The 138,291-nt window shown below is 44.2% G+C and overlaps 2 protein-coding genes across 5 annotated transcripts in view; one reads left to right on the top strand and one right to left on the bottom strand.

Annotated features, from left to right (window-relative positions):
• The first annotated feature begins 32,220 nt into the window (after positions 1–32,220).
• Positions 32,221–92,186, top strand: WBP1L (WW domain binding protein 1 like). 3 transcript variants are annotated; one of them, XM_073685320.1, is made up of 4 exons: positions 32,221–32,291; positions 79,217–79,319; positions 86,802–86,963; positions 89,909–92,186. In XM_073685320.1, exons 1-4 carry the CDS (start codon positions 32,232–32,234, stop codon positions 90,619–90,621), a joined length of 1,038 nt encoding a protein of 345 aa, XP_073541421.1. In that variant the 5' UTR covers positions 32,221–32,231; the 3' UTR covers positions 90,622–92,186. The 3 variants fall into 3 exon arrangements, with proteins under 3 accessions (XP_073541421.1, XP_073541420.1, XP_073541422.1); XM_073685319.1 differs by lacking the exon at positions 32,221–32,291 and adding an exon at positions 33,065–33,295; XM_073685321.1 differs by lacking the exon at positions 32,221–32,291 and adding an exon at positions 71,919–72,162.
• Positions 92,187–132,904: 40,718 nt separating this feature from the next.
• The window catches only part of CYP17A1 (cytochrome P450 family 17 subfamily A member 1), a 196,046-nt gene continuing 190,659 nt past the window's right edge, over positions 132,905–138,291 (bottom strand). For both annotated transcript variants that reach the window (XM_073685316.1, XM_073685317.1), the window contains one exon: positions 132,905–134,765. In XM_073685316.1, the coding sequence (XP_073541417.1) occupies positions 134,488–134,765 (278 nt within the window). In that variant the 3' untranslated portion in view covers positions 132,905–134,487. The remainder of the gene's footprint in view (positions 134,766–138,291) is intronic.

Raw genomic sequence — 138,291 nt, 5'->3', positions numbered from 1 at the left:
CCCTCTACCCCAGGTTGTGCCCGTTTAAATGACAGTACCTTGCCATGTGTCCGGGTTGATTGCAGCGGCGGCAGATGGACAATCGTCCGTCCTCGTATCTGTCGCTGGGTCTTCCTCTGGCCGGTGGGGTCTTCCTCTGTCGGTGCCACGGGACGTCCTCCGGTCCAGATGCCAGCTGGATCTTTCCTGGGGAAGAGACCTGTAAAGACTGCACGGTTCTGGTTAGCGCAGCTACGCTTTTGGTTAGCTCTTGGACCTGATGGTGCAGGTCAGTAGCCGGGTTGGTATCCAAAGCTTGCGCACCAGCTCCCACAGCCTCCGTAGACAAGGGCACCGCGTCCTGGTGATAAGTGATAGCAGGGCGCCTGTGGGTCACAGCGCCACGTGGTGCCGGTTCTCGGAGCACCCGGATGGCTCTGTCCTTGAACTGTGCAAAGTCCAGGTCAGGGTCCTGTAAGGACATTGCCCGCAACTGGGTTCGGTGGGCATTGCACAGTAGACCCTCAATAAATTGTTCGGTCAACAGCTTGTCTTCATTCCCCACGCTGTCAGGGTCTGCCTGCTTAATGTCTCTCAGGGCCTCTTGTAGGTTTAGAGCATAGTCTCTTATACTTTCGTGTGCCCGTTGTTTGCACCCGTAAAATCTGAGTTTTATTTCGGCTGAGGTTCGGGTATCAAATGTGTCTTTCAGACGGGCTAGTATTTCTCTGACAGTCCTCTTCTTCCCAGATGGCCAGGACTTTACCTCCCTTTGGGCTGCCCCAATTAACTGGGCCACCAAGATGCTTACTTTTTGCTCTTCTGTGAGGGGGTATACCTGGAAGAGGCTGTCCAGTCTTTCCCTAAAGTCACTTAGGGTATGTGAGTCCCCTGAGTACTGGGGTAGCTAGGTTGCCCCCGGGATATAGAGCATGGTGAACGGCATGACCGCAGCAGCGGTTGCGCTGGCGGTGGAGATTCCCTCTGTATCCGACATCCTCCTTCCCCCCTAGTGGACCGTGGCCTACCTGGCGATGATCCTCTTCCGTAGGCCGCGGCTCCACAGTCGATCGTCGGGGTTGAGGACCTGGCGTCGCGCTCCTGTGACGTCAGCGTCGCTCTCTCTCCCTTCCAGGACCTTGCGCAGCGTCAAGACGTAAGGCGGGGCTTCAGTTCTCGCGCGCTTTCGATGTCCACGCCCCTCTTCTTCCCACGCGGCGTCCTGAAGATGGCGTCCGATGGCGGGAACCGACTCCGGATGGGGGGAACCAACTGAAGATGGCGGGAAACGGCTCCGGATGGCGGGAAGACGGCTGCAGATGGCGAGAAGACGGCTGTAGATGGCGGGAAACGGCTGCGGATGGCGGGAAGCTTCTCTCTGGTAAGTGCAAAAGTCTTTTTCAGGCACACAATACCCGTTGGTGGCGGGTTGGTTTGAATCCTGCCGACTACGCCAAAGTTGACTCGCCCCCTGGGCCTGTGTTGTGCGTGCACGTGTGTGCGGGGAATACCCGGAGCCGGATCGCTGGGGGTTGTAGTCTCCGTGGGGATGACCCGGTCCGTGCCCAGGGTGGTCAAATCAGTGGCAGGGTTATTAGTATAATGATCGTCCGACTACGCCACCCGTGGATTGCAGTCAGTGGGGACCGCCGCTGCAAGGGAGACCGCTGAGGCCGGTGTTGTGTGTGCAGCTAAGAATGGGATGACTCCCCACGGGAGAAGTATAGCCTCAGGGCAGTTGGTGTGGATGATGGGAGTGATGGTGCACGAGCGCAGCAGGAAAACTCAGAGTCTGTGCAGTGCAGTTCAGGGTCTTTACTGGTGTTATATAGCAGACCCTCCCGGGAGTACTGGTTAGCAGTAGAGGCCTGGTCAGTCTGTGAGCAAGCAGGATCTCCCCTGGCCAGGTGGAGTTGTAGGCCTCCCCGTCTATCTGCACTCTTCCTGGCTACCTTGCTGTATGCGGGTAGAAGTAGCCCACGTCCCTGAGTGTACCGTGTGGTGCTCACCCGTATGGCCGGTGACTTGGGGCCTTCTGTTAGCCTCCACTCCACGATGGCGGTGCTGGTCCCTTGCTTGTGACCGTGCCTCCGGGCTTCTATGGCCAGAGGACCTGGAATCCCCTGCCGGTTGGATTCTGCTGCTGGACCTGGATGTCCCCACAGCCTCGGACTCTGTGTCCGGTCTTAGTGTCTTCAGCCAGGGCGAGCTATCTGGCTTCCAGCTCCTGCTCCTACAGAGCTCCTGCTGTAACTTTCCCTCTCCAGGCTCTGACTGACCTAATCCTGCCCCAGACCCAGTTTATAAGGGCAGATTCCTCCCCTCCCAGGTCTGGGCGGGCGGTGCTGCATGCTTAGGGCTCCTGACCAGAGAAACCTCCCACTTGCTCTCAGACGTAATATTTCTATTACTGTGGTAACCAGACCCCTGGGGTGCCACATCAACATTTACAGAAATAAACACTTGAAATAGATCACTCTGTTTGTAATGACTCTATATAATATAGGAGTTTCACTTTTTGTATTGAAGAACTGAAATAAATTAACTTTTTGATGATATTCTAATATTGTGAGAAGCACTTGTACGTTTGTATTATTAAAGGGCTTGTTTCACAAACATGTGACATGTTTTTTTTTCCAAACTGTATTCGCCTCAATTAATCTCATTAAAACATCACAATACTTGAATAAAAGTTGTGTTAGCAGTTGATATAATTTAATAATAAATTGAGACCTTGGAAAATGTCTATTTGGAGTTAGTAGCAATGACTATATCAACTAAATGAATGTAATATGGTTCTGTCTTGTCTCCTATAATATGAGACTGACTTTAGAATTATTGATTTTGGTAGAGGACCTTTAATACATTGATGTCATGTGATGTGTCCTTGACACCCCAGGACAACGTGGCTCGTAAACAAGAAATCTCAAAGTCCAGACTTATTTGACTTTTGAGTCAAGGGTGTTTTCTTAAAATGTGTAAAATTGGTGTAGGAAAGTTGCTTATAATATAACAGAGAGCAAAACCTAACTAACACATGGCAGATATAGAGTGGAATCAAAATCTATCAGGGCACAGTTGGAGGCCGCCACACACAAGGGGTGGGCAATTGGCGGGTTCGGCTGACTTTTATCTAATGTTTATGGGGGGCCTTAAGGGGAGCTTTTAAGTTTGCTATGGGGTAGCTGGAGATAATGGGCCCATTTCAGGATGTTTTTTTTCCCTTGTTTTAATGGCATGTGATAATCTGCACAAGGATTTGATCTCCAACGAATTGCAATGTTAGCAAACAAAAAAGTGGAAAAAGTAGTTATAAAAAGGGATAGAGGAACCATGATCTCCAGCACTGGGAGGTTTGCAATGTTGTAGTGTGAAGCAGCACCAAGGGGTTTAATATTTATTTTTGCAATGAGTCCTATCTTCTAGGTTTCATACAGCCCATCCCACTGTTTCGCTGCTTTGCATGGGCTTTCATAAATGTCCTAAATTAGTTTTAAAGTCATTTCACACAAAATGTGTACAAAAGCATAGACTTTGCTGCCCTGATCCAGTAAAACAAGTTAATACTGCTTTTAATGCATCTACCAGTCTAATATATACAGAAATAATCATGCTCTATTACTTGCTATCCACTGGTTCATATTCATCAGCATTCTGTCATCACCATTGGTGCTGGAACTTCCTATCCCTCGCATTTCAGCATGCTTTCTTCCTGCCGTTGCCAAATGGCTTGACTGCTGGACTGAAAGCGCGCCTCTGTTATTCCTGTGTGCTGTCTGACAAACGAGAGAGCAGGAGCAGGAATATAAAATTATGCGTATAAAAACTGACAAATGTGTATGTATATATGGAATATATATATATTACTAATAGCTCTTGACTGTGTCACACAGGTAAATTGTACGTCTTCTCAGCGCCATTCTACTCACTGGGTTAACCGCTCTGCTCCATCCAGTGTCAGGCCATCTCGCTGAAATGCCTCTGCAGCACTCTCAGCTCTGTTGCATTCCCCTGTTCCAGAGTTTTCACCTGGCTATAGGGAGGCGCGGCTAGACTCTGCAGGAGTTTAACCCTGCTGTGTCCTGTAGAGTTTTGCTTTCCTGGCCTAAACCCTGCCAGCAGGGGACATACAGTGTTAGGCAGCTCCTCCCTCCACACTGTGCCTGAACTTAGGTTCCTAGTGTGCAGTCAGTCTCTAGTTACCTGTCTTGGTGCTTTATTGTTTGGTATCTCCTGTTACCGACCCGGCTTGTTTACTCGTCTACTCTTAATTTCTCCACTCCTGATCCCAACTTCGTATTCTGATCCTGTGCTGCCTGCCCGGACCTCGGACCGTCTGACCACGTCTCAGTCTTTGTACCTCGTGTTCTGCCTCTGACCCATCGGTCAGCTGCTGCAGGTTCAGGGATTGCCTTGGAGTGGCACCTGGTGGCTACCCTAAGAACCAATCCTATCCTCACCATCAGAGGCTCTAGTGAAAACCAGGTAGCCACTTAGTCACGCCCCTCCAGGAAATCCTGGCCAGTGGCTTAATTACACCCACCGTCGTCACAGAAAGTAGTGTGTTTTGGAGCAATAAGGAAAGAGATGAACTTGATAAAGGGGACATTGTTTCTCCAAAATGCGTTTTCAAGAGACAGCAGCAAAATGTGTGTGTATATAATATATTATATATATACTGTATATCTATTGTAGCGCGGCGGTGTTCACACTGTGCGGTAATGAGGCAGTGACCCAAGTAAACTGTAGCGCCGGCGTCCCTGCCCTCTGCTAGGCAGGGACGCTGTTCCCCTCACCTCTCTGCTCCGTGCCCGGCGTCCTCCTCCCGCTCTGCTGGCAGCGCGCGCTCCTTCCCGGCCACTGTGCTTAGGGCGCGCGCGCTCTCCCTCCCTCTTAAAGGGGCCGCGCGCGCCGTCCTAAGGAGTCCCCGGCCAATGGCCGGAGGACTTCACCATATATAAGGCATCTCCTCCAAAATGGAGGTGCCCGAGCAATGTTGTTGCACTGTTCACTACTCTGCTTCAGCCCTCAGGTCCCGTTGCCAGTTACCTGCCAGATTCCTGCCAGATTCCTGCCTGATTACCTGCCTGCTAGTCTGAGGTCCGACGGTCTGCCTTACTACTCCTGTCAGTCTGTCTAGGGACCAGCCTGTCCGCTCACCTGGGAGCGCACTTCAGCCACCTGCCTGCTTGCCTGAGGTCCGACGGTCTGCCTTCCAACTCCTGTCAGTCTGTCTATGGACCAGCTTGCCTGCTCACCTGGGAGCACACATCTGCTACCTGCCTGCTAGCCTACCTGGAGGCTCCGCCGTCACGTGCTGTGACCACCTGCCTGTCCAGTGACTCCTGCCCGCTCACCTGGGAGCGCTCATCTGCTGCCTGTCTGCTAGCCTACCTGGAGGCTCTGCCGTCACGTGCTGTGACCACCCGCCTGTCCAGAGACTTCTGCCCGCTCACCTGGGAGCGCTCATCTGCCGCCTGTCTGTTGGTCTTCCTGGAGGCTCCGCCGTCACATGCTGTGACCACCCGTTCATCCAGAGACTCTCGCCTGCTCACCTGGGAGCTCACGTCTATCATCAGCCGCCACAGGTCGTACCAACCCTTTACCCAGAGACTGCCCCGGTCACTTGCCGTGACCATCTGCCCGTTCATCCAGAGACTGCCCCGGTCACTTGCCGTGACCATCTGCCCGTTCATTCAGAGACTGCCCCGGTCACTTGCCGTGACCATCTGCCCGTTCATTCAGAGACTGCCCCGGTCACTTGCCGTGACCATCTGCCCGTTCACTCAGAGACTGTCCCGGTCACCTGCTGTGACTTCCTGCCCGTCTTCCCTGGTCGCCACCCGCTCCCTTACAAGGACCGCCCCCTTGTATAGTAGCTCAGAGGTTCCGCCTCCCAGACCCGTTACATAAAGTTCAAATTAAACGTCTTTATTTTTCCAAAACTCACAAATTAAAGGCAAACAGTATCCTCCGGTTCATAGCCGGGTCATCAAAGAACAGTCCGTTTCCAAACCCGTCGCCGTGGGTGACTACGCCGCTGTATCACACTGAGGTGCATCAGAAGCTTTGCCTTCTTGGGCTCTGTGTTCAGGTCACACAGGCTGGTAGTGCAGAGCCTCCAGCTCTGCAGCTTGCAAACACCAAACTGACACACCCAAACCCTTGCTGCAGGTTTTTAAATGAAAACTGTGGACATGAGCTACATGCAAGACCCAGGCTGGAGGGAGTGAACCGCCCCACTGCCATCCTGTAGTTAACTCCAAAAATAAAAGCCCATGTCGGGTTTTCTTAAATCCGACTTGGTCAAATAGCTTGATCAAGTCCAAACTTACTTTTATTTTGCACTGCAACCACAGGTGTGTCTGTGATAGCAATGCACCCCAGCGGCTTCAATATGCCTCTATGCACATCCTAGGGGATGCATACCGTCCCTCGTATATAATTCCCCTCACTGCCTCACAGCATACATACATATATATACACTGTGCGGGGGTTTCCATTATTTAGGCACATCAGGGGCTCTCCAAACGCGACATGGCGTCCTCTCGATTCCAGCCAATTTTGCGTTCAAAAAGTCACACAGTGCTCCTTCCCTTCTGAACTCTGCCGTGCGCCCAAACACTGTATTTTCCCCACATATGGGGTATTGGCGTACTCAGGAGAAATTGCAAAAAAGTTTTTGGGGTCCATTTTCTCCTCTTACCCTTGTAAAAATAAAAAAATTGGGGCTAAAACATAACTTTTGTGGAAAAAGTTTGATTTTTTTATTTTCCCGGCTCCATGTTATAAACTTCTGTAAAGGACTTGGGGGTTCAGGGTGCTTGCCACACATCTACATCCCTGAGGGGTCTAGTTTCACTTGTGGGGGGTTTCCACTGTTTAGGCACATCAGGGGCTCTCCAAACGAAACATGGCATCCGCTAATTATTCAAGCAAATTTTACAATCAAAAAGTCAAATAGCACTCTTTCCATTCCGAACCCTGCCATGCCCTGCATTGTTTTTTCCCCACATATGGGGTAACTGCGTGCCCAGGGGAAATTGTACAACAAATTTTGGGGTCCATTTTTTCCTGTTACCCCTGCGAAAATAAAAAAAAATTGGGTCTAAAGTAACATTTTTGTGAAAAAATTAAAAATGTTCATTTTTTTCTTCCACATTCCAAAAATTCCTGTGAATCACCTGAAGGGTTAATAAAGTTCTTGAATGTGGTTTTGAGCACCTTTAGGGGTGCAGTTTTTAGAATGGTGTCACTTTGGGGTATTTTCTGTCATAAAGACCCCTCAAAGTGACTTCAAATGTGATGTGGTTCCTAAAAAAATGGTTTTGTACATTTTGTTGGAAAAATGAGAAATCGTTAGTCAACTTTTAACCCTTATAAAAAAAAAAAAAATAGAATCCAAAATTGTGCTGATATAAAGTAGACATGTGGGAAATGTTATTTATTAACTCTTTTGTGTGACATATCTCTCTGATTTAAGGGCATAAAAATTCAAATTTTGAAAATTGCAAAATTTTCAACATTTTTGCCAAATTTCCGTTTGTTCACAAATAAACGCAAGTGATATTGAAAAATTTTTATCACTATCATGAAGTACAATATGTCACGAAAAAACATTCTCAGAATCAGTGGAATCCGTTGAAGCGTTCCAGAGTAATTACCTCATAAAGTGACAGTGGTCAGAATTGTAAAAATTGGCCTGGTCATTAACGTGCAAACCACCTTGGGTTGTAAAGGGGTGAATCGCTTAGGAAGCCTTTGCAGGTGTTTTTTGTTAATTATTTTAATTTACTGAGATAATGACTTTTGTGTTTTCATTGGCTGTAAGCCATAATCATCAACATTAACAGACATAAACACTTGAAATAGATCACTCTGTTTGTCGTCTACCCCAGACGATCTGATTGATGCCTAACCCCGATGTCTTCAAGCGCGCTTTAAAAACCCATCTCTTTAAACAAGCCTACCACCTCAAATACCCAGTAAACTAACTTTCCCCTGTTCCCTCCTAAATACTATTCAGAATCTACTCCCTACTGTTCATCTGTCTCTACACTCTCCATGCACACGATAACTGCACTCGGTAATTGAGTATTGCACTTGAACATACAGGCTGATGACCGGATCATACAGCTTTATATGATAATCCCGACTTATTATAAGGCTGCGTGCCCACGTTGCGTATTACAAGCGTATATGCTGCGGAATTTCCGCAGCGTAAACGCTTGTAAAACGCATGTATATCCGCACCCCATAGTCCCCAACGGCATTCCGCAATGTCAATGCCCATGCTGCGGATTTTTCCGCAGCGTATATGCTGCGGTCAAAAATCCGCAGCATGTTCATTAATTTTGCGTTTCGGCATGCGGATGGTACCCAAGTCTGGAGGAGAGAAGACTCTCATCCAGACCTGGGTACCAAAGAACCTGTAAAAAAAAGAATAAAATAAAGTTTATACTTATCTTCTGATGTCTTCCCGGTGTTTTCCCGCCGTCGCGAGGTGTGTGAAGGACCTGCCACGTCATTGAGTCATGTGACCCATCACATGACTCAATGACGTCACCGCAGGTCCTGCACACAACAGCGTGAGCCGCTCAAGACTCCGGACGGGGCACAGAATGCATCGGTAGGTGAGTATAAACTTTATTTTTTTATTTTTTACCATTCTGATTCTTTTTTTTTAACTATTACTTGGTCACACTATATATGCCGGTTGCATGGATTTATATAGTGTGAACAAGTTGTCAAGCACTTTTCCAAGTGATGCTTGGAGAAGTGCTTGATAACCCGCATGCGGAAATGCATGCAAAGACGCTGCACATACGCTTCTACCTGGCGGGAAAACCGCATGTAAAATCCGCATGCGATTTTCCCGCCAGGGAGAAGCGTAAAAAATATGCTTCATTTCCGCAACGTGGGCACATTGCCTAATTGCCAGACCTGAAATAACAAGCACTTTCCACCTATTGTGTCCCCCCATTTCCTTGTAGACTGTAAGCTTGCGAGCAGGGACCTCACTCCTGATGTAACTGTTTAAACTGTCTCACCTTGTATTGAATTTATTGTTTGTACATGTCCCTGCTTAATTGTAAAGTGCTGCGGAATATGTTGGCGCTATATAAATAAAAATTATTATTATTATTATTATTGACTCTATACAATATGAGTTTTACTTTTTGTATTGAAGAACTGAAATAAATTAACTTTTTGATGATATTCTAATTTAGTGAGATGCACCTGTAACTTGGTTAGATTACTTTTTTATTTTTTGCCATCTATTGCAATAGCTCCTACAGCACTGATTTCTATTTCTGTATTTTTAATTTGAGAGCATTTATATACAGTGCTTTCTGGTTTAAACAATAAAGTCATTATCTGATGTAAGGCAGCGCTAGTCATCATACTGGGGGTTACTCGCTTCGCTGCATCAATCAATGCACACGTGCAATGTCTTTACGTTTTTCTCACAAAGCTGCAGTTTATTACTTCATAAGTCAAAGTTCACCGGGTCCAACTCCGTGGCACGCCGACACACATAAACACAATGTTCATGAGCCAAGTGGCACACCGGCCCACTTGCTCCAGGTTACAGCTTACGGCAAGGTAATAAAGTAGCAATGTTCATATCACAATGTCCATATAGCACAGGGTATTACCTTTGCCGGGTTTAGCTGTCTCAGTCCATTACGCTTGCCACCACTGTGGCTTTGTGGCTTCCCAGGTAGGGGTCTCTAGCCGTCGTTCCCTCAAAGGCCACTGACATCCACACAGGATCCAGGCTCTGCCTTTCAGGACTCTTACTCAAGCCGGCTCTCCCTCAAAGGCCACTGACATCCACACAGGATCCAGGCTCGACCTTCCAGGTACCAGGCTTCACTCCAAAGCCGCTGCCTTCCAAGGCCACTAGCATCCGCACAGGATCCAGTCTTTGCCTTTCAGGCTGCCAGGCTTCACTCGGCCTCACTAGGCCTCTCACAAACGGTGTCCCACACACACGGAGCACAGGCCTCACGCCTCACACCGAACACACCTGTCTCAAATTAAGCAGGGTTTATATATCCTGTGCACACACACACAAACTGACAGGACCTTAACTGTGTGCGTCAGGACCTGTGTGATGTCACGGTCATGTGACCAGTCAGTTAAAGGGGAAGGTACATGGTCCGGTAAACACATCCTGGACCATTTACAGTAATGCTAGCAAGCTGCTGCATTACACTGATGACACATTCCCTTTAAGCATAATGTAGCATGATCTGAGCAATGGCTGCTTTCTCTGTTGCTAATCCTTGGTCCAGCTATATTTAGGAAATAGTGAGAAAAAAAAATAATTACAAGGGAAGATCTTCCTTTTTTTCAAAGCCTCACTATAGAGAGTTTTTTTAAGCATTTCTGCAGCAGCAATTCCGCTGCAGAAACGCTTAAAAAACGCATGGTAGAAGGTCTGCAATATTCCCCAATGATAATCTGCATGTGCTGTGCACATGCTGCGTAAATTTCCGCTGCGGATTATCATTGGGGGAAAAAACGCAGCACTACCAATTATTCTGCGGAAGCGCAGCGTTTTCGCCGCCATTGACTTGCACTGGAACGCATGGAATCCGCATCACTGCATCTGTACATGCAGAATCCATGCGTTTCAATGTGCGATGGTACCCGGGTGTGGAGGACAGGAGACTCTCCTCCGGACCCGGGTACCATAGAACTTGTAAAAAAAAGAATAAAATAAAAAATAAATATTATACTTATCTTCTGATGGCCCCCGGTGTCCTTGTCTTCGCTTGCCGGCAGCTTGCGGTAGACTAAAGGACCTGCGCTGACGTCATTTAGTCATGTTACGGATCACGCGACGCTGACGTCGGCAAGTCCTTAAATCTACCGCGAGCTGCCGGCAAGCAGAGGCAAGGACTCCGGGGGTCATCAGAAGGTAAGTATATATTTATTTTTTACCATTCTTTCGGTTGCACTATATAAATCCATGCCGGTTGCATGGATTTATATAGTGTGACCAAGTTGTCAAGCACTTTCCAAGTGATGCTAAAATCGCTTGGAAAGCGCTTGTCAACCCGCATGCGGAAATGTATGTGAAAACGCTTCACATCCGCATGTCCCTGGCAGGAAAAACGCATGTACAATCCGCATGTACAATCCGCATGCGTTTTTTCTGCCAGGGAGATGCAGAAATGCTCAGGAAAAATCCGGAGCATTTCCGCATCGTGGGCACATAGCCTTAAAGTCAGACACAGATAGTAGAGGTCCCTTTCCCCCCCCAAAAACAATGCATATGGTCCCCCTCTTTTCCCATAGCCCACTGTAAAGCCTAATTATTTGTAATGATTCACCAGCAATTGTAAACTATTAAGATTATTAACTCAAGTAGTTAATAAAATAATTACATTTTTAAGTTGATAGTGGGTCCCCTAATCTATTGCGGCTGCACATGTTGCACAAATGGTATGGCCAGGGCCGGCGTCAGCACCCGGCGCACCCGGGCAAATGCCGAGGCCCTGAGCAGGCAGAGGGGCCCACTGGCGGTCGCGCACCCCGCTGGGCTATGGGCGGAGGAGAGCGGTGTCAGCGCCCGCCCTTCTCCGCCGCTTGCTCAGGGCCCCGGCGGCCGGATACTTACCTCTCCCCGTGCCTCCGCAGATCAGCTGTCTTCCTGCTCTGCGCTCCCTGTGACATGTCAGGTCAGAGGGCGCGGTGACGTCTTTACACCGCGCCTTCCCCTGAGTCGTCACAGGGAGCGCTGAGCGGGAAGACGCCGACAACGCTGGAGTCCGGACCCGGGCAGCGAGCAGCGAGCAGCGGGCAGCAGGTGAGGAGAAGGGAGGTGAGTATTTGATTTTTTTTTTTTAATGTATGGAGGCATGGGACAGTATAAAGAGAAGGGGGGGACATCCTGCATGGGGCATTATAAAGAGGGGGGGGGGTGACATCCTGCATGGGGCATTATAAAGAGGGGGGGTGACATCCTGCATGGGGCATTATAAAGGGGGGTGCAGCCTGCATAGTGCATTATGTGGGGGGGAACAGCCTGCATGGAGCCTTATAAGGGGGGTGGGCAGCCTGTATGGGGCATTATGTGGGGGGTAACAGCCTGCATGGAGCATTATAAGGGGGTGACAGCCTGTATGGGGCATTATGTGGGGGGTAACAGCCTGCATGCAGCATTATATGGGGGCCAGTATCCTGTATGGAGCGTTATAAGGGGACCGGTATCCTGTATGGAGCGTTATAAGGGGACCGGTATACTGTATGGAACGTTATATGGGGGCCGGTATCCTGTATGGAGTTCTATAAGGGGACCAGTATCCTGTATCGAGCGTTATATGGGGGCCAGTATCCTGTATGGAGCTTTATAAGGGGACCAGTATCCTGTATGGAGCGTTATATGGGGGCCAGTATTCCGTATGGAGCCTTATATGGGGGCCAGTATTCCGTATGGAGCCTTATATGGGGGCCAGTATTCCGTATGGAGCCTTATATGGGGGCCAGTATTCCGTATGGAGCCTTATATGGGGGCCAGTATTCCGTATGGAGCCTTATATGGGGGCCAGTATTCCGTATGGAGCCTTATATGGGGGCCAGTATTCCGTATGGAGCCTTATATGGGGGCCAGTATTCCGTATGGGGCCTTATATGGGGGCCAGTATTCCGTATGGAGCCTTATATGGGGGCCAGTATTCCGTATGGAGCCTTATATGGGGGCCAGTATTCCGTATGGAGCCTTATATGGGGGCCAGTATTCCGTATGGAGCCTTATATGGGGGCCAGTATTCCGTATGGGGCCTTATATGGGGGCCAGTATTCCGTATGGAGCCTTATATGGGGGCCAGTATTCCGTAAGGAGCCTTATATGGGGGCCAGTATTCTGTGTGGAGCGATTCACCGGTTTCTGAGCTATTGTGGAATTTACAATAGATATCACTCATGTAATGTAAGAAGTGAAATCTTTGCATTGTACTATATATATATATTTCTCCGCCGTATCTCTGCGTGGTATGTGTTAAAGGGGCCCACTGAGACTCTTTCGCCCGGGGCCCAGAAAAACCTGGAGCCGGCCCTGGGTATGGCCACCCTAGTAGAGCGGCACCAATTATGCTGCATAATCCAGGAGATTTTATTACACCAGATCAGATCTTTTACCAACTAAGTTGTCCATAGGCGGCGTGGTAATGTATTCAGTAATTGTAGGCTAAAACATTAATGACTGCTATGCTTATTACCGGCTTGGCTGCAGGGATCACCTGGCAGATGACGGATGATGATGTTATTTATCCGGGCTCTTTATGATTCATGTACCATGGGCCGTACAGGTGATATGAGGATACTGAACAATGCAGAATGTCTGATGGATCATGGGAAGGTAGATGCAATAATAACATCAATGGACAAACAAACAGTGACAGAAAGGTGATACAAGATTACAGGCATCACCACTCAGCTTTAGGAGCACAATGCCTAAAGTGTGCAGCCTAATACAGCAAGGTCGCCATCAGTTGTCCTACAGCTTTGTGCTGGAGAAGTGCCAAGAACAGGATCGGATGCTGTCAGCACTGCAAAGTTTCCATGTTGTGTTGTCAGTCCTGTTCTTGACACTTAATTGTATAGCATGGATCGCAATCCTCTAACTCCGGTGTAGGGATATGTTCACACTGAGTTTCTTGACTTGGATTGTCTGTTGCGGTTTTAATTATAATATGAGGTGTATCAATGTAGTGTGAAACGCAGAAAAAGTTACATTTAGTTGCTATTTATGGATGTGTAAGTTGCCCAAGCGAGGTAGTCGTGGGCGAGTTGTAGCCCATGCTCGATTTGGCACACTACAGGCAAAGCGTGTCCTCGCTCTGGTGTGCTGCGGTGTATGTGGTGTTTCCCACTTACTTCTGGCCAGTCGGCCTCTTCTGGAATCGGTTCCACAATAAATTCAGAGGACACAGAGTTCATAAAAACAACCTGAACTTTACTTGGTAACTGGCAGTATTTACAGACAGGTATAAAGGATAAGGCCCAACGGGTTGTCATTTTTCCCACAGGTACCGGATACAACAGCCCTGGTTCCCGATCTAGGTGAAGCATCTCTGTTGCTTTCTTCTCTAGCCCTAGAGACTCTTCCTTACCAATGACAGTATATCTGGATCCCAATTCACTCCACCTCCTAGAGCTTGAGTCCTGACTTCTTCTGTAGTCTCGCAAACAGAATCTGCCCCCAGGCCCCCCGACAACTTCCTCGAGGTTTCCAGGCTGGCTAAAGGGACTCTTGTGGAGGGATTCTCTGACGATCCACTGTCTGGGATACTAGGCCCACGTCTACCCTAGTAGCCCTTATGGAGCCTGTCAGCTCTCTCAGTACTGCACACTACTGGCTGTGCTCACTTCCTGCACTACCCACTAGCACTGAGTTCCCCCTCCCTTTACTGGGCCGGCTGTCAAAGTTAACCCTACCTAGGCCAAACTGCTGCCCCAGAGGGTTCTAACTTTCGGGAACGTGCTTTTAACCCTTTCTAATATGAGGGTCAGAGTATCACCTCCATCACTACTACAGACGGAAAATGATAAAAAAAAAATGGACACGGTTGTTTTTTGTACAAGTAAAAAAAATAAACTCGGGGAAAAATGCAACATGTGCACTGCAGGTGCATTTTCTAATTCAAATAAATGGGAAGCTTGTTGCAAGCAAATTGGAAGTGTTTTTGTAGGCCCCCTTCACACATTTGTGTTCCCCGTATGATTGGTATCCATTTTCTTTTACAGATACCACATGTATCCATTGTAGTTTATGGTGCTATTCATATGTACGTGTTTTTACATGGACGTGTGCATGCAAAACACATGGAGCCATGTTTGTTTTTTTCCGGCAGCACGAATGATAAGAGCCAATAGAAGTCTGTGGGTCTGTGAAAAACATGTACGGCACACGGATGGCATCATGTTTAACATTGCAAAGTATACAGTATTTTCTGTATCCATACGGGAAAAACACTGATGATAAACACGGACACACGGATGGAAAACATTGATGGCATCAGTACCGGTTTTTCACGTACGTGTTTAAACATGGATGTTTCAAGGAGGATTTATGTGGTTTTTGGTTCAGAATTATAGATAAAAGACACACAAAAAAACTCTGTGTAATCGTACCCTAAGGCAATGTTCACACAATGTCCTTTTCAGATAGATTCTGCCCTGAATCCGCCTGCAAAATGCCGTAAAAGTGATCCATAAAATGTACATAATGAACAGCCTTTTCAAAACAATATTGCTGTATATATGTTCCATCTTATCCACTTCTTTTAAGGGTTCGGAAACCCTGAAGCGGTTTAAAGAAGTGACATGCTCATTCTTTCGGTGGCTCCATCATGGAGGACAATGTGAGGCCCATTATTCTGTATAGAGGACTATATGGGGCCCATTATTCTGTATGGAGGACTATATGAGGCCCATTATTCTGTATGGAGGACTATATGGGGCCCATTATACTGTATGGAGGACTATGTGGGACCCATTATACTGTATGGAGGGCTATGTGGGACCCATTATTCTGTATGGAGGACTATGTGGGACCCATTATTCTGTATGGAGGACTATGTGGGACCCATTATTCTGTATGGAGGACTATGTGGGACCCATTATACTGTATGGAGGACTATATGGGGCCCATAATTCTGTATGGAGGACTAAATGGGACCCATTATACTGTATGGAGAACTTTGTGGGGCCATTATTCTGTATGAAGGACTACATGGGACCCATGATTCTGTAAGGAGGACTATGTGGGGCCCATTATTCTGTATGGAGGACTATGTGGGGCCCATTATTCTGTACGGAGGACTATGTGGGGCTCATTATACTGTATACTGGTTGGCCCGCGACTTTGTTCAAGTTTTTAATTTTGGGTCCTTGTGAGTTTGAGTTTGACATCCCTGCCTTAGACGTACAGGTCCAGGCCCATGAAAAGGCCACCAACCATCCCTCAAGGCCCTCAAAGAAAAAGCATACACTTTCATGATGAGTATGAACACTTAGATACTTGGCCCCCAAAAACTTAAATGCCTTTTCACTCGACCCATATGACTTGCCAGGCATGGATTTGTTTTTAATAGGGAAAAGGTAATCAGCCACAGAAATAAAGGACTGGGCATGTTGAAATCCCACATGTCCAGTCCTTCTTTTCTTTGATATCAGCCATCAGGTACAGGCAGGATATCCTCAAACACATCAGGTTTTGTGGCACATGTAATGCCAGTTTTTTCGCTGACCGAACACTGACCTATTATATTCTATGGGGCTATTGACGTCTCGCTCTTCTCCATTTTGTGGACAGAATTCGCCAATTAAAGTGAATGGATAAATGAACAAAAATGGACCGCACCTGGATGGCATCCTAGTGCTGTCTTGCTCTTTACTGACCAGTTCCTTGGAGAAGTTGGGAAACTTTCAGAATTTTTTTTTATGTATACAAGAAAAACAGATGACAGCTGGTAGTAACACATGAGTAACATGAAAAACAAATTATCACACTGACGGAAAATGGTTCTTTTATTATTGACGCAAACGGACACATGCATGTGAATGAGGCTTTAGATTGTTGGCTTGTTCAGCTGGAATAACACAGGATGGATTTTCTATGGACAAATATGCATAAAAAAATCCAAACATACTCCTATGGATTTGATAGCTGTAGATACTAAAATTCATCTGTCCACAGATTTCACGCAAAAAAAAAAACTGCATGCATTATTACAAAGATCTCTGAGACCAAATGAGACTGGTGTACTTATCAGAATGGCTGTATAATGATTTTTTTATAGCTTGCGTTCAAACATTGAGGCTGCAGTGCCATTTTTTCTGCAATAATAACGAAAAACACATAATTTGCCATTATTTTCAGTGCAAGTCTTACCATGTCAAAAAACAAAAAACGCACTGGGGGCTGCAAAATGTGAATGCAACCTAAGGATAAATCATCAGTATCATATTAGTGGATAACCCCTTTCATGTTTATTGAACCATATACAAAAAATAAAGCGTGTGAATCGCATACTAAACCCTTAAAAAAGCATTAAGGCCAAGGCCCCACTGTCAGTATTTGGTCAGTATTCGGTCAGTATTTTTTCTCAGGAGTGGGAGACAAAACCAGGAGTGGGTGATAAATGCAGAATTGGTGACTTGTTTCTATTATACCTTTTTGCTGATTGTTCCTCACCTGGTTTTGGCTCCCACTCCTGAGAAAAAATACTGACCGGATACTGACCAAATACTGATAGTGGGGCCGTGGTCTAAGACATATTTTAGGCCTCCTTCAGACAGAATTTGTTACTGAACTTTTAGACGCAAAGATTCCTTTTAATTTCCATCATTCTTCAGAGTTGTAATGTGTTTTTTTTTCTGCTGATTCTGAATTCCTTTTAGAAAATGCAATGGGGGGAAATCATCATTAAAACATCAAAAACTAAAATGTTTATTTCTATTTTACATCGGGCCAGAATAAAAATGATTCAATCCACCAAAGTAAATAAAACATGAAAAAAGTGCAATATCTCCAGTCCCACTCGTATCACTTAGTGTTACATTGTACATTGTTCTATTAATTTCCTTATCTATATTTGACTTTTTGGACATCGTGTATATTTACTTGACAATTTGTTAATTAAGGAAACTGGCTCAGCAGCAAGCACCGGCGACACACCTCTTCCCAGCCTGTATAAATATCCAGCCATATGAGGTTGAAGTAGAGTTTGGCAAAAATAAGCAACACGTTGCTCTCCGGAGTTACACAACATGCAGCAGACTAAACTCCGATCAAGTTACTGGTGAAATGTCCTATCGAGTTGCTAGTAAACTCTGTGTCATAGCACTGCTATCTCTAATTGACGCTTCTTCAAATGACATATTTAAAGAAATTATAATAAATATCCATTTAACACAATCTATGTAGCGCTGCATTTTAAAGGGAATCTGTCAGCAGGTTTCTGAGAGCAGTATTATGTAGGGGCAGATACCCTGATTCCAGCAATGCATCACTTAGATTACTAGGTGCAGCAGTTGTGATAAGATCACAGTTTTCTCAGATGCAGATCTGTATGGATCCCAATACATATTCATTGGGAAAGCACACGGTGGATGCTGGGTGTGACGTGCGGTGAAACCCCACCCACAGCCCATCAATCAGGGGGGAGAGCGTCACTGGGTCATGTCCGGCTGCAGCCGGAACTTGATGTGACATCAGCAGATGCCAGAGCCGGCTGCAGCCGGGGGTCACATGATGCCTATGAGCGGTCAGCAATAGCGCCGCTCACAGGCAAGATTGACAGTGCAATGTATTTGCTAAAAATCTTATTTCCACCGTTTACTTCGATGGCGGGCATGCTCTATAGTAGTGGACAACCTCTTTCAGCTGAGAATGAGCAGGAATATAAAAGAATGCCTTACAATGTAATACTGCATCCTTTACCACAGTGATACCCAAACCCCATCCTCACGGCCCCCACAGGTCACGTTTTCAGGATTTCCATAGTGTTGCACAGATGAGAATTCCTGATGTCTTGATGATTCTTCCATCTCCTGTGTAACACTAAGGAAGTCCTGAAAATGTGACCTGTGGGGGCCGTGAGGACTGGAGTTTGGGAAACACTACTTTAACACAAGCTAAGTATCAATCTGCTCAGATCCTCCTGCGTATTAACCTGCGTCTCACAGATCGGACTACATAATCTAGTGTTACGGCTCACATGGTGAGGTGGATTCTCTAAGCCAGAGGTCTGGATAAGCAGCACGGACCATGGGGCATTGGTGCTTTGTAAAGCTGGATATGCTGAACGACAGTTGAAGGAGCATGAAACAGCACAACTAAATAGGCAGGATTGCACCTGAGGCATGCATAGAACAGCAGAGCTGAGTATGCTGGATAGCACCTTGGTAATGGAACAACAAAACTGAGTATGCTGTGTGGTACAGTAGAGCCAGGTATACAGACAGGCACCTCAAAACAAGTGAGAATAGTATGCAGGATGGCACCTTGAACAGCAGTGCTGATGCACCCTGGAACAGAGGTAACATGGAACAGCAGAGTCGAGTAATCAGACAGGCACCTTAGAACAGCAGAGAATAATATACAGGATCGCAGCTTTGTCAGAGTATACAGTATGGTACCTTGAAACAGCAGAGCCAAGTATGTGTACAGGCACCTTGGAACAGCAGAGCATAGAATACAGGATGGCACCTTGAAACAGCAGAGTTTCAAATATAAGATGGCACCTTGGAACAGCTGAGCACAGTATACAGGTTGACACCTTGGAACAGCAGAGCCAAGTAAGCAGGCAGGCACCTTGGAACAGAAGAGATGAATTTGTCAGGAGATTTATGAGGTATTTGCAGCAGAGTGAGAAATATAAAGATAGATGGAAAAGAAGAAGGTGGGAAGGTGCACTTAAATGTTCGGCCATGCCAAGGGTGCACCGAGCGCCTGTACTTGGTTTGAAAAGTCATTCTGTACTGGCAAAGTCCCGTTAAAGCTATATGACTGGATATGAAACATTATAATATTAGGGTAAAGTAGCATCTTCATTACCTTCCAAAAGCCTGTAGCACTGTTTTCCTGCCTGTATGCACACAGTATCTGAAGACAATTCAGAGAGGGAGGAGGGGGATGCTGCTGCAGTGTCATTGCCTGAGTTTATATTTCAGATTTGGAATTGCTGTCAAAGAGGAAGGGAAGCTGCAAAGGAGATGTCCAGTTTACCAAAGCCCATAACTCCAGCTCACTGCCACCACCATCCCCATCCGGGAAGTTCCTCACTCATTACAGTTGTGTCCCAGAGGTGGGGTGGGGACCTGTATTATGAAACCACCATGACCAGCCACCATGAAATGTTTCCTGCTTACTGATAGCTCCATAGTTTTAGATGTTATTATTTCTGGAAGAAATCCTCAAAAACAATTCCAACAAAAATCAAACATTTATGGGTGGAATCTAAACTTGTTCCACTTCCATGAAAGGCTTTCTATAGGGACCAACAATAAGAACTTCTAGCTTTTGCATGGTCCTCAATACATCCATTTCATGTCTCCAGTTTCCCACATGCCTTGGTAATGAAAGACATTGCTGGTCCAAAACACAGCTGCAAGTAAAATTTATGGAGACGTACTATTATGATCCGTGTTGTCGCCAATGCAAGTAAATGCCTTGTGAAAAACAAACAAAACAAAAAGGCATAACACATGGATATTATCCGTGCACTATCGATCCTTTATTGTATTATTGATTGGAGAAGCTAAGAAATGTTTTTCTTGTCGCAAGAAAAAAGTATGAAAAGCCGACACGGACAAAAAATGGATCCAGGACACTGATGAAGACATGGACTATTTTTCACCTATCAGAAAAAAAACAGGTATTTGTTGCGTGTTTTTATTTTTTTCTTGATTTTTTAAATAATGTATTTTACTATCTGCATTTTTGGTTGTATGTTTGTTTGTTTTTTTAGTTTGCCTCCTTAACATTATTGGTCAAGTTGAATTAATATATTCCTTTTTTTGGGGGAAAAAAGTAATGGGAGTGTATGGGAGAAAAAGAAATTGGCCCCGATTCTTCAAGACAGGTGATTCAATCACTCGTCTTAATGAGGAGGCGTGTTGGAGTCAGACGCTGTTAATTCATTAAGAGGTGTCACCCCGCACCTCGCCACTAATCTTACTCCAGGCAGGGACTGATGTAAGGCTTCTGGTGCAAGGAGCATGGCCACTCACTGCCATGAGTTAGACAAGCTGTGTTGTCATGACCCCGCCATGTTCTGTACCGCCCAAGCTACGTCCATTTTGGCAGAGCTTGGAGAAACTGGAGTGAAAACACCAAAAGTTTCAAAATGTTTGCACATTTCGGAGTTGCGACAAAATTGTGCTACTGTTCAAAGCAATTTATGCCAGAATTATGGCAAGATTGCTTTAATGAGTCAGGGCAATTGTCTTGTGTTTAAAATGAATCTGTCAGCAGGTTTTTGCTATGTAATTTGAGGACAGCATGAGGTAAGGGTTAAAACACTGATTTCAGTGATGCGTCACTTATCAGGCTGTGTGTTGTTTGCTTACAATGAAGGTTTTCTCACCAGGAGACTATCATTGCTATGACTAGCTGCCATGTGAGCCTTGCTCCAACTCCGCCCCCGCCTGTGATAAGCAGCTCACTGTCAATAGACAATGTACATAGAGAGCCTGGTGTGGACGGGTTCAGCTTTCTGAGCTCTGCTACATCTAAGGCCAGTGTGTCACGCTGGGTATGGGGGGAACCCAGCATATGACAGGAAAAGGGAAGGGTGCCCTACAAGTAGGGAAAGGGGGAGTGGAGACCCCTAAACAGCTCAAACGACAAACCCTGACTCCCCTATGAACCCTATATGGGTTCTGCACCTATCGCCGAGCAGGAAACCTGGCCCTAGCTGACCCTAAAGCTAGGCCCTAGGTAGGGAGGAGGAGGGGTGAGCACTAGTCAGCCCCACTGCAAACTAAAGCACACAAGGGAAACAAACAAGGGAATATACTTAGCTTCAAGATGACACCGGAGGGAATACGACAACAATCCACAAAGGAACTCCAAGGAAATTCTAGCCAACTACTAGAATTCCAGGCCTGAATAGAAGAAGAACTCTATCACCAGCAATTCTTTGGAGAAACTGAGTGTATTTAAGGATACAGCAAGGGTGTGGTAATTAGTAGCAGAAGGTGAGGATCACTGCTGGGTCCTAAAGGTATAATCCCCAAGCAAGGTGAGGATCACTGCTGGGTCCTAGAGAGAGAAGGATCATGAAAGGATCAGGAAACTGTTTGCAAGGCCAAACGCAGCGACCTTTTAGAGCCGGACCCCGTATGACTGTCTGTCAAACCTGACACACAGGTGACACAGGGTCACAGGACTGTATATTTTCTCATCCGAGAGAATCAGGTTGATTATGCTAATGACACTCTGAGTCAGGACACCGTTTCAGGTGACAGATGTGGTGCAGTTAATAATTACGAAAAACCCGGGAAGGCAAAGAAGGTAGAAGTTGGTGCTCAAACCTGTAGCAGGACGGACGTGTGGTACAGCGAGCTGGCTTATAGCCATCGTTATGAGGGATGTGAGTGAGAAGCCAACCCAAATAGTCAGATCCAAATGAAGAACTGAGAGACCAGATCCAGGAAATCTGAGCTGAGAGGACAGAGTCAGGGTCAGAGACGAAAGACCAGATCTGGGAGATCCAGGCCGAGTGAGCCGAGACAGGGCTGAGAAAGAGAGATCTGACAGCAGAGGAAGGACGTTCGTGTAAGCCATTACTTCCAGCGTAGACGTACAGTACAGAGTGGGGTTCGGGGCCGTGCTTCAGGGAACAAAGCCGGCCAGAGTGACGAGACTTGCAGCTTAGTGGGTAGTGACGTCAATCCCCGATGGGTCCTGTTTGATGTTTTGAGCCGCCTAGAGAAAAGCTAACGGTGACGGGCCCAGTAGTGAGAGTGACACCTGTTAGGTCAGGGCATTAGAAATAGACATTACTGACGATAATGGCCCCCTAACTGAAAATATAAAGAACAGTGTGTATATATATCGCTGTACAGATGTCCTGTTTAATTGTATTACTGTGTTCTGATTGTGCCATATTTTACTGTACTGTTATTGTTCACTTTTACCCTTGACACCGTGCCTACATATTTATTGTTAGTTAAATAAATGGTTGTTTGTTAAGTACCACTGTCTCCTCATTGTCTGCGCTGTTGCATCCGCGTACCTGTTAATAAGAGAATCAGAGCACACTAACAAGAAGATGGAGAACAAAATTCCTCTATTTTGTCCATTGTATGAGTCGGCAGAAATCGGACTGCATACTGATGTTATCCGAGTGCAGTCTGATGTTATCCACTCACCCATAGACTTGGATGGCTGAGTGGCATCTGATTTCACAGTGAAATCTCAGTATACTGAGATTTTTTTCATCAGCAGATTCTGTCAGTGAAAAAATCGGTCAGCAGCACTGACTCATTGAATAACATTGGTCCGAGTGCTATCCAATAAAAAAAAAAAATCAGATAGCTTTCGTCTGATGTATACGCTCTTGTGACCCTGGCCTCAGAACTCTGATTGTGTCACACAACTGTACCCAGTAAACTAAGTGACACATCTCTGGAATCAGGGTCTCTTTTCCTACATCATGCTGCTCTCAGGTTAGGTAGTAAAAACAGACAGAAGGTTACACTGCACATACCTCCCAACCTTTGAAGAACAGAAAGAGGGACAAAGCAAGCTGTGCGCTATGCTCACTGCGCCAAATTTTGGCCACGCCCCTAGCCGCACCCCAATCCACGCCCATTTACCATTATCTTTCTCCCCCGGCAGGAGGAGTTGTCAGAGGGGCGCTGGCAGTGAGGGAAATTCAGCAGATGCACGAGACTGCAGAGTGCAGACCCAAATCCAGGACTGTCTGCAGTATCCGGGACAGTTGGGACTAGAGATGAGCGGATGGATTCACGGGACTCCAGTCCAGCGCCCAGATCAGTGCTACCTGGCGGCTGGAAGGGAGGCTGCGAATCTCTTATCTTCCAGGGCAGCACAACATCATCTGTGCGTCCTGCTCATCTCTCGTTGGGACCTGAGGATTATTTTTTTGTTCCCTCATTCACAGTCGGAGCCGCCAGAACATTTTCATCGTTATGTAGCTTCATTATATGACATCTGGCTTTTTTGTGGGGGCTCATACTGTATCTAGGGGGCTATGTGAGGGTTCATATTGTATCTGGGTAGCTATGTGAGGGCTCATACTGTATGTAGGGGTGGTGTGTGTTAATACTGTATGTATGGGGTTGTGTACTGTACGTAGGGGGATGTCAGCATACTTAAGTCTGCTCAATATTAAGTGATAATATAAATATACAAAAAAATTATAATTAATATATTAATATTGAACAGAATTATTTTGAACTTATTGGTTCGGCCACCACAACAGTCACGGTCTCTCATGTGGCCCCTTGGGAAAATTAACCTCCCACCCCTGCTCTTTTTATATAGCGTTATGTTATACATCACACGGACATCATACACACACCGGGCACGCCATCACACAGACATCATACACACACCGGGCATGCCATCACACAGACATCATACCCACACAGGGCACGCCATCACACAGACATCATACCCACCCCAGGCACGCTATCCCACAGACATCATACCCACACCGGGCACGCCATCACACAGACATCATACCCACACCGGACACGCCATCACACAGTCATCATACCCACACCGGGCGCGCCATCACACAGACCGGGCACGCCATCACACAGACATCATACACACACCGGGCACGCCATCACACAGACATCATACCCACACCGAGCACGCCATCACACAGACATCATACACACACCGGGCACGCCATCACACAGACCTCATACCCACACCGGGCACGCTATCCCACAGACATCATACACACACCGGGCACGCCATCACACAGACATTATACCCACACCGGGCATGCCATCACACAGTCATCATACCCACACCGAGCACGCCATCACACAGACCGGGCATGCCATCACAAAGACATCATACACATACTGGGCATGCCATCACACAGACATCCTACCCACACCGGGCACGCCATGACACAGACTGGGCACGCCATCACACAGACATCATACCCACACTAGGTACGCCAACACACAGACATGATACACACACCAGGTACGCCGTCACACAGACATCATACCCGCACCGGGCCCCCCATCACACAGACCGGGCGCACCATCACACAGACATCATACACACACCGGGCACACCATCACACAGACATCATACCCACACCGGCACGCCATCACATAGACCGGGCACGCTATCACACAGATATCATACACACACCGGGCACGCCATCACACAGACATCATACCCACACCAGCACGCCATCACACAGACATCATACACACGCCGAGTACGCCATCACACAGACATCATACCCACACCGGCACGCTATCACACAGACCGGGCACGCTATCACACAGATATCACACACACACCGGGCACGCCATCACACAGACATCATACCCTTACCGGGCATGCCATCACACAGACATCATACACCAGGCATGCCATCACACAGACATCATACCCACCCCAGGCACGCTATCCCACAGACATCATACCCACACCGGGCACGCCATCACACAGACATCATACCCACACCGGACACGCCATCACACAGTCATCATACCCACACCGGGCGCGCCATCACACAGACCGGGCACGCCATCACACAGACATCATACACACACCGGGCACGCCATCACACAGACATCATACCCACACCGAGCACGCCATCACACAGACATCATACACACACCGGGCACGCCATCACACAGACCTCATACCCACACCGGGCACGCTATCCCACAGACATCATACACACACCGGGCACGCCATCACACAGACATTATACCCACACCGGGCATGCCATCACACAGTCATCATACCCACACCGAGCACGCCATCACACAGACCGGGCATGCCATCACAAAGACATCATACACATACTGGGCATGCCATCACACAGACATCCTACCCACACCGGGCACGCCATGACACAGACTGGGCACGCCATCACACAGACATCATACCCACACTAGGTACGCCAACACACAGACATGATACACACACCAGGTACGCCGTCACACAGACATCATACCCGCACCGGGCCCCCCATCACACAGACCGGGCGCACCATCACACAGACATCATACACACACCGGGCACACCATCACACAGACATCATACCCACACCGGCACGCCATCACATAGACCGGGCACGCTATCACACAGATATCATACACACACCGGGCACGCCATCACACAGACATCATACCCACACCGGCACGCCATCACACAGACATCATACACACGCCGAGTACGCCATCACACAGACATCATACCCACACCGGCACGCTATCACACAGACCGGGCACGCTATCACACAGATATCACACACACACCGGGCACGCCATCACACAGACATCATACCCTTACCGGGCATGCCATCACACAGACATCATACACCAGGCATGCCATCACACAGACATCATACCAACACCGGGCACGCCATCACACAGACATCATACACACACCAGGTACGCCATCACACAGACATCATACACACACCAGGTATGCCATCACACAGACATCATACCCACACGGGGCACGCCATCACACAGACATCATACCCACACGGGGCACACCATCACAGAGACATCATACACACACCGGGCACGCCATCACACAGACATCATACACACACCGGGCACGCCATCACACAGACATCATACACACACCAGGCACGCCATCACGCAGACACCATACCCACACCGGGCATGCCATCACACAGACCGGGCACGCCATCACACAGACGTACACACACCAGGTACGCCATCACACAGACATCATACACACACCAGGTACGCCATCACACAGACATCATACACACACCGGGCACGCCATCACACAGACATCATACCCACACTGGGCACGCCATCACACAGACCGGGCATGCCATCACACAGACATCATACACACACCGGGCACAACCATCACACGGACATCATACACACACTGGGCACAACCATCACACGGACATCATACACACCGGGCACAACCATCACACGGACATGATATAATCATGGTAATTGCGCACATACACATTATAGATGTACTTACACATTATTCATACGCATGACATATATACTCACTTCTTCATCATCATCATGTCTCCAGTGGCATTGGTGGGGCCTGGCAATCGGCAGCAGAGAATGGACTGTACATACACAGGAGAGCTGTCAGCCCTGCACTGTCCCTGCTAAATCCAGGGGACATGGTTAAATGTTAGTCCCAGCCCAGGTAGGGAGGTGTTAAGTGGGCATTGGAAACCGAGTTCCTGTTTCTAGGTCAGGGGTGGGGAACCTTTTTTCTGCCAAGGGCCATTTGGATATTTATACAATCCTTTGAGGGCCGTACAAAGTTATCAACTTCAAAATTACCCTGCTATATTTAGTCGAAAATTGAATTAACTCCCCCCTAATGTGATGGCTGAAACCACCTCGCAGGCGACTCTTCGTGATGATAAGTTTTGTAAAGCAGTCGCCGCAGTAAGTCTTACTGAACACAGATGTGTATTATACTGCTGGTCTCCTCACAGTGGGGAATTCATCACTGCTCACCTTAAATTTATAGAACTCAAGCAGTGGGAGGTCTGCAGTGTACATACTGTAACATAGGAGACATCGAGACTGCTGCATATACATCACATAGGAGACACTGAGACTGCTGTTTATACATCACATCAGAGACACCAGGGCTGTGGAATAGGAGACATATAGGAGACATGGGGGGCTGCAGCATAGTTATCACAGGAGACACTGGGGCTGGCACTACTGTGGCGCTGCTGTCTTCTGTGGGATGGGAGCACATCACGCATCATAGTGAACACTATCTGATAACACCCATTTGGACTTAACTAAAGTTAACTCATTTGTGAAATATTTGATTGCTAATGTCTCCGCAACAGAGAGTGACCAGTTCAACATGAAAAATTTGGTAAAATGTCCTCTTTAAATCAAAGCCCACTGGAGTGAGATGCAGCAAACTTATTTAAAAGTGCCCGCTCCTTGTTAATAACTGTGATACATGCTGGGCTGTCTAAAACTGAAATTTAGACCATCTATGATGTAATTTTTATTTATAATTTACTCTAATTTTTGGCATAACTTAAAGGGGTTGTCCGGTCTAAAATGAGAAGTCTGCAGTCACTCTCTGACTGCAGACTTGTGAATCCTCACATTGCACACACTGCGCTCTGTGAGTATTCTCCGGTGTCAGTGCGATATGCATACTCCCGTACAGAATCTGACTAGACTGTTTCTGGCCTCGCTTAATACACTTGCGCCAGGAAGAGTCTAGTTGTGTTCTGGCCAGGAGTATGTATATCGCATACTTGCGGTCATATGGCCTCCGCAAGGTTGCCAACCTGAATTTCTATTGTTTATGGACAGCTTACCAAAAAATCACGGACAGACAATATTTTTTACGGACACATTGGAAAACCATGATAAATCATTATGACTATAAGTGACCCAAGTCACCATATTTCTGATAAGAAGACATCAGCTGCTGTCACTGTAAACTGTAAAATGATTACAGTCAAAGTAATCTGTATAAATTTCTTCAGCTTCAAAAAAATCACGGACGTCTGAAATTTTTTTTACTGACAGGGCAAAAAAGTGCTTTATTTTTACTGACTGCCTAGGAATTCCTGGACGGTTAACAACTCGGGATCGCCGGATCTGACGCTGACACTGGAGTATCCTAACAGCATGCACTATGCGCGCTGTGAGGATTCACAAATCTGCTGTCACATAAAGTCATTTTAGACCAGATAATCCATTTAAAGTAAATCTGCCGAGGTCAGTTCTGTAAAGATGACGTAAATTCTGACCAGAATACTTCTGTGTGAATGAGGTCCAAATTAGATAAGCAACGCTATATGAATCCGCATCAACCAGCTATCAATCATCTCTGCAAACAGAGTGCAATAGATCAGATAAAAAAACAATAAAAGCCTTTATAACCGGACAGCTCAGATTAATGGTCATAGGGAAATACGCCACTGCTGTGTTATGTCTGAACATATGCAAAACTCTTCATAGCAAAGCAAAAATAGCCGAGCGGGACGTCCCACATCCTGTCCCTTTAAACAAGTCAGCTGATTTCTGCAAGAAAACAAGCCGACTACGCCCAGGCTCTCGTGCAGCCTACCCTGCTGCTGCTGCCATGGCCTTGCTAACCTTTAGCAAAGTGAATATTACAGGAGATGATTGACAGATACATGTGTTGCTATAGGGACAAAGATACAGCGGAGAGATACAAACCATCAGCCCTAAAGTTCTAGGTGTGCAGGGCAAATCTGTAATTCCAGTAGAATATATCTCTATTATTTATAGCAACAACTATACAGATTGTCAGCCATTGCAAAATATAAATCTCTTTTTTTTTCCATTTTTTTGGAAAATGTATAGGGGTATTTACACTGTAGGAAAGCATTGCAGATGTACAAAATATACCAGAAATGATTAATAGGTGCAGATCTCAACAGAACAAGATTCTGCTTTCTGTGATCGGTGTGGCACCCAGAGGTAGAACTTACACCTAATAGATATTAGTGGCATATCCGGTAGATATGTCGTAGTAATAACGTATTGTGGGACTACCCCTTTAAGTGATAGGAACAGAATGCAGTTTAGAGTAATTCCCGGAATCCGGGGAAGAGCATCTTGCACAATTTTCCATCTGGTTCTACTGAAGCAATGAATGTGAAGCAATCAAGGTGATTTTCTATCATTCCACACCGATAAACAATAGAGGCGGACAATGCTCAAACAAAGGTCTAATATACACGTGCAATTGACGTCTGTGGATAAGAAGCTCTTCTGACTCCTCGAAAACAGGTTCTGCAGCAGCTAAGGGATGTATTATAAGTAAGGAGGTATGTGAGCATACCATGACTTGTATAAATGGGCATCCTTGCGGTCTGTAATATTTTAATAATGGACATTAGGATGTACATTTTCCTATACAGAAGGTCGCTCTTAAAGTAACTGATGAGGCAGTATAATAGGATATTAAAGGTTTTGTACACCAGTCTTCAACATTGTGCTGGAGGAAGTTGTGCCAGATTCACTATGAAGTGCGCGCCTCTTAATGAGTTTGCCGCATCTTTCATCTGCTGCTCGCCACCGCAGGAACCGCACCGCAGCCAGAGACTGGAGTAAATGTCTGTCGTAATTTACACCACTTGTGTGGAGTAAAGTATGATAAATTTGTCCTCTGTGCTCGGCTAAACCCCTTCATGGCTAAGCTCTGCCCATTTTTCAAAAAGTAAGCAAAACTAACCGGGGCTGGCGTAAAAACGACAACATTTTTTACCTAAAGTGGTTGTCGGCCTTAGGTATAAGTCTGCAATCACTCTACGTGACTTCAGACTTGTGAATCCTCACACCGGGCGCACTCCACACTGTGAGGATTTTCCGGTGTTGGGAGCTGCAAGTACATGACCTCAAAAATGCAATTTGCATACATGCGGTCACATGCCAACTAGATGTGCTCAGCCTCACTCAATACAAGTGTATTGAACGAGGGTAGACACGTCTTGTCAGAATGTGGCCGGAAGTATGCAAATCGCATACTTGCGGTCACATGATGTCAGCGATTCACAAGTCTTCAGTCACAAACTGCAGACTTGTACCCTAAGGCCAGACAACCCCTGTGTACGGAACATACCACATCTCCTGGACAGGGAAGAACGCAAAAGACATTCATTTTGTGAGGTAAAACATTTCACTACCTATTTTTAAACAATGTTTTACCTCACAAAATGAATGTCTTTTGCGTCCTCCCCTACCCAGGAGATGTGGTATGTTCCGTACACGGTCAGACACAGACATTGATTAAAATGAACTTTTCTTCGTGGGAAACTCCCTTTAAATAGTGTGCGGAAAGAACGGGTGCTGTACTGACATCATCCATTTTTAATGTCATGTCGATCATTTGCAAAGATTACATAGAAAGCTGAATTGGGCCTTTTATTAAATTTTTAATTGTGGATGCAAATGCTTAATCGAAAAAATGCAGATTACAATCAAATGTGAAAAACGAACATACAGTACATGAAAAATTGTCTTGATTTTTTTTTGGCGAGGGGGGGGGCGATTTTTCTGACACAGGTGTAAAACTCCATCCGAATCCTCAATAATTAATACATTTATCAAGACCATGAAGAGTTCACCAGAATGTTTCTGCATGCCAAGAATGAAAGAAATCCGAGAAGTGATTAGAAAAAATACATGTTGGAATCCATCAGTCTGTGAGATCCATTATCTCAGTGTGAATCCTGAACAACATCCGCACAACTTGCTGGTATTTTGCTTTTCAATAATGACATTTTGGGAAGAGTATCAAGGTGTGAAAAATACTGGAATCCAAGTAACGCCAACACCATTCTTACAAGAAAAAACATGGGATGATCACTAGGGATTATATTATGTACTGCAGAATGGCAAATCAAAAGGGGGAATATTTTGACAAAATGTGCAAATACATCAAATTCACACGACGGAAGTGGTATTAATCTGGTTTCACACACCTTGGTCCTTGTCTGGACTGCACACAGGTCTCCTGACCCGAACTCACCTGCACCATAGGCATATATGATAGAGTTGGTGGAAATCGATTGGCAGGGCCCGGACCATCGGTCATATCTGTAATCTGTGGGAAACCTGAGGACCATCTCTTACCTCCTGTTATCTGCGGCTCCTCTATTAGCCGGCATGGCATGCTGTACTAATGTCGTAGTGTGCCATGGAGCTCTTCTCATGCGTTTTGAAGCTACGTTCCCACGATGACGAAGACACAGCTCCTACATAGTTAGGTCTTATGCGTGGCAATTTATGGATGCGAAACCTGGACGATAAAGAAACAAGACAGAAGAACTGACACGTTCGAAATGTGGTGCTGGAGGAGGATGTTATCAATACCATGGATGGTGAGAAGAACAAACAAATCAAGCCAGACATGTCACTCGAAGCAAAGATCACCAAGCTACGACTTGCTTACTTTGGACACATCATACGAGAAGAACAATCACTGGAGAAGGACATCATGGTCGGAAGAATAGAAGGAAGAAGGCAAAAAGCAAGACCAGCAACCTGATGGCTTAATATATAATCAAGATAACAGTGGAGAAGACCCTGGTGGACCTATCTAGGCTTACAGAAGATCGATCTTCATCCATCAAGTTGCCATGGCTTGAGATCATGTCGAAGGCCATCAGAAAAAAATAATCCTACAATCAGTTTTTGATGCTGCAGATTTTCTGCACCCATTAAGTAAAATAGGTTACTTGTATTTTTCTTTGCGTTTTGCACATATTTTTATTGCGTTTTTGTCTTTTGTTATGTCATGTTTTAAATAAAGCTGCTTTGTTTTTGACACTTCTTGGTATTCGGCTTTGACAAAACCTTGTTGATACAGTGATGTGCGGATTACATGCATTTTTACCTGCAGATTTTCCGCATCTAATGCGAGTCTATGGGGAAAATCTGCACAGAAAGCTCGGCGTACTGGCAGGAGAGATTGGCATGCTGCACACTGTAAACCCGCACCGCAGGTCCGGGATCAGGACGTGAAGATGGCTCTCCTGCTGTCTCAGGCTGTCCCCAGCAGCACGTCTGGCAGTATGGAGCCCCAGGTAAGTGCTGCAAAATCACATTCCTCTGCACAGAGCTGGGAGTCCTGGGAAGGGGAACAGGCAAACATGTCACTCTGCTCCCAGGCTGGGGGGGACAGCCTGTGTAAAAAATTCTATATAAGATGTCTATAAATCCCGTCCATTTTACTGGAACTGGAAGACGCTGCGTTTGTAAAGCAGCGAAAATACGCAGCGTCAAAAACTCACAGTGTGCACAGAGCCTGAATGAGCTATCGTCCTGGTGCGCCTCAAATATAGCGGCAAGATGTATTACTGCATCTATCCTGATAGCTCTGCCCGTGTGCCCTGCTCACACCCAACTGCGCATGGCAAGCACGTTTCTTGAAAATGACCCTAACATATGTATGAGGCAGCATTTATCAACTTTTTTTTTCTTTTTGATAATATTATAGTCATACTTGAGTGTCCATTTACAGAAAAACTGAAACCAAAAAACGCTTAGTGTGAATCAAATGCTTTACTAAAAACCCTGGAGTGATATTTCACACTCACACTGATGCTGAGGTGATATATTTTCCGTGTGATCTCACACAGAAGTACACACGCGTTAAAATGAGTCTGAGAAAAAAAAGAAAAAAAAAGCTATTATATGAAAAAACACATCTAGCTCTCATGCCACCTCCAACATGGCGCTAGAACCCTGACAGTAACTCAACCAATCGCTTGTAACTTCCTATGCCGGTATTAGCCAATCAGCGTTGCTCTCTTTGTTAGCTTTAAAATGCATCCCCCGCCTTTAGCCAATCAGCGTCTGAGATCAGGGCAGGTGGGCGGAGCTAGGCTGCCTGGCTTAGTGCAGGTCCAAGTTAGGTGGCCTCGCTGGGCTGCGCTGCTGCTGTTGCAGGGGTTGTTTGGCTGTTGTGTTGCAGCACTCACACAGGAAGGACTGGAGCCAGGGACAAGAAAGGGATCAGGACGTAAAGATGGCTCTCCTGCTGTCTCAGGCTGTCCCCAGCAGCACGTCTGGCAGTATGGAGCCCCAGGTAAGTGCTGCAAAATCACATTCCTCTGCACAGAGCTGGGAGTCCTGGGAAGGGGAACAGGCAAACATGTCACTCTGCTCCCAGGCTGGGGGGGACAGGCATTTGTTGCATGTTATCAGCCACATAATGCAATGCTGTACATCATGCAACTTCCAACATGTCAGTGCCAGGGACGCTCTTCACACCCGTCACCCGGCTCAGTGATTGCAGTACACGTCCAAGTTGCACCCCATTAAATGCAATCACATTGCATGCTTGTGCCATTGGCTTGATCCCTATTGGGGAGCGTCTTTGCTTCATTGTTATTCTGAAACTCTGATATTTGATCCCCGCAGCTGTCGCTCACCTGCAAGTATCTTGCTTTATAGCCGCCACTAGTATGATGTCTGTCATGGTGATTCTGTCATGTGTTGTGTGGTCATCTACATTGCAGTACAGCAGACAATAATCTTATATAGCTCCAACATAGTCCACAGCGCTTCACAATTACAGATAATACAAAGTAACAAATAGTGCAACAGTTACAGGAGGAGTGAGGGTCCTGCTCGCAAGCTGGGGGGGGGGGGGGCACAATAGGTAGAAAGTGCTTATCGTGTCATCATTGTAATAAATAGTGGTTATGATATGATATTAAGCTGCATGATCCGTCATCAGCCCGTATCTAAGTGCAGCCACCCAGTGCTATTGGGATGTAGGTACAGATGATATCGCCGCACAGGTGGCACCAATAACACTGGCTTTGTTTTTATACAGGCTCTTCAAGGGATTTGTCAGTTTTATGTAAATACCGCTTTATAGGGTGTATCCAGGGCTAAGGTTTTGGGCCCATAGTAAAAAAACAAACAAAACAGGCAGATAGTTGCTAACTACCAGCCTGTTCTACCCGGCGCCCGCACAGAGTGGATATTGACCGCTCTTGCCGGCCACTCAGCTGCTCCACGTCAACAGAGCAGTTCTACTTCTTCCGCGCTGCTCTGTACATAGCACGTGACTGCAGATGTTATGCTGATTGACAGCCGGCTTCCCGCAGTTAAGCAGCGGGGAGCCGGCTGTCAATCATCATGATGTTAGTAGTCACGTCTCGCCAACAGAGCGGAAGAGAAGCCGCTGAATCGCAGACAAGAGCGGTCTGTGACTGCTCTATGCCAGCAGAGATAGGCGCCAGGGATAAGAGGCAGGCAGGTAGTTAGCAACTGCCTGCCTATTAGTTCTTGGGACCCAAGTAAAAAAAAAAGATAGTCCCAGATAACCCCTTGAGAGGTATTCCAACTATTCATCATTAATATCTGACAAGTATGGATGTAATCTCTGGATCCCCTCACCTATCTGGAGAACAGGGGGTCTGTGATTACAGGGAAAAATGCCGCTGGTGCAGAAGCCGGCAATAGCAGGTTGGTCGTGTGCTTCTTTCTTCATTAAAATCTATTAGTTAGGTTGGGGCTAAACGGCGAGTTTGACCGCCAAGTAGATCGCTCTGCTTGGGATCCCAGAATACGGCGAGTTTGACCGCCAAGTAGATCGCTCTGCTTGGGATCCCAGAACACGGCAACTTTGAGCGCCAAGTAGATTTCTCTGCTTGGGATCCCAGAATACGGTGACTTTGAGCGCCAAGTAGATCGCTCTGCTTGGGATCCCAGAATACGGCAACTTTGACCGCCAAGTAGATTTCTCTGCTTGGGATCCCAGAATACGGCGACTTTGACCGCCAAGTAGATCGCTCTGCTTGGGATCCCAGAATACGGCGACTTTGACCGCCAAGTAGATCGCTCTGCTTGGGATCCCCGAATACTCCTGACAAATCACAAATGAATGGGGCTGCAGTGTGACTCTCGGGGAATAGCGTTCACTACACTTGGAACCATTTGGGTTTTTTGTCATTTGCTTCTCACATTGTGACCCCATTCAGATGCATTGTGCTGCAATATTGCAGATGCATTTAGCGTTCTTCACAAATGCGACTTGTGTCTTACTTTCCATTCAAACATCCATGTGTCAAAATCTGTGATTCACAGACTGGTCACTGGTTCCCTGACCCGAATTTACTAGACCCATAGGCATATATCAAATTTGAGTCAGGAGACCCGCGGGCGGTCTATGCATCATGGTTTGTACCCAAGAATGCGACACACGGATATGTCAATCTGGCTTTATGGAGAAAGCCAAGTCTTTGCCAGTGTCCCTTTGAGTGCATCACTCCAAAGGCCTACTGATAGGGAATTTAGATTGTGAGCCCCAATGGGGACAGTGACCATGATGTCTGTAAAGCGCGGTGGAATTTTTTCCTATGGATGTATTCCCCTAGATTGGCTGCTGCCCACGAATCTATGTAGCGCATATGTGTAGATGTTTAATTTTCTATCTTACAGGTACATACATATACGTATAGCACTAAACTCCTGAGGAAGCCTGTATAGGAGAAACTGGTTGGGGGGGGGGGGCTATATATATATATATGTATGTATGTGTGTGTGTGTGTTTTAGCATCGTAAGTGGTACCTGTAAGAATGAAAATGAAACGGATATAATCATAAAGCAATACATAGATGCATAGGCTGCAGCCATGATCTAGGTAGGAAAACATATGCATCTCCAAAAATGTTGAGTATCTGTAGCTGATTGGAGAGGTGTTCTAACATTAGGAAAGCCTCTTATATATTGGAACAATACAGGTCCACTATAGTAATTTTAAGTATAGACCACTTTTTAGCGAGAATTAATAGTCACTTTTTAGTGCATCCTTTATATTGGGTGTATTTACCCTATTTTTCATACCTTTAGGGCTGTTCACACCTTGGTGTATTATCTGTTTTAAAAACTAACACCAAAGAGAAGCCATATGGACCCCATAATAATCACTTTGGCTCGTCTTCTTCTGTTTGCATCGGTTATGCAATAGATCCATTTTATGAATTTTGTGTATCTGTTTCTATAAATGGAATGTGCAACTGGAAATGTGAACAGAGCCTGAGATAGAAATGGAAATTCCCTTCCATTTGTTGTGTTCTTGCACTTTTGCTTTCTTTCTTACAGACTATTAATATGATACTTGATACTTCAATGACTTTGAATAAAATAATATGTGGAGGTCACATCCTGAGCGCTGACCAGTGCCAGTATCTTGCGTCAGCCAGTCCTGGCACTCAGTGATACCACTTGTTTGATTATAATAATGCTTTGGGCCACTGTTTGTTTTACAGAGATGTCTGCAGACATTTTGTAAATGATGGTTGAAGCCCAATGTGACGGGGATGACGTGTGACTTGCATACACCTGGGCAGCTATAAACTTTGGGACGTAAATCAATCCCATACATCAGCAGAAAATTCGGCCCTATAGTTTTGTGAGGTTGAACAAATGGCTGATCGGTTGTCTCTTCCAGTTGTGCATATTTCTTTAAAGTCCCATTGCCGTATTAAGGTTACGAAAAAGTACCAATATTATGGGCTTGGGAAAGCGGGCTAAGGTCTCTTACCCACGGCAGTACTGCGGGGCGTTATACGGGGCTGTCAGCCCATACTGTACCTTCATCAGGTTTATTTCACAGGGTACAAATTTTCTGCTGTTGATCCATTGCATTTTAATGTAATAATGCTGAATTTTGTCGTGAATGTTGGGGTTGATTTGCTGCTGATTTCACCCACGCACCCTACAAGGGATATTATCACTTTCATTCATTGCAAGTGATAAAATCTGCATTGTAAATTGACATCTCTCATATATTCAGCAAATATTGATGGAAAATCCACAGCATATTCGCCACTTGTGGCTATACCCTAAATGTGAGTTAAAAAAACAAACATAATATAGAGTTTGTGTTCCCCTTTACCCATATAAATTTGGGTTACATGCTGGAGCAACACTGTACAAACTGGTCTGGACTTGCCTCGGTGGGGGGCCTGACAGTAGACTTCATTGATTTAACATTAATCAATGTAAGGGCACAATCAGACGGCCGTATAAATCAGACTGAGATTCAATCTCAATGCTCGGACTGGCCAGCAGCTCTCCCCTCCCGAGTACTATAGCTTCATATATTTCTATGCCGCTGTCACGCTCGGTACAGGAGAGCCGCCTTCCAGTCCGAGCGTTGCGATATGATCTCTGTCCAATTTATATGGCCATCTGACTCCGTACTAAAGGTGCACTCGTCACTTTCTATATACCCCTTGACAAAGGCTGGTCGCCGAAACACGCGTTAGGGTTGGTGCGCACGTGGCAGTCTACTCTGAGGTAATTCCTACTGTGTTTGATGATATTCACCTGCCCACGGGCAAACTTTTGCAATGTGGAATATATTATAATTATTACTCTTCTACCAAATACTGCAATATGATACTTTTAGCATCAGGGTGCAGGTCAACATGCAGGTCAATATGCACATGTTAGTAATACCGTTTTTTACTATGAATTTTTGATAATTTGATTACCAAATATATTGTGCTAATCATAGTTGTATAATATTTCTGCCTCTTCTGTGCGCACCATTTTTGTCCATAGTGTGACTTTGTATATGTTTATTAACCCCAATTGTTATGCTCAATAAAATTTATATTTCTTACATTCATTTGTGATGGATCGCCAATTTTTTGAGTTTTGCTCTCCCCCTTCCATATATGTTATGTTATGGTGATCATCCTTTATTATTTGGTCTGAGGTGGGTGACATACTATGATGAAATTTTATACATACAATAAGTATACTATATATTTCCTGCCCAAATCTGTCAGATTCCTTTTTCCGTACTAAAGGTGAAGTGTTTTCTGCTGGGAAAATCCTATGAAAATCTGGACTAAATTGTGATTTCTGTGGCCAATGAGGCCAGACCTGTCTGGTAGCATTAGGCCATATTTACTCTGGCCAGTTTCATGAGCGTAACGAACGCTGATCCAGTACACTCCAGTTCAGTGCTGGTTTACCCTCCTGTTTGCACATGCCAATGAATAATGATGGAGATAGAATGAACACTTAGGCTGTGTGCCCACGATGCGTTTTTTAAACTTTTCCGCAGTGGTAAAAACGCTGCAGAAACACTTAAAAAACGCTTGGTAGAAGGTCTGCCATGTTCCCCAATGATAATCCGCATGTGCTGTGCACATTCTGCGGAAATTTCCGCTGCGGATTATCATTGTGGAAAAAAACGCAGCACTACCAATTATTTTGCGGAAGCGCTGCGTTTTCGCCGCCATTGACTTGCATTGGAACGCATGGAATCCGCATCACTACATCTGTACATGCGAAATCGAAGCGTTTCAGTGTGCGGATGGTACCCGGGTCTGGTGGATAGGAGACTCTCCTCCGGACCCGGGTACCATAGAACCTGTAAAAATAAGAATAAAATAAAAAATAAATATATTTACCTTCTGATGGCCCGCGGTCTCCTTGTCTTCACTTGCCGGCAGATCGCGGTGGACTGAAGGACCTGCGCTGACATCATAGTCATGTGACTGGTCACGCGATGCTGACGTCTGCAGGTCCTTCAGTGTACCGCGAGCTGCCCGCAAGCCAGGATGGAGTGAAGCAAGACTGCGGGGGCCATCAGAAGGTAAGTATATATTTATTTTTTTATTTTTTACCATTCTTTTACGGTCACACTATATAAATCCATGCATTTATATAGTGTGACCAAGTTGACATGCACTTGACAACCCGCATGCGGAAATGCATGTGAAGAACGCTTCACATCCGCTTGTCCCTGGCAGGAAAAACGCATGTACAATCCGCATGCGTTTTTTCTGCCAGGGAGATGCAGAAACGCTCAGGAAAAAAATCCTGAGCAATTCTGCATCGTGGGCACATAGCCTAGATGGGGACAGAAGGATTGGGTTATGTTCACACGTTGCGTTTTTGCTGCTTTTTTTTTTTTTTTTTTTTTTTATGCAAACTTTAAACTGCGTTTTACAGTACCAGCAAAGTCTGAGATTTCAGAAATCTCATGCACACACATTTTTTTTTTTTCCTGACTGATTTGAAAAACTGCTGTGTTTTTGCAGCATTTTTTAACCCATCGAACGCAATGAGTAAGTGCAAAAACGCAGCAAAAAACGCAGGTGTCAGGTTCTGGTGCAAAAACCTAACGAAGCTGTATCATCTTTTTTTTGCGGGCACTAAACTTTATCAGCACATGCACAAGAGATGATAAAAACCGCAGCAAAGCCTGCTTTTTGTAAGCAGCTTCTTTCCTCCCGAGAGTGCAGGTTTTGCCTGCGGGGAAAAACGCAGCAAAAATGCAACTTGTGAACATAGACTTACAGTGCATGTTATCTGCAGCACATCTCATGTTTGCACACTGTGATGTGCTGCGCTGCCAATTTATGATTATTTATTTATTTATTTTTTTTTATGGCTGCTAAAAAATCAAATCACCAATCACTCGTTTGGGTATTTGCCGGCATTTTTATAGCAATAATCGGAACGTCTTAGAATTAGAGGGTTGTTGGGGTTCCTTTCTTAGGATATGTGCACATGTCTTTCAGATGCAGGGAGCCATATCATTTTTGAAGCATCAGACATGTCAGGAAAACGTTAGCGTGTTTTTTATTACATATATAATGAAAAAGTCTGGCCTTTTCCTGAAGTGTCGACTGCTTCAAAATCGAGGCGGCTACACATGTCTGACAGACGTCGTATGCAGGGCTGTGGAGTTGGTGTCCATTTTAGTAGAGCCGGTATAAAATGGACCGACTCTAACTCCTAAAATATATAATAAATTGGGTACAGTAGTTCAGTGCTTTTTGTGGGGAATATTTTTTTCATAAGAATTTAGGAAAGTTATGAAATGTCCTATAAATGTCTGTCCTATTCCTGATCTAAGGGTCTAGACTTTTAGCTGAGATTAATCTGTGCTGCAGTAAATCTATCACCTAAACATGAGCCATGTATGAGGGAGTCCAGGGCTGTGGAGTCGGTAAGCCAAACCTTTGACTCCGACTCCTCAATTTCCATGACACTGACTCCAACTCCATGGCTCGGACACCCTCATACATGGCTCATGTTTAAAGGGGCTGTCCGGTACTTTTTTTTAAGTTGCCCAATATATTCAGCATGTGGGCATAAGTATCTCTGTAAATACCTTGTGTTGCAGATAATGCCTGTGAGGGGCGCTATCGCTGGCCGCTCACAGGCATCACGTGACCCTTGGCTGCAGCCGGCGCTGATGTCACGACAAGTCCAGGCTGCAGCCGGGGGTCACGATCTTCCTGGTTCTAGATGGATGCCAGGCTGTGGTTGGGGTTACCCCGCGCGTCACACCCGGCATCCACTGCACGCTCTGCCTCTCCCCATTCATTGGGAAAGCGCACGGTGGATGCTGGGTGTGATGCGCGGGGTAACCCCACCCACAACCCATCAGCCACCACGAGGACCCCAGCACTGAGTCACACTTCACTTGATGTGATGCCTGTGAGTGGCCAAGGATAGCGCCACTCACAGGCATTATCAGCAACAGAAGGTATTTACAAATATACTTATGCCCACATGCTGAATACATTGCACAAGTTAAAAAAAAGTACCGGACAACTTCTTTAAGTGATAAATTTACGGTAGGATACATTTTTCTCAGCTGAAAGTCTAGACCCTTAAATCAGGGATAGGACAGACATTTATAGGACATTTCATAACTTTCCCAAATTCTTATATAAAAATATTCCCACAAACTGCATTGAACTACTGTACCCAATTTATTATGTATTTTAGGAGTCTGAGTCGGTCCATTTTATACCAACTCCTACTCCACCAAAATGGGCACTGACTCCACAGCCCTGGTCGTATGCACATAACTCTATTCAACCTTTAAAAAAAAAAATCACCCTTACATTTTCTAGACACCCTCTGCACATCTGTATGTGAGAGTGACCTTGTGGGCTCCTGTCTGCATTTATAACATATTATGGAGGCATTACCCGGACTCCTGCATTTTTGGCTGTTAGAACATTTGCTGGCTTGAATCCTTTTTATCTAGACAATCCTCTGTGAGCTAAATATAGGCTACAGAGGAGCTATATTTGTGTAGCCCAGCGCCTTTACCATCAGTCTCATTGACTGTGAATGGATCTACAGTCACACATGCTGGTTGCCCACAGCAGGGATCTGGGGGACCCTCAGCAGGGATCTCTGCCTTGAGACCCTCAGTAATCGTACATTTATCTCTATAGATCAGGGATGTCAAACTCAAACACACAGAGGGCCAAAATGTAAAACTTGGACAAAGTTGCGGGCCACCAGTATACAGTATAATGGGCCCCACATAGTCCTCCATACAGAATAATGGCCCCACATAGTCCTCCATACAGAGTAATGGGCCCAGCACAGTCCTCCATACAGAGTAACGGGCCCCGCATAGTCCTCCATACAGAATAATGGTCCCACATAGTCCTCCATACAGAGTAACGGGCCCCGCACAGTCCTCCATACAGAGTAACGGGCCCCACATAGGGGTGGTGGTTCTGGTGTCGGGGGCCATGTAAAACCACCCTGCGGGCCAGATTTGGCCCATGGGCCAGAGTTTCCCATTCATCTATAGCATACATGTCAGAGAGCCCTTCATAACCACTACATAATGTATGAAGCTTTGCCACTTACAGTGCCTTGTAACTCCTTCAACCAACAGACCAGCGGGCTACCACCAGTCTACTATTGATGAGCTATCCTGGCCTACAGAAACTAAAATCACTTGTTTATAAAAGCCTGTCCTGAAAACGTATTTTTTTTACATACCTTGGAAAGCAGACAGACAAACTTGTGTGAAAGGGGCCTTTGACCTCCAGTTTATTAGCTAGGGATCTATAGGGTTCTCCAAGGTCTCTGGATAACACATGCATTAATAGGCTTTCCTAATCTCTGTGGTTTCTCATTACATTGGTCTCTGTGGTGGGAAAGGCAGGAAAATCTGTGTGTGGGGCTGACAAAACCCAAGAATGATGGAATTGTAAACAGTCAGCCTTATTTTATTGGCATGGGGGAGGAGATAAGGCGACATTGATGGATGCCCTTCTTTTGTAACTTTGGAGAAGGGGTCATTTGCTTAAAGTAAAGACAGTTTTGTGGAGGCACATATGGTAGGATGAGAGAAGACAAACATATGCCATGGTTGGGGGGCTGTGCTTGCGGTCAGTCTGAATACAAGTTTTACATATGGGCCTGTTCTGCCAAACTGGTGTTTTAATGGACATGGGTGCAGCACCCTGACAATAGCCTAGTATTGTGGTACATGGTATCTGCAAATATTTGTAGGGACAACACTGGGCAGAAAATAATGAGGTGCTAGATTTTCTACATGATCGGGATATGATGCCCTTGCAAAATATGTCTGTGTCAAAAAGGATGTCTGTGTGATTTTGTCACCATGCCTTGTGACATTGCAAAACCTATGACGTCATTACAAGATGACGGGTTTCCACACCAACAACCAGAATACACATGCAAGGACTGATAAGTCAGATTGATTAGTATTTAGTAGTGTTCAGGACAAGGTGCATTTTTGTGAATACACAAAAAAGATTCAACAAAAAGACTACGTATGAAAAAGCCTGGAGTCTGGTCTCCAAACTCCCCACCCTCCCTTTCCAAAAAAAATTAGGTGTGCACAGAATGTTTTATCGGCCTAGAGGCCAGTAAACACCTGCCGGTCAGCTTGCATGTAACCTATCAGTGGTTCATTAACGGCCCTGATCAATCTGTCTAAAGGGGTCCATAAGTCGCTGCAAGACCCCTGTGGTGGCAGCTTATCTTCTCTATGGAAAAAGGGCTTAGTCCGCTGAAATCCAACTGCCCGATTCTTATTTTCCTAGTTGTCTGCCATCGTGGGGAGAGTCACGTGCCCAATACACGTTAGATAGTTGTACAGTCCTGCAGAAATCAGAGGGTTGGTACTATATATATATATATATATATATATATATATATATATATATATATATATATATATATATATATATATATATATATATATATATATATATATATATATATATATATATATATATATATATATATATATAATATACCTATACCTCTAAAGCGGACCATACACATTAGGCCAGGTCCATATTACCTTTGGGACACAACGTTTGTGGCTGCATGGAGACTTCCATCTGAAGCAACGGGCAAAACGTCTGTCGAAGATATTCACCACTTTGTGCGGTCTGCCCTCGGTTCTGGCAGAGTCCAATATTTATATTATATATAGTTATAAAAATTGGAACCCAGGCCAGACAGCACAAAGTGACTCTGTCCACCTCATTGTGGTGAACATCTCCGACAGACGTTTTGCCCGTTGCTTCAGATGGAAGTCTCCATGCAGCCACAAACATTGTGTCCCAAAGGTAATATGGACCTGGCCTAATGTGTATGGTCCTCTTTAGAGGTTGCCTTGACCTTTTCCCTGTCTGAAATACTTTCTTGCCGTATTGGTATTGCGCCCTCCCTTCCCCTTGCACAACCTAATTTTGAGATGTGATCTGCACAATAGGAGAAGTGGACTTGGTATGTAGCTTTTTGTATGTGGCCAATGTGAGACCTGCAACCTGATCCTGCTAGTTCGTAGATTGTGGCATAGAGATGGCTTGTTGTGGTTTTGCTTAGGGCTTATTTACTTATTCTCTTTTTTTTTTTTTTTTTGCTCGGCTCGTGTTTACACAGAAGATTATCCGACAGCCTGTGTACGCCCAACAACTGAGGATGCTCTGCAACCATGGGATCAATTCACAGCAGACTCCACACCGGGGCTGCTTGATCACGCACTGGATGAGCGGCTCTTGGCTTATTTCAAGAGCTTTCTCCCAGTATATATCATACTTGGATGCCTTTTTTGCTGTTTATGGATGTCATCCAATAACCGCCACTATAGCTCTGGGAAATCTGTCCATCCAGCGATCAGCGGAGGAGGATATATCTCTGCATGGATGGATAATTTGCTTCTGGAGTGTGACAAAGCCAGTTGACAACTCTCGATCCATAGTGGTCACTGTATTAGTTGTCACAATCACTTTCAATTTTATATTAGTAATTGCAGAAAATCATTCTAGCATTTTTTTTCTTTGCATGTGTAATTCTCGCTCTGCTTTGCTGCATCCATACATTTTCCCCTATTAATGATGGCCGGTTGGGTCTTGTTAGCTCCAGTTTGATTACCAGCCCAGGACCTGCTCTTCTATGTAGACCAGAGGTCAGTTCCTGGCTTCCTATGAACTATAGGATGAAACATTCGTGTGTTGGTCACCGTGGCATGACCGCTGCGGGGAAAGATTCCTATGTACTGGAATTAGGACCCAGCAGACACTTTTTGAAAGAGTTTTCTATAATGAGGCAAAATTGTAAAGTGGATATTCACCATTTAAAACCATGTCATATTAAAGGGATTATAAAGTATACTTTTTTTTATTTTTTTTTTACTAAGAAACAATATACTGAAAAATATTACTATTTTTTTTTATTATTTTTTTACATGATTTAGGGACGTCCATCTTGACAGATCTGTTGGTTACTGCATTTAGTGAGATGATTTATAGAAGCCATAAGGACTGTAGGAACCTATAGATTGGTAATTGTATAGAAGAGGTTGTAGGCAGGCTCTGTACCTGTGCAGAGGATATTGCGCAGGGAGGGATCAAAAAGGAAACCTTGAACATCGCGTATTGTGACTAGTGTGATAAAATAATAGAGACAATTTGTGTATTTCCCAGAGAAGCATTGCGGCTTAAGTCTCCTCACCTTGACATGCTTAACATGTCACTCTCCGCAAGGAGAAACATTACTTCTTGGATACCGAAAATAATACAATTCTCACTGTAAACAACATTCTGCTAATACATTTAAGGGTTATCAGGTGTTGATATTTGTTCATATAATTTCTTGTCATGTCTGAATAGCGTATCTGTGGAGGGCCGGTAGATGGAACATTTTTTTGTCGGAAGGTTTTTTATAGTTTGGAACGGTCACAGGAGTATAATAAGATCATGGGTGTGATTCAAGATAATGGGATAAGTCTAAATGAACATTTTTTCTTAGATGTAGAAATCCTTGAGGTTTACACAAAATTAATATTCCTTTGTCTTTAAGATTTAATGCTCTACATGACTAGAAGAATATTCAGGTATCGTTTTTATTTTTTTTGGTTTTAAATAGGATGTTTGTGTCTACACGTCAGCAGGACCCCTAGGATCAGAAAGAAGCCACTTTTTGGATCACTTCTGCTTGTTACTTACTAGAAATTGGTTAGTTGGAAGAACACCCCCTTTGTGGCTTTTTCACTTGGGGTGCTAATCAGTTGAAACAGCATTCATAAGAAACCGGGTTCCCGATCATTGGCCCGAGTTAACATGTCACAGATCAGGCAGTGATTAAGCAAACTCCTTGGTCGTTGGATGACCGGATCTCCTACGCAAGCTTATAAATCATCATTGTTGGCAGCCCCATGTAAACGGAAAATGAGCTTGCAAAGGTATGCAAACTGTATGGGGACCACATGATTATATTAACTTTCATTAATTCCCCATATAGGTTTTTATTGATATGTGTGAAGGGGCGTATAAACGAGCGCTGATCAACTTGTCGTCAATATTAGCCCTCTTTGTGTACTTTCTCGAGACAGAATTTGATGACGTGATTTTTATTTTTTTATATATATTTTTTGCCTTTACGCTTCATGGCAGCTGATGAAAGTGCACATCCTCCATACTGGGACTAGCTTCCTTGAGGTTCCCCCTTTTTATTTGTATGTTTCAGAAAAAAACATGAACTTGAATAAGAGCAGCAGATTTTGTGCAATATTCGCTTCCATACGCAAACAAGACCATCTGGAACGGTTCTGAAAGCCATAACAGAAGTGATGAAACGCAAAAATAAAACAGAATGTTGGCGTACGACTGTAACAAAGTCGAAACGTTTGTGGCACACGCCCTGTGCTGGAAGTTTACTAGTTCAGTAGAAAGTTTTGTTTTGTGGACACTTCTCTTCTTGTGCTGTGTGATCGGTAACAGGTGACTGCTGATTTCCCTGTCTATTGTCTCCTAATCTTGGAGGGGTTTTACCTCTTAGCATGAGGCAATATGACTGCAATAGCTGCAACCGCCTCAAACACCATTAGTCATGTTTATAGTTACCATCATTGCCCAAGGCTCCCTTCTTTTTGGTGAATGTCTTTTTAGGGTAATTCCGTTTTTTTTTTTTTTTTAAAGGGATTATCCCACAAACTGTATCTATCTGCAAAGTATAGCATAAAGGTGGGATTAATGTCTGATTTCGACAGGACGTGCTGACCATTGGCCACAGCAGTGTCAGAAGAAGCAGCTTTCTTGCCACTTCAGGGATCCCTTTAATTCCAGCAGTGGCCATATGTATGCTTACCATTCTAGGCACTGTTAGTGTGGTGGATACAATAAAAGGGGCACAACTGAAACAGCAAGCAGCACTAAAGACAGCTTTTAAGGGGCAATGATCATCAAAAAATGACCTATTGTTATAATTTTTATGTACATTTTATTTTCCATTCTATCACTATCTGTATTAAAAAAAAAAGTTTGCACAATGGCCACTGTGTTTTTATTTTTAGACTCTTCTCGTTGTTTCCGAAAATTAGTGTACATTAGCCACAATGAACAGACTCTGACCCTATCTTTTTATAATCAAGCATCTAATGAGCGTGTGCAATGGTCACTGTGAAAGGAGCAGGGGAGCTGTGACATCACCTATTGTTGTTGGTGGATCCTTGTGCTATACAGGTGTTACCCGTCATTGTAATCCTGCCTCTTTCTGAAAGAACAGATAATGTAAGTCCAAAAATATAAAAAAAAAAAAAAAAAATCCCAGTAACCGGTGTGAAAATTGCAAGATTACTGATTTTTTTATTTATTTATTTTTTAAAATAAAATTCCAATAATGTTTCACAAATACATGTAATTCAAAAAAACCCTATTTAAGCATTAATCGTTTTCTGATTTTAGCTTCCCTTTAAATATGAATAAATAAAAGTTAGTAACTCCTAAAGTCATTTATTTTTAATTGAATATGAGCCACAGGAATCATTTCCTCTGTGGCACTGACTTTGATGCAAAAATACTGCAGATTTAGGGCTCTTTCACACGTCTGTATCTCTGGTATTTGGTGACAGTTTCCACACGTACCGGAGACACTGACACACGCAGACCCATTCAAATGACAGCACAGATCACACGGACCCATTCAAGTCAATAGATCCGTGTAAACACGTACCACACATGGATGCCATCCGTGTGATATGTACCGGTGCTTGGGAATCAGCAGTACAGTTTGCGCTGTTCACAAGCGCCGGGTCCTGAATGCTGCCCGCATCATGATTCCCTGCCTGCGCTGCAATCAGCACTAGCAGGGACAATGATGAGGGTAGTAGTGTCTGCTCCCCGTGTCCACCTGTAAGAATAAAGTAAAATAATCCATATACTCACCTGTCCTAAGTGTTCCCCACTGTAATCCATGCGACCGATCAGCAGAGGAGCCAGAGAGAATGACTCCTGCAGTGAGCGGCCCTGGAGCTGTGCTCAGTGAGCGGTGTCCTGTCACTCACTGAGCTCAGATCCGGGGCCCGCTCGCTGCAGTGAAAGATTTAAACACCCAGGCCAGGGTGTCAATCAGAGCAGGAGGGAGGTAGCCGCTGGGTCCTACAGTAAGACAGATTTAAGAAGGCATGTGTAATGCCAAACGAAGTGACCACCTGCAACCAGCTGCAGAACAACTGTCTGCTACATCAGACACACCCTTTACAGAAAATCTCCAAGTGATAGCATAACGGTAGGGAATACCATCGTGTAATGATTGGTGAGTTCAGGATTTCCAACTGTCTGTAAGTTTCTAGACAGTGTCCTGATTTTTTATTTTTTTTTCTTCTGGAGGATCTTGTATAGATCTTGATTATGTACTAATCATTTTACAGTTCACAGTGAATACCCGAGGGTTGGATATGAGGTGATCTGGATGATTAGGAATAGACATATGTCACCACACGCATATATATGAACCCACCAATCATTACTTGATGGTATTTCCTAGTGTTATGCCATCACTTCTAGAGGACGTTCACATTGGTAAAATACACAGCAGATTTTCTGCCTCCATACATACAAGATAGACGTCAGCTGAACACTCCCATATATAATAGAGATAGATAGATAGATAGATATACACTGCTCAAAAAAATAAAGGGAACACTCAATAACACATCCTAGATCTGAATGAATGAAATATTCTCATTGAATACTTTGTTGTGTACAAAGTTGAATGTGCTGACAACAAAATCACACAAAAATAATCAATGGAAATCAAATTTATTAACCAATGGAGGCCTAGATTTGGAGTCACCCCTAAAATTAAAGTGGAAAAACACACTACAGGCTGATCCAACTTTGATGTAATGTCCTTAAAACAAGTCAAAATGAGGCTGAGTATTGTGTGTGGCCTCCACGTGCCTGTATGACCTCCCTACAACGCCTGGGCATGCTCCTGATGAGGTTGTGGATGGTCTCCTGTGGGATCTCCTCCCAGACCTGGACTAAAGCATCCGCCAACTCCTGGACAGTCTGTGGTGCAACGTGACGTTGGTGGATGGAGCGAGACATGATGTCCCAGATGTGCTCAATCGGATTCAGGTCTGGGGAACGGGCGGGCCAGTCCATAGCTTCAATGCCTTCATCTTGCAGGAACTGCTGACACACTCCAGCCACATGAGGTCTGGCATTGTCCTGCATTAGGAGGAACCCAGGGCCAAACGCATCAGCATATGGTCTCACAAGGGGTCTGAGGATCTCATCTCGGTACCTAATGGCAGTCAGGCTACCTCTGGCGAGCACATGGAGGGCTGTGCGGCCCTCCAAACAAATGCCACCCCACACTATTACTGACCCACTGCCAAACCGGTCATGCTGAAGGATGTTGCAGGCAGCAGATCGCTTTCCACGGCGTCTCCAGACTCTGTCACGTCTGTCACATGTGCTCAGTGTGAACCTGCTTTCATCTGTGAAGAGCACAGGGCGCCAGTGGCGACTTTGCCAATCCTGGTGTTCTGCGGCAAATGCCATGCGTCCTGTATGGTGCTGGGCTGTGAGCACAACCCCCATCTGTGGACGTTGGGCCCTCATACCACCCTCATAGAGTCGGTTTCTAACCATTTGCGCAGACACATGCACATTTGTGGCCTGCTGGAGGTCATTTTGCAGGGCTCTGGCAGTGCTCCTCATGTTCCTCCTTGCACAAAGGCACAGGTAGCAGTCCAGCTGCTAGGTTTTGCCCTCCTATTGCCACCTCCACGTCTCCTGGTATACTGGCCTGTCTCCTGGTAGCGCCTCCAGCCTCTGGACACTACGCTGACAGACACAGCAAACCTTCTTGCCACAGCTCGCATTGATGTGCCATCCTGGATGAGCTGCACTACCTGAGCAACTTCTGTGGGTTGTAGAGTCTGTCTCATGGTACCACGAGTGTGAAAGCACAACCAACATTCAAAAGTGACCAAAATGTCAGCCAGAAAGCATTGGTACTGAGATGTGGTCTGTGGTCCCCACCTGCAGAACCACTCCTTTATTGAGGGTGTCTTGATAATTGCCAATAATTTCCATCTATTGTCTACTCATTTGCACAACAGCATGTCAAATTGATTGTCAATCAGTGTTGCTTCCTAAGTGGACAGTTTGATTTCACAGAAGTTTGATGTACTTGGAGTTATTGTCTGTTGTTTAAGTGTTCTCTTTATTTTTTTGAGCAGTGTAATATATATAAAATCTCTATCTAATATATATATATATAGATAGATAGATAGATATATCTCTATCACCATTGTATGCTAGATTGACTGGTCTCTCCCTGTGCACACAAATAAGCGACCTGTCAATCATGCAGAGCCGTGCGGGAAGAAAGCAGCGGGGACATTCCCCTGTGACTAATCATAGAATCATAGAATGGTAGAGTTGGAAGGGACCTCCTGGGTCATCTGGTCCAACCCCCTGCTCAAAGCAGGATTCACTAGATCATCTCAGACAGATGTCTGTCCAGCCTCTGTTTGAAGACGTCCATTGAAGGGGAACTCACTACCTCTCGTGGCAGCCTGTTCCACTCATTAATCACCCTAACTGTCAAAAAGTTTTTTCTAATATCTAATCTGTGTCTCCTCCCATTTAGTTTCATCCCATTGCTTCTAGTCTTTCCTTGTGCAAATGAGAATAAAGATGATCCTTCTACAATGTGACAGCCCTTGACATATTTGTAGACAGCTATTAAGTCTCCTCTCAGTCTTCTTTTTTGCAAGCTAAACATTCCCAAATCCTGCAACCGTTCCTCATAGGACATGGTTTGCAGACCAGTCACCATTCTGGTCGCTCTTCTCTGAACTTGCTCCAGTTTGTCTGTGGTGCCCAAAACTGTACACAGTATTCCAGATGAGGTCTGACCAAAGAAGAGTAAAGACCGATAATGACTTCACGTGATCTAGACTGTATGCTTCTGTTAATACATCCCAGAATTGTATTTGCCTTTTTTGCTGCTGCATCACACTGTTGACTCATGTTCAGTCTATGATCTATTAGTATACCTAAGTCTTTTTCACATGTACTGTTGCTTAGCTCTATTCCTCCCATTCTGTATGTGCTTTTTTCATTTTTATTGCCCAGATGTAGTACTTTGGTTTTTAACAGGGAAAAATGCATTCTGTTGGTTGCTGCCCACTGCTCCAGTTTATTTAGGTCTTTTTGAATCCTCTCTCTCTCTTCTCTAGTATTAGCTATCCCTCCTAGCTTTGTGTCATCAGCAAATTTAATCAGCTTACCCTCAATTCCTTCATCTAAATCATTGATAAAGATGTTGAACAATATAGGTCCCAGGACGGAGCCCTGTGGTACCCCACTTGAGACATTCATCCAGCTGGATGTGAAGCCATTTACAACCACCCTTTGAGTCCGATCACTAAGCCAGTTATGAATCCACCTAACAGTTGCCTGGTCCGTTACATACTTGGTCATTTTTTCAATAAGGATGGTGTGAGATACTTTGTCAAATGCTTTGCTGAAGTCAAGATATACTATATCTACAGCATTTCCCTGATCCACCCAGTCAGTGATTCTGTCATAGAAGGAAATTAAGTTAGTCTGACATGACTTGTTAGTTACAAACCCATGCTGACTCTGGTTAATCACTTCATTCTTATCCATGTACTTACATACATGTTGTTTAATAATTTGTTCAAAGATCTTTCCTGGTATAGAAGTCAGACTCACCGGCCTATAGTTCCCTGGGTCCACCTTCTTCCCCTTTTTGAAGATAGGAACAACATTTGCTCTTCTCCAGTCTTCTGGGACTTCTCCTGTTCTCCAAGAATTTTCAAAGATTATGGAGAGTGGTTCTAAAATTTCTTCTACGATCTCCTTCAGTACTCTGGGGTGTAATTCATCTGGACCTGGAGACTTGAACTCATTTATGTTAGCTAAATATTCCCTCACAATCTTTCTGTTTACAGATAACTTGGATTCCTCTATTCCTTTAAAAGGACAGTGAAGATCAGTTGATGTTACATTTTCTTTCTGAGAGAAAACAGATGCAAAATAGGAATTAAAAAGTTCGGCCTTCTCAACATCCTCTCTTACCCTTTCTCCATTTTCATCCTGTAAAAATCCTATAGCATCTTTGACTTTTCTTTTACTTTTGACATACCCCCAAAATCCTTTTTTATTGCTTTTGACATCTCTTGCAAGCCTTAATTCATTGTCAGCTTTAGCTAACCTGATACGTGCCCTGCTAACCTGATACGTGCCCTAATCCTCGTCACTCAGTTCCCTTCCTTAGTTTTACTGTATTTTTCTCTGAAATGTTCATTTACAATAATGGAGGCTGTCTCTGATTCACGCTGCCTGTGGTTTTTGAGCACCATGAATCATCTAACAGGTTCCCTTTTAAATAAGACAGTTTGCTGTGAGCCCCAGAACTGTTTTACTGATAGGGTTGCCCAACTTGCTCAGTGCTACGTCCAAAATTGGGGTAAATAATCACATGTTGCCGCAGTGGACGCCATTGTTATTGCATCTGGTGGAAAAGCTTGACAGTAGGAAGTCTCATAAGTAATGTTGCACATTTATTTTTCTCTACAATTTTAATGTGGTTTCAGTGATGAAATTGATATCATACGATCCCTCCTTCCAATTGCTGTAAATCTGTTGCATGGAAATGAACCTTGGGGTCCATTTACTGCTGCAAAAATTCAAAAAATGGACGGCATTTGGACGGCTTTACCTTTTGATTAACCTGCTTTGTAGCTGGGAAATGTGAAATCTTTAATCTTTCTTTATTACTTTTCTTGATCTTTCTAATTTTGTTTTTGTAGTTTAGCAAATCTGTTCCCACCTGGGAAACCATCAGCATGCTGCTGTTAAATCTTCGTATGGGTGAATTAAAGATCCTGTAAAATTCTTCAGCTGACCCATTCATCTGGAAAAATAAAAGCTATTCAGATTATTGAATCTGTTTTGTTTTTTTTGTGCCGCAGAAGTTTTTGTAAGAAAACCTGCAGCGAGAGAATTCGCCCTATGAATTTCCGGTGTATTCACATCGGCGGTAGTGCTCCACGTAGTCAAACTCTGCTCCCGAATCACTGCGATTTTTCTAGGGTTGCTATCTGACAATTTTTTTCGTTTTTCATATAAAATTTTTTTTTTTAACTTGTCCCCTCTAAAAACCATGTGACTAATAACCACATCGCAATTGACACTAAAACAAATTTTTAGATTTTTTTTTTATATATTCACATTGGAAATGGGGAATTTCCTTAAAGTCCAATGGTTACGGCATTTAGCACCAGCGGTATGAAAAAAAGTTATTTTATTTACTGTTCATAGGACCTAGTGATCATATGACACATCATATGTTGATATAAGATTTCTAATTACAAAGATGCTGTATGCGGTAGGCAAAAATAAGTATAATGCAGAGCAAAGTCATAGTTGGTGAATAAAATGGGATGAGGCTGTGCTGGGTATACAACCTGAGTGCAGTAGTGTGGCCCGTGACGCGCGTTTCGCATTAGCTTCTTCTAGAGGGGGAGAGAGTGATTTCCAATGTGTGTGTGTGTGTGTGTGTGTATAAAAAAAAAATATATATATATATATATATATATATATATATATATATATATATATATATATATATATATATATATATATTTTTATGGGCTCAGTACTTTGCTTTCTTTGTAGGCTTTTGTTCTGATTATGGCTGGTGTGAATGCCTGTTGACCATTAACATCTAAATGGTCTGATTACCATATGAATATCAGCGTTTGTAGGGTCACACATACAGGTCGGTACCAAACTGCGAGGACGTATGCACAGTCAGCAGTTATCGTGCTCCTGTCCCGTTAATTTGCAGAAACCGTGCAGCCATGAACATTAGGCCCGTCATTATTAATTTCTAATGATGCAGCATAAAGCGGACGTGACATTTAGGAAGCAGATGTGTGTCCCGAGCCTCATCCAGCGTCACCTTGGGCACATGCCAACTAAGATGTGTTAGATCACCATCTATATTTTTTTGTCCACATTTGGATAAAACTGCACCAAAAAACGTATAAATTTTGCCGCAGCTTTCACATTTTTTGCAGGTCAGACACATTTGCTTTACATGGTTGTTGACTTTTCAGGTGAAAAAAACATGATCTCCCTCTTTATGGTTCTTCATTCCATTCTTCCGGCGTCATGCTATTCTCATACATTTGTCAGCCGATCTGCAGGTATAGCCGCCATTGGGCTCTAGGCCAAGAGTAACTAGATTTGTCTGGAGGATGTGTAGCTGTTTATATCTTGGGTTTCGGAGATTTACCTAAAACTTGGCATGAAAGCATTATTCACAATAATACTATTCCTAATGTACAAAACTAACCAATCAGCAACCTAGCACTGTCCGTCTTGCCCCGTTCGTGATGTCATGTGACATACAATGGTTTCAGAGCTTCACTGCTCAATAACATGCTAAACAATGGCAAGGCTATAGTGAACGATCCTGGCACTGGCCCAGAATACAACACGTCTGTGTAGAAACTGGTCTCTCCATGTGGCTGCTTGCATGTAAGCAGAGAGTTGTGCTCATTTATGGGCACTGCCGGAGAAATGATTACTCAGTGGGCACCGTTGGAATTATTTTATGGAGTTGACTGAGTATTATGTGCGCACTATGGAGCATTTCGGTGCTGATGTTGTTAGTGTTATAGTGCTACTAATTGGACTACAGGTGTTCAGGTTTTTAACTGTTAATGAACTTTTAACTTGATTCAATAAACGTATATATTTTTTTATCCTGTTGGTTGTGCTGGAAACTACCCTCTTTTTTTCTCTGTCATCTGCAGTTACCAGCTGGTCTGGCACCCACTGGTTTCTAATCACAGTAACCGATTCATCCATGTTACCAGCGTGAACTGCTCTAACCCTCCCCCTTCTCCTCAGTTTCTTAATTGGACTACACTACTTTATGGGCACCACAGTGTGGCATAGCTGTCAGGTGGCACCTGTCACTCTAGGTAAGGGAAGGACCAAGTGTACAACAATGGGAAAAGGGGGGGGGGGTGGAGCCCAACAACTAGGGAAAGGGAGAGTGGAGACCCCTAGGAGGATCTTACAATACCCTGACTCCCCTACTGTCTCTAAAATAGGTTCCAGCACCTATCGCCGAACAGGAAACCTAATCCCTAACTGTTCCTAGAGCTAGGCCCTAGGTAGGGAGGGGAAGGGGTGAGCACTAGTCAGCTCCCACTGCAACTAAAGACAAACAAGGAAAACAGACAAGGGGATACACTTGGCTTTGACAAGACACCAGAGAGAAGACGACCACAATCCACCAAGAAACTCCAAGAAGAAAGTAAAGAAAGTAGCCGACTGCCAGATCTCCAGGTTTCAGCAGGGGAGAATAGTTCTATCACCGGCGACTCTCTGGAGACACTGAGGGTTTTTAATTATCAAGCTAGGGTGTGTCAATTAGCAGAAGGTGGAGATCACTGCTGGGTTTTAGTGAGCGAAGTATACTACAGAGATGAAAGAATCAAGAAGGTGTCTGCAAAGCCAAGCGCCGCGACCTTCTACAGCCGAATCCAGAACGACTGTCTGTCAACTTTTATAAACCCGTGACAGCACCACCGTGCAGTATTGTATGAGTTGTGAAAACATCTTTAAAAATTTTGATACCTCTTGCTTTTATATTACCATGTGAGGCTTTCAGATACCAGTAGCGGGCCAGCGTTGTACTATGTGAATGGCGAGACTTTTGTCTGAGCGTGGCATTAATTTGCAGCAGCCCACGTGGCTTAGGAGCAACTATAGCAAATGTCTCTACATTGTGCCTGGTGGCAATAACATTTCTACCTGTTATTGGAAGGACAGAGTCATAGTTGACCCAATATTGAGGCATAATAGATGTCCGTCCCGATCAACCTGTATCATAGTCATGGGTGAATATCACAGTTACTATGTAAATGCCTACACCCGGAGACTTGATATGGAGAGATTGCCGATGATGGCTCCCAGAAGCTTATGCACACCTGATAAACACCACATGGGTGTAGCGTCACGTGTATGTTTAGTAGTTACACAATCAAATGATGGCGCCACGTAATTAAGAAAGACAAAACAAGAATGTACATATTAATATTCATCTGTACTATGCCGGCACCTAATTACAGACCGCATTGGTCGAGGGGTTTGTGGCACGTCGATGGGTACACAAAGCCACACTGCATGGGATAGTCTGAAAAATTGCACAAGTGTGTCCGGCAGCATAAGACCTCTCAAAACCTTTCCTGCATCCTGGGGGGCCTGCATTGAAAAAGCTCAAACATCAGGGATCAGGTCCGACATGTAATCCTTCTATGTGTAGTTCAATGCGGCCCACAACATGGTGGAGGTAAAACAAAGGAAAGATGCCCCATAAAATTCACAATGAATCCCTGTGATATGATCGTCTTCCATAAGTTATGGACGGGCAGCCCGTGTCTATTTTAAAGCCTAATTGTCTTTTCACACAGAGTAAAAGCTTAGTCTTGCCGAGTTCAACCCTCACAAGTTAGAACTGGTTTTGCCTCACCTACCATTCTAGTATGGCTACCTCCTATGCTCTGTAAATTTACTCCTCTCTTTATCTGGAGGTGGCTGCTCTTCAGCACTATAGGCGTTGGAACTTCCTTTCCCTTACTCCCCAGCATTCTTTGTCCAGTGAATTTGTAGCCCCAAACTGAAAGCCGGAACAAGCAGGTAACTGTAGAGGGATTTTTCAGTGGCAAGATAAAATCCTTTTAAACAAAGTATTGGCGGCATTACCCTTCTCTGCAGTTAATGGCCCACTGCCTGTTAAGAGTAGCAGTAAAGACATGAGACGGATTACAAGAAAAGTCTGTCTCTCGGCACTTTCTCTTCTGTCTGTCTGTCAAACTGCATTTAAGCTTTCAGCTCAGGGCACGCAAAAAAATTGCACAGTTCATTCTGGGTAGTAAGGTAAAGGAAGCTATAGCACCTGTAGTGCTGGCAGGATGCATAATATTGCTTGTGTTACATATGTCTTCACCTGTTAAAATGATGGGAGCCTTCCTGATTAACCCAAGGATTTCCGCAACAGAAATGTCCATTTTGGAGCCAAGAAGTGTAAACACTGCTCAATTCCTTAAAGTCAGAACTTTCCTTATTTCTTTGGTGTGCAAGGCAATGTATCACATAACTAGTGGCAGACAGGGACAAAAAGAGCCCCAGTGCTAGAACAGTATAGGGGGCCTTTACAGTCCACCTGCTTTGGAGGTAGAAGTGGCCCCTTTACCTCTTGGGCCCCTGTGATGGTATGTCTGCCCCTGCACATAACAATTCTTTGCTCAGCAGCATGGCATAGTCCTTTTAATACTATATTATAGCACACTGATTGCTGTTTTATTGGACGCCATCACTGTAGTTCAGAACCTGTGGACCTCCTGTAAGATGCCGCATGTTCAGGAGACCACTCAGTTTGGCTCCTCAGTCTAGTAATTGCCATTTTCCGGCATCCCATGCCGCTCTATATTTACCACCATGTAACTCATACAAAGTTCACATTGGACTCTGTTTGGGTAAACTGCTGGGAGCTGGCAGAAGTCCTGTTTTTATAATTGCCCACTGTTTTGCCTCGGCCAAGTAGATTTTCCCATGAAATTCTTGTCCCCTTTTGCCCATTCATCCTCTTGTTTTCGTTTTTTGTCAGGGACTCCCCCCACCCCCCTTTCACTCCCCCATCCTCCCCTTTTCATTTTCTGTAAAATATTTACTGCAAACTTCCCAGGACTTCCAGATATGTTCTCTATAAATACCTCGTTGGGAGGTGATTGTGAGCAGTATTGTGGCTACACACTTTGTCGCTCTCCCTGGCTGTCGAAGGCTCTTCATCAGGACGCACAATCTGGCAGTCCCCATATTTCCATAACAGACACTCCTTTTGGTCTATGCGTCTGAGTTCGCTCTTGTTATTAGTTTCTGTTTTGCCATAACATGTAGGCACTAATAAATTTCATCCAGATAACTGGTTTATTAGTAGCCGATGCTTTGTTCCATTGGATAATCATTATACACATAGGAGGAACAAACTTGAAGGATGAGACGTATAATGAGTTTTACATTTTGTTTGTAAATTTTGCATGAATCTCCATATACACTACATGGTTATTATGAAATGCCTCTTAAGGCTATGTGCTCACGATCCTGATTTGAAACAGAAATTTCCTGAGCGCTTCTGCATCTCCTTGGCAGGAAAAATGTTGGGCAATTATTGATGCGATTTTTGATGCTTTTTTGGAGCTAAATAAAGTTATTTGGTGGGACATTGCTTAAACCCTTGGATTACCTTCAGAACTGGGGTGAGTATATTGGTTAATTTAAATTATTAAAGAATTTGTCTGTTGTATTTCAAATAAAGTGTTTGCTCTGTGTTTATTTAACTCTTTACTTTACATTAATTAGTTTTGGTCATGAAAAGGTCTGACACCTTGTCATCACCAAACAAAAGAGCTGGTTGTCAGCTAGTCCCATTCACCCAATCTTCATTAGCATTTCTATTCATGTAATTTATGCGGCTGCTGTGAGCTGCTATTCTTAGCCTGGGAAGGTGCCATTTGCAAACATGGTCCCTGGCCATAAAATAACATCTCACAGCTGGTTCGACACTTTTATTGTCGGTACATGTGAATCCACCGCATTTAATGACTTCAATCAGTCAAAAACTGCAGCGGAGACTAGCGTGTCCGCTACAGAAATTGACATGCTGCTGGTGAGTTTGGCTACGTGGTCACGGTTCGGAGCCGCTGCAGGTTTGACGCTGCGTGTTTATACAGCGTCAAACCCACAGTGTCCAGATGTTACGGTATAGTGGATGTGATCTCTAGAAATCCCATGTCCACTATGAGTGCATCAGAGGCTGCAAATCACCCGTGGACACTGACATGCAGCGCGTCTTTCAGGACCGCAGCATGTCAAATTCTCTTGCGGAGTCAGTAGTCTCCGCAACAGAAATTTGACCACTAGAATGTATAGGATGTTTTAAATCTGCATGGTTCAGTGAAAACGTGGATTTACCTGTGTTCAATAGAATGCAACGTTTTGGACGCAGCAAAAATATGCGTGCAAAGCACTGCTACGTCCGGATCGTGGGTACAGAGCCTAAAATTTAAAAAAAAAATAAAAATTGGCATCGGCTCCGCGTTATTTTTTATAACCAGCAGAGGGAAAGCCGACCGCTGGGGACTGATACTAGTAGCAGGGGAAGGGGCCATTAGCCAACAATGTTCCCTGGCTGTTAATATCAGCCCACAGCTGTTTGTTTAGCCTTTACTGGCTAGATTACAGGGGGACCCCAGAAAAAATTTACATGGTGTCCCCCTATAAAATCTAACCAGCAGAGGCTAAACTAGACAGCTGTGGGCTGATATTAATAGCCATGGAAGGGGCCATGGATACTAGCCCCCTCCACGGCTATTAATATCACCCCTCCGCAGTCCCAGAAATGGCGCATCCATAAGATGCGCTACATCTGGCACTTAGCCTCCGCTCTTACCACTGCCCTGTAGCGGTGGCAGTGGGGTAATGGGATTGGGGTTCACGTCAGCCTTGTATTGGTAGCTGACGTGAAGCCCAGGTTATTTATGGAGGGTGTCTATAAGACTCCCCCCATTACTAACCGCATAGTAAAATGGTCGCCGCTTTTTCAATAAGAGACATGGCCAGAATAAAGTATTTTAATGGAATAAAACACACACGGTTCTACAATATATATATTTTTTTTACACTCCGTCCGCGAAGCCATCGATCTTCTAAAAAAACCCGTAAAATAACAAACAACCATGTCCGCAGTCAACGACGCAGTCCACGTACCACCAACGATTGTCCCGCGACGATCCGTGTCACTTCTATAGCAGTGATGTAGCACCCCGAGGACTCGGCTGCTACAGGGGTATTGCACCTCGAGCCAGAGGTGTGGTATTCCACTCCCGGGTAAGGATGGAGTGTGGAACTGAGCTCAGTTAGCTGCATGCACTACACTCATCCCATTTCCGGGGGACAGAACAACGGTACTCCCACTAGGTAGATGTGCAGGTACGACAGCGTCTGTCCCTGGCTGGAGTGGGAGGGGGGGAGGAACATCCCAGTAGTGTAGGAGCAGACAGGGGAGGGACTCTGGGCATTGGTAGGAGCCCATTGGGTGCTAGTCACCTGGGCTCGGGTGTCAGAGGGAGTATAAAGGTGGGCACCATCTTGAGACAGGAGTTGAGTCTGAGGAGAAGCTGAGGGGAGTTCAGCCAGAGAGGGCTGACAGGGAGCTGTGGCTCCGGCTGGGCCCAGCTCCAGGGCCAGGCCTGAAGCGCAGAGAAAGAGGAAGAAGAGGAGAAACACAGTGAAAGGCCCAGAGACGCAAGCAGAGGGAACCCTGAGATCCCACAAGTGAACTAAGACGGGTGAAGGGTTGGCAGAAAAGGGTACCGGATCCCAGAGCGGAGGCTAACAGGAGGCCCCAGGTCACCAGCCATACGGGTGAGCACCACACGGTATACCCAGGGACGTGGGCTACTTGTAACCGCCGAAAGCAGGGTAGCCAGGAAGGGTACAGACTAACGGGAAGGCCTACAACTCCACCTGGCCAGGGGAACTCCGGCTTACTCGCAGACTAACCAGGCCCCAACTACTAGCCAGTACTCCCGGGGAAATTTGCCTTGTACCATCAGTAAAGGCCCTGAACTGTACCCTCGCGTTTCCGTGCTTCCTTGTCGCACCGTTAGTGCTGGGACATCCACACCAACACTCCCAACATCATCCACATCCGCTGCCCTGAGGCCATACCTCTCCCGTTGGGGGTTATATCAACATTGCTGCACACCTATACCACCGGCCTCAGCGGTCTGCCCTGCAGCGGCGGTTTCATAACCGCATTCAACGGGTGGCGTAGTCGGACACTAATACCATCATACCAATAACCGCTACTTAGTTTGACCACCCTGGGCGCGGACCGGGTCACCGCCACACGAAGACTACTACCCCCATCGGATCCGGGTATCCCCCGCGCGCACGCGCGCCGCACTACAGCACTGGCCCAGGGGGTGAGTCAACTTTGGCGTAGTCGGCAGGATTACGTGCCCGCAACCACCGGGTACTGCGTGCCTGAAGAAAAGTTCATATTTACCGTAAAAAGGAGTCTCCCGCCAATTCCAGAGGGTTCCCGCCATCGGACGCCATCTCGGGTCGTTTCCCGCCGTTTACCCGCCATCTGCAGCCTTTTCCCGCCATAAAGAGACAATTCCCGCCATCTGAGACGATTTCCCGCCCTGGCAGAGCGGACGCCATTGTGGGCGTGCCAGAGGGTGGCAAGAGGCCACCTCCCATCGTGGGCCAGGTCCAAGAATGGCGCCAAAAGCGGAAACCGCCCCCACCAGCAGAGACTGCAATGGTAGAAATGTCCATCAGCGTGAGGGGGCTGCCCCTGGAACTGACGATCACCAAGTTGCCCCGGGACCACCCTCAATGGGGGCGGATACAGAACAAAACAGAGAAGATGGGTGCGGCCTGGAGGAGTCTGGACAGATCGCACCCGGAGATGGAGGGAGAGTCGATCAGCACCGACCCTGTGGTCCGGAACATGTTGCAGGCTGCCACCCCAGAAGGCCTGGTGGAGATCCTGGCACAGCTCCCAGAAATCGGGAGCGTGCACAGACCGCGCTGGAGGCCTTGGCCCGGAAGATGGCCCGGGTACAGCAAGAAGCGCTGGCCGAGTGGAGGAGAGAGATGGTCCAGCAGGCTGGAACCCGCCAGCAGAGGATGCCACCCGCAACGTGGAGCGTGTCTGCCCCTGAGGATGGTGCAGGAGGAACGGAGGCCGGAGACTACGCCGCAGAAGGAGCCGCAGAGATGGAAGCAGGTAATGGGGACGTCATCACCCCGTGCCCCGTAGCCATAAGCCTGCCCCAGCTCCCCGTCGCAGAGCCCGAAGTTCCACTCACCGTGCCCGTTGCCGCACCGCCGCTGCTTCCAACTAGGCCTCAAGCGGCAGGAGCCGCGGTCGCGCCCTCTGTTACGCCACGCCCCTTGACCCTGAGCGCGGCAAAAGAGGAAGTGCCCCCGGCCTGGTCGCAGGGCCGAGTACCCCCGGGCGCCGCAGTCTCTACAGCGCCCTCTACCTCCACAGCGCCACCGTCCTGGTCGCAAGGCCGAGTACCCCCGGGCGCCGCCGTCTCCACAGTACCCTTCACCTTCAGAGTGCCACCGGCCTGGTCGCAAGGCCTGGTGAATCCGGGCGCCGCTGCCCCCACCGCGCCCTCAACCTCCACAGTGCTGCCCCTGGGTGAAGACCTATTCACGCAGCACACTTGCCCGGATGGGCAGCCCTTCGTGTGGCCACCGGAGTACGTCAACCCCCGACTCCGGAAGGAATGGCCCCTGTGTGAGCCTCTGATCCCGGCTCCAGCGCCCGCCAACATTGTCCCGCTCCCATTGGAAGAGGCCCAATTTGCGTGGGACCCCACCGGTGAAAACCTCATGGGGTTCACACAAGAGACCCGGGCGGCCGCAGCCCAACGTGAGGAGTGTTGCCGACAACAACTGGAGGTCTTTCAGAGGGAACGGCAAGAGAGGCGGGTCCGCGAGGAGCGGCTGCAGGTCCAAAGCGCGGAGCAGAAAAGCCGGACCCGACGAAACCGCCGTGCGGCCCACGGTCCCCGCGCCACCGGGACTGTAATAAAGTTTCAAATGGAGCACGGCTGGGGCTTTATCCGGGATCACAGAACCCCCGGCGACGTCTTTGTCACCCGCAGGGATGTTGAGAGCCACCTGCCGGAGGGACACCGCGGACGTGACCTCTACCCGGGTGACGAGGTCACCTTCACCCGGCATCAGTGTGCCAAGGGACCGTACGCCCTTCACGTGCACCGGCTGACTGAGGAGGAGTTACAGTGGGAGGAAGATCAAGAGGACCCGGACGGGTCAGAAGACTATCCTCAGGAGGAGACAAGGAGAAGACACCGCTACTGAAGGGAAGTAGCCCAAATAAAGTACTGTAAATAGTTACCCGTAAGGGTACTTGACATGCTGCTAATCAGAGTGTGGTCCCCGTTGGGACTAGTGTGGAACTGTTTAAAGGGACTGTTTCCTGTGTGCCCCTAATCCCTTACCAGGCTGAGGACTGTGAGCAGCCATTCCCCTGTTCCCACTGGCCGAGGACTGAGAGCGGCCATCCCCTGTAAATAGTTGCGCTTCTTCAGGCGCCCTCTTCTGGTTTTATAAAGAACTGTTTTTCTACTAGTGACTGTTGCACTTTACCCGGTCACAAGTTGCACCGTGGCCGGAGGAACAAGAATGCTTTATATGGAAAAGTTTTATATCAAAAGTTTATGCTGCTAAGATAGTAATCTAAAAAGTTGCCTGTAATGTTATATCTTCTGATAATATTTTTATAATGTTTTATATGTTAGTGTATATTTTAAAAATTTTGTATGTTTTGTTTTATTCTTTTACAGCCCGAGGACGTGCTGTGATTTACCAGGGGGGAATGTAGCACCCCGAGGACTCGGCTGCTACAGGGGTATTGCACCTCGAGCCAGAGGTGTGGTATTCCACTCCCGGGTAAGGATGGAGTGTGGAACTGAGCTCAGTTAGCTGCATGCACTACACTCATCCCATTTCCGGGGGACAGAACAACGGTACTCCCACTAGGTAGATGTGCAGGTACGACAGCGTCTGTCCCTGGCTGGAGTGGGAGGGGGGGAGGAACATCCCAGTAGTGTAGGAGCAGACAGGGGAGGGACTCTGGGCATTGGTAGGAGCCCATTGGGTGCTAGTCACCTGGGCTCGGGTGTCAGAGGGAGTATAAAGGTGGGCACCATCTTGAGACAGGAGTTGAGTCTGAGGAGAAGCTGAGGGAGAGTTCAGCCAGAGAGGGCTGACAGGGAGCTGTGGCTCCGGCTGGGCCCAGCTCCAGGGCCAGGCCTGAAGCGCAGAGAAAGAGGAAGAAGAGGAGAAACACAGTGAAAGGCCCAGAGACGCAAGCAGAGGGAACCCTGAGATCCCACAAGTGAACTAAGACGGGTGAAGGGTTGGCAGAAAAGGGTACCAGATCCCAGAGCGGAGGCTAACAGGAGGCCCCAGGTCACCAGCCATACGGGTGAGCACCACACGGTATACCCAGGGACGTGGGCTACTTGTAACCGCCGAAAGCAGGGTAGCCAGGAAGGGTACAGACTAACGGGAAGGCCTACAACTCCACCTGGCCAGGGGAACTCCGGCTTACTCGCAGACTAACCAGGCCCCAACTACTAGCCAGTACTCCCGGGGAAATTTGCCTTGTACCATCAGTAAAGGCCCTGAACTGTACCCTCGCGTTTCCGTGCTTCCTTGTCGCACCGTTAGTGCTGGGACATCCACACCATCACTCCCAACATCATCCACATCCGCTGCCCTGAGGCCATACCTCTCCCGTTGGGGGTTATATCAACATTGCTGCACACCTATACCACCGGCCTCAGCGGTCTGCCCTGCAGCGGCGGTTTCATAACCGCATTCAACGGGTGGCGTAGTCGGACACTAATACCATCATACCAATAACCGCTACTTAGTTTGACCACCCTGGGCGCGGACCGGGTCACCGCCACACGAAGACTACTACCCCCATCGGATCCGGCTCCGGGTATCCCCCGCGCGCACGCGCGCCGCACTACAGCACTGGCCCAGGGGGTGAGTCAGTGACATCAGCAATCACTGCTGTAGAATACAGCACTGTATACTGACAGGAGTGTAAAATCACTCCTATCAGTATACATGCTGCAGGAGGTCACTGGGGTTGATCAGCTGATCAGCCCCGATGAGCTTATCACCCTGGGAACATTCTTGCGAATATTCCCAGGGTCAGGTGAGCATCAGCTGATCGGTCACGTGACTATCAGCTGATCAGTGAAGTCAGCGCAGGTCCTGGCAGCTTGGTCCTCGTAGGAGCGCGCCCGCTCCCGCAGTGTGCTGCCGGGGACCAGGAGGACACCGGGGGCCGCCGGACAGGTGAGTATAAGTTTTTTGTTTTTTTTTTGTTGTTGTTGTTTTTTATTATTATTTTTACTTTTTTTTTTTTTTTTTTTTACCGCGGGCTGGGCAGAGCAGACTACTACTCCTCCCATCCACGTCACTCTTGCTGCCATCAGCGAGAGCGGCAGTCGGATGAGAGGAGATGTAGTCCTCCTCTCCCGAGCCGGGTGCCACCCGCACCGCTTTTCCGCCGCGAATTTGCAGCTATTGGCTGTAAATTGAAATGCAGCAAATCCACAGGTATAAATATTATACCTGTGGGTTTGCTGCGGTTCAATGCAAGTCAGTGGGCGCGAATTCGCGGCAGGATCGTGCAAGAAATGGCCATGCTGCGGTTTTACCGCAATGGTAATCCGGAGCGGAAATCTCCGCATTATGTGCACAGCACATCCGGATTACCATTGCTACAGCTGGCAGACCTATTACAAGCGTTTTCGTGGCGGGAAAACCGCCACAAAAATGCACCAAAAAACGCATCGTGTGAACTTGGCCTAACATTGAATTTGGGCTTTTTCTTCAGTCCTGTTGTAATCTGCCTTTACTAACAATGTCTCATCCTAAAGAGCTCACGGATACTAGTGGGGTCCTGTAATAGAACGTCACCGGTGTCGCAATTTCTCCCCTCCTAAATATTCCACCAGCATCGGTGAGTGATATTATTGTAAAATAGAAACCTTTAGGAGCCACTGTAACTCAGTCACAAAGTGAAGACCACATAAAGTTAGAGCGGAGTCATCAAGTGCTGAGGAGCAGAGGGCCGAAAAGTCACCAATGTTCTGTTGACTCCATAACAGCAGAATCCAAACCTCCTCTGGCCTTCATATCAGCATAAAAATTTTGCCTCTGGAGCTTCTTGGTATGGGTTTTCATGGCGAAGCTGCTGCATGCTAGCATTACATCACCAAGCAAAATGCCAAGAGTCGGATAGAGTGGTGTAAAGCAGCTACCACTGGATTCCTCACTCTTCTCTTTTCTGGATGATTCTTGGTTTGACGATCATTAGAACATTACCTGCCTGACTGGCAGAGGTGGGAAAATGCTATAGGCTTGGTTTTCAGAAGTTGGTCTAGGTCCCTTAGCTCCAGTGAAGGGGAAACCTTAATGCGTCAGCATACAAGACATGTTGGATAATTGTAGTTTCCAACATTGTGGGAACAGTTTGGAGAAGGCCCTTTTCTGTCCCAGCAGGACTATGCTCCAGTGCACAAAGCAAGGTCCATAAAGGCAAGGTTAGGGGAGACTGGTGTGGAAGAACCTGACTGGCTGCACAGAGCTCTGACTTCAACCTCATCGGGATGAACTAGAATGGAGATTGACGTTAGAGGAAACGGCTGTGCTCAGTGTTTGATCCTACAAATGCTCTTCTGGATGAAGGGGCAAAAAGTGCCACAGACACCTCCAAAATCTTATAAAAAAACCTTCCCGGAAGAGCGGACTCTGTTACAGCTGCAAAGAGAGGGACCAACTCTGAAAAAAAAATGCATTTAATGTAGGAATATACACAATATAATTGAGTCCTGTACATTTTTGATGGCTGCCGCTTTTTATTAATTGCATTTTAGCTTGCTAGTGGTAAATTAATGTCTCTTAGGACACGAGATCCATCTTCTGGGCCCACCACCTTTCCGTCCTGCATAAGCACGAGAAACGTTATTTTTTGGCTGAAATGCGTAGGAGATAAGTGATGCCAGTTTCTTAGATCTCATTTTGGGATTCCTGTTTTATGGGGGCCTTCATCTAGAGTCGTCTTCTTGTAAATATTGGATAAAGAGCACTGATTTTTCTGCTGACCGGACTCCCCACCCCCGAAATCGCTGACCTCACGTCTCTTAACACTTTGTCAGATTCTTATCAGCGTCTTATTTTTAGTCTCCTGAAAGTGACCCTTTAATGAAAAACACAATCAGCAGCTTTTGTACCGCCAAGTGATTTTACAGACTTTTTTACCCTCGTTATTACACTTGCATAACACGTTGATGTATTTGGGGTTTGTTTGGTCGTCTTACGCATTCCTGAGATTTAGCTGTGGAAAATGCACAGTGGTGCAGAAAGTTGTTTGTGAAGCGATACATCGGGTATACGTGTTAAACTCTCACCAACCTTTCTAATCCAGTCAGCTATTTTGTTGTTTCAGTCTCCTACCATGTTATTTAAGAATGTGATAATACTGTTTAGGATTTTTTTTTTCTTGCTTTGAAAACATTCCCAAATATAGCATTGAAGTAGCATGTCCGAGCTAGTACACTATATGCTATAAAGGACTATTTGTGCTAACACATAAAACATTTTAGGCTGTGTGCCCACTATACGTTTTTTAAGCGTTTCCGCAGCGGTAATTCCGCTGCAGAAACGCTTACAAACGCTTGGTAAAAGGTCTGCCATGTTCCCCAATGATAATCCGCATGTGCTGTGCACATGATGCGGAAATTTCCACTGCAGATTATCATTGCGGAAAAAAACGCAGCACTACCAATTATTTTGCGGAATCGCCGCCATTGTCTTGCATTGAATCGCTTAATATCCGCATGACTAAATGTGCACATGCGGATATTAAGCGATTCAATGTGCGGATGGTACCCGGGTCTGGAGAAGAGGAGACTCTCATCCAGACCCAGGTACCATAAAAAAAAAAAAAGAATTTAAAATAAAAAAATACATTATACTCACCTTCTGATGGCCCCCGGTCTTCTACCCCGTCTTGGCTCCCCGGCGGCTCGCGATGGAATAAAAGGACCTTCCATGACATCATTTAGTCATGTGACAAGTCACGCGATCGCTGACGTTGGCGGTCGCGAGACCTGTCACATGACGTCATGGAAGGTCCTTTTACACTACCGCGAGACACCGGGGAGACCGGACGCATCGGAGAAGGAGACCGGGGGCCATCAAAAGGTGAGTATAATGGTTGTTTTTTTTTATTATTATTATTTACAATTTTTATTCTTTTTTTTTTTTTAACTAACTTGGTCACACTATATAAAATCCATGTCGTTTGCATGGATTTATATAGCGTGACCAAGTTGTCAAGCACTTTTCCAAGTGATGCTAAAATCGCTTGATAACCCGCATGTTAAAAACGCTCCACAAACTCTTTTCCCTGGCTGGAAAAACGTATGTACAATCCGCATGCGTTTTTTCTGCCAGGGAGAGCAGAAACGCTCTGGAAAAATTCAGAGCATTTCTGCATCGTGGGCACTTAGACTTGGAGATTTTGTGCTTTAGTTGGCTGCGGTGCATTATGTGACCTTTAACTTCAGAAAGAAAGGTAGTACTCACCCATTCTTCTTAAAATGTTCCTTTCTTATGGTGTGCGGTACATAAAAACCTACGTCATCGGACTGAGACCCCGAAGGGTGTGCGGGGGAGAGGAAAGAAGGACGACGGCCGTTTCGCTGCCTTCCGGTGCTTCAACGGGTCCAAAGTCTTTGCATACCATAATAAAGGAACGTTTTAAGAAGACTGGGTGAGTGCTACCTTTCTTTCTACCTTGTGCTGAAGTTGAATTTTCCTTGGTTGTGCACCACCGACGCAGTCTTGAAGCACGCAGTCTGAGTTGATCCCTAGTGATCCATGCTTGTTTCCATATTGTTGAATTATGTGACCTTTAGTTTGTCCTAACGAGTGTTTTCAGTTACAAAGGTTTTGCAACGCGCCCCCTCATAGTGCAGTAACACTTGATTACAATAAGGCTATGTGCCCACGATGCAGAAATGAAGCGGAAAATTTCCGCTTCATTTCTGCATGTCCTTGCCTGGAAAAACGCATGCGGATTTTCACATGCGTTTTTGAAGCGTTTTGTACATGCGGAATTGCCATGCGTTTTTCTAATGCATTGTAGATGGCAATTCCGCATGCGTAAACGCACAAATAATGAACATGCTGCGGATTTTTCCGCACATCAAAAACGGTGCGGAAAATTCCGCAGCATGGGCATTGACATTGCGGCTTGTCATTGTGGACCATGGGGCACGGATTAACAAGCGTTTTACAAGCTTTTACACTGCGCAAACTGCGCAGCAAAAACACTTGAAAAACGCATCGTGGGCACGCACCCTAAGGCTATGTGCACGCTACAACTTTTTCAGGCAGGTGAAGCCTCTTTAGGAAACACCGTCATTTTTTCTTTTTCAGATGCTGGCGAAACTTTTAAAAAAGATCTGTGGCCATCTTTTCAGTCGTCTATAAAGTATAGAGCGTCTTCAGAGCAGGAACATGCATGAAGAATGATCCAATCGCTTCTTTTAACCCCTTGGCGTCTTTGGAGACCTGAAGCGGTTAAAAGCTGATCAAAACACTACATATGCACAGAAATGCATATCTTCATTCTTTTGAGTGCTTCTTCAGGGGTTTTTGGAGTGGATTCCACCTGAAAAAGCTGTGCACATACCCCAAGACTGAAATCCCAGGGAGCAGATGCCGTATGCAGTCAACTGCGGCACCCAATTATGATGACATTAACACGTGCCTGTTAACTACTGCAGATGGCGTGAGTAACACCCTGTATGAATGCCAACCAAGCCTGTATTAGGTGCACAGTACCATATGCTGGGGCACTAAAAAATTTACCCTGTTTGGAGCGACTTCCGGTAGAACTTCAGAAGTTTTTAACAAGTTCTTGTAACTGATGGTGAAGTTACCTTTCCACACCATATTGTTTTTAACTCCCTGTTCTTTGCTGATCAATTTCTCATATTTTTAAATTGTCTGGCTCTGTTTTTACTAATACAGAGTATCCAACATAAACTTACTTGGCCACCTGTCACTTTTCATAAATGTCATTTTATTACCTGGTATACATGCCGCTGTTCTCCTCAATCTGGCATTGTTTTATTTTGTTCCTGCGCATCTCCGTTCCTGAGAATAAGGTCTCTTGTATGTAATTCTAGTCTCTTTAGCCAAGTAGGCATGGTCCCCAACTATATTTTCTTTGAGAGTCTTTTTGAATACCACACCCACTTGGCTATGAAGACTAGATTTACTTACAGGAATGAGAGACCATATTTCATAAATGGAGAGGCGCAGGAACTAAAGAAGAAGAAAAAAAAAAAAAAAAAAAAAAAAAAGGCAAATTCAGGAGAAAAGCAGCATTTACACCAGGTAATAAGAAATGACATATAGGACTCGGGACTTGTCAGCGGTTGTCACATGTATATTTTAGTGAAAGTTTGTCGTTCTGAAAACACAATTCTGGATAATCTTTCCCTATTAGGCCGGTTTCATGTGTCTGAATAGGATCTGTAATTGTCTGGAACGGCTGCAGGTCTCTTAACCCAAATTCAGCAACCACGTATATACCTATGGGGTAGTTGGGTTTGGGTCAGTAGATGTACAGGTGGTCCCGACAATGCAGTTCATATTTGGACATGCGAAACCGACATATTTCTTCATTGTGCTATTTCTCTGTTATTTCTTTTAGAAATTAAAGGTAATTTCTTTGTCATCAGGTATCCATGTCTGTCTCTACATCATACTGTATGTGTCACTTACTGGGCTGCTTGCTGTATTTTTGATACCCTCCAACTGATAAAACTGTGATTTTATCATTACAGGACTAGTAAACCTGCTGCTATATAGTTCTCTCTCTCCATGAGCTCTGTATAAACCATCCCAACCACTTATTGTCTGCTTTCTGCCTATGCACAGTGTACACAGAAAGCTGCCAATCAGTGGTGTTGGCGGAGTTACACAGAGAACTGCTAGATTAAACAGGGATTTTATTAAAAATACAAAACTCAGTCCAGTATGTAACACATTGCTGGATTCGGGGTCTTTGCCCCTGCATTATGCTGCTCTCAGATGGGAGAGCAAAAATTGGTGACAGATTCCCTTCAATAACGGAGTGTTATCAGATGGGGGGTTCCACATTGTCTCTCATTGTCAGTGATGCAAGTACCAGACTTTGTAGGAACACACTCCATTGATCAAGGCGAGTGGTAACACCCAGTTGCCACTTTATTCATAGGTCTCTAGAAGGAAGTCTGTGGGGTAGTAAACATGTCCATATCTTTTTATTTTTTTTCTCCCTCGGACCAAGTGATCAGCACAAAATCAGAGATGTTCAATTTTCATCAGTCTTGGATCAAATTTGCCAATGCAATGAAAAAAGCCTGACAGTGGTCTGATGCCATCCATGTGCTGTTCATTTTTCTTGGACTGTTCAATAGGAGAAGGTTGAGAAACATTCACCTTCTTTTTTTTTTTTTTTTTTTTTTTTCCCCTTTTGAGAAAAACTGATGAAACTAAGAAGGTAACAATTAACACTAACCAAACCCTGATGGCAGTATGAGGAAAACACTGATGAAACTGACCAATTTTCTTATAAGCCCATGTTCACACTTTTGGTATTTTACCTCAGTATATGTAAGCCAAAACCAGGAGTGGGTGATAAATCCAGAAGTGGTGACGAGTTTCTATTACACTTTTCCACTAATTGTTCCACTCCTGGTTTTGGCTTATAAATACTGATGTACAATACTGACCAAATACTGAATGTGGCCTAAAAGAAAATCCCTGATGTCTGAATGAGTCCTAAGGCTGCAGTCACATATCTAGGTGTCACAGACCGACTAGGAACCATCATCCAGGGACCGGCCGCCTGACTCCTGATTCGAACATATGAGGCTGCGGATGCGTGTCGGGAGAGCGGCCGGCCCGCCCGCGCGCGGATGCGTGTCGGGAGAGCGGCCGGCCCGCCCGCGCGCGTCATTTTCGTTGGTCTCCTCATACTTGGTGGCTGTGTTGGGGCTCCGTCTGAGTCGCATTTTTCTGCGTTTTAGACAGACGCCCCTGACTGAGACAGCGATGGAGGCTCCCAACGCGTCGTGAATGTAGATATGCTCCTTCAGCGGGATCCCCGCACTGGACAATGAAAGAAAAAAAAAGTTCATATTAATGCCCAAAGTGAGCTGAGGAAGCCAGGACTTTTTATGTTGCATTGTGACATTATGTGTCAGGTTGGTGAGTGATGTTTGGGCTTGGCCACATTGCGAGTCTGTACAGTCGCCTCGTTTCCTTCCGGAGTGTGTTAGATAACTGCAGGTCCCAGCCCGGGTCCTGAGATGGTTAATGAACAGCTGTTTTGGCCTCTGAAGTGATGTCATTTCCAGCTTGGCAGCTGTCTGGGATTTGTCAGGCTGGGAGTGGAGTTCGGCCAGTGCATGCTGTGTCCCGGGACCCTGTTTACTTAATAGTGGCTGCCAATAAAGGCCTGGCTGCCGGGACACATGAGGAAACGCTGCTGCTGGAGCTCTTTGTCAGGTCGCACGCTGCTCTGGAGAATGAGACTGCAGGATGCCTTTTCTTCTAGGCCTGAGACAGGTAAGACGACAGAAGACTCGTGATCAGAGACGCCGTCGTCTTTGTCACCCTGGGGCCGAGGGGGGTTTGAACTTGAACTTCAGAGAAGTTTTCTCTATCCGAGCACAACACAGACCTGAGCCAGCGTTTTCTGCTCGCCCGCGGTTCTGGAGACTGCAGACACTTATCTGACTGATTACAGGAACCCCGGGTAACCTTTCTGGTCAACAATGGAGAACAACGCACAGCTGGATTACCAATCCCATCCTCAACATGTAATTTACCGTCTTGTAAGAACAGCTCTACAGCAATTACCGTCTTATCTCCGTGCCCTTATGTGACCTGAGGGGCCGCGTGCAATGATGGAGGGAAATGTTTAAGGTGTATATAACTAGAGATGCTTGAGAGCCGGGTATAAGAAGCCTGAAATGGCGGCTGCATAGAGTCCCCCGTGGCTCGCTATCGGTGCACGATGGACAATGGGATTCATGATTACGTCAAGGGGTCGCTGTCATCTGTAATTATAGAAATTGCGTGGGAACTCTCGTTCACAACTATCTGCCTGTGTAAACATTGGTGGCGATCACAAGCAAAAATGCTCATACATTCGGTAGCATAAAAATCCTCGTTATCGGTAGCGCATTGCCCCTTATATATGGGTGACGTGCTTGCGATATAATCCTTTGTGGGGACAGAATGGTCGTATTCACAATCATTCTCTCCGCATCACTTTAGATCAACAGGCCAGTAAACGAGCCTTCATTGATTCATACATAATTGTTCACGCCATAAAGGTTTAGTCAAACAAAGGGGTTGGCAGCATTAATAAAAAAAAAAAAGAAAAATCTTATGAAGTGAAGCTCATTAAAACCATGGCAATTGTGGTAACATTTCCGGAAGTTCTCCCCTGCACTGCAAGGACCATGGCACAACTGTAACGGCAGAGTACGTGTTCCCACCGGCCTTGATGAGGGAGCGTGCTGAAGTCTGAAGCGCCGGTTTCATTAAGGCACCATTTACACAATGCCTCTTTGGTGAGTTTAGGTGTTGCAGATTTTCTGCACCAATTAAGTTACTTGTGTTTTTGACGCTGCTTTAGTGTCTCTTTGGTATGCCACTTTTTAAATAAAGCTTCTGTATTTTGGTAAAACTTTGATAGTCGTGTGCTTTACAAGCATTTCCACAGTGGCAAAGCACTAACTGCACATATGCTTTTTTAACCTGCAGATTTTCCGCAGCTAGTGCAATTCCATGGGGAAAATCTAAAAAACTCAACAAGAGAAATTGACACGTTGCGAATTTGAAACGTGCACCAAAAATCAGTTTACACTACGTAGAAACAAAACAAAATGTTTCATATTTCCCGTCCACTTTGCTGGAACTGTAAGATGCTGCAGTCTATTTTTTTCGTTGTGGAAATTTAACTTAACTTGTGCCACAAACCTTACTCCAGTGAGGAACACTACAGCTCGTCATGAATTAGATTAGTTGTTGCATCACTGTCCCGTTCCGCCCATTTTGGCAGAGCTGGCTAAAATGCCATGTTGCACAAAAATTTTGTGACTTTTCTAAGCGTAATCACTTTGATGAATCGAGGCCCATTGGTAAGTTTACTCAGCACAATATCAGGTGGATTTTCCTCTCAGATTTGCAGCCAGAAAATTTGCAGCCACAATTGACCTGTGGTGTGAATTTTAATGATGAATTCCTGCACTGTTTAATTGCGGAAATTTCTGCAGTTGAGTTGTTTCAGATAAATGGGACAATTGCAGAACTTTCTGCATCAAAATCTTCTGCAAAAAAACACAATTTGTGAACATTCTTCCAGTCTTCGATGTGAGGGCTTCAATTTTGGGTCACAAGACCCGTGGTCAGCCTGTGCATTGCGGTCCATCCTCGGGCCGAGTTTCATGGCTATCTGTATGAACCTTTATGGTTGAGAATAACGTAAAACAAGACCCAAGTCTGTCCTGACGAACTTGTGATCCGCAAAAGACAAAACTGCCTCCCTAGACCTTTATAAATGTCACACAGCTTTTGCTTACAGGCCATGCCCATGGCGCACCCCTCTTTCCAAAACTCAAAAAATGTCTTTTCCCATCAGTTTTAAAAAAAAAAACCAAAAACATTGAGGTTCGTTTTACAACTGCAACACAATTTTCGAAGAATCCAGCAACTACTTTTTTTTTTTTTTTCTTGTGAATTCCAAGATAGTTTTTTTTTTTTTTTTTGTTTTGTTTTTTTGTTTTTCTCCCTTTACAAGATTTTAATAGAATGCTGGCTGGAAGGGGTTAAATGACATTAGTAGAAAAACACCATTTTGGGTCACCCTGAAAGACCTTGCCCTGTGCTCGGTGTGTGACTTTCGGTGAGCTCAGCAGCCACTATCCAAATAAGAAAGTAAATAATTTTACAGTCCGCGACCTGAAAGGGGAACAGTAGCGAATGACTCTGCTGGTTCCCAATCGGGAATAGGAGCCCTGCCAAGTATTTGTCCCGAACCTTCTCTGAACTGCACATTTAGCACAGCAATCTTTTCCAGCCCTCCTTTCAGACATACTTTCCCTAGCACATGTTCCTCCGTGTAAAGTTCCTGGGATATAACCGTCTCCGCAGGCCGCCTGGTTTGTTTGCATGTTTTCACTCAATTAATGGCTTTTACTACTACAGGTTTTTACTAAAAAAAGATTGAAAGAATTAATAGGCACTTAGGAGTAGCCTGCACTATGACCAAAATAATGGAATAAACTAGACAAACGAAATGCAAGAATGTTACTTTGTATTGTGTTTGTAGCTTTTGTGTTTTATTATTTTTTTTTTTTGCATTGTGATTTATTCATGCCCACATGCAATCCATGCGAAAAGAAATGGAGAAACCTAATCCTAGGAACTGGTCTTGTTTCTGGCAAGAAGAATTTACATGTGCAAGACCAAATATATGGCTCTGTGATTGAGTTTTTAGGCTTCAGACATACTTGTCACCTGTCCTGTTTTTGGAACAAAGGGTTATTTATCCTTTGAGATAATAAGACTAGGGCAGGGATGTCAAACTCAAACACAGAAAGCCAAAATTAAAAACTTTAACAAAGTCGCAGGCCAATCAGTATACAGTACAATGGGCCCCATATAGTCCTCCATGCAGAATAATGGCCCCCGCAAAGTCCTCCATGCAGAATGATGGGCCCCCGCACGGTCCTCCATGCAGAATGATGGGCCCCCGCACGGTCCTCCATGCGGAATGATGGGCCCCCCGCACGGTCCTCCATGCGGAATGATGGGCCCCCCGCACGGTCCTCCATGCGGAATGATGGGCCCCCGCACGGTCCTCCATGCGGAATGATGGGCCCCCGCACGGTCCTCCATGCGGAATGATGGGCCCCCGCACGGTCCTCCATGCGGAATGATGGGCCCCCGCACGGTCCTCCATGCAGAATGATGGGGCCCCGTATTGGGGAGCAATTATAACCACCCTACAGGCCAGATTTGGCCTATGGGCCAGAGTTTGACATGTATGGGCTAGGGCTACATGGTGACAGTCTACAGCAATTCACAGGCAATTCTATTTTTTAAAGCTGAGATTTTGTTGTAAAAAGAAAAAAAAAATGGCCAAATTGCAGATAAGTCACAGGTGACTTGCATTGAAGTCTATAGCAATTGAATCGCTTGCAACAAGCAAGAGAGAAAATATCACACATGGAAACATCTGCGTCTGCTTCACAATGACGGTGAGTCGCAGATTGAAGTGCATTACCGCGGGAAATCATTCTGACCTCAATGCGGCAGGCTGTGTCTTCATGTAACCTTAGCCTAAATGTCTACAACATAGCAAAAGCAAAATACATTCTACTGCTTCCAGCACAATAGCATTAATGTCCATTTTCATACTACTTAAATTATTCTTTTCTTTGGTCCATATCTGCTACCGGAAGGAAATAAACTTTATTTCCTCCGGCTTTCAGTCATAGAGGCGTGACTTCAGTCACCGCTCGGCTGTAACCACACCCCCGCACTGTGATTGACAGGTGGCTCTGCAGCATATCAATGTAGAGACGGCCTTTAGTCATACTGAACGGTGACCAAAGCCTCGCCAACACGCCTCTGACTGAAAGCCCGAGGCTGCCGGGCAGAACAATGTTAATTAACCCCTTATCTGCAGATTAATAGCGTTTGGGAACATGATAGGTTCTCTTCAAAGCTGGAGAGTTTTTTTAGCAACCGCTTTCAAGGTGAGTCTCAGCGCAAACCAATATGTATAAGCTAATCACAAAGCCTTGTATGGGATATAGCCCATATACAAATGTCACCTCTAGGCCACGTTCCTAAGTGGCATAACTGCTGTGTCCTTTTTGGGGGGGGTTTTCCCACTGCAGTTAAAAATAAATAAAATACAACTGCATTTTTTAGTGCAGAATCCTAGAATTTCTGCATTAAAAATCCATTTAAAAGCACTGCTTCAAATATGCACAAAAAGGCGAAACGCATCAAATGTAGCAAATACAGAATTTGGAGCAGATTTCGTGCAGAAATAAAAACAATGCAGAGATTTTGCACATGGGAGCATGGTCTTTGCATTATAATTAGTGTTGAGCGAGTATGTTCTATTAACCCTTTCGGCGAGTATGCTCGGGCCGAGCTCCGAGTATTTACAGCTGCTCGGTGATATGGTTGAATCGCTCCGTGTGCATGATTTGAGACTGTTTGACAGTTTTATTACATGTGAGGAATGTCTATTTCTTACACATTCCTCACATGTAATAAAGCTGTCAAACAGTTGCAAATCATAGTAACATAGTTTGTAAAGCCGAATAAAGACTTGCGTCCATCAAGTTCGACCTGTTAGTTCTGTAATTGCTAAAGTTGATCCAGAGGAGGGCAAAAACCCCAAATGATTTAGCCAATCTTCACCTGAGGAAAAATTCCCTCCCGACTCTGAAACCAGCAGTCAGAATAAATCCCTGTATCAACCTACTATTTTATTTTATTTTTAAGTATATGCTGAAATCTGCCTGGTATCTAGAAATGCATCCAGTCCCCGCTTGAACTGGTGTAGTGAATCCGACATTACCGTCTCCTCACTCAGTGAATTCCATATTCTCACTGCTCTTACCGTAAAGAACCCCTTCCTATGCTGGTGCTGAAACCTTTTCTCTTCCAGTCTTAGTGAATGCCCTCTTGTTACCGTAATATCCCTCCTTTTGAACAAATCCCGGGCAAGATCTCTATACTGTCCCCTAACATATTTGTACACATTTATTATGCCCCCCCTCAACCTTCTCTTTTCCAGGCTCCCGCACACGGGAGCGATTCAAACATATATCACCGAGCCGCTGTAAATACTCGGAGCTCAGCCCGAGCATACTCGGACAGAACATACTCGCTCAACCCTACTTATAATCTCTGCCTACAGAAAATTAAGTTTTATCAAAAATGCTTATGACTATGGAGCAAATTTGGGGTGACCGGATGATTGCACTTTTCTGCCCATAGGTTCTCCGTGTATTTTTCTAAAAACATTTTGGCAATGTTTTTTTTTTACAGATCCCAATCTTTATTACATAGCAAAATTAGTAATCTTGCAATCTTCATATCGTCCTCTGGGTCTATTTTAGACTCTTACTTCCTGTCCTTTCAGGAACAGAATACAGCAGACTCATTATCATCACAGACAGGATTACAAAGACAGCTAACACCTGTATACATACATGGCTGATGACTCAGAATCTTCCATCTAGGTAGTGGATAACTGGGGAACTGACTGCAAGAATGAGGCTATGTTCACACATGTTGTGTTTTTCAGCGTTTTTGCTGCAGATTTTTATGCAAATTTTCAGCTGTGTTTTGCAGTACCAGCAAAGTCTATGAGAAACCAGAATTCTCTGTTCACACATCATGTTTTTTTTTGTTGTTGATTTTTTTGGAAAATAGAGCATGTTAATTCTTTCAGCGTTTTTTCACCCATAGGAAGTAATGGGGTTCTTTTTTTTTTCCACAAAACTTTGTGCATGCATAAATAAAGACAGTAAGGACAATGAAAAATAAACACAAAAACGCAGCAAAACCTGTGTTTTTGACGCAGCTGATTTCCTGCCAGAGATCAGTTTTGCTGCAGATTTGTTGCGTTAAAAAAAAAAAATTGTGAACATAGCCTAAGGGTATGTGCCCACGTAGCGTTTTACAAGCGTATTTGCTGCGGAATTTCCGCAGCGGAAACGCTTGTAAAACGCTTGTCAATCCGCACCCCATGGTCCCCAATGAGAATCCGCAAGTTCAATGCCCATGCTGCGGATTTTTCCGCAGCGTTTTTGATGCGCACAAAAATCCGCAGCATGTTATTTAATTTTGCTTTTCCGCAAGCCGAATTGCATATCAAAGTAGATGATTGCATATCAAACTCTGTAAACTTAGAACATCCTAGACTAGAATTCCTTTTCCATAGACTTGGTAAATGCAAACTGTCTACTTTTATCATTACACTGAAGGGTTTCATTATTTTATATATCAGACGAGAGAACCCTTTGTATGCTGTTGTTTTTATGGCTCTGTATTATTTAGCTGTAGTTTTCATTTATCGCTTTATTAAATTGGTTATTTTTTCCTGTTTTTTTTTTTTTTTTTTTGTCAGAGGCCATATCCTTGGGGAACTATTTTCTTTTCCGCTTGACGCAAATCAGTCTGAGCTGGTGATGACATTGGAAATCCTTGTTTACTCCTAAGATTGTTGTTGGATGAACTGTGGGATTTATGTTTTTTTCTTTAAATGTACCCTCTGCCCCCGCTTTACCCTGGAGGCTTTGTCATCAGCTGAAAAGCCTACTGAATTGTATCATAAAACATTCAGATGATGCTATAATGATTCACATCCAATATTTTATATGCAGAACACTTGTATGTAGGGTTTGTGTACGGAGGGGTTAAGTGTCCTGGTTTACATTTATAAGGAGTCTGCTGGGGTCCTGGTATTTTTGACCACCTCCCCCCAAAAAAACGCCTGTAAGCTGATGCTTGTATGTCTGCATAGCATTCTAGAGTTATGTTCCTCTCTGTACATTTACATTGTTCTGTTATTTTCTTCTAGGATAAGGAAACCTGCATCGGAGTAAACAATCAGAGTTACATATGTGAAACGGGTCACTGCTGCGGACAGTCTCAGTGTTGCAATTACTACTATGAGCTATGGTGTAAGTCAGTGCTTCTATTCATTTACAATTGTACAGCGTATGTTCTCCATGTTTCATATGATTCAGATTATCAGTTTCTGGATCATCAGATGTTGAATTAAAGGGTAATCAGATGTTGAATTAAAGGGTAGCACAGGGTTATGCGCCATTGTGCATGAAATGTGCTTTAACTTCTCCCATTGTCTTGGCAGCTCTCACTTCAGTGTTGGTCTCGACTCAGGAAAGCATATCGTTGCCCTCTTTGTATGTCGGCACATGATAGAGGGCTGAGCGAAGCGGCCGATACATACAGAAAAGGGGCCTGGTTTAGCTATTAAAATTAACTAGTCAACCAGATACCTCATGTGCCCACACATAAGATGCCCTCTCCTGAGTGAAATCACATTTTATAAAAAATGCATAATTTTGCAATACTTTGTGCCTCCCCCTTTCTTTCTCTTGCGCCTCCCCCTTTCTTTCTCTTGCGCCTCCCCCTTTCTTTCTCTTGCGCCTCCCCCTTTCTTTCTCTTGCGCCTCTCCCTTTCTTTCTCTTGCGCCTCTCCCTTTCTTTCTCTTGCGCCTCTCCCTTTCTTTCTCTTGCGCCTCTCCCTTTCTTTCTCTTGCGCCTCCCCCTTTCTTTCTCTTGCGCCTCCCCCTTTCTTTCTCTTGCGCCTCTCCCTTTCTTTCTCTTGCGCCTCTCCCTTTCTTTCTCTTGCGCCTCTCCCTTTCTTTCTCTTGCGCCTCCCCCTTTCTTTCTCTTGCGCCTCCCCCTTTCTTTCTCTTGCGCCTCCCCCTTTCTTTCTCTTGCGCCTCCCCCTTTCTTTCTCTTGCGCCTCCCCCTTTCTTTCTCTTGCGCCTCCCCCTTTCTTTCTCTTGCGCCTCCCCCTTTCTTTCTCTTGCGCCTCCCCCTTTCTTTCTCTTGCGCCTCCCCCTTTCTTTCTCTTGCGCCTCCCCCTTTCTTTCTCTTGCGCCTCCCCCTTTCTTTCTCTTGCGCCTCCCCCTTTCTTTCTCTTGCGCCTCCCCCTTTCTTTCTCTTGCGCCTCCCCCTTTCTTTCTCTTGCGCCTCCCCCTTTCTTTCTCTTGCGCCTCTCCCTTTCTTACTCTTGCGCCTCTCCCTTTCTTACTCTTGCGCCTCTCCCTTTCTTACTCTTGCGCCTCTCCCTTTCTTACTCTTGCGCCTCTCCCTTTCTTTCTCTTGCGCCTCTCCCTTTCTTTCTCTTGCGCCTCCCCCTTTCTTTCTCTTGCGCCTCTCCCTTTCTTACTCTTGCGCCTCTCCCTTTCTTACTCTTGCGCCTCTCCCTTTCTTACTCTTGCGCCTCTCCCTTTCTTTCTCTTGCGCCTCTCCCTTTCTTTCTCTTGCGCCTCTCCCTTTCTTTCTCTTGCGCCTCTCCCTTTCTTTCTCTTGCGCCTCTCCCTTTCTTTCTCTTGCGCCTCTCCCTTTCTTTCTCTTGCGCCCCCCCTTTCTTTCTCTTGCGCCTCTCCCTTTCTTTCTCTTGCGCCTCTCCCTTTCTTTCTCTTGCGCCTCTCCCTTTCTTTCTCTTGCGCCTCTCCCTTTCTTTCTCTTGCGCCTCTTCCTTTCTTTCTCTTGCGCCTCTCCCTTTCTTTCTCTTGCGCCTCTCCCTTTCTTTCTCTTGCACCTCTATCTTTCATTCTCTTGCGCCTCTCCCTTTCTTTCTCTTGCGCCTCTCCCTTTCTTTCTCTTGCGCCTCTCCCTTTCTTTCTCTTGCGCCTCTCCCTTTCTTTCTCTTGCGCCTCTCCCTTTCTTTCTCTTGCGCCTCTCCCTTTCTTTCTCTTGCGCCTCTCCCTTTCTTTCTCTTGCGCCCCTCCCTTTCTTTCTCTTGCGCCCCTCCCTTTCTTTCTCTTGCGCCCCTCCCTTTCTTTCTCTTGCGCCCCCCCCTTTCTTTCTCTTGCGCCCCCCCCTTTCTTTCTCTTGCGTCTCTCCCTTTCTTTCTCTTGCGCCTCTCCCTTTCTTTCTCTTGCGCCTCCCCCTTTCTTTCTCTTGCGCCTCTCCCTTTCTTTCTCTTGCGCCTCTCCCTTTCTTTCTCTTGCGCCTCTCCCTTTCTTTCTCTTGCGCCTCTCCCTTTCTTTCTCTTGCGCCTCTCCCTTTCTTTCTCTTGCGCCTCTCCCTTTCTTTCTCTTGCGCCTCTCCCTTTCTTTCTCTTGCGCCTCTCCCTTTCTCTTGCGCCTCTCCCTTTCTTTCTCTTGCGCCTCTCCCTTTCTTTCTCTTGCGCCTCTCCCTTTCTTTCTCTTGCGCCTCTCCCTTTCTTTCTCTTGCGCCTCTCCCTTTCTTTCTCTTGCGCCTCTCCCTTTCTTTCTCTTGCGCCTCTCCCTTTCTTTCTCTTGCGCCCCCCCCTTTGTCTTGCCTAGAATGAATCTAGAATATTTATATATCTGCGCACAGCAGTTTGTATTCACTTCATGTTAGCAGAGGGGGGGTAGGTAATATATTATCTGTTTGTGTCCTCTGAATTTCCCTCCTGTTTCTGGGCAGAATGTAACATGATCAAAAGAGAGTCGGGGCACTTCTTCGCACCCCGTCCGTGTCTCCATCTATGGTGGGTGAACAAAGTATTTGGATGCTCAGATCTAGTAAACAAGACCTGACAGTTCCAGATTTTCCTCATGATCAGCAAACTGCCTCACTAGCTATAAACATGTTCTCTGTAATATATTATTCCTCTGTGAAGTGATCAACAAGCCTCGAAATCACATTGATGTGGCCGGGGATTAAAGAATATGATCTGCCAGCAGGTGGATGTCTGGTATAAAAGTAGATACTGTGCTTAATGTGGAAGAATTTCCATCAACCCCCCACAAGGAATATAAGGCTGCACGGACATACATTAGATATTGGTGAAATATCAATCTGCACTGGTGCCTATTGCAGGTCCAAACCATGCCACGGGCTTGTACATGAAGTAGAATTTTAACACTGCCATTTCTGCTGGTGTCTAGTCTTTTTTTTCTATTTAATTCTGCACATTTTTTTCACTGATCTGTAATAACTTGAAGGGATTGTCCATAGAATTTAAATATTACTGAAATGCTTCCAACTGCTTTGAAAAAGTTAAATGTTTTATCTATCTATCTAGTACCCCCCATTTCCCTCTTCACCGATCCCCCACAGGTCCCATTCCAAAGCTCACCCTGTCCCTGCAGGTCTCTGGTTTTTGGTCTCGTTCCGAGACACACAGGAAATCACTGGAGATTCCTGATCTGCCAATTCCTGGGATTAGGTGCTTCCTCATTGAGGCCAGTGATTGGCTGAGATGGCATCTATGGCTTTTTCTGGTGTGAGGAAGATGGGACCAGGAAGATCAGGCCAATGGAGACTGGATGATCTCCTGGGGTCTTCAAGAAATTTAGGGAACTTCCCTTACAGCACCTCCCCCACCCCACCCAAAAAAAGGCAGAGTGAAGAAGAGTGCTGAGGCCTTGTTCAAACAGACGAAGCACTAGGCTATGTGCGCATGTTTAAGATCTGAATACAGAAAATTCCTTAAGGTTTCTGCATCTCTTGGCAGGAAAAACGCTGCAGAAAAAACAAGCGTTTTATTTTATTTATTTATTTTTTTTATTTTTTTTTTATTCATTTTTGTACATCAATGAATGATTTTTGGAGCTAAATAAAGATATTTGAAAAAAGAAATGTGGGACATCGCTTTAACCCTTGGATTACCATCAGACCTGGGGTGAGTATATTGGTTAATTTAGATGATTAAAGAATGTGTCTGTTGTATTTCAAATAAAGTGTTTTACTATGTGTGTGTGTGTGTGTGTGTGTGTTTAACTCTTTACTTTAATTAGGTTTAGTAGTAAAAGGGTCTGATTGACACCTTGTCATCACTAAACAAAAGGGCTAGGTGTCAACTAATCCAATAAACCCAATCTCATTTAGCATTTCCATTCAAGTCATTTCTGGGCAGCTGAGAGCTGCTATTTTTAGCCTAGGAAGGTGCCATTAGGCAAACATGTTCCCTGGCTATTAATAACAGCTCACAGCTGTTTCGTTAGCCTCTACATCCCCATGATCAGCAACCAGCAGCGCTTTGGATGCAGCGTATTTTAGCTGCGTCCAAAACGCTGTGTTCTAATGCTGCACTCTTGTTATCAGTATATGCGGATCCACCGCATATAATGACATTTCAATCGGTCAAAATCTGCCGCTGAGAATGGCTTCTCCACTACAGAAATTGACATGCTGCGTGTGAGTTTGGGTACGTGCGCATGATCAGGAGCCGCTGCGGGTTTAAAGCTGCATATTTATACAAAACCCGCAGCAGCCAGATGTTACAGCATAGTGGATGGTATTTCTAGAAATCCCATGTCCACTATGCGTGCATCTGAGGACCGCAGCATGTCAATTCCTCTTGCGGAGTCTCTAGCCTCCGCAACAGAAATTTGATCACTAGAATGTATTGAATGCAGTAAATCCGCATGGTTCAGTGAACACATGCGGATTCACCTGCGTTAAATAGAACGCAGCGTTTTGGACGCAGAAATAATATGCTGCATCCAAAGCGCTGCTACGTCCTGATTGTGGGCACATAGCCTAAAATGAAAAAAAAATGGCGTGGGCTCCTGCATCATTTACACAACCAGCAGAGCGAAAGCCAACCGCGAGGAGCTGATATTAGTAGCCGGGTAAGGGGCCATTAGCCAAAAAATGTTCCCTGGCTATTAACAGCCCACAGCTATTTGTTTAGCCTTTACTGGCTAGATTACAGGGGGACCCCAGAAAAAAATTGACGTAGGGTCCCCCAATAAAATCTAACTAGAAAAGGCTAAACAGACAGCTGTGGGCTGATACTAGCCCCCTCCGTAGCTAATCATATCAGCTCTCAGCAGTCCCAGAAATGGCGCATCCATAAGATGCGCTAAATCTGGTGCTTAGCCTCTACTATTCCCACTGCTGTGTAGCGGTGGCGAGTGGGGTAATAGGGTTGGGGTTCATATCAGCCTTGCATAAGACACCCCCATTACTAACCCCGTAGTAAAGGGATTTGACACTTTCAATAAAGACACAGCCAGAATAAGTCTTTTATTGAAATCTAATTACACACTGTTTTAATAATTTATTTAAAAATAAAAAACACTGTATACTCACTGAACGCCTAATCCTCGAATCCCTCGTCTCCTGTAAAAAAAACAACAACCATATCCCTCACCTGTCTGCCGTCATGACGTAATCCCAGTGTCCCACGACGATCTGGGTCACTTCTACAACAGCCACATCAGTCACTGATGTGACTGCTGTAGAAGACAGCACTGTATACACTGACAGGAGTGTAGGCACTCCTGTCAGTGTACATCGCTGCGCTGCTGGGGCTGAGTTCACCTGAGTTCATCAGCTGAAGATCAACTGATCAGCTCTGGTGACCTCATACTGCATCAGTGTTGTGTGGGAAAATTGTACACTGCTGGGAGCGATCGTGCTCCCGTTAGTGTATTGCCGGCTGCCGGGTGATCGGGTCGCCGGGGGACATCGACAAGACGCCAGACAGGTGAGACTAAAGCGTTTTTTTTATTTTAATAAAATTTTTTACTTTTTTTAAATTTTATTTTACACACCGTGCACAGACGCTGGCTCGGCTGAGAAGACTACTTCTCCCCTCAGCCGCAGCGGTCGGATGATGGGAGGAGTAGTCTTCCCCGAGCCAGGTACCAATCTTTGTGCATTTTTTGCGGAGTATTTGATTCATTGACTTGGAATTGAGTCCAGTCAAATACGCAGCAAACAACCTCAGCAAATCTGCAAATATATTTATACCTGCAGGTTTGCTGCTTTTCAATTGAACTCAATGGGAGGAAAGCGCTGCAGAAACGCTACAAAGAATGAACATGCTGCAGATTTAAATGCAATGACGATCCTGACGGGAAAGTTCCTGATCATGTACACAGCACATCAGGATTGTCATTGCATTAGTTTGCACACAGATTACCTAGCGATTTTGGTGCATTTCCGCTCAGAAAAAAAGCAGCGAAAACGCATAACAAATGCACAGTATGCACATAGCCTTATACATACTGCATAGTGTGACTGTTCCTGGTACCGCAGGACAGTGAATGGGACTGAGTGCCAAAATGCTCAAACTGCACATTCTTTGTAAATGATGGATGAGTTGCAGAGCCACAGCCTATTTATACTTATGATTGTAGAGGGCCTGACCCCCTGGGGCTCCCATTAATCAAAACTTGATGCCCCATCACAGGGTCCACAGGAAATCGCTTTTAGGGATTATCTCAGAAATACATTTATCACGTATTGACAGGATAGTCCCATAGACGTGCATGGTCACTCACTGCTTCTGGCAAAGTCCTCTTGTTTGTGCAATGGCCTCAGGCTGTGCTCACGTTGGGTGGAGACATCTCAGCTTGTGTCAGTATAAATATTTGGAAGGCTATGCGCATTGTGCATCTCCCACTGAGGTTAGTAAACCACTTTTCTTTTTAGATACTCCATTTTCTATTATCAGTTTCATAGGAAGCAAACAACTCTACCCCTATATTCATGTGAAGGAGGCTGGAAGAACTGGGATTACGTAAGTGATGGCATATGAAAGATCATGAAGGGTTTTTTTTTTACATGAGAGAAGATCAATCATTAATTCTTGAAGGGATTTTTCAGGGAATTTGTCATCATCTCAAGACACAGTTGCTTATCCATACATACTTTTACATCTGCTAATGCAGCTTCGCTACACCGTTGCGCTAATCATCTAAGGCTAACATCCTCCATAATACAAACCTACTTCTCTCATGCTGCACCAGTTCTCTGGAATACACTACCCCAGATAATCTGGTTAAGGCCTAATCCAGACATCAGTGATTTTTCTCAAATGCAAAAGTGTGTTTTATCAGTGTTTCTTTTCTTCAGAGTTTCAACAATTTGGTCAGTGTCCGTTCATCAGCAAATTTAATTTGAGGCTGATCAAAATCAGACCTCTCGCTAATAACTGCTCTCAGTTCTCCCTTTCTACATGTTCTGCAGAGTCTGGTCTTTATTTATTTTACTCACTTATATAGCCCTATTAATTCCACAGCGCCTTACAGACATTATCATCTCTGTCCCCATTGGGGCTCACAATCTAGATTCCCTATCAGTATGTCTTTGGAGTGTGGGAGGAAACCGGAGAACCCGGAGGAAACCCATTCAAACACAGGTCTTCTCCTTTCCCACACCCTCCATGAACTTAATATCACTTTTGTATCTAGATGTATACAGATCTTGGATGGTGACCGCTTCATACCCGTATTTATTGTATTGTTCTGCCATCTTTATATTTTGGTTTTGTTTTTGTTTTTTTTTGTTTTTTTACCTTTTTGTGTCACCTATTTCATCATGGATTGTATGCTCTAGAGCCGAGCAGGGTAATGTCTGATATTTAGATGTGGTCTAGGGGGGATAAACCCCATGCTTTAGCGGCTTTATCCTGTATTGTAGGTTGTATTTAGTGACGTGATCCCCTGAGGTCATTGATTTGCACTTCTCTTCTCCTCCAGGGTTTTGGCTGGTGTGGACAATAATCATAATACTCAGCTGTTGCTGTGTGTGCCATCACCGGCGAGCGAAGCACCGGCTCCAAGCACAACAACGGCAGCATGAGATCAACCTCATAGCTTATCGCGAAGCTCACAGCTACTCTTCTGTGCCATTTTACTTCCGTAAGTAATTCTCTTTAATATACCCGTTCATTCTAGCTTTGGAATGATCAGCACATTGGAAACATCAACTTTTAGGCTCAAACTCTTGACCTGGCACATTGAATTGTTCTACCATCTATTGCATATGAGAACCTCCCGATTCCTTGTCCGACTCTGGTGTCTGATGCGGGGGGGGGGGGGGAAGGATCGGGCTGATGTATTTTAGCATGCTTGATCCTTTTGTTCTCCTGTGAGATGGGCAGCTCACTGAAGTGTCTGGCCGTGGCTAACCCCCTTCTCCCTATTCAGAATACTTGTACAGGGATCAGAAACAATAGTGGGTGACCAGGTGCACCTTCAACCATCGGCCATCTGATGTGTGTGACCAGGCTTCGTTACCTTTCACTTTTTCTTGAAGGGTATCTATAGGTTGAAAAAAAAACAAAAAAACAACAACTGATGCCTTGTCCTAAGGTCAGGGGGCAGTGAATATATATAAATTAGTGTCGCACAACACCCCATCCATCCTGCACTTGGCATCAACGCTGTGTATCAGTTGTTTCCTGGAGTGACCCTTTAATATCATTGCCATGGTATGAAGTAAACTGGATCAGATTATAACCTTGTTTATTCCCTGTCTAAATGTCATGAGGTGCCCTGTCAAAGTTATGAAGATTTAGCATACAACATATTTACTAATTTGTAATTATAGTTTGTGCAAGCTAGGCACTGGAAATGAATTCCGTACGGCAGGATCTATACACAGTTGTATAAAGAATCGCTCCGGGGTTTATTCTATAAGTTGTTAAAGGGTCTGAAATGCTGCCGAACGCTCCTAATGTTCTGATTTAACTTGGAATTACTTCTGTACACTTTCCCAGCAGAGTATTGGAGAGGATTCACTTTAAAGAAATAAAAGGAAAAAAAAATAAAAATATATATATATATTAGTACAGACCAAAAGTTTGGACACACCTTCTCATTTAAAGATTTTTCTGTATTTTCATGACTATGAAAATTGTACATTTCACACTGAAGGCATCAAAACTATGAATTAACACATGTGGAATTATATACTTAACAAAAAAGTGTGAAACAACTGAAAATATGTCTTATATTCTAGGTTCTTCAAAGTAGCCACCTTTTTCTTTGATGACTGCTTTGCACACTCTTGGCATTCTCTTGATGAGCTTCAAAGAGGTAGTCACCGGAAATGGTCTTCCAACAATCTTGAAGGAGTTCCCAGAGATGCTTAGCACTTGTTGGCCCTTTTGCCTTCACTCTGCGGTCCAGCTCACCCCAAACCATCTCGATTGAGTTCAGGTCTGGTGACTGTGGAGGCCAGGTCATCTGGCGTAGCACCCCATCACTGTCCTTCTTGGTCAAATAGCCCTTACACAGCCTGGAGGTGTGTTTGGGGTCATTGTCCTGTTGAAAAATAAATGATGGTCCAACTAAACGCAAACCGGATGGAATAGCATGCTGCTGCAAGATGCTGTGGTAGCCATGCTGGTTCAGTATGCCTTCAATTTTGAATAAATCCCCAACAGTGTCACCAGCAAAGCACCCCCACACCATCACACCTCCTCCTCCATGCTTCACGGTGGGAACCAGGCATGTAGAGTCCATCCGTTCACCTTTTCTGCGTCGCACAAAGACACGGTGGTTGGAACCAAAGATCTCAAATTTGGACTCATCAGACCAAATCACAGATTTCCACTGGTCTAATGTCCATTCCTTGTGTTCTTTAGCCCAAACAAATCTCTTCTGCTTGTTGCCTGTCCTTAGCAGTGGTTTCCTAGCAGCTATTTTACCATGAAGGCCTGCTGCACAAAGTCTCTTCTTAACAGTTGTTGAAGAGATGTGTCTGCTGCTAGAACTCTGTGTGGCATTGACCTGGTCTCTAATCTGAGCTGCTGTTAACCTGCGATTTCTGAGGCTGGTGACTCGGATAAACTTATCCTCAGAAGCAGAGGTGACTCTTGGTCTTCCTTTCCTGGGGCGGTCCTCATGTGAGCCAGTTTCTTTGTAGCGCTTGATGGTTTTTGCAACTGCACTTGGGGACACATTCAAAGTTTCCCCAATTTTTCGCACTGACTGACCTTCATTTCTTAAAGTAATGATGGCCACTCGTTTTTCTTTACTTAGCTGCTTTTTTCTTGGCATAATACAAATTCTAACAGTCTATTCAGTAGGACTGTCAGCTGTGTATCCACCTGACTTCTGCACAACACAACTGATGGTCCCAACCCCATTTATAAGGCAAGAAATCCCACTTATTAAACCTGACAGGACACACCTGTGAAGTGAAAACCATTTCCGGTGACTACCTCTTGAAGCTCATCAAGAGAATGCCAAGAGTGTGCAAAGCAGTCATCAAAGCAAAAGGTGGCTACTTTGAAGAACCTAGAATATAAGACATATTTTCAGTTGTTTCACACTTTTTTGTTAAGTATATAATTCCACATGTGTTAATTCATAGTTTTGATGCCTTCGGTGTGAATGTACAATTTTCATAGTCATGAAAATACAGAAAAATCTTTAAATGAGAAGGTGTGTCCAAACTTTTGGTCTGTACTGTGTATATATATATATATATATATATATATATATATATATATATATATATATATATATATATATATATATATATGTATGTATGTATGTATGTATGTATATGTGTGTGTGTGTTATATAGGAGATATAGATATATATATATATAGATATATGTATATGTATGTGTGTGTGTGTGTTATATAGGAGATATAGATATATATATATATATATATATATATATATATAGATATATATATATGTGTGTGTGTGTTATATAGGAGATATAGATAGATATATATATATATATATATCTCCTATATAACATATATAAAATATTATATTGTATTTTTTTTTCACTTTTAATGTAATAAACATTTATAGTTTGACCATATGTTTTCTTCTTTCTATAGGATTTTTGCCAAACTATCTGCTACCTCCTTATGAAGAGGTCGTTAACAGACCTCCTACCCCCCCTCCACCATACACTGTCCTACACCAGCAATGCGTTGCAGCATGTTCGAGTTCAGGAACCGCTGAGGTCGCCCGAAACACCCAGAACAGCCAAACAAGTTCTCCAGCTGCAGCAAGTTGTAGTGGCACAACGAGACCACCCAGCGTTGTGGACTGTGAACCTTCTACGACATGTCTGGAACGAGTAGCAAACAAGCCAAATGGCCACGATTCCAACGATCCTGCCTGCGGTGCAGAATTGGAGGAGATGGCCGATCAAGTGTCCTTTTTAGACAAGGATTCAAAAGAACTCTTGAAGGACTACAGCTCTGACAGCTTTGATCAGAGTGGTTTCTTTGACGGCAAAGACAAGACACCAGGGAGACACCGGAGGTTCACTGGTGACTCGGGGATCGAAGTCTGTCTATGCAGTAGAGGCCATCATGATGACTTTAAAGAGCTTGATGGCTTAATTGATGACACAGGGGAAAACTTCTGTGACACTTGCAATTCCTGTGATGCTCGTCCCCACAGAGACGAAGTAGAAGGGATTTTTGATCATTGTGATAGTAATGACCATCCGCCTTTGCCACGTCAGCCTTTGAGCTTGCTAAACACAATTAATGAACAGGACTCTCCAAATTCTCATAACAGTAGCAGTTCCCGTGGCTAAAGCCATGTCCTGTAGGACAGAAGCATATGATTAAGTAACTGTTCTGTTCCACCTGTTTTTTTTTGTTTTTTTTTGTTTTTTTTTTTCCATTATTCTGTTCATTCAAAGACTTGGAAACGTTCTACCAAAGCTAAAGTAAGAACACGTGCTTTACTAATGCCTTTTTTTTTTTTATTCATTGGGGCTTTGGTAATGAGAACTTTGGTGATGAGTAGAAGCTGGAGCTTGAAGAAATTACAGGTGGAGGCTACAGTATGAGAAATGTCTGGATTTTATTGTAATCATATTCGATAAGCGGAAAAAAAATCTTCTGGTTTCATTGCTCATAATACAGGTTTGTATAGGAAGACCGCTACACGACGATTCCTCCTTTTGTATGGAGAGCAGTAGAGAATGTCCAGATTAGGCAACGCAAATGGGGCTTCGTAAATTGGAAAAGTTGTGACTAGGGTCACAAGAGCAGGGTAATGCGCCTCTATTGTCATGAGAGGATGTGAAAAACCAGAGGCGCTATGGGCACATCAGTGTTTTTGTAGCAAGGGATATGGACTTGCGCACACTATTAATTGCAAGCAGACAAGTAGCCCTAATCAAGTTTTCCAAAGAGAAGGTGACACCTCTGTAGGCTTCACCTCAAGTAGGAAGTGTCTCGAAATTGTTGAAGACGGGTCATTTACTAGCCTTAATTATAAGCTTTTCTCTCTCGTTTTTTTCCTACTTAAAACGAAAAAAAAAACAAAACACAAGGTATTGTGTCCTTGAATAGACGTCATAGTAAAATAAAAAGCAGCTGGTCTGCTCTGCACCTTCTATGGTCGCCTCTCTCTCCACTCGTGGTGGTCTCTGTAGCGCACATAGATATTTGCATGGTTTAGAAATCCCAGTGATGATGGTGATCCAGCACTGATTCTTGGCTGATGATGCGCCCCGTATAACACCAGCTCTCCATCCATTGTCCAAGATGAGCACAACAACTTTATTTTTTTGAGCAGTATTTTTTTCTTATGTTTTAAAATGATTGCAATTTCTACATTGACCACTAAAGGAAAAAAAAAAAGTAAAAAAATGTTGTAGTGTGGTCACCATGTGATTATTATGGGAATGCATGCCTATGTGAGTATGTATCCCATGCGGTAAGGTTAAGATGTTACTGCTACATTATACATTTTGTAGATTTTTTTTTATTTTTTTTTTGAACATTCCCTTCCATTTCAGAAGAGATGGGAATTTTCTTTAGAAAATGTATTAGAGGGGTCTATAGACATGAAGATTGTCACCGCTCTACACATGTTACTGTTGACTGACACCATTAAGAAGGTTGAATGTTACAATTTGCCTCATGGAAAGTGCAAAGATTTATTTTATTTTTATTTTTTTTGTATTTTGAGCAATGTCTGCTCTACGCTTAGGGAAAATTTTTTAATTTTACATTATTTTGTAAATGAATGTGCACTTCTGATATTTGCTTTAAAATATCTGTGGCAACATGGATCGACATTGACAACTTTCTTGCACTGGATTTCGTCATTTTGTTGGACAATAAAAAGAAACTTTTGAGAATAAAATGGTGCTTGTGTTTTTGTGTTGCTTTTGTACTCGCTGGAGTATCTTATCCCTCGGTGCCATGAAAACTGTTTATAAAATAAATAGTATATAATATATACTATAAAAATATACATTTAATGGATGTCATTTATTTAAAGGCCTTGACAACATTGGGCATTTTAAGTGCAAATTCATTTTTAGAAAACCTTTTAACCCTGAGGTTTTGATCAGTGGTGGATCCAAGTACTGAAACCAGTCAATAAATTGCTAAAACCAAAGAACAAAATTTTCACTTGTCTTATTCTTGTTGGAGGTGCTTAACAGTTGCAAGCCATCACGACTATTCAATATAACCAAGAAAATACAGCTGCACTCTGAAAACTGGCCAATTCATGAGAGCCCACCAGCCGTGACAAGGCATACCCCGTTGTAACACATTTTCTGTAGCCGTAATGCAGTTACAATTTCATATATTCAGTGTTTGCATATTACAGCATTTCAGAGTGCAGCTGTATTTTCTTGGTTATAGTGAATAATCATGACTTGCACCTGTTCACACTTGTCTTATTATGATTGGAGGTGCTGGTCAGTTTTTTGGCTTTTTGTAGTACACTTCTTTCTGACTGAGCACTCCTCCTATCAGTCTAAGGTGTTTTTTTATTAGAACTGGACATTGCCTGCCCTTAAATTTGTAAATTTTTAGCCTGTGAGAGGTATATAAGGTTAGGCTCCAATCAAAGTAGGTACGCCTTGCTGTAGCTGATGGGCTCTCATGAATTGGACAATTTGTGCGCTGAGTACCTTCATTTTTTTAACACGTTTTCTATAGCAGTAATGCAGTTCCAATTTCATATATTCAATGTTTGCACATTTATAGCATTTCAGAGTGCAGCTGTATTTTCTTGGTCACCTTGTGTAGTATACCGGCCACTTTTCATAGACTGCAGCGGTGGAGCAGCTCACTATAGTATTGAAAATCCCCCCCCATTCTTAAGAACAGAGTATTTTGAATAAGAAGTAAATTGCAAAGTTTCTTCCAAGGTAGGTGCTTGTTATGGGATGGCTTGTAGCATGATTTAAAGAAGGATCTGTCTTTTGTCAGGTTGATTGTATGTAATCAACTTGAATCATTCTTTATATTTGTAACTTGTGGGTTTTTTGTTTTGTTTTTTTTTTTAAATGTATCATTTGAGTAATATTTTGTATTTGTCCTCCCTTAATTCTATGCACTGCATCATTATCGGATCGGTGTAACCTTCGGCCATATACATCCTAAGCGTCCTGTTTTCTGATAATAAAAACTACCAAGAACAACTAGACAGTGGGATGTAGACTTATCAGAAAGCAGATGATTACTTTGCGGGCAGTGTAACATCTGCCATTACTGGTTGTCTCCCACCATTTACACAAAGGGGCTTATTCAGTTCCAGTGCAGATTCTGGATTCTTACAGAGGTCCCTGTGTCTGTGTAATAATGGCCATGGTTAAATGATAGTTTGAACATATCAGATGAGCCCTGGTTTTCTAGGAAAGTACAATTTGTGCTGTATACTACGCAACAATTCGGCAACGTGTACAAGACCTCTGTTCATTCTCTTGAAAAATTATAACTTAAACTTGGGTAAGTCACCGACCCGATTCGTCACTTAGGTTCTTTTTTTAACTTTTTTGTTGTTGTTGTGTTCGTTGACTTTTTTTTGTACCAATTTCTTCAAAACTTCGCAAGTGGCTCATGAATTTTGCGCAATATTGAAAATACTCTTTTTTGGGTGTCTTGCAACTTTTTAGCACAAAAATTTGCACATTTCACTGGTGCAAAATTTATGCCACATTAACTAGCGCTAGTGTAATCACTCTGGAGTAGGCTGAAGTACATTTGCGCCAAATTGTGACTGCGGCGTGCGCAATGAAAGATTACGTCCTCTCGCTGGCCAGTGTCAGGACGTAGTTTGTGCGTGGAGTTGGCGCGTGATGTGCTTCCGTCCCACAGAAGACAGCAGTGTTTCCTTTAATGTCTATACCACAAACCCCATGTCTCCTGTCATGTCTTTGCTGCAGCCTCCATGTGTCTCTAGTGATGCATATGTCTCAGCCCAATGTCTCTTGTGATGTCTATGCTGCAGCCCCCATGTCTCTCTAGTGATGCATATGTCTCAGCCCAATGTCTCCTGTGATGTCTATACCCCATATCTTCATATTTTGTTATACACATGTTTATTTCCTTTTGTGTGTATTGGAACAACCCCTCCAAAAAAACAAGAAAAAAAAAGGCAAAGTGGGCATAGTTTCACACAAAATCCCAAAAATGGGCCGGTTATATTGTTGCCACCTTTCCAAAATTGTGGGTAGGCATCTTTGTTTCGGGCATGTGATGATCGTTCAAACTCACCTGTGGCAAGTAACAGGTGTGGACAATATGAAAATTACACCTGAAACGATAAAAAGCGGGAGACACTGACTCAATCTTAGCATTGTCTGTCTCTGTGTACCACACTAAGCATGGAGAACCGAAAGAGAACTGACTGAGGACTTGAGAACCAAAATTGTTGAACAATATCAACAATCTCAAGGTTACAAGTCCATCTCCAGAGATCTTGATGTTCCTTTGGCCACAGTGTGCAACATAATCAAGAAGTTTACAATTTATGGCACTGTAGCTAATCTCCCTGGACATGGACGGCAGAGAAAAATTGATGAAAGGTTGCCACGCAGCCCCATATCTTGTGTGATGTATATTACGCTTCCCCCCACATCTCTCTGTAATGTATATGCTGCATCCCCCCATGTTTCCTGTGATGTATACACCGCATGCCCCATGTTTCCTGTGATGTATGAATTCCAGCCTCAGGGTATCATATGTAATAAAATTATATATATTTACTCCAGCACAGATGTCTCCTGTGTGTATATACAACAGTATCTGTGCCTCCTATATGATGTATGCAGCAGTCTCTGTGTCTCCTATGTGATGTATATACAGCCTTGGTCTCTGTGATGTATATACAGCAGCCTCGCTGTCTCCTATGTGGTGTATATACAGCAGTGTCGCTGTCTCCTATGTGGTGTATACTGCAGATCACCTACTGCTATAAATATGTGAGCAGTAATAAATTTCCAAGTTTGAGGAGACCTGCAGTGTAATAAACATCTGTGTTCAGTACGACTTACTGCTGCGAGTTCTTTACAAAACATATGCTCGCAAAAAGTCGCCTGCGCTCCAGACTGGCGCAAATCTGGAAAAGCAGTTACGAGTAGCAGCATCATCAATACCACCTAACATCACAGGGGCGCCAAAGAAAAGCAGTTCGAGCCATCACATTACGGGGGAGTTAATTAAATATTTCACCAAATATAGCTGGGTCATTTTCAAGTAGATCATTTTGTACGGCCCCTGAAAAATGTCATAAATGTTCAAATGGAAAAAAAAAATTGTTCCCCACCCCTGTTGCACGAGTAGGGGACAATCTCCTTTAAGAGTATATGCAGATGTGGCAGATCTGTTGCTGAAATTTCTGCGACTGTCCCAGTGGGCTTGCAAACATTCCCTAGCTTGCTTTCCAAACAGCAGATGAATGTGGAACTTCGCTTGCAGTCATGCTTATTTCCAAGGATTTTAAAGCCACAGCTCTGATTACTGTCCTGTAATTCTAGCATGTTGAGCACCTGTGCGATCAGCACATGACCAGGACAGAATTATATATATGGGAAGTAAACAATGACGGCTCCTGTAGAAGGACTGCAAATATGGAATTGATGAGGAATTGATTTAGAAATTGTTAGGAAAAGGATTACATTTTTTATCCTGTGTACAAAGAACAATATTTGATGGAAATCTTCTGAGAGTATGTACACACTATGGGCCCGATTCATCAAAGCCTTCATCTCAGAATTCTGGCGCAACAGCTTTGAAAAGTGGCAAAATCTAGGCACAACTCAGAGTTCCGCCTCCATTTTGCGACAATTGGCATCTTTATGCCAGTTTCTCCCACCTCCACCGAAATGGGTAGAACTGGGGCGAGTTTGTGGATGTGGCAACTGCCACTCACCAAATTCATGATGAGCTGCGGCGTTCGCTACTCCACAAATCTTGGGAGTAGGATTTGGGCTCACGTGCATGCCACTTATCTGACAATATTGATTCATGAAAAGGCTAATACCTCATTATGAATCAGGAGTGTTTTACTCCAGCACGCCTCTCCTAAAGACTGGTCTTGATGAATCAGGCCCTATGTCTTTTTCCAGTGGTCAAAAAGGTTCGTTCTCGAGCAGAAGACGTTTCAGGAATCACTCCTTGTCTTTTGCGTTCTTTAACCCTGAGCATTTTTTTTTTTTTTGGTCGTTCCCTGAAACACTTTTGTCAATGTTTTTTTTTTCTGCATTTATATAGGAATTCTGAATACGGACAAGAGTATTTGCTCCTCTTTATGCGGAACTCCTATAGCAATAAACAGGGAAGCGATGTTCAGTGTGGAAACACGATCGCCGTGGCTTCATAAACTTAATATTGTAGTGTTTTTTTGTTTTTTTAAAGAATTCTCTCATTCTGAAAAATTTTGGTATATCAAATGCTACCATAGATTTATCTGTACATTATGTAAAATGAAAAGAAAATGACCTGTATAAAAACAAGGCCTCAAATAGGTAAGGACCATAAAAATATCTAAATGACAGAATGAACAAGGTTTAAAAAAATTAACTGGTCTCTTATTTTGTGCCTAATGTGTTTTTTATTTTACTTTTTTTATTTTAAAGAGGTTGTCTACTACCTTTACATCAATGGCCTATCCTTAGGATAGGTCATCAATGTCTAATCTGCCGGGGTCCGGCTCCTCACCCATCAGCTGTTATTGGTGTCATCAGTGGCCGTCGGACAGAAGTACTTGCTTGCGGAGCTGGCAGTCTACTTGTAGTGACCGAGGCGGGATACTACACAATGACCTCCTATTGATTAGAATAGGAGGCGGTTGTGTAGTACCCTGCAGCAGCCACTACAAGTAGACTGAGCCGCTCCGCAAGTAAGTACCTCCGGCCGGCGGCTGCCACCGACGCCGATAACAGCTGATGGGTGGGGTGCCGGACCCCGACCAATTAGACATTGATGACCTATTCGAAGGCTAAGCCATCAATGTAAAAGTAGTGGAGAACCTCTTTAAATATGCAATTCTAGAAATATGTTCCTTTTTATTTAATACGGTAAGTTCTCTGGTCTTTACCAAGGAGTCGTGTAAAGGAGTCGTGTCTCACAGGATTCTTGGGAAGTGTGTTTAGGCTGCTCTACATAATTACCCTGTGAGCAGGAAGAGGGGCGTAACTACAATAGGTGCAGGGGTTGCAATCATTCCCGGGCCCTGGAATCTAGGGGGCCCAAAAAGTCCCTTTGGTCTATATGGAAAAAATCAATACAAAATTTGAGCTTTTGCATTGGGGCCCATTAATTTCAGGTTATGCCACTGCCTGTGAGCATCGCCCCCTTGGTAAATACTGTAGAAAACTTGTGTATTTGGCGCACTTGATAAAAAGGTCCAGATCTCTGGAACTCTATGGTGGATTAAAACAAAACACCGGAATGCTCCGGAAACCACCGGGAATAAAATGAGAACAAAGACTGACCACTCTAGACATTGCCAGTTTAAAGGGGATGTCCATTTTATCTTTATTTTAATAAATGAGTTGTGGACATAATTTTGTGGCACTCATATATACATAATAATGGTTTTCCTTCTGCATGTGAGCAGACCTGTCCATTGCCTCCTCCAATCTAAAATAAATAAAAAATAAAAAAAAAACAATTGCACATGGTAAAGCTGGAGGAGGCTGATGGACAGGCATATACCCATCATTTAGAAACGAGAAGACTGAGCTATTGCTTTTCTTTATATCCGTATTTGTAGAGCTCACTTTCCTCGTCACCTCCACCATGGAGTCCTTCATCGGTGACATAATGATGTCATTTAGTACAATGCTGATCAATTTTTGCTTTTTCCAGGAATATACCCATCATAAATAGGAAATAAAGAGAAAAAAAAAAACTAACGGGCAATTAACTGTGCAAAGGTGGAAGATTACAGGACTCTGTATGTTTTGTTAATAAATGATTTTTAACAACCATATACCATACCTGCAATTGTTTAACTATTTTATGACCCGGTTTCTGTTTGAGTTTTACAGGAAATTAATTCATCAAAAGTATCATATCCATAATTCCTAACCATCTCACCAAATGACATGAAGGGACTAGTGTTGAGCAAGCACTAAAATGCTCGGGTGCTCGAACCTCGGGCCGCGCTCATCGTGATACTCGGGTGCTCGACCCAAGCAACCAGCCCAATGTTAGTCTATGGGAGACGTGGAGGTTGCAGTGGAATAAAAAGACAATATCAATGCACCTAGGAAAAGTGGTGGAGGTCGCAGTAGCTTAACAAGACGGTTTTAATGCCCCTTGGAAGAATGGTGGAGGTCGCAGTAGCTTAACAAGACTGTTTTAATGCCCCTTGGAAAAGTGGTGGAGGTCACAATAGCTTAACAAGACGGTTTTAATGCCCCTTGGAAGAATGGTGGAGGTCGCAGTAGCTTAACAAGACTGTTTTAATGCCCCTTGGAAAAGTGGTGGAGGTCGTAGTAGCTTAACAATACGGTTTTAATGCCCCTTGGAAGAGACGTGGAGGTTGCAGTAGCTTAACAAAACGGTTTTAATGCCCCTGGAAAGAATGGTGGAGGTCGCAGTAGCTTAACAAGACGGTTTTAATGCCCTTGGGGAAAGTGGGGGAGGTCACAGTAGCTTAACAAGATGGGTTTTAATGCCCCTTGGAAGAGACGTGGAGGTCGCAGTAGCTTAACAAGACGGTTTTAATACCCCTTAGAAGAGACGTGGAGGTTGCATTAGCTTAACGAGACGGTTTTAATGCCCGTTACAAGAGCCATGCAGTACAGCATATTAAAAACATTATTCCCATTATTGGGGAGTGGGTCTCCCATAGTCTTTGCCTATGCCTTCCAAGCAAAAGCTGCTAAAAATTAGGACGGAGGAACTTGCAATGCTGGCAACACGGACCACGGTCACCCTGGTGGTATAGTGGTGGTGGAGGCTGAGGATAAGGAGAAGAGTAAAATACAGCTGAAATGAGGAAGCATATACCCATGTGTGGGTGTGAAGCGGTGCATGTGAATACACCTCCCGAAATAACACAGTGGATTTGACTTTGTTACTCTGGTGTCATTTGGTGGTGATGAGAAGACTGGCCAAATCCAGCCCTTGTTCATTTTGATAAGGGTCAGATTGTCAGTTGACAGGCGAGTGCGCTTATCAGTTATAATTCCCCCAGCGGCACTAAAAACACGCTCCTATAACACGCTAGCGGCAGGGCAGGCCAGGACCTCCAAGGCGTACAGAGCGAGTTCATTTCAAGTGTCTAGCTTGGATACCCAATAATTAAAAGGCACAGAGGAATCACGTAGAACGCTGGTACGGTCAGCAAGGTACTCCCTCACCATTTTTTGAAACTTTCCACTCCTTGTGAGAGTACCCCGCGCCTCAGGGCCTGTAAGCTGGGCGGGTCTCAGAAAACTGTCCCAGAATGTTGACAGTGTTCCCCTGCCTCTGCTGGATTGGAGTTGCGTCTCTCTCGCCTGTACGTCTTGGTTGGTCAATGAACTGTGACCTCTGCCGCTAGCGTGTTCAGATGGGAACTTTTTTAACAGTTCTGCAGCTAGGGCCTTCTGTTACTGCCCCATTTTTGTAGACCTCTCCACCTCAGGAATAAGAGAGTGAAAGTTGTTCTTGTAGCGGGGGTCTAAAAGTGTCACCAACCAGTAATGACTGTCACCCAACATTTTGACAACGCGAGGGTCACGGTTAAGGGAGCGTAACAAAGTCAGCCATGCGTGCCAGACTGGTAACGGGCAAGACTTCCGTGTCCTCACCAAGATGACGACTGACCATGCTCTCCTCCTCCTCCCCCCCCCCTGTCCTCAGGCCACCCACGCTGAACCGACTGTATGACCGTTGTACAGGTACTACCGTCTACAGCGCATGATACCAGCTCCTGTTCTTCCTCCTCCTCCTCTCCCTCATTGTCCCCCAATGCACATTGGGATGAAATGAGGCTTGGCTGTGTGTAATCGCCCATTATGGGTTCTTGATCCATCTCATCATACTCTGGCTGCAATGCCTCCTCTTTAATTCTCTGCAGAGAGCGTTGCAAAAGACAGACAAGTGGGATGCTGACGCTAATGATGGCGTCATCGCCACTCACCATCTTGGTGGACTCCTCAAAGTTTGTCAGGATGGTACATATGTCCGACATCCAGGTCCACTCCTGAGGTCTTATGTGTGGAGTCTGACCTGAATATCGACGGCCTTGTTGCAGCTGGTACTCCACAACTGCTCTCTTCTGCTCACAAATCCTTTGCAACATGTGGAGGGTAGAGTTCCAACGTGTGGGGACATCACACACCAGTCGGTGTCCCGGAAGCTGCAAATGCTGCCGCAACACAGCAAGGACAGCGGAAGCTGTAGCCGACTTGCGAAAATGAGCTGACAGGCAGCGTACTTTGACAACCAGATCTGGCAACTCGGGGTACGATTTAAGAAACCGCTGAACCACGAGGTTAAGCACATGAGCCAGGCATGGTACGTGTGTGATCTCGCCTCACCTCAGAGCCGCCACCAGGTTATGGCCATTGTCACACACGACCATGCCTGGATGTAGGTTCAGCGGTCTCAGCCACAGATCTGGCTGCTCTTTCACAGCTGTCCACAACTCACAAGCAGTGTGAGGTTTATCACCTAAGCGTATGAGTTTCAGCACAGCCTGTTGCCACTTGGCTGAGGCAGTACTGCAGTGCTTCCAGCTTGTAACTGATGTGATGATATCTGAGATGGAGGCTGAACATGAGGAGGAGGATGATGCGCAGGAGCTGTACACTGTGGGGGCAACTCTGACTGACATAGGGCCCGCAATCTTCGGTGTGGGGAGGACGTGTTCCGTCCCAAGGTCCGACTGGGTCCCGGCTTCCACTATGTTTACCCAGTGTGCCATCAGGGAGATGTACCGTCCCTGGCCACAAGCACTTGTCCACGTGTCCGTTGTCAGGTGGACTCTCCCAGTAACTGCGTTATTGAGGACACGGCAGATGTTTTGGGACACGTGCTTGTGTAGTGCGGGGATGGCACACCGGGCAAAATAGTGTCGGCTGGGGACTGAGTACCGAGGCACAGCCACCGCCATAAGGTTGCGGAAGGATTCCGTCTCCACCAGCCTAAAAGGCAGCATTTCCAACGCAAGCAGTCGTGAAATGTGCAAATTTAGGACTGTGGCCTGTGGGGCATTGGCTGCGAATTTGCACTTTTGTTCAAAGCTCTGGGATATGGACAATTGAAAGCTGCAGTGGGATGTGGACGTTGATGCTGTTTCTTGAGAAACTGCCATAAGAAGTGAAGACTGAGAGGAGGGGGCATCTTTGCATGCAGTATGGACAGAGGATTGCCTTGCACGCACAACAGGGGATTCTATTACACGCACAACAGCGGAAGAAGCAGTGGTGACACCCGCTGACACTGGTCGTGGACCCTGGGGTTTGCCCCACAAAGTCGGGTGCTTTGCTGCCATGTGCCTGATCATGCTGGTGGTGGTCAGGCTGGTAGTTTTGTCACCCCTGCTGATGCTGGCATGGCAGGTGGTACAAATGGCCTTTTTGGGGTTATCAGAAGAGTCTTTAAAAAAAATTCCAGACTCTGGAAGACCTACCGGTTGTACTGGCAACGTCCCTCGTGTTGGTGTTACGGGGAACTGTTGCCCACCTTCTGTGTGTGGCCACCACACTGTTTCTTCCTGCCTGTTGGGGTACTCTGCCTCCCTCCCCCTGTGTGCTGCTGGCCTCGCTCTGTGTGTCCTCCTGCCACGTTGGGTCAGTTACTAGATCATCCACCACCTCCTCCTCTTCCACTTGCCCACCACGATCCTCCTCCTCACTTCGTGGCAATTGTGTCTCATCATCGTCCACCTCTTGTGACAAATTGCCAGCGTCGACTTCCTCTGGCCGTGGCTGTTCAAATATTTGGGCATCGCTACATGGGATCTCCTCTTCCACCACTTCAAGCGGAGCAGGCGAGGGGCACAAATATGGAAATGGACCAGTGAACAGCTCTTCAGAGTGTCCAAGTGTGGGATCAGTTGCTGTCTGACGACACTCGGCATGGTGGGAGGAAGGAGCATCAGGGTGAGGAGGAGTATGCGGTCAAGACTCACGGCTACTAAAACTTGACCGTGTGGAAGACAGACCAGAGGTGGTGGTGCCCAGGTAACTGGAAGTATTATCTGCTATCCAATTAATAACCTGTTCACACTGATCAGTTCTCAATACTGGTGTTGTAGTGTGGTTCCCTAGTAATTCGGTCAAGAAGTGGGAGCGAGAAGATGTGGCTGTTGGTTGTGGCACATTTTCACCTTGGCCACGGCCCCGTCCTCTACACGCACCATTACCAGAACGTCTAGTTCAACGTCCCTTGCCACGCGCCTTTCCCATTGTAAATGAAGTAAAATATCTTACACTCGCACTATCAATGGAAAAAGGGTAATAGAAAGGAGATTAGAACCGTGGAAGAGGAAAACCACAGTTCTATTTGTCTGCCCTACACCAGAATCTTTTAAACAGATATATTTGTGACTGAACAGACAGGGAGACACTATTACTGGGTTTTTTTACGTAAAACAGGCCAAAAGTTGGATAATGCAGAGATTTGAACCGTGGAACTGCAAAACCACAGTTCTAATTTACTGGCGTATACCAGACTTTTTTAAATAGATATATTTGGGGCTGAACAGTCAGCGACACACTCAAACTGTTTTTTTTTATGTAAAAAAGACCCAAAAGTGTATAATACAGAGATTTGACCCGTGGAACTGCAGGGCGGAGACCCGAGCTCCCGCCCGAGTAACCCCCGAAATGCTCGGTGCTCGCCGAACATCCTGAGTAGTGAGATGCTCGGGCGAGTAACGAGCAGTGTCGAGCATGCTCGCTCAACACTAGAAGGGACAAGTGTCTAGTGAGTTCTAGTGATCAAGAAGCTTTCATCTTTAGGGTTAGGATTATAACTTGAACCAGCCACAGCCATTCACAAGATGGCTGATGGCTATTTCACATGACTCCCCCATACACAGGAACGCTCATCATCAGCTTATCTCCACATCGAGAAAAAGAATCAGACCCTGAAATTCCAACAGCTTGATCCTTCTCTAACCGGACATCATCCATAGGGACGCAGACCATATACATTAAATGGTCCGTTAATTGAACCATTAAACCGAAATTGGTGGGATTGGCTGACTTTTACCCAATGTTTACAGGGACCTTCAGAGTGCTCCTACAATCTGCCAGGACAAAAAAAACACATTAATAAAAGGTTGTTATTCTCTTGAAAGCTCAAAACTGAGGACAATCACATTGTTTCAAATGATGACATGGTTGCCTCCTGAACTGGTCATCCCCTATGGAACACAAATAAAGCTGCTCAAATCTGCCTTGCTCTCACAAGGTGGACTGCAGGTTTATATATATATATATATATATATATATATATATATATATATATATATATATATATATATATATATAATATACACCACCGTTCAAAAGTTTGGGGTCACCCAGACAATTTTGTGTTTTCCAGGAAAACTCATACTTTTATTTATAAAATGAGTTGCAAAATGATTAGAAAATATAGTCCAGACATTGACAAGGTTAGAAGTAATGATTTTTGTTAGAAAGAATAATTTTCTCCTTCAAACTTTGCTTTCATCAAAGAATGTTCCCTTTGCAGCAATTACAGCATTGCAGACCTTTGGCATTCTAGCTGTTAATTTGCTGAGGTAATCTTGAGAAATTTCACCCAATGCTTCCTGAAGCCCCTCGCACAAGTTGGACTGGCTTGATGGGCACTTTTTGCGGACCATACGGTCAAGCTGCTCCCACAACAGCTCAATGAGGTTGAGATCTGGTGACTGCGCTGACCACTCCATTACAGATAGAATACCAGCTGCCTGCTTCTTCCCTAAATAGTTCATGCATAATTTGGAGGTGTGCTTTGGGTCCTTGTCCAGTTGTAGGATGAAATTGGCTCCAATCAAGCACTGTCCACAGGGTATGGCATGGCGTTGCAAAATGGAGTGATAGCCTTCCTTATTCAAAATCCCATTTACCTTGTACAAATCTCCCACTTTACCAGCACCAAAGCAACTCCAGACCATCACATTACCTCCACCATGCTTGACAGATGGCGTCAGGCACTCTTCCAGCATCTTTTCAGTTGTTCTGCATCTCACAAATGTTCTTCTGTGTGATCCAAACACCTCAAACTTTGATTCGTCTGTCCATAAAACTTTTTTCCAATCTTTCTCTGTCCAATGTCTGTGTTCTTTTTAACATATTAATCTTTTCCTTTTATTAGCCAGTCTCAGATATGGCTTTTTCTTTGCCACTTTGCCCTGAAGGCCAGCATCCCGGAGTCGCCTCTTCACTGTAGACGTTGACACTGGAGTTTTGCGTGTACTATTTAATGAAGCTGCCAGTTGAAGAGCTGTGAGGCATCGATTTCTCAAACTAGAGACTCTAATATACTTGTCTTGTTGCTCAGTTGTGCAGCGGGGCCTCCTACTTCTCTTTCTACTCTGGTTAGAGCTTGTTTGTGCTCTCCTCTGAAGGGAGTAGTACACGCCGTTGTAGGAAATCTTCAGTTTCTTGGCAATTTCTCACATGGAATAGCCTTCATTTCTAAGAACAAGAATAGACTGTCGAGTTTCACATGAAAGTTCTCTTTTTCTGGCCATTTTGAGTGTTTCATAGAACAAACAAATGTAATGCTCCAGATTCTCAACTAGCTCAAAGGAAGGTCAATTTTATAGCTTCTCAAATCAGTCAAACCGTTTTCAGCTGGGTTAACATACTTGTGCAAGGGTTTTCTAGGGTTTTCTAAACATCCATTAGCCTTCTTACACAGTTAGCAAACACAATGTACCATTAAAACTCTGGAGTGGTGGTTGTTGGAAATGGGCCTTGATACACCTATGTAGATATTGCAATAAAAACAAGATGTTTGCAGCTAGAATAGTCATTTACCACATTAACAATGTATAGAGTGTATTTCTGATTCATTTAATGTTAGCTTCATTGAAAAAAAAAAGTGCTTTTCTTTCAAAAATAATGCAATTTCTAAATGACCCCAAACTTTTGAACGGTAGTGTATATGCAGTACAGACCAAAAGTTTGGACACACCTTCTCATTTAAAGATTTTTCTGTATTTTCATGACTATGAAAATTGTACATTCACACTGAAGGCATCAAAACTATGAATTAACACATGTGGAATTATATAATTAACAAAATAGTGTGAAACAACTGAAAATATGTCTTATATTCTAGGTTCTTCAAAGTAGCCACCTTTTGCTTTGATGACTGCTTTGCACACTCTTGGCATTCTCTTGATGAGCTCTAAAACTGCACACAGATGAAACTTGCAATAGGGTACAATTCACACACTCCTGGCACCGTGCCTAGTCAGCATCACATTTTTAAAAAATTCTGTTTATTGTTCTGGCTATGCTGTTTATTTTTAATGATAGAGTAGGGACTTGCAAAATCGTGAGGACCCTTGACGTTTGGGTTGCGAGCTTACGTATTTTGGTCAAAACATTAACTAATACCTCATATGATATTTTTGCACTTTTTTATCTGCCAGGGCGCAGCCAGGCCCATTAATGGTGACCTTGTGACCATTGCCTTTTTGCTGTTTTCTATTTTGAGGTCTAGCCACAGATTTTCAATGATATTCAGATTAAGGGACTGTGAGGGCCATTGTAACACCTCCATCTTACGCCTTTTGAGGTAGTCTAATGTGGATTTTGACGTGTGTTTAGGATCATTATCCATTTGTAGAAGCCATCCCCTTTTCAACTTCAGCTTTTTTACAGATAGTGTTATGTTTGTATCAAGAAATTGTTGAAATTTCATTGAATCCATTCTTCCCTCTACCTGTGAAATGTTCCCCGTGCCATTGGCTGCAACACAACCCCAAAGCATGATTGATCCACCCCCATGCTTAATGGTTAGCAAGATGCTCTTTTCCTGAAATTCTCTGCCCTCTTTTCTCCACATATACCTTTGATCATTGTGGCCAAATACTTCTATTTTAACCTCATCGGCCCACAGGACTTGTTTCTGAAATGCATCAGGCTTGTTTAGATGTTCTTTTGCATACTTCTGGTGCTGAATTTTATGGGGAGGATGCAGGAGAGGTCTCCTTTTGACGACTCTTCCATGAAGGCCATATTTATGCAGGGGTCTCTAAACAGTAAAACATTATACTACAACTCCAGAGTCTGCTAAATCTTTTTGAAGGTCTTTTGCAGTCAAGAGGGGGTTCTGATTTGCATCTCTAGAAATCCTACGAGCAGCTCTCACTGAAATTTTGCTTGGTCTTCTAGACTTTATCTTGACCTCCACTGTTCATGTTAACTGCCATTTTTTAATTACATTTCAAACTGAGGAAAGGGCAACTTGAAAGCGCTTTGCTTTCTCCTGCTTTATGGGCCTCCACCATTTTCATTTTCAGAGTGCTAGGCAGCTGCTTAGAACAATTCATGGCTGCTGTTTTTTGGCACAATGTTAGAGGAAAAGCGGTGAAATTTGCATTACCTGGCCTTTCCTAATGATGATAGTGAACAAGCCATAACCCTAACAGGCTAATTAAGATCTGAAACCTTGGTCAAAGCTATCTGACTACACAAATCTCCAAGGGTGCCCAAACTTTTGCATCGGCCCATTTCCCTTTTTGTAATTTTTAAAATTAAAAAAATGACAATAAAAATATATTTTTGCCTAAAATGCAAAGGAAATGTGTCATCTTTAACTTTAGCCCTTTTAGAGATCATTTAATCTTCAACATGCTTAGCTATTCACAATAACAGTAATCCTGACCAGGGGTGCCCACACTTTTACATGCCATTGTATGTGACTGGAGACTTGTGAATCCTCACATCTCGCACGCACTGCATGCTCTGAAGATTCTCCGATGCTGGGAGCAATGGGCGCGTGACTGCTGCAAGTATGTGATTTGCAGTCATATGCTGACTGGATGGGCACGGCCTCGTTCAATGCAAGTGTATTGAGCGACACCTTAAAGTTCTAGTCAGAGTGTGGCCCAGAATATGCAAATTGCGCAGTTATGTTTGTATGACCACACAGCACCGGAGAATCCTCACAGCCCGTGCTGTGCACGCGATGTGAAGATTCATAAGTCTGCAGTCACATAGAGTGACTGCAGACTTTTAACCTATGGCCAGTCAACCCCTTTAAGTCTGAGTTCACATGAGCATGTAACAAAATCATCCGATTTTGATCCAGAAAAAAACCTGTCCTTCCTTAACCCCTTCACTCCTGAGAGATTTTTTGCTTTTTGCGCTTTCATTTTTTTCCTCCCCTTCTTCCAAGAGCCATGACTTTTTTATTTTTCCGTCACCATAGCCATATGTGGGCTTGTTTTTTTGCGCAACGAGATGTACTTTTGAATGACACCATTCATTTTATCATGTGATGCACTGGAAAGCGGGAAAAAAAATCCAAGTGCGTTGAAATTGCCAAAAAATTGCAATTCTGTTTTATATATATATATATATATATATATATATATATATATATATATATATATTTACCATGTTCACTATATGGTGAAACTGACCTAGCAATATGATTCTACTGGTCAGTACGAGTACGCAGATTCCAAAAATATATAGTCTTTTTTTTTTTTTCTTTTTTTTTAAAGTAAAAAAAAATTGGAAATTTGAAAGAATTTTTTTTTCCACTTATGTCACCATTTTCCGAGACCCGTAAGGTTTCCATTTTTCGGGATCTGGGGCTGTGTGACGGCTCATTTTTTGCGCCCTGAGCTGATGTTTTTATTGATAGCATTTTGGGGTAGATATGATGTTTTGATCGCCTCTTATCGCATTTTATTGTAATGTTGTGATGGCCAAAAAAGAGTAATACTGGAGTTTTTATTTTTTTTTGTCGTTGCGCTGTTTACCAATCGCATTAATTTATTTCATATTTTGATAGATTAGACATTTATGAACGCAGCGATACCAAACATGTATTTTTTTTATTGTTTTATTTTTAATGACACAAAAGATGGGTTCAATAGTCCCCTTTGGAGACTTGAAGCTGCGATTGCCTGTGCTATACATAGCAGGGCTTCAGTAGAGACTAGTTGCTATGCTCCCATACACATCACAGAGAGATGGATTCCTGCTCTTTTTTCTCTGTAACACACAGACAAAAGCAGTAGCAGCAGCTTGGAAGACATTATACAGCAATACTGAGCTGTGTAGCTGTGAATCCAGCACTGAGGTAAAATTTGATTTGCTAGAAGCTGCAGCACGATTTGCCTTTTTCTACATTTTTTCCTCTGTATTCTCATCCGTATGACATCTGCTTTTACACATTAGCAATTATTAAAATTTACAAGATCAAATATAGTTTGCAAAGTATCTATTAAAGTTGGATCCGATTTGTTTTTGCACACCCATAGACTTGAATGGGCGAGTCACATCTAAAATATGGAGAAAACTAGTGTATTCTGCTATTTTTTTTTCACGCAGACATTTGGTCTTTGAAAAACCCCAAAAAAGTTCATCTGAACCGCCCTATTGAATAACATTGGTCCAAGTGTTATCAATTTTTTTCACGTACTGCACTCAGGCCGAAAATACAGCCGTGTTGGCAACCAAGGCAAGGCTTCTGATACTTTTGCAAAAGTGGCTGCCAAAACTAAATGAAAAATGCCAATATTCCTGTAAGAAAAGCAGAATAATAACGAATATAAAGGAAAATAAAATGTAATGTTATTAAATAGAGATCTCTACAGCGGAGATGTATTTTTATTATGTTTTGTATCACATTTTTCTGCCCCTTGCGGTTGATGGTGCTAAATAAATGACTATTACTTTCTCGTGATCACAGCTGGTCGGAGTTTGATAACAGAAAAGGGATCACTTGAGAAATAATACTCAAGTCCACCATGAAAACGTAGAGGAATGTATTGCAGGTTTTCATCGTGGGAAACCACTTTATTTCTTTGAAATGTAATTGTCTGGTGAGTTCACTTGAAGGTCACATCTGAAGTTCACATGCCGCCCTGAAGAACAGACATCACTTTGTACCTTGAACAGTCAGTGTTGGTGAAGGCTGCGATGACTGAGAGGGGAAGGGATCACATAGTTTGGATTCTGTAGACCAAAATGTCCCAGGTGCACTGACTGTAAGCGCTGCTTGTTTTTCTGGATATGGAGCAAATGAGAGACAACTGCCTGCTCACGTGAAAGGGGCATCTACAAAACAAAATCAGGATTTGCCTTATTTTTTCTATATACAGTTATATGAAAAAGTTTGGGCACCCCTATTAATCTTAAGCTTATTGTTTTATAAAAATTGGTGTTTTTGCAACAGCTATTTCAGTTTGATATATGTAATAACTGTTGGACACAGTAATGTTTCTGCCTTGAAATGAGGTTTATTGTACTAACAGAAAATGTGCAATCTGCATTCAAACAAAATTTGACAGGTGCATAAGTATGGGCACCTCACCAGAAAAGTGACATTAATATTTAGTAGATCCTCCTTTTGGAAAAATAACAGCCTCTAGTCGCTTCCTGTAGCTTTTAATGATTTCCTGGATCCTGGATGAAGGTATTTTTGACCATTCCTCTTTACAAAACAATTCCAGTTCAGTTAAGTTTGATGGTCGCCGAGCATGGACAGCCCTCATCAAATGATCCCACAGATGTTCAATGATGTTCAGTTCTGGGGACTGGGATGGCCATTCCAGAACATTGTAATTGTTCCTCTGCATGAATGCCTGAGTAGATTTGGAGCGGTGTTTTGGATTATTGTCTTGCTGAAAGATCCATCCCCTGCGTAACTTCAACTTTATCACTGATTCTTGAGCATTATTGTCAAGAATCTGATGATACTGAGTGGAATCCATGCGTCCCTCAACTTTAACAAAATTCCCGGTGCCAGCATTAGCCACACAGCCCCAAAGCATGATGGAACCTCCACCAAATTTTACTGTGGGTAGCAAGTGTTTTTCTTGGAATGCTGTGTTTTTTTGCCGCCATGCATAACGCCTTTTTGTATGACCAAACAACTCAATCTTGGTTTCATCAGTCCACAGGACCTTCTTCCAAAAATAAATTGGCTTCTCCAAATGTGCTTTTGCATACCTCAGCCGACTCTGTTTGTGGCGTGCTTGCAGAAACGGCTTCTTTCGCATCACTCTCCCATACAGCTTCTCCTTGTGCAAAGTGCATTGTCTAGTTGACCGATGCACAGTGACACCATCTGCAGCAAGTTGATGCTGCAGCTCTCTGGAGGTGGTCTGAGGATTGTCCTTGACTGATCTCACCATTCTTCTTCTCTGCCTTTCTGATGTTTTTCTTGGCCTGCCACTTCTGGCCTTAACAAGAACTGTCCCTGTGTTCTTCCATTTCCTTACTATGTTCCTCACAGTGGAAACTGACAGGTTAAATCTCTGAGACAGCTTTTTGTATCCTTCCCCTGAACAACTATGTTGAATAATCTTTGTTTTCAGATCATTTGACAGTTGTTTTGAGGAGCCCATGATGCCACTCTTCAGAGGAGATTCAAACAGGAGAACAACTTGCAAGTGGCCACTTTAAGTAGCTTTTCTCATGATTGCATACACCTGGCTATGAAGTTCAAAGCTCAATGAGGTTACAAAACCAAAAAAAGTGCTTTAGTAAGTCAGTAAAAAGTAGGTAGGAGTATTTAAAACAAGAAAATGATAAGGGTGCCCATACTTATGCACCTGTCAAATTTTGTTTGAATGCAGATTGCACATTTTCTGTTAGTACAATAAACATCATTTCAAGGCAGAAACATTACTGTGTCCAACAGTTATTACATATATCAAACTGAAATAGCTGCTGCAAAAACACCAATTTTTATAAAACATTAAGCTTAAGATTAATAGGGGTGCCCAAATCTCTAAAAAAAACATTTATACCTCCAATATCTGATACTAGCTACTCATTACATCTTATTCACATCAGGACGGACAGATATGACCTCTTAAATAACATATCAAAAAAGAGGCAAAAGATGTCAAAAATAGACCTAAGACATATAATGTCTAATTAGCCCCTTTAGGATGTACACATACTTTAGATAACGAATACCAAAAGGCCAATAATTTCAAACCAATCCTGGTCAATAAATGAAAAAATACAGTGCTATCAAACATTAGTGATATGTGTGGATCTCACCCATTTTTTGCATGTGGGCATCATTCAGGGTGTAGGTTTTTGAAATAAAGACACGGCCAGAATAATGTATTTTATTAAAATAAAATTCCACACTGTTTTCATCATTTATTTAAAAATAAAAAACATTGTATACTCACCTCACGCCCAATCCCCAAAGCCCTCGTCTCCTGTAAGAAACCAAAAATAAAAAACAACAATATCCCTCACCTGTCCGCCGTCATGACGTAATCCACAGCGATCTGGGTCACTTCTACAGCAGCCACATCAGCAATCCTTGATGTGACTGTTGTAGAGGACAGCACTGTATACACTGACAGGAGTGTAATCACTCCTGTCAGTGTATAGTGCCGACTTGCCAGCATTAGGGTCACTGGAGTTAAAACAGCTGAAGATCAGCTGAGAGCTTCGGTGACCTCACTTACTGCATCAGTGTTGTGTGGGGAAATTCTCACACAGCACCGATGTCGTAAGTGAGGTCACTGAAGCTTGTCAGCTGATCTTCAGCTGTTTTAACTCCAGTGACCTCAGTGCCGTCAACTCAATGCTAAACACTGCCAGGAGCGATCGCGCTCCTGTCAGTGTATACAGTGCTGCCGGGTTATCGAATCACCTTGGGGCATCCGGAGGACGGCAGACAGGTGAATATAAGGTGTTTTTTATTTTATCTTAACTTCTTTTTTTTTTTACACAGAGCACAGACGCCGGCTGAAGAGACTACTTCTTCCCTCAGCTGCGTCTTCTCCCGCTATTGTCAGCTGGAACGGCAGTAGGATGATGGGAGGAGTAGTCTCCTGCGGGCAATTCTTTGTGTTTTTGCCACATTTTTGACTCATTGACTTGTCAGTCAAATATGCAGCAAACATCCACAGCAAATACGCAAATATTTTTATACCTGCATTTTTGCTGCGGATTTCACTGAGGTTATGTGCACACAAAGCGGTTTTGATGCGTTTTCGCGGTGGTTTTGCAGAAACGCTGCGAAAATGCTTGTTAATAGGTCTGCCAGCTGTAGCAATGGTAATCCTGATGTGCTGTGCACATGATGCGGAAATTTCCGCTCAGGATTACCATTGTGGAAAAAAACGCAGCATGGCCATTGTTCGGGCATTTCCACCGCGAATTCGCACCCAGTGACTTGAATTGAACCGCAGCAAACCCGCGGGTATAGTATCTATACTTGCGGATTTGCTTTGTTTCAATTAAAGCCAATGGGCGCAAATTCGCGCGGGAAACACGCTGCGGAAGGTACCCCGGTCGCGAGAGGAGGACTGCAACTCATCTCATCTGACCGCCGCTCCCGCTGATATCAGCAAGAGCGGCGTGGCTGGGAGGAGCAGAAGTCTGCTCTGCCCAGCCCGCGTGCCTGCTGTAGTAAAAAAAAAAGAAAAAAGTAAAAATAAAAACAAAAACCTTATACTCACCTGTCCGACGCCCCCCGATGTCCTCCTAGTCCCCGGTAGTGATCCTCTTCTCCCGTCAGTGTACTGTACTGCCAGAACCTGCGGTGATGTAGCAATCAGCTGATCGGTCACGTGACATCACCGTGGGAACATTCTCAAGAATGCTCCCACGGTGGTTAGCTCACCAGGGCCCATCAGCTGATCTTCAGCTGATGAACCCCAGCGACCTCGTGCAGCAATGTATACTGACAGGAGTCAGATGCGCTAGTTCTGGGGCCGCTGAGAGCTGATATTATTAGCCTTGGAGAGGGCCAGGATCCATGGCCCTCTCCCTGGCTATTAATAGCAGCCCACAGCTGTCTATTTAACCTTTGCTGGTTAGATTTTATAGTGGGACCCTACGTCAATATTTTTCTGGGGACCCCTGTAATCTAGCCAGTAAAGGCTAAGCAAACAGCTTTGGGATGTTATTAATAGCCAGGGAACATTTTTGTAAATCCACATGTGTTCACTGAACTATGGGGATTTACCTCATTCAATACATTCTAGTGGTCAAATGTCTGTTGCGGAGACTACAGACTCTGCAAGTTAATTTGACATGCTGCGGTCCTGAAAGAAGCGCCGCATGTTCGTGTCCACAGATGATCCGCAGCCTCAGTTGCACGCATAGTGGACATGGGATTTCTAGAAATACCATCCACTATGCTGTAACATCTAGCCACTACGGGTTTGACGCTGCATAAATACGCAGCTTCAAACCTGCAGTGGCTCCTCATCGTGGGCACGTACCCAAGCTCACCCGCAGCATGTCAATTTCTGTAGCGAAGACGCTAGTCTCCACTGCAGATTTTGACCAATTGAAATGTCATTACATGCAGTGGATCCGCATGTACTGCCAAAACAAGAGCGGCAGTAGAGCACAGCTAAATTACGCTGCATCCAAAGCGCTGCTAGTCGCTGATCGTGGGGACGTAGCGGATAACCAAACAGTAGTGAGCTGTCATTAACAGACAGGGAACATGTTTGCCTAATGGCAAGTTCCTGGGCTAAAAATAGCAGGGCCGAGCTGCCTCAGAAATTACATGAATGGGAATGGTAATGGAATTAAGGTTTATAGGATTATCTGACACCAAGCCCTTTGTTTAGTGAGGAAGAGGTGTCAATCAGACAACCTCATTACTAAACCTAAGTAAAGTAAACACACACAGAATAAAACACTTTTTTTAAAATACAACAGACACATTCTTTAATAATTTAAATTAACCAATATACTCACCCCAGGTCTGATGGTAATGCAAGGGTTAAAGCGATGTCCCACGTTTCTTTTTTCAAGTACCTTTATTTAGCTCCAAAAAGCATTCATTGCTGTACAAAAATGCATCAAAAAACACATAAAAAATGCACCAAAATCGCGGCAAAATACGCGTTTTTGCCGCAGTGTTTTTCCTGCCAAGAGATGCTGAAACCTTGCAGAAATTTCTTCAATCAAATCCTGAACGTGCACACAGTGTGGGTACAGGGAGAAAATTAACTTTATTCCTCCCAGAAGCTACTGGCTTTCGGTCATAGAGGTGTGCCCGAAGCAGCTACAGTCACCGCTCAGTACACAGTGAGTGGTGACAGTAATCATGCCCCTGCACTTTGACAGCTCACTGTGCAGCACATCTGTGCAGATGTAAGGTGCCCGAGCGTGGGAAAGCAGCTGCTTCTACTTGCTCTGGCACCCTGCAGACAAAACGTGTCACAGTCCAGTGTGCTGCTGTGTGTGGGTTGCATCACACTTACTTTTGGACCACAGGCCTCCACTGAATCCCGGATTTCACCTTGCAGAGCCTTTGCAGCAAACAATCCAGGAGATTCAGAATTTGTAAAAACAATCAAACTTTTACGTGACAGCTTTTAGTCTTTACAATCAGGCATATAGGATAGGGCCCAATGGGTTACAGTCTTTCCCACAGGTACCGGACATAACTTCAAACCGGGTTCTCAGTATGGGCAGAGCATCCCTCTTGCTAACTCACGAGTGCCCAAAGTTCCCGACGTCCATCTCGAGATTCCCAGGCCAACAGACGGATTCACATGGAACGGTTCTATGGCTATCCACTGCCTTGCGTAGCAGGCTCACGTTGTCCCTAGCAGCCTATTGATATGACCACTGCTGTCACTTCACCACACTTCCTCTAGCTAACACGGCACTTCCTGAACTTGGCACTAACTCTTGTGACATCATGTGACTGTTAGTTAGTACTTCAGCCCACTGGGAAATTAACACTTGTTAGCACAAGGAAACATATCAGGAACAAAACATTATTCACATCCTACATATTCTATACCACAGTAGCATTGATGTCTTCAGGGGAGAACACGGCAGCTGGTCCATCTCCTTACACAGAGTGAGCTGTTTATCAAAATATTGTTGTGTATTTACAGCCATCACTCAGAGTGCTGTGAGTGGTAACTGAAGCTGCACCTGTTGCACCTCTATGACTGAAACCCGGCGGGCCCCGGGAGGAATAACGTTCATTTCGGGCAGCACGGTGGCTCAGTGGTTAGCACTGCAGCCTTGCAGCACTGGGGTCCTTGGTTCAAATCCTACCAAGGACAACATCTGCAAGGAGTTTGTATGTTCTCCCTGTGTGTTGTGTGGGTTTCCTCCAGTTTCCACCCACACACCAAAGACATACTGATAGGGAATTTAGATTGTGAGTCCCAATGGGGACAGCGTCAATAATATCTGTAAAGCGCTGTTGAATTAATGGCGCCATAAAAGTGAGTAAAATAAATAAATACATTTGGTATCTGTACTTTCAGTAAGGCAGCCGGACAGCATTATAACCCCATATCTACAAGTAAGTAGTATTTGGGGACATGACAAGTTCCCTTTAATATTGCAGAGAATGGTAACTCTGCTTATAGTAAAGAGAAAAGGGCTAGGGTTGACTCGCCCACCAAAGTACCAGAGGATCCTCAGGTAGGCCCAAGCTACAGCAGAAAACAACCCCATTTGTAGTTGACTTTGGAGCCAATTACTTGCTACTACAGTCTATTTCTTATTTATTGATTTAGTTTGGTTTCACACATATATGAAACATGGACCATGCTTGCATCGTAGCAGCTAGACCAATTACCAGGTCTCCTGATATGCTCATAGGCATACAGTGGCGTGAAAAAGTGTTTGCCATTTGTGTTTTTTTCCTTAATAATAGAGACCTTCATTTAAAAACTGCATTTTGTGTTACTTATCTTTGTCTAACATTTACATTTGTTTTGTGATCTGAAACATTTAAGTGTGACAAACATGCAAAAGAATAAGAAATCAGGAAGGGGGCAAACACTTTTTCACACCATTGTATATCAGGAGACCCCCTTTGGCCAGTCTATATATTGCAGTCCATACACCTTACAGACATCCTATTAGATCTCATTAATAATATGTCCCCTATGTTCAATAACAAGAAAGATTATAATTGTATGTGCACAGGCAGGGGTGGCAGTAGCAAGCGCCCCGGGTAGTTTAGAAGACGCGGGCCCCCCACCCCACACACACACACCTGATGTATCACGTGACATGTCACATGATCCCCTGTGATAGATCATGTGATAGTTCACATGAAATTAATTTGGCACAATATTAATTCTAATAATTTTTTTTAGGCTGTGAGCCCACTACGCGTTTTTTAAGCGTTTCGGCAGCGGCAATTCCGCTGCAGAAACGCTTAAAAAACGCATGGTAGAAGGTCTGCCATGTTCCCCAATGATAATCCGCATGTGCTGTGCACATGCTGCGGAAATTTCCGCTGCGGATTATCATTGCGGAAAAATCCGCAGCACTAACAATTATTTTGCGGAAGCGCGGCGCTTTCGCCGCCATTGACTTGCATTGGAACGCGCCAATTCCGCATTACTGCATCTGTACATGTGGAATCCATGTGTTTCAATGTGCGGATGGTACCCAGGTGTGGAGGGCAGGAGACTCTCCTCCGGACCCGGGTACCATAGAACCTGTTAAAAAAAGAATAAAATAAAAAATAAATATTATACTTACCTTCTGATGGCCCCCGGTGTCTTTATCCGATGCGCCTGGCTTGCCGGCAGCTCGCGATGGTCTGAAAAGGACCTGCCGTGACGTCATTTAGTTATGTCACGCGACCGCTGACGTCGGCAGGCCATCAGAAGGTAAGTATATATTTATTTTTTACCATTCTTTTACGGTCACACTATATATGCCGTTTGCATGGATTTATATAGTGTGACCAAGTTGTCAAGCACTTTCCAAGTGATGCTAAAATCGCTTGGAAAGCGCTTGTCAATCTGCATGCGGAAATGCAAGTGAAGAACGCTTCACATCCGCATGTCCCTGGCAGGAAAAACGCATGTACAATCCGCATGTACAATCCGCATGCGTTTTTTCTGCCAAGGAGATGCAGAAACGCTCAAAAAAAATCCGGAGCATTTCTGCATCGTGGGCACATAGCCTTACATTAATTGTATGACTCAATATTGAGCACACGTAGCCATCTATACACGGCGGGAGGCCGCACGTAGCCATCTATACACGGCAGGAGGCCGCACGTAGCCATCTATACACGGCGGGAGGCCGCACGTAGCCATCTATACACAGCGGGAGGCCGCACGTAGCCATCTATACACGGCAGGAGGCCGCACGTAGCCATCTATACACGGCAGGAGGCCGCACGTAGCCATCTATACACGGCAGGAGGCCGCACGGAGCCATCTATACACGGCAGGAGGCCGCACGGAGCCATATATAGACGGCAGGAGGCCGCACGGAGCCATCTATACACGGCAGGAGGCCGCACGGAGCCATCTATACACGGCGGGAGGCCGCACGGAGCCATCTATACAAAGCGGGAGGCCGCACGGAGCCATCTATACACAGCGGGAGGCCGCACGCAGCCATCTATACACAGCGGGAGGCCACACGTAGCCATCTATACACAGCAGGAGACCGCAAGGCGCCATCTATACACAGCGGGAGGCTGCACGGCGCCATCTATACACAGCGGGAGGCCGCACATAGCCATCTGTACACAGCGGGAGGCCACACAGAGCCATCTATACACAGCGGGAGGCCGCATGGAGCCATCTATACACAGCGGGAGGCCGCACGGAGCCACCTATACACAGCAGGGAGCCACACGGAGCCATCTATACACAGCAGGGAGCCGCACGGAGCCATCTATACACAGCAGGGAGCCGCACGGTGCCATCTATACACAGCGGGAGGCCGCACGGAGCCATCTATACACAGCGGGAGGCCGCACGGTGCCATCTATACACAGCGGGAGGCCGCACGGTGCCATCTATACACAGCAGGGAGCTGCATGGTGCCATCTATACACAGCGGGAGGCCGCACGGCGCCCCCCCACCAGAGACAGCGGGAGGCCGCACATAGCCATCTATACACAGCAGGGAGCCGCACGGTGCCATCTATACACAGCGGGAGGCAGCACGTAGCCATCTATACACAGCGGGAGGCCGCACATAGCCATCTATACACAGCGGGAGGCCGCACGGAGCCATCTATACACAGCGGGAGGCCGCATGGAGACATCTATACACAGCGGGAGGCCACACGGAGCCATCTAGACACAGCGGGAGGCCGCACTGTGCCATCTATACACAGCGGGAGGCCGCACGGCCCCCCCTCCAGAGACAGCAGGAGGCCGCACGGCGCCATCTATACTCAGCAGGAGGCCGCACGCAGTCACGCAGTCACGCACACAAACATATAGACATATACATACACGCATAAACACATTTGAAACACAAAAATACATATAAACAGACATCACACAATGATATCTGCCTGCACACACATACATACATACACACACACACACTCACTCTCACACATACACACTCTCTCACACACACTCACTATCCCCCGGCTCGGCTCCAGTCCTCCTGGCTCCTGCTCCTCTCCGGTGGTAAGTAGCAGTGCAGGCTGGGCGCGCACTGCGTGACGTCACAGCTAGGAGACACGGCCGCGCACAGGGCCGTGTCTCCTAGCAGTGACGCACCCGGGCCAGCACACAGGGAAGTTAACTGCTGCAGTGCTGGCCCGGCCGAAGAAGAAGCAGCGGCCGTGCACCGCTGCTGGGTGAGTGGTCCGGGGCCCCCCCCCGCCACTGTCTGCCGGTATGTGCCGCGGGGCCACAAATATAATGAGGGCAATCCGGCCATAGTCCCCCCGGAGCCCTGGTCCCCCTGGAGACCCGAGGCCCCGGGCGGTAGGCCGAATTGCCCTCATTATAATCCGCCTATGTGCACAGGTCGTGTATACATGGAGTATGCGTCCACAAAATCATTACCTCTGGTGGGCCCCAGGATCCACAGTCTGCCACTGGAGAGAACCAACATCAATGTCAACTGGGCTTTCATCTTAGCACTGGCCTTATGGGGTCCCCCCATGTTTATGGTACTGGTCCAATTAACACAATGACATGATGGGAGGATCTGATGCCTTTTCACCCTCCCTCATCCCAAACTTATTATGGGTAAAGGGCATGATGACTTCTTGGTTATTCTCTAGCAATAGCAAGGACTGGAGTGGACTTCATCAATAATTTTTATTAGTAATTTACTTATTTGCTTTCATTTACTTTCTGTTGAAGGCAATTGTGTCTCAGTCACCCCCTTGAACTTTGCCTGTCAATAGTAAAATCGGCAGGCAGAGAGTTAATATTTAATGGCCCCTAAAGGCCTAACAAGGACATATTCTCATGTAACATTTTCTGCAGTTTCCATGATTGCTTTATACTAGATTTAGAGGAAATCTACACAGAGGTCTGAGAAGTGGCCGGTCTGGGTTATATCAGAAGGCTTTCATGATGGACTGTGAAGAATATGTCCAAATCGGATTGGTGCTGGTGCTCCTATGACATAAGAGTTACATCATTTTTAGGATTGAAGAGTGGTAATAGATGGACGTTCCAGTGACTTTGAGTCTCGCTGAATGTCAAGAATGGCTAGTTTGCATTTAAACAAAAAGGAAAGAAAAACAGTTGTTTGGTTTTGAAAAATTCCCTTTTCTAGCAGGAGGACATCGGCACGTTACTTTATATTAATGTATTAACACCTGCAGACTAAAAAAGTCCATGACTTCATTTTTTTCCATCAGCAAATACCAGCACGTTACTAGTAGTTTACACTCAGCTTCAATTTCATATGGGCCTAAGGGACCTTTTGGGGCTCCTCTAGGCTCCATGGCCCGAGTATGACTGCAAGCCCTGCACCCACTATTGTTACACACCTGTTTACACTGGTTTACACTCCCAGAACATCCTTGAGGTTTTCAGGAGAAGTGGAGAAAATCTTCCTCCAAAAACTTGTGAAATTTCCTGGTAACTAACAATTCTAGAACATTTCTTGTGCCAGCCCAGGTTTCCTATTGCTTATTTGGGGTGGGTGGAGACCACTGCTTTCCCATGTGTATAAAGCCTAACAAGGAACAACTTGTCTTCATGTTTATTTAATGGGGCTGTTTTATAAGGGCAACCTCTCTTTAATGGGGCCAGTCACTTACAGCAGTGATACTGTACTGAGCACTGAGGCCAGTGATTGGCTGCAGTGGTCATGTAACACGGGTACTTTAGATGCAGTGACACAGAAACACAGAGCAGCTCGGATCTTGCTCCCAGTCCTGGAGCCAGGAGCCTGGACCCTCTCACACTGCTCCGCTGAGCAGGACCCAGCTCCGCTTTCCCGCGCAAACGTCCTAGTTTCTTCTTCTCTCTCCCCACACCACCAGTCTCTCGGTCACCTGACCTCCCAGCTCTCACTCTGGACACGCCCCCAGCTTCCCAGTCACCTGACTCCTGTGCTCGCAGTCTGTCTTCCCCCTGCAACCAGAGGCACGGCCCCGGCAGTTCCAGATCCCTTGCTCTGAAAGTACTTACACCCCGGTCTTCCCCCTTACAGTCACATAGATGTCCGACACATGAACATCTAATTTTTCTAATTTCTTAGCCTTTTTAAGAGAAAATCCCACATTAATAGTATGATCACACACAATTTTTTTCTAGAGAATTCCATAGTTAAGGTTTTTGACAAGGTTTTCCAAATCTGATGCGTTTGTTTTTTCCCTATCTGATTTCTACTGGAACAAGTAGATTCCAAGAGGAATGCACATCACAGAATCTTCTTTATTTGCTTGGAATCATTTTCAAAAACTTGTAGGAAATAAACTCCGAAAAAACTCGCAGTATGAACAACAATGTGGATTACCCATTGACATCAATATGAAGAATATTCAAAAGGTTTCATTTAGGTGGATTTTGAAATTGATTCACTTTAAAATCCATGTAAAAATATTACTTGTGTGAACACCAAAAACATCGACCCTGAAGATGACAATTCCGTAGATTATTTTTGGCAATTTTCAGATTAGAAAAGTCTAGTAAACCATCCATAATGGCAGCTTGTTGCAAAGAGCAAAAATGGAGTCTTGTCCGAGAGGTCCTGCTTTCTAGAAAAAATCCTAGATCCTATAGCCAAGGAAAAATACTTGACGTTTTGAAATTGTAACCCTCAGCATCTGCTTCATTTACTGGAACAGCTCGCAGTTAATTATAAATGTGCACTAAGACTAGTGTCTGGTTTACATTAAACCACCAGTTGTTACTGACACCATTGGCAGATGGTTAACTTTGACTCTGTGCATTCTTCCTGCTGTAAGTGTAAGATGTATTCATCTTAAACATGTTTAAAGCTAAAGTCAAAGCTTATGGAAAATAGTTTATTATCTTGGGAGTACTGTTTCTTTTTATGGAGACTGTGAATCTGGCTTAAGGAGATTTACAGGCCAGGCAATGCCCCTGTGGAAAAAAATATGTAAATTAGCTCCCTGCCAAAAGGAATTAAGCTGGCTCTGTAGCACCACCTATTGGAGGTAATTGCTCTATACATCAATGTCCAACAGTAGGTGATACTACAGAGCCCTATTTCTTCCTCTTAGATAAAAGTTAATTTACAAAACTTACAATGTGTATTATTCTAGGTGGGAAGGTCCTGATTTATTAATTTATGGTATAACAAATGGGCAATTACTTTGACGGGGTAAGAAATTAAAGCAAATAACATTCCTTGAACTGCTGTGTATGTAGATAGATAGCTATGTATTGTAGTTTTATATATACTCATAATGACTGACAATACTGCCTTACATCATAGGGCAATTAATCTAACTACAGAACCATATACATGGTGTGTGTACGCTGTTCCTGTGGGATTTATTCCATGTTTCAAAAACATAGATTTTTTGTATAATTATTTCATCTTAAAAAAAAAAAAGAATAGATCTAATCTTATAATATAAACTTGTGTATATGGCATAAAAATGATTACATAATAATAATTGTTCTGCAGCGCTTTACATGTTCTCAGGGAAGGATTAAAAAGGTTGTCCCATAAACAACATATAGGACTTCTCCACAAGATATATGTAAGATCTCTGGGGGTCCAATCACTGGGACTCCACACAGTTCACAAGAAAGTTCCCAATGTGACTGGAAAGTTAGTGAGCATGTGTGACCACTTCTTCATTCCTTGTTTATAAGAGTGGTGGTCGCACATGCTCACAACAGCTCCATTCACTTAGGATACTATGGACCCTTGCTCCCTGGATTGGTAGGAATCTTAGGAGTTATGATCATACATTTATCATCCATCCTGATATCAGTTGTTTATGGAATAACCCCTTAAAGGGTATTATTAAAATAGTTAAATACAAAACACACAGAAACAGTCCCTTCCCAACGACTGCACACATCTCTATACAGCGGATATAACTACAGGGAGGGCCATTTATATGGATACACCTAAATTTAATGGGAATAGTTGGTGACATCAATTTACTGTTTGTGACACATTAGTATATGGGAGGGGGGAAACTTTTCCAGATGGGTGGTGAACATGGTGGCCATTTTGAAGTCGGCCATTTTGTATCCAACTTTATTTTTTTCAATGGGAAGAGGGTCATGTGACACATCAAACTTATTGAGAACTTCATAAGAAAAACAATGGTGTGATTAGTTTTAACGTAATTTTATTCTTTCATGAGTTTTTTTACAAGTTTATGACCACTTATAAAATGTGTTCAAAGTGCTGCCCATTGTGTTGGATTGTCAATGCAACCCTCTTCTCCCACTCTTGACACACTGATAGCAACACTGCAGAAGAAATGCTAGCACAGGCTTCCAGTATCCGTTGTTTCAAATGCTGCACATCTCGTATCTTCACAGCATAGACAATTGCCTTCAGATGATAACAGCGAGAGTGGTGCGGCTGAGGGGAGACATAGTCTCCTCAGCCAAGACGGGGCTGTGCGTGGTGTAAAAAAAAAAAGAAAAGTAAAAAAACACCTATGCTCACCTGTCCGGCGTCCCCCGCCGTCTTCCCGGTGTCCCCTGGCGTCCTGATCACCCGGCGGCTGGCGGTACACTGGCGGGAGCGCGCTCGCTCCCGGCAGTGTACATCGCTGCTGCTGGATGAGGTCACGTGAGTTCACAGCTGGAGATCAGCTGAGAGCTCCAGGACCCCAGTTTACGGCACCGATGCTGCGTGAGAATGTTCCCACATACCACTGATGCAGTATGGGGTCATCAAAGCTGATCTCCAGCTGATGAACTCATCTGACCTCAGCCTGCAGCACAGCCATGTACACTGACAGGAGTGATTTTACACAGTGCTGTCTTCTACAGCAGTCACATCAGTGATTGATGTGACTCCTGTAAAAAGTGACCCGGATCGCTGAGGGACAATCTGGATTACGTCGTGATGGCGGACAGGTGAGGGATATGGTTGTTTTTTATTTATTTTTTTTTACAGAAGATCGAGTGCTTCGGGGATTGGCAGTATAATAAAAAAATATTTAAACCGTGCGTAATTTTATTACAATAAAATGCTTTATTCTGGCCGTGTCTTTTATTGAAAAAGCGTCGTAAACCTTACTATGGGGCTATTAATGGGGGCGTCTTATAGGCGCCTCTCCATTACTAAGATAGGCTTCATGTCAGTCGCCAATACAAGGCTGACGTGAACCACAACCTCATTACCCCACTTGCCACCGCTACACAGCAGTGGGAAGAGTGGAGGCTAAGCGCCAGATTTGGCGCATCTTATGGGTGCACCATTTCTGGGACTGCTGAAGGGTAATATTATTAGCTGCAGAGGGGGCTAGTATCCATGGCCCCTTCCCTGGCTATTAATATCAGCCCGTAGCTGTCTGTTTAGCCTTTTCTGGTTAGATTTTATAGGGGGACCCTACATCAATTTTTTTCTGGGGGCCCCCCCTGTAATTTAGCCAGTAAAGGCTAAACAAACAGCTATGAGCTGTTATTAATAGCCAGGGAACATTTTTGGCTAATGGCCCTTTCCCCAGCTACTAATATCAGCTCCCAGCATTCGGCTTTCCCTCTGTTGGTTATGAAAATGACGCGGGAGCCCACACCATTTTTTTAAAAATTTTAGGCTATGTGCCCACAATTCAGACTTAGCAGCGCTTTGGACGCATATTTTTGCTGCGTCCAAAATGCTGCATTCTATTGAACGCAGGTAAATCCACATGTGTTCACTGAACCATGCGGATTTACCGCATTCTATACATTCTAGTGGTCAAGTTTCTGTTGCGGAGACTAGCGACTCCACAAGAGAATTTGACATGCTGCGGTCCTGAAAGACGTGCCACATGTCAGTGTCCACGGATGATCCACAGCCTCAGATGCACGCATAGTGGACATGAGATTTCTAGAAATCCCATCCACTATGCTGTAACATCTGGACGCTTGGGGTTCAACACTTCAAACCTGCAGAGGCTCCTGATCGTGGGCATGTGCCCAAACTTACCCGCAGCAGGTCAATTTCTGTAGCGGACACGCTAGTCTCCGCTTCAGATTTTGACCGATTGAAGTGTCATTATATGCAGTGGATTCACGTGTATTGACAACAAAAGTGCAGCATTAGAACACAGCGTTTCGGACGCAGCAAAAATATGCCACGTCCAAAGTGCTGCTTGTTGCTGATCATGGGGACATAGTGGCTAACGAAACAGCTGTGAGCTGTTATTAATAGCCAGAGAACATGTTTGCCTAATGGCACCTTCCTAGGCTAAAAATAGCAGATCTCAGATGCCACAGAAATTACTTGAATGGGAATGCTAATGAAGATTGGATATATGGGATTAGCTGACACCTAGCCCTTTTATTTGGTAATGACCCTTTCATTACCAAAGCTAATTAAACTAAAGTAAAGAGTTAAATAAACACACAGACACAGAGCAAACACTTTATTTGAAATATAACAGACACATTCTTTAATCATTTAAATTAACCAATATACTCACCCCAGTTCTGATGGTAATCTAATGGTTAATGCAATGTACCTTGTTTCTTTTTTCAAATAACTTTATTTGGCTCCAAAAAGCATTTATTGATGTACAAAAACACATTAAAAACTCATTAAAAATGCGTCAAAATCGCGGCAAAACTCACATTTTTTTCAGCAGTGTTTTTACTGCCAAGAGATTTCTGCAATCAAATCCTGAACATGCGCACATAGCCAAAAAGGGGAGAAGTTGCCTCAATATTTGCATTGTGTGTCTGTGTGTGCCACTAAGCATGGAGAACAGAAAGAGGAGAAGAGAACTGTCTGAGGACTTGAGAAACAAAATTGTTGCAAAATATCAACAATCTCAAGGTTACAAGTCCATCTCCAGAGATCCTAATGTTCCTTTGTCCACAGTGTGCAGCATAATCAAGAAGTTTACAACCCATGGCACTGTAACTAATCTCCCTGCACATGGCCGGCACAGAAAAATTCATGAAAGGTTGCAACGCAGGATAGTTCGGATGGTGGATGTATGCGAGTATGCCAAAATCCTTCTGGGAAAGCGTCTTGTGTACAGATGAGACCAAGATAGAGCTGTTTGGTAAAGCACATCATTCTACTGTTTACTGAAAATGGAATGAGGCCTACAAAGAAAATAACACACTATCTAAATTCAAATATGGTGGAGGTTCAAAGATGTTTTGGGGTTGTTTTGCTGCCTCTGGCACTGGGTGCCTTGACTGTGTGCAACAACTCCTTTTGGTACAACACATTTGTTACACATCCCAATTTGAGAAAAAAACTATTAGGTACTATTCCACTTCTCATGAATTTCATCTTCAATGTTCCATCCTACACCATTTTCTATGGACCAATTTCACACACAAAACTCTCCATGGAATAAAAATCCTCTTTACAGCTATTACAAATTTCATCGTCATCATTTTTTATTTTCGTTTTATTCCCTTTTTTATTATTATTTTTAATTTTAGAATTTTTTTTTCTTTCCTTTTTTTTTTTGTTTAGTCTTCTATATCCTTTTCATTAACCTTAATTCTCTCCACTACATTACATTGTCAAAATATTCACTGAGGTCATCACCCTGAATGGATCCAGACGTCTCCCATAACCTATTTTCCCACTTTCCTTGCCTCTTGCACCAACTACTTGCACTCCACGCTATCTTTCTCTACAACAATTATCACTGATTCACTCTTCCTTTATCCATGCCTCTGTGGCATGTCCTTGTTTCTTCTCATCCCCGCTCTCCGGTTGTCTCATCCTCCCAATAACTCAATCAATTCACTCATCCTCTTCCCCCTTTTTTTCCTAACACTGCATGGGTTCGATACCCGCCCAACACTCCTCCAATCTACTCTCTCTCTTTTATTTTTTCATATTTTCTTGTGGGCGTTTTCTTTGATTTCAGTCACACCTCCGGCCTTTTTAAACCCCCTGTCCGTGAACACTTACTATGCAATTGTTTTTTTCACTTGAAAAAGACACTAGTCCAGGGTTGAACCGCGGTGTGGAAATAAAAACCGTTCAACTCATCTTGGTCCTAAGGATTCTTGAAGTGACCAACAATGAGTCCAGATCTAAATCCCATCCACACCTGTGGAGAGATCTTAAAATTGCTGTTGGGAGAAGGCGCCTTATAATATGAGAGACCTGGAGCCGTTTGCAAAAGAAGAATGGCCCAAAACTCCAGTTGAGAGGTGGAAGAAGCTTGTTGATGGTTGATGGTTATATGAAGCGATTGATTGCAGTTATTTATTCCAAAGGGTGTGCAACCAAATATTAAGTTGAGCGTGCCAACAATTTTGTCTGGCCCATTTTTGGGGTAATGTGTGAAATTATGTCCAATTTGCCTTTTTTTTCTGTTTTTTTTTTCCAGTACACACAAAGGAAATAAACATGTTTAATTGCAATAATTTTCTGGGAGAAATATTTCATTTTCTGGTAAAATTTCAAGGGCGTCAACACTTTCGACCATGACTGTATATGATTAAGATGAAAAAGTAGTGACAGATCCTGTCCAAGTGTTTTTTTATTATTTGAGACATAAAAGGAAACAATTTTTTCTCTCTAGCTCAAGCTAATATTTTGTTAGACCTGTGTCCTAGGATTTTTTTAAAATTATTTTGAAATGATAGAAACCCCATTTGTGAGCAGCTCTGCTGACTGTGAATGTACATGTGTCATCTAGAATCTGGGGGTTTTGTCAGAAACATTTTGATTTTTGAAATTTGTTCTGCAGATGTGTCCCTCCCGAGATAAAAAGATGAAATGAAATGGCTGTGATTGAATATCTAATTATGCAACCTCATTTCCTCACTGCTGGAGACTCAAAAGCAATTAATTGGAACTGGCAACTGAGAAAGTGTTGATTACCGGTATAGATATTTGGTGAAGGCAGCAACATCCTTCTCTGCATCTGGAGCAGAATAAAACAAACCAAAACACACGATCTGTTTCCTGCTGCAAACTTTGATATAACATCATGAAGAGAAGCCGGAATATTCAGTAAGTGATTGACAAGTTAAAAAAAACAACTTTATAATAACTTTTCTCTGTTAAGTAAAAAATAGGATTTATGGTCAGATATGAAGAATTCACCTATAAGGTTCATATCGCATAATAGGAGCATGATCACACAGTTTTTTTTCTACATGATTTTTTTCTGGCTGAAACTTTCAGGTTTTTTTTTTCATGACATGACATGTCTCTTCTTTTACCACGTGGAAGAAAACAGCACTTTGGACTCGATTCATTATTGCATTTGTGCAAGTTTTTATCTGAGTTCTTAGTGGTTTGCGCCTGTTTTTGTTTGTGCCATATTTATCTTTTCTTTTGCGCCTTTTTTAAAGTTACTTTTTAATTTATTTGTCTCTTTATTTTATTAGGTTGCCATTGTAATCGGAGTTTGGGGTTCCAAGATGTTTTTAACAGATTTATCATTTGTGACTTTTTAAAATAGGATGTCATCAGGCACGTCCGGTTGTCAATTTCGACACATGCTCAGTATGCCCTCCCTGCTTGCCGCACTCTTTTATCAGCTTGCAGCGCTCCTTTGTTTCGCTCCTTTTCTAGCTTACCAGTTCCCTTTACCCTCTATGTGGCGGTTTTCATTCTGACACATGCTCAGTATGGCCTCCCTGCTTGCCGCACTCTTTTACCAGCTTGCAGCGCTCCTTTGTTTCGCTCCTTTTCTATCTTACCAGTTCCCTTTACCCTGTATGTGGCGGTTTTCATTCTGACACATGCTCAGTATGGCCTCCCTGCTTGCCGCACTCTTTTACCAGCTTGCAGCGCTCCTTTGTTTCGCTCCTTTTCTAGCTTACCAGTTCCCTTTACCCTGTATGCGGTGGTTTTCATTCTGACACATGCTCAGTACCTTCTCGCTAGTCACCACATGCACAGTTAAGGGAATTAGAAAGCTGTTGAAGAAGAGCAACAAAGGAGCACAGCGAGCAGGGACCATAATGAGCATGTGTTGGAATTGACAATTGAAACATGCTCTGCAGAAAAGATACAGGTCGGCCTCTGAAAAGGACATACCTGATGATGTCCCGATTCAGGGGAGCAAAAGCAACTGTGGGGAGTGACCACAGCGTCGCCCCTGATGACGCTTTGTTTCAAGGAGAAAAAGGATTCCTGGTGAGTGACCGCAGCCCCTGATGATGATGTTTGAGAAACCCAAGTGCATGCTGAGAGAATCATCATTTAAAGTAAGTAAAAAAAAACACAGACTGGAAGTTGAAGCAGAAAAGGAAGGGTAGGGAATTAGTAAATGAAATACATTGGAAAAGTGGTAAGATTATTAATTAAAATAGGGAAAGATACAGCATAACATTCACTATTAGTGTCATCGCTTTAACTTATTTTTTTTTTATCAAGAATGTATAAGCCATCCACCAGTGACAAGGTGACTTTATTGGAAGAACCCTAATTCTATTGAATCGCCTCTCTATGTGCATAAACAAGCCTCAAATGAACTGAGGAATAGTCAGAGAAGAAATGGACAGCACTCAGTACAATGTTACTCAATTGGGCAAAACAGACGAACGAACCAGCTCGTGAAAAATATCTCAGCATGCACTAGTTTCTTCAGACTCATTTAAGTCTGTAAATGTTTGAAAAAAATTGGATTCCATACCAAGCCACAGTATAGCATCTGAGGCATTCTTAAGGCTACATTGCAATTCTGTAACATGGGAAACTATATTTTGTCTTGTAAATTGTGAATAACTGTATAAAAACAAATTGCACATGGATTACCTATGGATGACAAATGAGTAAAAATTTGTTCGAGTTTTCTGGATAAAAATCGGACAATTTTTTTATACACTCGTGTGAACTTAGCCTTACTGCAAGGATTATGGCTTTTATTGACCAGATGGGAGGTTAAAAAAAAATTCCTTAGCACCTTTGGCTCATAAATCTCAAAATTTGGGAAGCATGGTAGGGGTGGAGACATTGAGGATATCAATGTGGTATCTAAAAAATATTGCAACAACACACTACCTAAACATGTACATGTCCCTCATTTGGCTTGAGTGTCAATCACTGATGAGGTCTGGATATTACAATAGTTTGGTAAACTTTTTGGTTGCCACCTGGAATCCTGCATTGCTAGTCTTGGGGAAATTGCTATTAGTGAGGGGACAGTGTTATGGGGGTGCTCTGGGACCTAAGGAATTTGCAACAGGACACCACTCACACACTTGGATGTCATCTGCTGAAAATGCCCTGATATCACCATGGTTTGGCAATAAAGCTAAAGCAGTCAAAGTGGCATGGGATTTCTTGATGCTGCTGCAACTTCACTGTAGGAATCCGTGGTGTTCACTCCAGTCCAGGTACCATATGGATTGAACATATTCTAGTTATTGAGACATCCCCTAAAACAATATTTATTATTTATTGGCCTTCAGCTCTATATCAAGCTATGATTAATGAACGATCTGTAGGAAGATCGATTTTGTGCAAGTCTAGATAGGTTCCCCAGGGTCTTCTCAGCTGCTAAAGCCATATTATATCACCATAAATACATAAAACTACATAACCATACCTTCTAACCATATAGGAATGTCCAGAAGGCTCCTGGAAAAAGGAGTGACATCCCATACCGTTGGAAAAGTTGGCAAATATCCCATTGCCACAAGAGTTTTACGAGAAGAGTTTCTTGGAAATTTGCAGAAAGCAATCGCTCCCTGGCCCTAGAGATTTCTTTTGCCTGCTGTTGTCAAAATGTTGTCCAACTCAAGCCTAGCATCCTGTGATTATTGAATAATTTGGTCGCCCCCTGATACACCCTGAAGTTTCATGCCAGACCATTTAAAAAAATTGGCATGTATGTGTAAAATCAATGTGGGTGCATGGTAGAACTGATGAGCACACGTGCTTGCCAACTTTGTCGAACCCTCAATTCAAACTGTAAAGCGGTTAGGCTTTATACAAGTCCCACCCAAAAGTGGGGGACATTTAAGGAAGGTGTGTTTAATGTCTCAATTTTGGATATTACATTTTTACCAAGTCTGGGTAAGGAATAGTAAAAAAAAAAAAATAGATTTACCTTTTAAAAGAAAAAATCCACAATAAAATGGAGCTGAAATAAAAGAACACAGCGTAGGAATAATACAGGGATTACACGTCTGCACATAAATGGTGACATCTTGGTAATAATGGATTTCATCTTTATTGCTTAATATATTGTTTATACAGAGTATATATTTTTACAAAAGATCTTCTTAACAAAACAAAATAGAAAGTTACTCCCGGTTCTGGTTTTATAGAGTATGGTCTTGGCCGGGATTCCAGCCGCTCAAGGACGGTAAAGTAATTGCTGCATTATCAGTAGATAAAAAAAAGTTATGACTTTCTGAAATTCTGATTCATCTTACAAAGAAATTGTTTGCATCCTATTTCTATTGAAAAAAAAAATCATTGCTAAGGAACTTTTTTTTTTATATATATACTGATAGTTGGAAACCTAATTCCTCTCCTTTATCTGTGTTTTCATTTTGGTACAAAAATGCTAAAATAATTAGAAGTAAATCTTAAAATCAGTTTTTAAAAAAATGCTCTCAGTCATTTCTATGTTAACTTTGCAGTTAAATAAGTACTTTGCAAATGCAGAAGTGGTAAGCTGAAAATATTAAAGGGGATGTCCGGCCTTAGGGTACAAGTCTGCAGTCACTCTGTATGACTGCAGACTTGTGAATCCTCACATCACGCGCACTGTGCGCTGAGAGATTTCTCTGGTGCCGGCGAAGGGGGCTGGCGGTCATGTGACTGCAGATATGTGATTCGGATATTTCAGGACACATTCCGACTAGACGTGTCCAGCCTCGCTCAATATGATTACATGGAGCGAGGTCGTGCCCAACTTGTATGCAAATCACATATTTGTGGTCACATGCCTGCCGCTCCAGCACCAAGGAATCCAGACATTGTGCAGTGTGAGAATTCACAAGTCTGCAGCCACACAGACTGACCGCAGACTTGTACCCTAAGGCCGGACAACCCCTTTAAGGTATCAAGACTCCAGACACCACTACGTCCATATTAAAATATAATAAAAATACCATAAAGCAAATGATAAATGTTCATATGCTACATTTTCTATAGCTTATACAAACTAAAAAAGGATGATAGTGGGGAAAAGTGCAGCAGATGTACACAGTTTTTTGGTAAACAGATTCCTTCACCCAACATATTGTGAATCAGGGTGTTTTGACGAGGGTCAGCCTTAGGGGAGTGACACCTGCATACACATGAGACTGAAGTCCCGATTCCGATAAGATCGACTGACCATTTCTTGTGTATTTCATGTCCGGCCAATGTTTTTTTGGGCAGATCTGGGGGATAAACAGGATAGGACGGATATCTGGCAGCAGTTTATTTCCCTCTTCTCAATGAGCACACATGCATGCGCAGATAAATCAGGTGTGCATGTGTGTATGGTGGCTTGGGAAGAATAGTTGTCAAGAAAACAAACATGTATGGCCTCCACCATGCCACCTGGTAATGATACAAAATAATAATTCCACACCCTGCGGACAGTCGGAACGGTTATCAGGCTCGTTGGTCTCATTGGGATGTTGTTATAACTTTTTGCTTTTTAGTTATGTTACCGTACTATTTAGATAGCATATAATTCTTATTAGACTGGTTTGTGTATGAAGCAGCTGGTTATATTTATATGCTGAGTGGAGGTATCTAGCAGCGGTTTTTCTGGCGGTTACAATTTATTTCCATTCTAGCTAAACATATAGGGTCGCTAAGGGTTGTTTTTTTTGTCTGAACAGGGAACTTTACAATAATATATTTCTGTCTTTTGTTTGCACTTATGCACTTTGGATTCCTTTATGGTTCATAAACCTTATCATGGAGAACTATGCGTAGTAGACATATCTAATTATTGTTGTTAAGACTTATATATTACCTGTTGCCCCCTTTTATTGGCCCATGATCAATTAATTGCTGCCTTATTTATCTATGTGCCATATGTGATGGAACGATATGCTCTTTTTATTAATGTCATGAATTGTTGATCCACATGCAGAATTTTATCTTGGTTCTCTGCTTATTTTAGGTATTTGTCATTTTTAGATGCGTGTTCAATAAAATTTATTTTTAATCTGGAGTATATATATATATATATATATATATATATATATATATATATATATATATATATATATATATATATATATATATATATATATATATATATATAATCTTCATTTTCCCGGACTAGTACAGTAGTCTAGGGACGTGTCTGTATATTGTTATTTATTTCTGGAGAATATATACCACTATTATTGTGCCATATCATATACCATGTGGGTAGGAGGACACCCATTGATGGTACTGCACAGGCAGAGGGAGCAAATCATTGGGGCAATCTGTGCAGCTGCATAGGGGCCTAAGAGATAAACAGGCAACTTCTACCTCCAAAGCAGGTGGAATTGTGCATTAAGACGAGGTCTTGGACTGCAAAGGGCCCATGTGATGTTCTTGCACAGGGGCCCTCTTGTCTGCACGCTACTGTGCACAAAGCTCTATCCAATTTAAGGCCACGTTCACACGGGGAGTATTTGGTCAGTATTTTACATCTGTATTTATAAGCCAAAATCAGGAGAGGAACAATCAGAAGAAAAAGTATAATAAAAACACGTCACCACTTCTGCACTCTTTTCACCCACTCCTGGTTTTGGCTTACAAATACAGATGTGAAATACTGACCAAATACTGATAGTGTGAACATTGTCTTAGGAAGAGGCTGGCAACTGATCTCCACTTAGATCCTATACAGTATATGAAAGAAAACTTCTCATTCAGTGGCCTATTTGACAGTTGTGTGCATTTTTTTTCTTCTGATGGTAAGTTCAATTCTGGCAGGAGAAACTATATAACATTAGAGTGTAAATGCACTATGAATACTACAGCACCAATTTACAAAGTTTATATACTGAAAACAAACCTTAGTTTTGCTTACCCCGGTGTGCTTTCCATTATTAAAGGGAACCTGTCATCAGATTGATGCTGCGCAAAGCACAGGCAACCGGATGTCGGTGCATATTTCACTGTTTGCAAAGCAGAAGGGAGAAATATATATGTGCTGAACCAATTTTGCAATGATATGATTTTGCTGCTGCAATTTCCACTGCAGGAAGTCAGCAGGGAAAATGCAGCATTGTAATGTACCCTTAAAGGGGTTGTCTCAACTTATTTTTCTTTTCTTCAGAAGCCTTCTGCTCCTGTTCCCTCTGACTTCCTGCTCTGCAGGGGAAGGAGTGCTCCTGAAGATTGACAGTTCGGAGCAGAGGCATGCTCACGCCGCTGGTCCGAACTGTGCGTTCTCTCATGCTGCTAGTAAAGGCAGTTTTGCCTCTGTAGCATGGGAGAAGTGCAGGCGGATTGAAGCTGGTCGGATCCAGCCCTTCTGCCAGCTTCAGAGTGGTGCGAAGAGGCTGTAATGTGGTGTGCTCCCTACTTAGGTAACTGGCCACTCTAAGACTGCAGGGTGACCAGCAATGAGCTGTACACTATAAAATAAAAATCCATCCATTCTCGAAAACTGAGAAGATTTTTAGTAGGAAGTACAGTAGCTTGCAAAGTTGCTTGTTTTTAGAAGCATTATATAAATGTACCCACATAAGAACTTGAGACAACCCCTCAAATCTTCAAAAGCACTCTGAGATCCGTACGTGTTACAATGTGCAGTGTTTACGAAGTGATATCAATGTTCTTCCAGACGTCTCTCAGCTTTGCGGTCACCTTGAATGGTTTGACCTGAAGAACAACACCAAACTTTCCCTCCAGGGTTGGCAAAGGATCTCCCTCAGGAACCTCCAGAGTGAACCTCTGCAAGATCCATGAGAGAAAAAGAAAAATTTCCATCTTGGCCAGAGCTTCTCCAAGACAAACTCGAATTCCAGCACCAAATGGTAGGTAACTTTGACTTGGTGAGTACAAACGGTGTCCATTTTCATCTAAGAAGCGATCTGCGAAAGATAAGAAGTCGTGTACTGAAGTGTGGCTGTATGATTTGGGATAATTACTGGAATATCCACCATTTTAGTGTTGGTGGAGTTGTACTTAGATTCAACACATCAGTAGAGTAAGGGTACGCTAATGAGGATGACGAAGAGTGGTGAACACATAGATAAGTAATATACTGCTATAATAAGAAGCGTCATAACACAAAGAACAATGATCAAACACGACTGGTATTACTACTCATGAGGAGGTACAACTAATGGTGAACTCACATACCTGACCGCTAAACTTTTAAGGCTATTGGTCAGATATAGGTGGAGGCACAGACGTAACATCTGTCCTTGACGTCTGGGGGTTGCTTTCATAGGGAATGTTTGCATTCATTGTTCCCAAGTCTGTCAGGCTCAAAATATACAACCCCTGGCAAAAATTATGGAATCACCGGGCTCGGAGGATGTTCATTCAGTTGTTTAATGTTGTTGAAAAAAAGCAGATCACAGACATGGCACAAAACTAAAGTAATTTCAAATGGCAACTTTAGGGCTTTAAGAAATCAAGATTCAAAATGTACTCAGTAAGGGTCATTTTTTCAGACCAAGCAGAGGGAAAAAATTATGGAATCACTCAATTCTGAGGAAAAAATTATGGAATCATGAAAAACAAACATACAAAAGAACACTCCAATACATCACTAGTATTTTGTTGCACCACCTCTGGCTTTAATAACAGCTTGCAGTCTCTGAGGCATGGACTTAATAAGTGACAAACAGTACTCTTCATCAATCTGACTCCAACTTTCTGTGATTGCTGTTGCCAGATCAGCTTTGCAGGTTGGAGCCTTGTCATGGACCATTTTCTTCAACTTCCACCAAAGATTTTCAATTGGATTGAGATCCGGACTATTTGCAGGCCATGACATTGACCTTATGTGTCTTCTTTCAAGGAATGTTTTCACAGTTTTTGCTCTATGGCAGGATGCATTATGATCTTGAAAAATGATGTCATCATCCCCAAACATCCATTCAATTGATGGAATAAGAAAACTGTCCAAAATATCAATGTAAACTTGGGCATTTATTGAAGATGTAATGACAGCCATCTCCCCCGTGCCTTTACCTGACATGTAGCGCCATATCATCAATGTCTGTGGAAATTTGCATGTTCTCTTCATGCAGTCATCTTTATAAATCTCATTGGAACGGCACCAAACAAAAGTTCCAGCATCATCACCTTGCCCAATGCAGATTCGCAATTCATCACTGAATATGACTTTAATCCAGCCATCCACAGTCCACGATTGCTTTTCCTTAGCCCATTGTAACCTTGTTTTCTTCTGTTTAGGTGTTAATGATGGCTTATGTTTAGCTTTTCTGTATGTAAATCCCATTTCCTTCAGGCGGTTTCTTACAGTTCGGTCACAGACATTGATTCCAGTTTCCTCCCATTCTTTCCTCATTAGTTTTGTTGTGCATTTCCTGTTTTGGAGACATATTGCTTTAAGTTTCCAGTCTTGACTCTTTGATGTCTTCCTTGGTCTACTAGTATGTTTGCCTTTAACAACCTTCCCATGTTGTTTGTATTTGGTCCAGATTTTAGACACAGCTGACTGTGAACAACCAACATCTTTTGCAACATTGCGTGATGATTTACCTTCTTTTAAGGGTTTGATAATCCTCTCCTTTGTTTCAATTGATATCTCTCATGTTGGAGCCATGATTCATGTCAGTCCACTTGGTGCAACAGCTCTCCAAGGTGTGATCACTCCTTTTTTGATGCAGACTAATGAGCAGATCTAATTTGATGCAGGTGTTAGTTTTGGAAATGAAAATTTACAGGGTGACTCCATAATTTTTTCCCTCTGCTTGGTCTGAAAAAAATTACCCTTACTGAGTACCACATTTTTTATCTTGATTTCTTTTAGTGTTTCTTAAAGCCTTAAAGTTGCCATTTGAAATGACTTTAGTTTTGTGCCATGTCTGTGATCTGCTTTTTTCAACAACATTAAAGAACTGAATAAACATCCTCCGAGCCCAGTGATTCCATAATTTTTGCCAGGGGTTGTAGTGGCGACTCACTATCTATCACACCATCTTTAGCAACGTTGCAGCTCCTCTATCACACCTCTCTCGGCCTACATTGTGGAGCTACAACTGGAGCTGGGCACTTGGATAATGACAGCTCCCTACGCCAGATAGTGCACTATGGGCCTCTTTATCTGTCCTTTCCTCGGGCCTCAATCTGCGCCCCAGACCTACACTGCCACTACTCCACCTGTCAGTCATCCTGGACTGTGTCAGCCAGACTCTGCTGCACCCCAGAAGCTTCTCGCTTGGCACACGACTTGGGCATATGCACTCTGAAAACCGACTGTCTCACCCAGTATTGGAGCCAACAACCTCCTGGAAAGTTTTTCCATTACTTTTCCCAAACAATAACGCAACATAACGCCTATGCAGCTGCACATTGTAATTGTCACTAAGCCGTGGTCCCTATTAGGCCACGGCCCCACTATTAGTATTTGGTCAGCATTCGGTCAGTATTTTGGGAGCAAAAAACAGGTGAGGAGCAATCAGAGAAAAGGTATAATAGAAACAAGTCACCAATTCTGCATTTATCACCTACTCCTGTTTTTGGCTCCCACTCCTGAGAAAAAATACTGACCGAATACTGACCTTAAAGTTAAAAACACACAGCAATGGGAGTGGTGCATGGGAATCCTACCATATACCTATTCCCTAAGGGCATATTCAGATTACAGTATCAGTGTGTCATATGTTTTTTTTAACAGATCCAGATACAATGCATGATCCCGTCTTATACGCAAAAATAGTTTAGAAAAAGAGAAATGCATTAATTTTAGCAGAAAAGACACACAAATCCATGAGAAAAGCGGAAGTGTGACTGGTTCCTTTAAATTTTATGAGTCCATTTGCTGTCCCTTTTTAAAATGACTAATGCCCCCATACACATTAGACTAATGTCTACAAAACCCACTGATACCAGTGGGATCAGCTGACAGTCTAATTTGTATGGGGGCCTTCAGACTCTCCCCTCACAGATGTTGTCAAGGGAGAGAAGGTTCCAGCATTTTTGATGTTGGACTGACGGTCCTTTTGTTTTTGGTGAGATAAGCCGGCACCAGATGAGAGTGGCAGCAGCTCGCTCATAGAAAACACAGGAGTACACGGCAGGGGGAGTTGAGCGTGACGATGGTTCGTCCAACAACTATCTATTGTGTGTGGTGGTGGATTAAAAGTGTCCAGAACCATTAGATATAGTCATGGCCAAAAGTGGTGGCACCCTTAAAATTGTTCCAGAAAATGAAGTATTTCTCCCAGAAAATAATTACAATTACACACGTTTTGTTATGCACATGTTTATTTACTTTGTGTGTATTGGAACAACACAAAAAAACTGAGAAAACAAGGCAAATTGGACATAATTTCACCCAAAACACCAAAAATGGGCCGGAAAAAAATTGTTGGCACCTTGCCAAAATTGTGGGTAAACAACTTTAAACTGATGTTTGTT

The sequence above is a fragment of the Phyllobates terribilis genome, unplaced genomic scaffold (assembly GCF_046119375.1).
Source record: "Phyllobates terribilis strain yellow unplaced genomic scaffold, ASM4611937v1 Scaffold_5__5_contigs__length_657084704, whole genome shotgun sequence".
Classification (NCBI taxonomy): domain Eukaryota; kingdom Metazoa; phylum Chordata; class Amphibia; order Anura; family Dendrobatidae; genus Phyllobates; species Phyllobates terribilis.
This window is presented reverse-complemented; position numbering and strand designations above follow the sequence as displayed.

Bases quoted from the DNA above. Each gene is read 5' to 3' on its own strand.
- WBP1L (XM_073685320.1), top strand. From the start codon at position 32,232: ATGGCTCTCCTGCTGTCTCAGGCTGTCCCCAGCAGCACGTCTGGCAGT. The intron at 79,320-86,801 runs GTAAGTCAGTGC...CTTCTCCTCCAG, and splicing joins TTACTACTATGAGCTATGGT to GGTTTTGGCTGGTGTGGACA. The intron at 86,964-89,908 runs GTAAGTAATTCT...TTCTTTCTATAG, and splicing joins TTCTGTGCCATTTTACTTCC to GATTTTTGCCAAACTATCTG.